At 39.1% G+C, this 121,896-nt stretch overlaps 5 protein-coding genes across 7 annotated transcripts; 2 read left to right on the forward strand and 3 right to left on the reverse strand.

The window, feature by feature from the left end:
• Positions 1-2,887: 2,887 nt before the first annotated feature.
• On the reverse strand, positions 2,888-42,834 carry LOC148374365 (polyamine-transporting ATPase 13A3-like). Its single transcript, XM_088335356.1, has 32 exons — positions 42,653-42,834; positions 39,517-39,580; positions 38,477-38,650; positions 34,086-34,262; positions 33,933-34,003; positions 33,584-33,667; positions 32,067-32,136; positions 31,836-31,970; positions 31,607-31,679; positions 30,835-30,966; positions 30,485-30,652; positions 28,160-28,317; positions 27,821-28,009; positions 26,741-26,802; positions 24,285-24,423; positions 24,019-24,096; positions 23,762-23,912; positions 22,295-22,415; positions 21,482-21,606; positions 20,023-20,180; positions 14,066-14,188; positions 13,889-13,968; positions 13,764-13,806; positions 12,743-12,852; positions 12,507-12,603; positions 10,918-10,990; positions 10,626-10,797; positions 10,360-10,532; positions 8,297-8,385; positions 7,102-7,182; positions 4,850-4,924; positions 2,888-3,281 (listed from the first exon to the last, which is right to left on the reverse strand). Exons 1-32 carry the CDS (start codon positions 42,709-42,711, stop codon positions 3,102-3,104), a joined length of 3,684 nt encoding a protein of 1,227 aa, XP_088191482.1. The 5' UTR covers positions 42,712-42,834; the 3' UTR covers positions 2,888-3,101.
• Positions 42,835-55,246: 12,412 nt separating this feature from the next.
• On the reverse strand, positions 55,247-63,288 carry LOC148374366 (nucleolin-like). Of its 2 annotated transcripts, none has more exons than XM_088335486.1 (11): positions 63,151-63,288; positions 62,665-62,725; positions 60,748-60,819; positions 60,547-60,670; positions 60,305-60,471; positions 59,552-59,678; positions 58,297-58,448; positions 57,987-58,113; positions 57,787-57,920; positions 56,047-56,173; positions 55,247-55,965 (listed from the first exon to the last, which is right to left on the reverse strand). In XM_088335486.1, the coding sequence occupies exons 1-11, from the start codon at positions 63,157-63,159 to the stop codon at positions 55,821-55,823; spliced, it is 1,245 nt and encodes a 414-aa protein (XP_088191612.1). In that variant the 5' UTR covers positions 63,160-63,288; the 3' UTR covers positions 55,247-55,820. The 2 variants fall into 2 exon arrangements, with proteins under 2 accessions (XP_088191612.1, XP_088191603.1); XM_088335477.1 differs by lacking the exon at positions 63,151-63,288 and adding an exon at positions 62,821-63,096.
• Positions 63,229-81,334, forward strand: gk5 (glycerol kinase 5). 2 transcript variants are annotated; one of them, XM_088335400.1, is made up of 17 exons: positions 63,236-63,336; positions 63,506-63,787; positions 63,868-63,961; positions 64,934-65,009; positions 65,113-65,206; positions 65,302-65,433; positions 68,011-68,086; positions 68,221-68,282; positions 68,364-68,437; positions 72,146-72,206; positions 72,344-72,470; positions 72,543-72,647; positions 76,556-76,650; positions 77,982-78,085; positions 78,159-78,218; positions 78,418-78,551; positions 80,582-81,334. In XM_088335400.1, exons 2-17 carry the CDS (start codon positions 63,635-63,637, stop codon positions 80,743-80,745), a joined length of 1,611 nt encoding a protein of 536 aa, XP_088191526.1. In that variant the 5' UTR covers positions 63,236-63,336; positions 63,506-63,634; the 3' UTR covers positions 80,746-81,334. The 2 variants fall into 2 exon arrangements, with proteins under 2 accessions (XP_088191534.1, XP_088191526.1); XM_088335408.1 differs by having other exon boundaries at positions 63,229-63,787; positions 65,121-65,206.
• Positions 81,335-94,980: 13,646 nt separating this feature from the next.
• Positions 94,981-110,196, forward strand: atp1b3a (ATPase Na+/K+ transporting subunit beta 3a). The gene is made up of 7 exons (XM_088335597.1): positions 94,981-95,371; positions 101,588-101,716; positions 101,898-101,996; positions 103,052-103,242; positions 104,359-104,409; positions 104,882-104,968; positions 105,905-110,196. Exons 1-7 carry the CDS (start codon positions 95,260-95,262, stop codon positions 106,070-106,072), a joined length of 837 nt encoding a protein of 278 aa, XP_088191723.1. The 5' UTR covers positions 94,981-95,259; the 3' UTR covers positions 106,073-110,196.
• Positions 110,197-114,421: 4,225 nt separating this feature from the next.
• grk7a (G protein-coupled receptor kinase 7a) lies at positions 114,422-121,462 on the reverse strand. Its single transcript, XM_088335387.1, has 4 exons — positions 120,686-121,462; positions 119,359-119,814; positions 117,508-117,788; positions 114,422-116,643 (listed from the first exon to the last, which is right to left on the reverse strand). Exons 1-4 carry the CDS (start codon positions 121,280-121,282, stop codon positions 116,298-116,300), a joined length of 1,680 nt encoding a protein of 559 aa, XP_088191513.1. The 5' UTR covers positions 121,283-121,462; the 3' UTR covers positions 114,422-116,297.
• Between the last annotated feature and the right edge of the window lie 434 nt (positions 121,463-121,896).

Below are 121,896 nucleotides of genomic sequence, written 5' to 3' on the forward strand. Positions count from 1 at the left end.
TAGGCATAGGACATATCAAAATAATGCTTCAACACCTCATCTTTTATTAGCTCAAGATATTGCTAGGTTTCTGGAAAATAATTGTTTCCAAAAAACTAAGACAATCCATTTAATTTGTGAAAAGATGAATTTCAAGCAAAAAGTTTTACTTCTGTGCTTTTTTGTTTTGTTTTTGCATTTTTGACACCTCCAATATCGAAACAATGATTTCCATACACCAAGGGGCACTTTTTTTGCAAAATAGCTTACAATAGGCATCATTATTTAAAGCAATACACGGCCGGCTTTTTTCCCTCTTTTGATTGGCCAATTAGCTTTTTTTCCACGGATTCTGATTTGTTGACTTTAGATTTGTCGGGTATACAAGCATTAACAATGTTTTGTTTTTTATTCTTTTTTTTTTAGATCTGTATATATTGTATTTTGTTTCCAGTGTTTTATGATTATTATTCAAATTTTTAAACATTTTATTCTTGTATTTAGTTATTTCTTGTTGCACTGAAAAAAATCTATAATTAAAATTGACATTTGATTGTGTCAAGCAGGGTTTTCAGTTTCCTGACTATAAAGTTGCTTTGTATTAAAAGGCTTGATGTCTAAATGAGTTAAAACTTCACTGGAGAGTGAAAAAACAAATGCTACTATAATTTAGAATAGAATAATAGATTTTTTAAAAGAATATTAATTGATTTTGTTTTGTAAATATCACATTATTGGTAAAATACCGATCAAAAGGAACCCTACTTTTCTGTTTTTCAGGATGAGATAATACAATTATGAATTTGTCTCTACAGATCACCAATCAAATAATTTATTCAAATGATTCGTTGACCCCAATATTTGCTACATCAGCACCATGGCAGATTGTAGTCCTTCAAAAATGTGTGTTACTTAAAGTCTAACCACAAAACCACAGTCTACCAAACCTTTCTCCCGTGTGGTGAATGCTGCAGATGTTATTGCAGATTACGTTTTACCAATAGTCAACCAATATTGCACATATTTTCAAGGCACTGGAAGAGCACATCTGAGGCAACATCTGAATAGCATGTGTGGCCTTGCACTAACAAGTGTGACAGTGATCTGAGCTGGTCCACCCCCTGTGTGAACACCGTGTGAGAGGCGGCTCCATCTGCGGCCCCACCACCTCTGCACAAGGCCCTCCATTGACTTCTAACCTGTCGCGGGACCAGAAGAGACAAAGAGCCAGGAGGCGGGGTGGGTCCCTTCAACAAGCCTGTGAACAAATGTTAACACGGCTGAAACTGTCCACCCCCTGAATCACTGAATTTATTGACCAACCACAGAGCCTATTCAGGCACCAATAAAAGAAGACCATGCGAGAAGGCGAGCATGCTGGAGGGGTCTGTGTCCTTTTGGTGGGTCTCGGGCCTTTTAGCAGACGGACTGGCTTTTGTGTCTCCAGTAACGTGAAGCCAACCGTAAGCGAGCATCAGGTTGGCCTCGCGTCTCCACTATTAATCTGGACGAGAGCCTTAGCAAAGAAAATCTCCTGGACTGACGTGCACAAGTGTGTAAAAGGGACTTCCACTTTATTTGGGCCAGGCTTGAAAGCACCACAGGAGGTGCTGTAAAATAAGGAATGCGCTTATTGTCCTAAATCCTAAAAGGTACACTGCTCGGAGTTGGCAAAAATAGAGCGCGGGCAAGAGAGAAGAAAGATGAAGTCCAAAACAGCACAAGCTTGAGAAAATCTTTTCCACAGGGAGGCTCGCTGTGCCAGAGAAAGGCTGCGTTTTGGCTTCTTTATATCTTTCTACTGGCCTCCATCTGGTGCGCCACTGACACAATAGAAATACGACAGAGAGGACAAAAAACATCTTCTTTTGTATAGAGGCAACACTATCCTCCAAACTACATAGCAAACACATTTCCACTTTGTACCAGGCCCGTCAGTTTACGAAAAAGATGATCCGAGCAAGTCGGAGACCATATCAATTCATGGTGCGTCCTCATCCTCATCATGAATATTCCCAAAAGGCTCGTCCCTGATCTGTAGCGGAATCTTTTCTTAGGCTACAACTGAAGACCCCCTTTACTCATTCACAGTTGCCGCTAAATCCGCCCATTCACTCCTTACATTGGGCCTGATCTCCACATGAAATGATAGCCCTGTGTCTACTCCACTCGGGCACCCTTAAGAGCCCATATGCCAGGCAGCGAGGAGGCTGGGAAAGTCCATAAATGATCAGTAGGTGTCGGCTGAAAACGTGTGACCAAGGTCAGACCCCCAAGAAGCACGCAAGAGGGGCTTCGTCTGAGAGATTTAGTCACAAATGGAATGGTTGTGCTTTGTACCAAAACTGAAAAAAATTGCTAAACAGGCAGCACTAAATTTACGAGTGAGTTCAGTTCTCTGTAGTTTAAGTTCATTCACACAGACTCCAGGACAAATACAGTACAGCAGTGATCCCCAACTGCCAGGCCGTAGACCAGTACCAGGCCTTAAGATCATTGAGTAAAAGGCAGCACTGAAAGAGGAAAAAGTTGAATATGTTTTTCTTATTATTGTTCTACTGACACGAACCAGGGATTTGAGGTGGTGCATTTGAAAACTCAGTGTGGCTCGTAATGGTGAGTGCTGTTGCCTGTTGAGCGAAGATTCCCCCTCGCCTAAGAAATATCGCGAATGAATCGAACCAAATTTCTAAGAATCTGCATGAATCATAGCCAATCAGTGTGGAAAGTGGTCAATTGCACCCCAAAAAGCTCATGTTACAAAGATTACATGTCTACAATACACAAATAAACAAGCTGGTAGCCATGGAAAAACCTTTGCTAATGGAAGAAAGATCGATCATTGCCATTCTGGTCTGACATCACACCTTCCCCATAAATATCAAAGTAAAGCACAACAAGATTTAATACAAAACGTTTTTTTAATATAAAAAGTCTAGATCAAGTCTTGGTTCAGGGAGAGTTTCAACAACTGCCCAAATAGTCTTTAAATATTCATTTCCTCCAGTCTACTGTACGCATCGATCCATCCGGCATTCCATCTCTAAAGAAATCGTATCAAATGTTTTTACACCAAATGAAGATGAGCATCATGTCAAGGGGAAACACAGTCCCAGTTGCTGTCAAAAAGGCACGGACAGGTGTGGAGCTGTCCCTGCATAGGTGATGGTGTTTGGGGCAGGAGGCCAGTCAACCTCCTCCTGCAGCTTCAGGGTCAGATACTTATACGTGGTCTTTGGGGAATGGTTTTTTGGGCAGCAGATCCGGGAGAAGAAGGTGGAGCCCCAACGTTCATTCGTCATCTGAGCTCAGGTGAGGCGGTAGGGTAGAAAACAAAAAGAGTGTTAGTAATAGGAGAACATGGTGTGACATCATATTACATATATATATCTCAGCTCATCTCATTAGCTGCACCGCTTATCCTCAGTAGGGTTGCGGGGGTGCTGGAGCCCATCCCAGCTATCGTCTAGCAGTGGGCTCCAGCAGGGGACACCCGGAACTGGTTGCCAGCCAATCGCAGGGCACACAGGGACAGACAACTCGCTCGCTCGCTCATTCACACCTAGGGCCAATTCACCTGAAATGCATGTTTTTTTGGAATGCTGGAGGAAACCGGGGGGCCCGGAGGAAACCCACGGAAGCACGGGGAGAACATACAAACTCCGCACAGGAAGGCCAGTGGCTGGATCGAACCCACGCAGGAGCTTCAGATCGAACCCACGCAGGAGGGCTAACCACTGCCCCGCCGTGCTGCCCCATTTTATATATATATATATATATATATATATTTGTACTTATGATAGCTACTGATGTGTACAGCTAGGAAATGTTAATCAATAAGAATAAGTGATATTTTTTTCCTAGCCAAAGTATATTTAGGGCAAATAATATATTATTTTTGGTCCTTTTGGTGTTTTTCCCCTGAACACAAAAGACACATCATTACGTCAGAGACCTTTCCTCTTTTTCTTTTAAATTATTTTCAAAGACTTTCCTTTTCGTTCCCTGTTGGATTGTTGGACTAAGTACACCTTTGTTTAACCCTTTTATTTTTTCTTCCACTCTTTTGCTTGTGCGTTTTTGTTACAACTACAGACAGAATGAACTCAATTTTGTTTCCTGAATTTACAACCCATGCTTCAAGAAGAACAAACTGAACATTACTGAACGTAACCAGGTCTCATCACACAGACCTCAAATTTTCAGCGGATTACAAAAAAAGTCTAATGGCATGGAGTTTATCATTGTAATTAAAACATTCATGACTATGTGTTAATCATGATAAATAATGCTACATGTTAACAAAATGCGTCACGTTTAGACATTCATACATAGTATTGGCTTCAAAAACAATCTCGAGTTACTGTGTTGAGCATCTGCAGATGCAGAGTGAGGCATACAAATCTCTTGCCTCATGTCAGAGAGTGTTCGTGAGATCAGGAAATGACACCAAGTCAACCCATTAATTAATGTTTTTTTTCTCATCGCATGGACTTTTCTCATAATGGAGGATTACCTCATCTTCTGATGCTTTTATTTAAAAGAAGCAGCGCGTGGACTTTATAAGTTCAGACAAAAAGTTTAATTTTTTTTTAACGCTAGTTTAGATATCATTTTATTGCCCTGTCAGTCAAATGGTGAATGAGATGTAGGTTCATTCATTTGGAAATCTGTCCAGGTTCAACAGTCACGAACCCCACCGCACTCACTAAAACACACCCACATTCACATGCCCTTTCTGCAATATCTATAGGTCAATGTATCCGGTTACACTACATTGCAATTCAAAAGTAGAAAGTGTACTCGATGAGCAAAGCATGAATGTAAGCATAGCAGGAAGCAAGAAAAATCATTTCAAAATTAAAGGAACCTGTCTTGTGTTAGCAGCACGATGTTTTCTGGTCCTGCTTGGGAAAAACTTCCACAGTGTGTCTAGGATCAAGTTCTAGGAGACATTTGCAGGGATCAGAGAATTTGACTGATTCAGACACATGCACAATCAGGAATTATTTGATTAGATGACAATTATGAGGACAGAGCTTGTGGAACATAAAATAAACTTCATATTATAAATACATAATAAGTGAAATTAATCATTATTAAAAAAAAACATAAATTAGATGTACTGTACATCAAATGTTCTATTCAGTTTTAAATATAAATTAATCATTTGTACTAAAAGATATTTAATATGACCCTACAGAGGACTTGTAATGTTGATATTTTGTGTACCAGCATATTATATTTTGACAGATAAGTTTGCATTCATGTATTATTGTTCTTTTTTCAATAGTGTCCAAAATACAAAATATATTAAATAATACATGAAAGGGACAATATGTTTTCCTCATTTTACGAAATTTGGTACAATGCATTTTAGAATAAGAACAACCTTTGAAAGGATCGTAAGGGACAGTATATATTATTCAGAGTCTCCTAGTTGCAGAAAAGATTCATTAAGACTAAAATAATATCATCAACAATACTATATGAATGTTTATTTTTCATAATACTCGTAGGTCAAGGAATTTGTGTTTACATAGTATGAGCCCAAAACCTTGTTAAACGCCGGGCAAAAAAATGAGAAGGAAAGTTGTTGTTTTTAATCACTTTGAGTCTCTGTGGTTTGTATTCTCCCTTCCTCTTTGTAGCACTCAATTTCAAGTGCACTACACAATACAGCAACATGTAGTGGTAAAATCATACACACCGTCCCTTTAAAATGTAATTAAAATGAATGAATACAATTATTGGGAAAAATTCTGAAGATTTTACTTTTCAAAACAATTATCCATCCATCATCTGCAACGCTTATCCTCAGTAGGGTCGCGGGGACTATTTTATCCAAAAGGTTAAAAATGTTACAACGTGTATTCAATAAGATAACATTTTCTATTTGTACTAAAAATAAAGGTAATAATAGTAACAATATGTTGCTATTACTATTTTTACAACAATAAGTCCATATTATTAGTAGGAGTGAATTTATTACCCGAAATACAAATATTCTTATGATTTGGAGTACAGTGGAACCTCGGTTCTCGACCATAATCCGTTCCAGAACCCTGTTCGAAAACAGATTTGTTCGATCACCGAAATCATTTTTCCCATTAAAAATAATGTAAATCGTTTTAATCCGTTCCAACACCCTGAATGTTTACCTTGAATGTTTAACGTAAACATAAAGCTAACCGAGGCTAATCGTACGTCCGCGTTATCGTAATCTTCCGTACGAAAGATTACGCTAACATGAACATGTAAAAATAAAAAAATCAGGTCGTTTACAAGTCATTTAGCACCCGGGTCTCCACAACAAGTGGTGAGCGGTTCATTGGAAAGGGGGCTCCGTTCCAACACCCTGAAAGTTGGGCTCCGTTCCAACACCCTGAATGTTTACCTTGAATGTTCAACGTAAACATAAAGCTAACCCAGGCTAATCGTACATTCGCGTTATCATAATCCTCCGTACGAAAGATTACGCTAACATCAACGTGTAAAAATAAAAAAAAAGGATAAAGAAAATAATTTTGAATAGGATTTCTTACCTTTTTGGTGGTCAGCAGAAGGCGCAGGTGGACAGTGGGGTATTCCCTAGCAAGATCAGACACTCGCACACCTTCATATTCTGCTATTATTTCTTTCTTAAATGCAATAGTTGTACGCACTACTTCTCTTTTTTCACCTGTAGCAACTTTGCTGTTTGCACTGACTTTCTTCGGAGGCATAATAAGGGGCTAAAACACTTCGTACACCTATATTAAAAGCAAAACGAAGCACGTCCACACGCGATATCAGTTGGTCACGAAAAGAGCGATGTATACCCGTACGCCACTCAGCATCGCACCCTAGCATTACCGGCGTTCGAACTCAGATTTTTTGACCGAACAGCGAAGCAAGAATTTCTCGAAATTTTTGGTCGGACCCCGATTTGTTGAAACTGACAGGCGTTCGAAAACCAAGGTTCCACTGTACTTCATATTTCTTGAGGTTGGGGACCACAAAGCTAGGAAGTGGGAAGTTTTATCAAAGAGTTCATTTAAAAAGAAAAAGCAATTTGGACTTCTAAAATATGATTACGAACAAGAAAGTCATGCCGGGGAAATTATAAGAATGCAGACATACCTCCAGGATCAAAGACAGGAAAGCATGTGCTAAAATAATGATGAGGAGTGTGATTCGCCAGTCGTAGGGAATGTTCGCAATCTGAGGGAAGGAAAGCAAAAAAGATGAACAGAAGAAAAAAAGGAATTTCTGCCTATTGGTCTAACACAGAGTACAGCATCCTCAGTGGTGGCCCATCACTGACCTAAATTTACCTTCTACATCAGGGGTCTCAAACTCAATTGAGTTGGGAGCCTCTGAAACTAGGGTCCGGATGAGGTTGGGCCAAGTGGGGTTTTCCACAAAAACAGCGCTGATAATGAAAAACATTACACTGTTGTTGAAGGAACAGTGTTTTACATGTGACCACTAGATTTCGTTTTAATGTGTAGTGAAACAAAAAATGAGTCCAAGGAAGACTACGAACTTAGCAGCCTTTTTTACATTTTTATTGTTTCTCGTCTCGTGCATCAATTCAATATGGTTGGTATAAAGAAGAGGCGAGCCATTTCTTTTGAAATGAAAGTGGAATAAGAAAGCTTGAGGCGGTTGAGAAAGTGGTCGCTTTTTTTCACCCACTTCCTACCACAGAGGAGGAAGTGGCCCAACTCTTGAAGCTCATCTTCCACAAGTTAAACTTCACTTTATATATCTTTATAAAGCATATTATTTTATGAAATGTTTATTTTTTTAGTACAAAACAATAAAGGTTACTTATCCAAGCATTAAACATACTTATATAAACCTTAAACATACAAAATATAGCAGTGAAGCAACTTACAAACAAATTCAACTTATGAACGATCGTCCAGAACCTCGATCTCGTTTGCAAGTAGGGTAGTGTCTGTATATTTTTTAAAAGGAATACAAATTGGGAAGAAATAGGAAATATGGGCAAAAGGGAAAATGGGTAGTAAAAAGTAAAGTAAGGGAAAAAAAAAGCAAAAACGAAAATGGAGAAACGAAAGAAAAAAGGAAAAAAAGAAAACAGGGAAAAATGCAATTTCCTCTTTACATTTTTTTTTTCATTTTTTTCAATTTTTCTTGAGTTTTTTGTCCTATTTCTTCTTTTCCTTTTTGTCAGTTTACATTTGGTTTCCTTTTACTGCAACGTCTACATTATTCTGGGCTGAAAAGCCCTCACCCAACGACAAGGTACAACTGGTCTTGAAATGAAAATGTACTGTAGATATTTGGATGCCAGAAAAATACTCACCTCCATCAGCTCATCAACGGCAGGAATGGGATGCAGCAAGATGAACAGAAGAAAAGTATACAGAATAGCAAAGGTTAAGACGAATGGCCCTGAAATTTCAAAAACAGAAGAGAGCATGAGAGTTTCACTTAAAAAGAAGCACTCAAAGATGATTTAGTCGTAATTATTAAACAATGATAATTGAAGAAAAAAAGCAAACGAACTGTACAAAAAAAGAAGATTGCCCTCTTCAAAAAAGGAGTTATATTTTGAATGTAAGTTTAATATGACTCTTAAGAAATACTATTATAGGTAACAGAACATGTCTGGTTACAACGCAAAATAAAAATGGTCTTGTCGGCAAAAATGTTGCATTTGGTCATTATTTTTAATTCGACCATATTTTAATCTTTATTTTACTTAAAACAAAAAGGAAATTATCTAATTTTCCAGCTGGCAGATGTTTGTCATTTTTGGCATTACTTTTCTCATTTTTAAAAAAAACCCGAACTTTTATTTAAAGAAATCGATCCATCAATGTTCCGTCGCTTATCCGGGAACAGATTGAGAGGAAAATAATAAAACTAAATAAATATTTTTAAAAAACACGATTAAGTTCCAACATAATAAAAAATAAAAAGTATTATCTCATACATTTCCTTACATTTTTTAATTGTACTTTTGTAGTACACACAATTTATTTTGTGGTGATAACGTTTTTTTTGTTTTTGTTTTTTTATTAAAGGAATAACACAATATAAACTAAACCACTGGTTCTCAGCAGGTTTGATTTAAGGACAAACCATTTCACCCTAATGACAACCTGCAACCGAAATAAAGAAATGATTACCAATTAATCCAATGAATAGATTGTACAGTTTAAAGCACATATAGTGAAATATAGTTACCTTTCTTTTTTTCAGAAAACAAAACATAATTACCAGCAAAACCAAAGAGACTTTTCTCATATATGCCTACATTGCTAAACTGATTGAGAATAGCCATATTCTTAAAGAAATTCAAAAAAATGATCAGGTGTGAACCTAAACATAAAAAAAAATTGTCATTTTTATAGATTACCAGAAAAATCGGACTGATTAAAAGCCGCACCCAGTACATTTTTAAAGAAAAAATCTTATTGTACATAAAAAAGCCGCACACGATTATAAGCCGCACTTGAAACATTTCTGCCACGTTGGATGTTTATTTTGCCACATTATTTAAAAACAAACATTATCTTAAAATTATTCCCACTAGGGTAGTTAGCGCTCCATTTTAGATTAAGACCTTTTCCTTGATAAGGGGCTGTTCATGTAAGTTTTATCCATGCACAAAGCGCTAAGTTACATTAAACTTGCGTCTTCCTCGACACATGGATTATGCGTGTCTCACTCTCACGTTTACCGCTCGGGCGCCCCTGGCGGACGTTAAAAAAATATATATATAAATTAGCCGCATCATCGCATAAGCCGCAGGGTTGAAGGCTTGGGAAAAAAGTCGCGGCTTATGGTACGAATTTTACGGTAGTATACTGGTAAAAAATTTAAATTACTACTACTACCATACTTTCTAGCAGTGCTTCAAAGGCAGACACCTCTTTTGGATTTAGAATTATAGGCAGAAAGGAAATTAACCCAAAACAATCACAATAAAATGAGATGTGGTCACTGTCAAAGGCGTCAATTGACTCAACAGGTAAGTAAGATAGAGCAGGGCATTATTGCTATCAACTGTTGGAGTGTAATTGACCCTCAGTTTTTTCTTCTTTCTAACATTATTTTGTCAAGGAAAAGGCCTGCAACCCACTGAGAATGGGTAAGAGACCCACTTTTGGGTCCTGACGCGCAGTTAAGAAACCCTGAACTAAGCTAAATAATCTGTCAAAACTGAAAAAGTACTTAAAAAAAAAAAAAAAATCACTTATTTAAGTCAACCAACAAAAAAATGCTTCCAGAGGGGACACTTGACAAAAATGGTTTTGAAAAAAATCTGATCCAAATATCATTTCAACAAATGACAAATGATGAGGAAAAAACATAAGAGAAAATGATAAGATATCGTCAACAATGATATTTTGTCCTTACAGTTTTTATAACTTGGTTGTCTGAAAGGTTTTCCTTTGGCAAAGACGACAGCGACGATCAAGTACTGGAAGGCAGTCAGGTAGAAGAGTGAGGTGGTTTCAAAGGTCTTGATGAAATAAATCACTTCAATTTCCGTTTCGTTGATGCTGCATGATCTGGAGTAATTGCATTGACTGGGACACAGGAGAAAATGTGTTAAACGTACAGCAAACTTCAATTTTAACCACATTAAAACCTGGCAGTCAGGAGGATAAGAGAAGACTCACAGTTCCTGAGGCGTCTGATACCAGCTTTGTTGCTTCACTAAGAAAAAGGTAAAAACTTGAAAGAGCAGGCAGTTGAAGATCTGAAAAAAAATGGAGGACAGCACAGGGATGGACATGAGGCTGCTTGGAGGCATGCGTCGGTCCAACTTCTTCCATGGCGGATTCAGACTCACTATGCAGAATAATAAACGGGTTTGATAATGTGAAGTACTTTTGGGTTTTCATTTGACAAAAAAAACTGTGGATGCTGATCGGACAGCTTGATTTCTGTGCACGACTTAATATTACTCACTGGTTAAGATGATGAGAGAAAGCATTACAGTGTCAGTTAAGAGGTACTGCCAGTCCCCAAAATTGCTGACAACCTAAAAAAGGAAAAAAACAAATGTCACTGTAGCATGGGAAATTCAAGAAGACGAACGATTATCAGGGTTCATATACATTTTCCATGGCCAAATTCAGACACTTTTTAAGGACTTTCAAGACAAATCTCTCCCCATACAGGTGTTGGCTAAAAATGACGGTAATGTGCAGCTTACATTTTTAGTTGCAGGAAGTGATTCCCATTACAAATTACGACTGGAAAACGCTACATTAATTTTTGGGATGGCAGAATCACCTGCTACCGAGGGAAAATTGGCCAGGTGAGCACAATAAACGTCCATAATTGATACATAGTCCTTACACTCATACTCATTTTACAGTGCCTCTTTTCGGTGTAGCATCACCGGCCTTGGGCACGACTCTTTAAGGAGCGATGACGCTTCACAGACAATGCCATACAAACCAACGCGGACCGCTGTTAATCACGAGGGAAGAACTACAACGGTAAAGCTAAGCCACAATTTCAAGCATTAGCAAGCACTTAGTTCTATCCTTGAAAACACAACCTTAATTTCAAGCACCAGTATGAACCCTGCATTATACATGTTTTACTTGTTCCGTATTTGAGGATTTTTAATACTATATATTAATAGTTATCTTTTTGATTTAGCCAAAAACCGCTTGGGTTAAAAGTAGAGGTAACATTTTTGGGTCGGATGGTATGGCAGCCAAAATCACCCTTCCTCCTCAAAAATAACATGTACAAATTCTGTTTACTTCTGGCACAGTCCGTCACATCAAGTTAATCGGTCGGGCTCAAGCTGGTTCAGGTTTTTATACACTCGGGCCGGGTCGGGTTCCGCTGGATTTTTTAGGCCCGATCTTACCTCTAGGCAAAAGTAACCTAAATTAGGACACAAAGGAACTACCTTGATATAATACCTGGATAAACAATGCATCCCACTTTGTGAGCTATTTAGTACAAAATAAAGCAATTTGAACCGTTCTGAACATTATAAAAAATCTGTGGTTGCTCTCGACAACACCATCCAATTCTGAATTGAAATTTCTTTATTGTCATTATTAACAACGTAGTGAACTCAATTGTTTTTAATGACATTAAACTTGGCATTCCAGGACAACCATGTAATAAATGCTTAAGATAAAACACATTTACGATGCGGTGTTTGGAAATGGGCCTAAGCTAAAATAACAGAGCGATGAAAAGTAGTGCAATGCCATTTCGCAGCAACAATCATTCTTAACATTTTCTCAGATTTTTTTGTGGTTCCAAATAGTTTGTTTGATTTTGTTTGAATATGGCTCTTTCAACATTTTGGGGTGCCATCCCCGGGTCCAGGGCTTCCACTGACTACTGTCGGATGTCCAGCACCCCCCGACCAAATGAGCGATTTGAAAAAAATGATTTAAGTGAAAGAATGTTGTTTTCACACATTTGCAGTTTCTTGCTTTGAAATTAATTGTTTATTGAGTAATATAATACTGAAATGTAATTTTAACCAGTCAGGAAATGACTCAAGATATCAGCTCGGTTACCGTGTAAAGCAGACTGACTCCACAAAACATGATGAGGCTGAAGAGGGACATAAATTTGAACACGCAGAAAGTTGTGACAAGAGCAGCACGGCCATGCCTGTAGACATGCATAAAGCAAATGTAAACTACATTATGTCTGACAACAGAGATTTGAGTCAACTAAAACTTGAAGTTGGCTTAAAAAAATTAAATGAAACCAAACTGCCAAAATCATTTCTTCCTCAACATCAAGCTACCTTATAAGGGTGGTAACGCAGGAGATGTCTGGGATGGAGGAGGTAAAGGGAGAAGCCACCGAAGCCTCCAGCTTAGATAGCGAGATCCCGCTGTGAGCTTTTTTGAGAGCCTAGGAAAAACAGAAGGAGCAGTCCAACAGAAAAAAAATCAATAGTTTCAGAGTAGATAAATCATATCAACAACATATCTAAAGAATTGCCCAATAAAGGGACACCTAATTTTACAATTATGTGCGTGTCTGGCGAGGCAGTCAGATTATAAAAATAAATCATATTCATCGGCAGAGCAAGAAAGCAAAATATGAACTGTAGCATGGGAGAAAAAAAACATGTTATTGACTTACTTTAACTTATAAATTAAGTATGCTACTTTTGACTAAATACATCAATAAATGAGTAATTCACCATTATGAAAAAAGGGATAAATCACTGGGTGGCTTGACCTGCTGTTAACCTGCTAATACTTTTACTAATTTTATTGTTTGCGCCTTAGGTGTGCCAGTCAGAATCCTTTGACTCATTATCGCCCTCTGCCATGAAGCAAGAGAATTTTGTGCTTCACGCTCGGCACATTAATGTTACATACAAATGTACTGAAAATATTCATAATATGATGTAAAAATTCAACAATTTCAAAAAAAAAAAGAGTGAAGTTACATGAGAAAGAACTTTAACAATTAATTAATATAACCATTTTATATATCTTTAATTTTAGATCTCATCATGATGACCGGTGAGGTTGTGCCTCACCCGGCTCCACTCATAGCACATTACTGTAACTTAAGCACAGCTCGCCAATGTATCATAAAACTTCATCATGGATTTTGCGAATGGACACAACCAATGTAGATTTGATGGCTACTGCAAAGAAAGCTTTTTTGTAATTAAAATGAATGTCGAAGTACAAGTGGGCAAGACTCTGCAGAAAGAAAGGTGATTAAATTGAATTGAATACCAAACTATGCCTAGATAGGGGTTTAACTCTACATACCGCGTAGGTTTGATGCATAAATATGCTTACCCCACAGTCATTCGCACCATCACCGCACATGCCAACTGTGTAACTGTGAAGTAAAAACAAAATAATGTAAATAAAATGATAATGGAAAACACACGCATCTTGTGAAAGTACATTATTGATCTTACTCGATGCCCTGCATGGCTTGCACAAGCTGAGTTTTCTGATCTGGAGTCATGCGGGCAAAAATTGTTGCCCTCACGAGGAGCTTTGGCCCATGTGAGGAGGAAAAAAAGAATATTCCGGTCATTACCACACATTGCTCGACACAGAAAACTGAGTTATGCGAAAAAGCCTCTTACTACCTTTGGGACAAGTTGGGGAAAGTGCTCAGTAATAATATTGAAGGCACGGCCACTTATGGCAAAGTGATAGCCAGGGCCGTCTTCATCCTGCAGTCCGTCATTAGCAAAAAATATCTTGGGAATCTGAGAGAAAAGAACCATATGGAAAAACAGGATGTTCTTAGTCACATTTTTAGATCAATACCTATGCCAAGTTTTGGAGTAGTCATCAATACCAAACACCAAAACCATTAGTACATAAGAAAACGTTCCTACTCTCGAGTTCCTAATTCCAAAGTGTCGGGTCTAGGCTACTCGGGATAATTTGGTCATATGTTAGTTCTGTCAAAACATGACTTTTAAATCGGATTATGTTTCAAAGTCTGATCATTGATTTTGCAAATTTTAAATCCAGCCATTTGACCTCAGAATTGCATTCATTTAATGCCAATTTCCTTTCCCTTAATTCCAGTTTCTTAATTGTTAAATGGCCACAAAAGGGCAGCCAAAACCTCTCAGTTCCAATCGGAAACACCAATACCTGACAAAAGGAATGGTATCTATTGCTAATTCTTATTGGGTATTAAAAAAAAATTCCGGGCTGGGTTTCACCAAAGCATTGATGTACTATATGTGTAGGCAGCAGTGAAAGCTTCTTTGGGGAGTGCTTTTTCTCTGAACTAAAACATTGGGCGTTTTAAATGCATACCTGTCATCTTGTACGTGTTCCCCGTATTTATTATGGTTTTGATCAATTCAGATTGTCTACGCAGTATAACAATATTTGTACGGGAATTTTATAGAAGTATCACTGTTCACAGATCTCTTAACCGTCGGGGCACCAATGACAACGCAACTCTGGATAGCGTTCTGCACGGTGGACGGGCCCTGGCCTGTTCTTGGGTCGTGGCAAAGTTGGAACCAGTCCATTCCTTAATGTTGTCATCCCGGTTCTTTTTCAGTCTTCCTTGCCTCCTGCCCCCTTGGACTGTGCCCTGGAGATTTTTTTAGGCCAATCCTGATGATTTTGTGAAGTTTCCATCCGCGCACAGTAAACAACATTTCTTTGCTGGGTCCGATGTGACCTCAGCTGGTGTTGCGCACCGTTTCGTTTGTCACATGATGCCTACAAGTTTCCGATAGTAACATATCCCCATGGCCTGGATTTTTCTTTACAAGTAATGGAAACAACCAGTGCATGCATAAGTCTTATCTTTGCGTTCACTGCTTTTTTCTTTTCCCACCCGATGGGATTAAGTCTGGCAAGTGCGGCTGTGGATTGAGACATCCTGGCCATGATTTCTGGTTCTGAACCCTCTTTGAATATGACAGCTCCAAGATATTTTAATCTGGTGACAGGTTCAGCCTCTTGGTGGTGATGTTTGTGTTGATACCTTGGGAGTTGTTGGCCATTCCTTTTATTTATTTTTTGTGTTGATTTCCATCCCAAACTGAGTTGAGCTTCGTCCATGCCGTTGACCACATCTCCGAGTTTCTGTTCTTCCCCTGCCAGGCGGGCAATATCAGGTTAGTGACGTTGTGTAACCCATTGCAGACTGTACCTTCATGTTGGTCCAGTGCTTTGGTCATTCCAGGAAGATGTTGAATTAAGTTGAAAAGAGAATGCAGCCTTGACTCAAACAGACTGTAGTTTGAAACCACGGTCCAATGGTATCATTGATCATAACAACACTGTTGGAATTGGCATACAACTGTTCAACTGTCTGAAATAGTTTCTGCCCCAAGTTGTAGTTTCACATGGTGGCCCACAAGGGGGTTGCCATACTCTGCCAAATGCCTTCTTGGAATCCGCAAAGATGCGTTTGAGGTTTCTCCGGTGTCGTTTAATCTTCATACATAGGATGCTCAGATTCAAAATCTGTACAGTGGTCCTCCTTCCCTCCCTGTTCTCGGCTAAGATGTTTTCAGCCTGTGGTTTCAGTCTGCTCAGTAGGACCTTTAGCATAACTTGCATGGCTGATGAGACTGATACCTTTATACTAGGAGGTTTCCTTTCTTTGGTAGCATAATTACTGACAATTTTGTCCATGCAGATGACCATTGTCCTGTACTGCATATCCTTTTGAAAATCTTTGTCAAAATGTCTATAATTAGTTCATTACCATTTCATGAGTTCTGACAGAGTGTTAAATACATTGCTACGTACACAGTTCATACACATATTTCATGGCTAAATTCAAGCACTTTTAAGGGCTTTCAAAGGCATGCTATTTTCAATCTTGCATGTGCATTTATCAAAACATATTACAGCTCTTGCTATTACAAATATATTTGTTTATTTAGACAAGTCTCTCCCCATAAAGGTGTTCGGTAAAAGTAATACGTAGCTTACATTTTCAGTCCTAGGATATTCTTTCAATTACAATTTACCACTGGGAAACCGTACCTTCTTATTATTGCATGGCCCATGATAAATTTCGATAACTGATATATAATAATTCTACCAATACGCATTTTATTGTCCAGTTTAGCATGCACTTGCTCTCTCGGGTGCAACCCGTAGGGGGCAATGACACTTCATAGGATAACGCCGTGCAAACTAATGGCAATGACAATTAATCACGAAGAAAGAAGAAATGCGAAAGCAAAGCCACTAGAAAACTATTTCAGGCGTCTTTTCCAAGCAGACAAGTTAGGATAACGTGGCAACAATTTCAAGCACTTCACCCAAAATTCAAGCACTTTCCAATCTTTGAAAACGCAAAATTAAAATTAAAGCATTTTCAAGGATTTCAAACATCTGTATTCTGTACATACCCTGTACAGTGTATAAATAATAAGCAACTCTAAATGTACTGAAAGTGGTGAAATAATTCAGAAAATTGCTTAAAGAATTGTTTGTGTTGTTTATTTGGTACATTAAAAACACTTTTTTTATACAAATTACTAAACAAACCACCTTTAACTTGCTTCTAACAGAAGCAAATACAATTTAAGACCAATTTCTCCAAAATCAAAATGTCTGTTTTACATGAGATAGGAACTAAAACGGGGCAGCACGGCGGCAGTGGTTAGCGCGTTTGCGGCACACTTCTAAGGTCTTGGGAACCTCCTGTGTGGGTTCAAATCCAGCTACCGGCGGAGTTTGTAAGTTCTCCCCGTGCTTGCGTGGGTTTCCTCCGGGCACTCCTGTTTCCTCTCACATTCCAAAGACATGCATTTCAGGTGGAATGGCCGGTCCAAATTGTCCCTAGGTGTGAATGAGCGGGTGAGTTGTCTTTCCCTGTGTGCCCTGCGATTGGCTGGCAACCAGTTCAGGGTGTCCCCTGCCCACTGCTCGATGATTGCTGGGATGGGCTCTAGCACCCCCGCGACTCTACTGAGGATAAGCGGTGCAGCTAATGAGATGAGCTGAGATATATATATATAATATGATGTCACACCATGTTCTCCTATTACTAACACTCTTTTTGTTTTCTACCCTACCGCCTCACCTGAGCTCAGATGACGAAGATGAGGAACTAAAACAAATACATATAGGACTTGGGGCAGCACGGCGGCGCAGTGGTTAGTGCGTGTGCTGCACAGTTCTGAGGTCCTGGGAACCTCCTGCGTGGGTTGAAATCCAGCTACCGGCCTTACTGTGCGGAGTTTGTATGTTCTCCCCGTGCTTGCGTGGGTTTCCTCCGTGCACTCCGGTTTCCTCCCACATTCCAAAGACATGCATTTCAGGTGAATTGGCCGGTTCAAATTGTCCCTAGGTGTGACCATCCGTAATCATGGTAAATGCGAACTCACGACCAAATAAGATCATCGAGTGCTGGTGGAAAACATCGAAGCGCACAGGGAGTGCAGTTGCTGTGTTTTGCGGAAACGTGGCTCACGTTTAGCATGCCGGACGCTAACGTGTAGCCACCCGGAGCTACCCGGAGCAATCCGGCTTCAACGCCGCTAAACAGAGAAACGAAAGCCGGGGGAATCAGAGAGGAGGCGGACTTGGCAGACGAGGTGGTGTATCCCTGGATTTTCACAAAGAAAAGTTTTCCATCTGCCGCAGGGATGTCGAACTTTTGGACTGGCGTGACGTCATCCACTCCGCTACAAGCACCCCTAGGGCATCATGTTCATCTATTAATAAACAACGGGGTAGACTGCTGGAAGTGTGAATTTCCCTACGGGGATGAATAAAGTATCTATCTATCTATCTATCTGAGCGAGTGAGTTGTCTGTTCCCGTGTGCCCTGCAATTGGCTGGCAACCAGTTCAGGATGTCCCCTGCCCACTGCCCGGAGATGGCTGGGATGGGCTCCAGCCCCCCCGCGACCCTAATAAGGATAAGTGGTACAGTTGATGAGATGAGAGATGAGACATATAGGACTTTAATTTCTAATCATTAAGACTCTCTGCTAACTTTAGACAGGCCTGTACATGTGCTTTCTTTTGAGTCACAAAAATGGGAGTCAAATTCCGTCAAAGCTACATGAAGGTAACATTGTGAAACTGTGAGCCTCAGGGTCAAACCAAAACACATAAGAGATGAACATGCCTGTCAACCTCAGCGAAATTATTATCGATTGCAATTACTCTTATTAAGCGCTAATTAACCTTCTAAACACAACCTGGCGCCCATTTACAAGATTATGTAGAACAAGAAAAAGGATAATTTGTGTAACCTAGTCTATTTCATTAATAAATAAACTAAGAATTCTTTCAACATTTTTCTTAGTTCCTTCCCAACTTTCAGTGAATATTGTGTTGCTTGTTATACGTAGCATCCTGCGAGCAGTGACTTTCACGTCATTATTACACAAAACACGGAACAATAATGAGGATATTTTATTGACCATTTAATCCATTCAGCATACAGTATTTGCCTTGGAGAGCCAACCTGATCCTTGAATACAACTCTTCTTACTTGTAGGTTATTCCACAATTACCTTCACACCTGATTTTGAAATATCTAAACGGATATAACTTGATGCATGAGTGCTAGAGGTAAGGTCTTGGGCCCAGATCCAAACCCAGCCAAAAATGTCAATGATTTGTGGCTGGGCCACACTTGGCTCTCGCATTTTTATTTAACTTTTTGTTTTCTTTGTGGAGGATCTGCACAGCATGAATTTACTTTTACTCATGTAATTATTTGGATGACTACTTTTTACTACTACTTGATGGATATTATTCTTAGGTAACACACTTCAGCGCTGCACCTTTGCGCCAAGCGTACTTCAGCGCTGAAATACGTGTTTCATGGCTTAAGTGTGCATTTCGGCGCTGCACTAGGGGCCGCGCGTACTTTGTCACCGAAGTAGACACTAAATTTGAGGGACCGAGCCCAAAGTAAACTTGAAGTTGCACCTTGGTGCAGTGCGTACTTCAGCTGAAGAAGGGCCTTTTGTGCAGACGCGCACACTTCGGCACAAAAGTACGCACTGGGCTGATATGCAGCTTTGGGTTTACTTCGGGCTATATATATATATATATATATATATATGGAATTTACATATGCAATTTTTGATCTCAAATTTGCATTTATCATGAAAAAACATATTTAGATCTAGCTTAAAATGCAAATATATATATTTTAGAGACAAAATGGCATTAATATTTAGCTTACATTTTCAGGTGCAGGAAGTTCTTCCTATTACAATCTACCACTGGGAACCACCACCTTGATTTTTTTTTGGGTGGCCCAAAATAAATGTCTATAATGGCTACGTAATCCCTGCACCTGTCCTCTTAGGTGCAACCCATAGTGGGCGATGACGCTCCATAAGAAAATCCCAAATAAACTAATACCATCTGCCATTGAACACGAGGGAAGAAAAAATGCAATGGCACAGCCAAGCTACCAGACAGCAGTGATGATGTCGCATGGCAACAATTTCAAGCATTTACAAGCCCTTAACCGAAAATTCAAGCATTTTTAAATCTTTAAAAACACAACATTACAATTTGAGCATTTTCAAGGATTTTAAGCTCCTGTACGAACCTGATTTATATTTTTTCTGTTTTACCTGAATGTTGGTGAGTTTGGGATTTTCAGAGTAGCGCCACGTGATTTGGGCTGGTGTTGGACCACTAAGCGCCACAGCATCGGCAATAATGACGTTCTCATGGCGGCGAATCATTCCACTGTCTTTTGCCACAGAAATCGCCGTCAACATGTTGTCACCTAGCGGCATAGAGAGAGCTTATTGAAAAATGCATGACATGGGAGGCATTTTAAAGACTGTTCAGTGTTTGAGTATTAATATAAATTGCTGTTTTGAAACATTTTGTGAGACTAAGGCACATTTTTTTAAATGAAAACATCTTGAGGCACGTTGTCTGTAGAAAAGTTTAAACTGTGAAGACAGACTATAAGGTAGCCGGAATTTACATTATGAAGTTGTTCTCAGGGTACTGTCCTGAAAAGATATCAGTATTTAAAAAGGACAGTGTGTATTATTGTGCAATTGAAAACAAGTGCTACAAGGGACAAGAAGGAATACAAACTACAGAGACTCAAAGTGACCAAACTGCATGATTTCTACTCTCACTTATTTAGCCCCAGCTTTTTAAAGTTTTAGGGGCACCCGTAGCAGCAAGTTGGCAGAAAATTATGTCAGCTCTCTTTAAATGAGCATTATGTTGTGTAAAAAAATGCACACTTATTCGATGGTTCATGTATTTTTGCTTATTATTCCCAAAATATGTTTTATTACATTTTTCTTTTAAGTTTTTTGCCCAGCCTTTTGTGAGGTTTTTGGTTTTCAGGTACCCATAGCAGACAATTTAAAAATTCAAGTTTATATGAAAGTTCATGTTTTTTTTTTTTTTGCTTATTATTCAAATCAATATTGTTTTGATTGGTGACGTTTTATTATTTCACTAGGAGTTGCTAAATAATACAGTGTGGTTTAAGAGGTAGTCTAGTTAAAAAAAATGTATTTTGTTTGTAGATCGCATTTAGGCCTACACTTCCAAAAAAGAAAGTTCTACTGGCAAAATATTTCGCTCTTTTCTAGTATTATTTTTAATATTTTACTGGAAAAATAAGCAATTGTCATTCTATATATATCATGTTTTCTTATTTCACTAGAAATTTATTTTTAAAAATGTAGTGAAAAATGACAAGTAGTCTTAAAAAGAGTAAAATGTTATGCCAGAAGAACACTTTTTACTGTGTTCTTCTTGTCTAAATTTCACTCTTTAAGAAGCACAAATGGTATTCTGCTGTCACCTACTGTTAAGGAGGAGTACTGTTACCCTGATTAATTGGAGTTGGCACGGATAATCAACTTAACTATGCTTTTTGTGAACAGTTACTTATTAGTTTTGAACTTGATTTAATAACTTTGGACAATATCTTGCAGCATCCAGGACGAGGTCCCAAGAAACACATGTTGAAAAACACTTGCAGATAAAACTGATGTTTTTATTATAAAGAAGACTTATTTTTAGGAAAGATTTGATGCAAATAAAATTGAATACCTGTCACCATTAAGGTCCTTATGCCAGCTTGTCGTAAATCAAGCAATACGCCAGCAGTCTTTTTTTTAATTTTGTTCTGCATGATGATAAAACCAAGAAAGTCCAAGTCGGTCTCTATCTGCTCTCTGTTAGGGCAAAGGACACAAACGAAAAACACTGAAGGAAATCTACATCCTCTTATATAAATGTACTGGAACTTAAACTAGCCGTTCTCAAATGTGTAGGCTTTATTTTCCCATTCCCTGCAATATGAGATCGTAGTCACATGAAAATATTATCAAGCCGCACATCAATTAGAAAGACAAATTTGGAGTTCTTGCACCCTCTGGTAATAATTGTATTTGTGTTTCTTGCAGAAGAAATGTATTTGACAGAGGAATATGCAATGCCTTCCAATTTTTGTATCAAGAAAATGTATGGCAAAATTCCTGGATTTTACAAACGTACCCTATCAGTCAAGTTTGGGGGCTCTCAGAGGTTTTCTTAGGGTTAAAGAAGTGGACATTTTTGTTAAGACCGTATGTTGCAGCTTATAAGGTGCACCAGGTCATAAGGAGCTCTTTGAGATTTTCGGCATATTTGGGGTTTTTAGGTGTATCCGGAAAATGCAGTAATTTCCAATTTATGCAGCCACATTCTTGTTTTTGTTTTTTCATATTTTACAGTAGTGAAACAGTGAGTGACAGTTTCACAGAAAAAACAATAGCACTTTCATTACTAGAAATCTTCTTTAATTAGTAAAAAAAAAAAAAAAAAAAAGTAGGTGGGCTTTTTGGCATTTATGTAATGATTCTGAGTATTGTAAATATTTACCGGCTGAGGCTTTGGACTGCAGGCCAGGAGAGTTCATCGTCCAGTTGGTGATGCGCAAGCGCGATTACCCTGAAGCCCCGCCGGGTGTAAGTCTCGAGAGTCTCAGTGAAATTTTGTGGGACTGCAAAGACAAAAAGTAGCACAGCATTAATGAGCTCTATATTTTGAATGTTCTGTTTAAAGTAAGTTTACTTAAATGATCAAACGTCCCAAGAATGTAATGCACTGAAAAATGGCTGTACAGTGGTCCCTCAGCTTACTAACAGCAACTACCGCGACCAATTAACTCTTTGACCAAAATTTAGGAAAAAATTGCCTTCACTTGATTAAATTTCAGCTTTTGATTGGCCCAGACGAAGCCAGGATCAAGACTCCTTGGAACTGCTCTAGCTTTTTTTGATGATCTTAAAAAGAAAAGTGCAGGTACGAGCAGCAAGGTAATGTTTAAAGTGATTTATTTTTAAATTCAATGTTTAAGCAGAGAACTGTTATATGTAAAAATAGTAGTGTTGTTCCGCTCAAGGATGTAGGTTTGGCATGGACAAAAGGGACATTTTTGTTTATAGCAATTTTTATTTCGTTCCCCTCAATATTATGTGAGCACCTAAAAAAAAAGATAAATCTTATGCCTTTTTCACCTGTGAGTGTATATACCATATGTAGTTTGTGACAGTAAGGTTAAAGGGTAGTTGTAATTATTCAGTTCCCATCAATGCCAAGACCAAACCTAGGTCCTTTGTTCCAAACATAAGTTGATGGTTCCGGAAGAGTTAAGATGACATACGCACAAGGCAGGGGTGAAAAATGAGGATGTCAATAAATGGCTTAAAACTAAACAAGAGGTTAACTGTACATCATTCTGAAGTACGACAGAGAGCAGGATGAAACTTAGTGGCAGTGTTACGAGATTTCAGGAGCTGGAAAGGATGAACAAGTACATGGACCTCTTGATGACCAACGCATAAATAGACATGGTAAGGCCGAGATTTCGGACCTAAACGCTGCCGATGACGGAGTTAAGGAATTTGTCCAGTGCGTAAAGGCTGCATAACTCGTTATTCAGCAAGATTTTAATTGGAATGACGCTGGTCGTATTTAGAATAAAAAGCTATTCATTACGTACATTACAAGCGCAAACAAAGATACTTTTAAAATATGTCGCTCAAAAAGGCATATAAATTGTACAATAAAGTGTTTATAACAGGGTATTATTATTTTTGTTAATACATTTATATGTCAGTGTTATATATATATATATATATCCCCATGTTTAGTACTAAATTGCTGGTAAGGTACACATTTTATTGAAAAAAAAAATGGACTTTTTCGTATGGGTCAAACGGATTATTGAGTTGACCATTATTTTTTATGGGAAATATAAATCCAGACCTCGACCTCCAACCAGGACTGGATTAAGTTCAAACGATGAGGCACGTCTGTACTGTGTTTGAATTTGAGAGGTCTGACCTGTGTGGGGTTTGCAGAAATGAACGACAGTCTCAGGTGCTCCTTTCAGAAAAGCATCAAAGTGTTTCTGTCCCAGCCCCCGTACCACAACGCTCATCCTCTGCAGCGCTGAGGAAAAGGGGAACTGGCGCACGATTCCAAACTCGCAGGACTGGAAGGAAAGTGATTTTTGGAAATGTACATTTCTCAAAGACGTAGACATGATAGAATAAAAACTTTATGAGTCACTTGATAAAGACCCAAAGTTAAAGGATTACCTGATCAGGTAATCGAACAACTGCAGAAATTAGGCCATTGTAAAGTGAAGAACAGCATTCCGTTGCCTCCTCAATAATCTGGAAAAATAACATTTTGGGTCATATCTCAGATTGAGGATGATTTGCCTCCGTACTAATCTACGAACGAACAAAACCGTAAGCGCACAAATTCAAATTTGACTATTTAATACTACACCAAGTGACACAGCAGTGGTTGATTCTGAAGAGAAATAGAATCTTGCATGTTAACATTAAGCGCTTCTTACCGAGCCTGTGGCAGTGAAAACCTTGAGGTCCAGAGGGTCCCCGCAGAGATCGCCCCTGATGGTGATCAAGGAGTGACAGGTTGCCATGCAGGCAGCAAAACAAGTCTCTGTAGATATTTTTGTCTCTGGAGCTGAAAAACTGTTAGACCAGGAATAATTATTTGTCATATAATGGGGATAAAAATACCGAACATCATTATTATTATTAGCATCCAGCGTTGCTTCATCCTGTGCCTTTTAAATCAGACAGTTAATATGTATTATAGTATTTTCCGGACCTTAAGCAACACCTTAAAAAATATTACTTTAAGAAATGTTTATAAAAATTTTATATATATATATATATATATATATTATACATACACAAGGCACGTGAAATACCAAACTGCAGTAGGAGCAAGGTTTGCAGTTAAGGAAATTAAATCTGAAAACAAAAATAGTATTTAATGGAACATTAAGAATAAGATATCATGGATTCAGAACTAAAATGAATTGATTTATTCACAAATCGTTACTGTATGTTGACGCATTTAGTTGTAATTATGCATTTAAGATTATTTACCCCATTTCTGGTCAATAAAGCGCACTGGATTATAAGGCGCACTTTCCAATTCCTGCAAATTTGTTTTTTAGGTGTTCCCTATAGTCTGGAGAATACGGTAATTATGAGCTGAGATCAAGATATTTTTAATGCGGTTGTTTGATGGATTAATTACACAATTCAAATGTAATGATTTGCGAGTTTCCAACAACCTAAACACAATTTTGTGACACTAATCATAAAGTCTGTTTTCCATGAGAAGAAGTACAACCGTTAATTATCGCCTTACTAGCACTGCCCAATAGCCTTCGCGTAATTATGGAATTGACTTAGAAAACGAAATATCCTCCTCAATTTGTAGTGGTAAAAAAATTTATATAATTAAAAAAAAAAAAATTGTGTACTTGCTTCAAGGTTATCTCAGGAACACCGCTAACTATCATTTGTAACAGCCAGGGAAGTACTAATGGAATATTTTCAATTCCAATCCGATATTGATTTTATCCAGTTTGATAAAAGCAGGAATTTTACACGCTGTTCTGTTATTTTCTATTTTAGAGAATTTTGAACCGTTCACATCACAATTTCAACATTGAAGTTCTGTTATTACAAACATTGGGATTTCTTTATTCTAAAAAAAATAAACAAATTGCATGGTTTCACTAAGCTGGCCACTTCTAAGGGAGTAAAGGTGGGGGAATCCAATTTTTGCACCTTTCTAAAATAATTACTCTTACTCATTTTTTCATTTACTCCATAGATAAATATAAATTTATTAAAGGAATAAAGACAATATACAAGTATACTTCTCTTTTCAAAATGAAAAGAAACCAGGATGAGATTACACTTTTTTTCTATTTAGATAACCTAATATTTGGCGTCTTAGTCAAAGGACATGTGCCCGTCAATAAAAATGTACTATTTTCATTGATCCAAAAGACGCTAAACATTTATTGGAGGTACTATCCATTAATGATAGGAATTCCGGCTCTTGTAAGTGATCTGGCTTTTTTGGCTCAGCTCAGATTTGTTGTTTAAATTAATATATTGCCACTTATTAATTCAGGCATAAAAATCACCCATCTTTCAGTTGTATCGATATTATATATATATATATATATATATATATATATATATACACCCCGATTATCCTCAGTAGGGTCGCCGGGATGCTAGAGCTATTTTAGGGCAGTGGGCAGGGGACACCCTAAACTAGCCAGCCAGTCGCAGGGCACACAGAAACAGACAATTCACTCGCCCGTTCACACCTAGGGGCAATTTGGACCAGCCAATTAACCCGACATGCATGTTTTTGGAATGTGGGTGAAAACCGGATTGCCCGGAGAAAACCAACACAGACACAGGGAGAACATGCGAATTCTGCACAGGAAGGCTGTTAGCTGGATTTGAACCCATGACCTCAGAACTGTTCGCGGACACGCTTACCACTCGTCTGCCGCGCGGCCATTATTCTAGGCAAGGAAAGTCAATTCTTCTTAATGATAAACTCAGCTAAATGAAATTACAGATGTTTGTTTCGTTATTTTTATTAATATTTTGTTTATTACCCAATTTGGAGCAGTGTGATAACGCTCCACAAAGAACATTGTTATTTCCCCCAAACTCCAATATACATGGTAGCATAATACTTAAATCAGAACTACCACTATTATTTTTTTAAATCATTCCAGAGTCTTACGCCGACTCTTCGATGGCTAATTCACAAGGCTAACTCCTAAGGTCCTGCTGTTTTTGTGATTCCGTGATCTATGCATGGCGCTGATGGATAGAAAATGAGAAAAGATTTGGGATCAAATGCTGGTTTTGGGGATGATATTAAACTGTTATCAGATATTTATATAGAATCAAGACACCCCTAATAAGGATGTTTCCAAAAGAGGTTAGAAAGCCTTACATGCCACTTTCAGCTCTTTGAACACCCCACAGGTCTAAACAGTCTTCAGTAAGCGTGCCAGTCTAGAAAATAATGAGAGTAAGGAATTCAAATAAGGTCATCACTCACAATGGATATACAGGAACACAAAACAGAATATCATTGTCCTATAAATAAAAGGAGACTTCAAAGGGTTACTCGAAGACAATGAGTTTGTACGGGAACTGAGAAAACAATGTCTGAAATAGTTTCATACAAAATTATTTCACACTAAGGTTTGTGAAAGACTGTTGGGAAAAAATGTGTCACTCACCAACCACACCCAGCAAACACCTCATGTTAACACCCACGTCAGAAGCACAGATGGGCAGACTACATGACACACCCACATTTTTTGTGAAAAAATTTAACATTGTGAACAGACCAAAAGGATTCCAACTACCTCCATTCATATCATATGACAATAACCTGGCTTTGTTAAAATCTCAAAAGATTTCTAAACTTACAAAAAACATTACGATGGTCTTTGCCGGCTTGTAATACCGCAGCAAAGCCATCAACATGCTAAACTCTTTGACCGGTTTCCCTCTGGTGGGCGCTACAGGTCTCCCTAAAACAATGACAAACACGCTCAGAGACAGCTTCTTCCCCAGGGCCATCACCACCCTAAATGAGGGCACTTAACCGTGAAAACATATATATTGTGATGTATTGTGTTTTTTTGTTGCTGCTAAATGTCATTGCACAAAACCGTTAAAAAAAAAAAAATATATATATATATATATATATATATATACATTGAGACTTGTTTGGTATCATTGGTATGGTATTATTGCACATATTTTATTACACCATTGTTACAATGCACAATTATTATAACTTAGGCCAGCTTCTAAGCACTGCATTATAAATTATTTTGCCTATTCATCATAACAGTCTTTATATTTTTCTCTTTTAAGCCTTTATTTCAAATTTACCCGGGAGTGTAATGTCCACTCTCGTTGCATACAATGTTTCACAACATTGATATCAATGACAATAAAGACAATTCAATTTAATTATGCAGAATGCATCGAGATGAAAGCTGTTGATTGGACCCACCTTGTCAAAGCAGACGAGGTTCACCTGACCCGAAATGTTGATCCTTTGAGGACTGAGACAAAAGATGCAGTCTTGCTTCATGCGGCGCTGTGCATGCACCAGTCCGACCGTCAGGGCTATGGGTATGGTCGGAGGAACCGCAATGATGATAAGGTTTAAGGCGTCCAAGATGAGGGCTTGAACAGAAAGCTGGACCAGTTGAAAAAAAGGAACTACATTTACTATTCCACAGGATTCAACTGAATTATTTATTTTGTCATGTCCTTTGAATGACAGTGGAAGAGGCTTCTGCCACACGAAATGCAATGAGACGCAAGTGATGAATTTGAAAAGCGATACCTCTAAAATGACATCGACAACGATGGTGTAGAAGAAACCCAGCACTCCCATCACCACCATGCACATCAGGAAATGTGTAGTGTCACGGTGCAACTTAAAGTTGGTTGGTTTAGGGTAGAGGATGGAGCGCACAAGTTGTCCCTTCTGTGTATTAAAGCCTATTGGGTCATGCAAAACAGAAAATGTCAATTTAATGCATGACATGGGGGTTTTAAAGGACTCATATCCTGTGATTTTAAGCCATTTCAAAAATAACTATAATCATTAAAAAAATAATAATTTACATTTTGCCAGTTCAGTAGCCATGCTGGAGAGCATATAGACAGACAGACACCAAGCAGATGCATACAGTTTGGCTTTGTCAAAGAATACAAGACTACAGAGAGAAATTATGGCAGGCTTTAAAGAAAATTGTGGGATATGGGATACCCAAAACATTCTAGGTGCTCGAATAGGGGAAACTATCAGGAGAAATATTGCAGAATAAGGATGCGTACCTGGTAAAAAAGTTTTCTGACAGCAAGCAAGAAAGTTATAACAAGATTAGAATACAAACGAGAGCTCCGCAATGTGAGAAGAAATTTTTAATTAGAATACATGAGAGCCAATTTAAGGACAAATGGGGAAAAAGGGGATTGACTATGGAAAAATGAAGGACACCACCTCCTAACAATGAAGACTGGACTTTAAAAAAGATCAGGGTAAATATTCCCCAAAACTGCTATTCTTTTAGCCTTTTTTGTCTTCTGTTTGTTGAGTCTTGACTAATAAACAGTGCTAGATTTGCAATTTTGAAAAGACCAGAAACACAGTAAGAACTTTCAGACAGATGAATACATTTTTGTCGTTATTTTAAGTTATTTCTCTTCACAATTTTTAGATTTTCTTTTTGAAAATGTCTGAATTATTACATTATGAATATTATTAAGACAATAGGAATGCTATGTATGATTGTGCTGAGCGTCTGCAGTTGCCAGGTGAGGCATGCAATTCTCTTGCCTCTTAGCAGAGGGCGATAGTAAGACCAAAAATTCAGATTTGGCAGACGCTTCAGTCCTGAATCATAGAATTAGTGATACTATTAGGAAGCTAAGATCAAGCCAAGCAACTAGTATTTTTTTCTTATAATGGAGGATAACCCATCTAATGATGCTTTTATTCCAAAGAAGCAGTGCAGAGACTTCAGTTATAAGTTAAAATAAGACAATAAAACGTTTATTTTTCTGTGTTACCGTTTATGTAATGCTTTCTTGCTCTGCCAATCAAATGACGAATAAGATAGATGTAGGTTCATTTATTTGTAAATCTGACCGTCTTACCAGACACGAACCTCACAGCATATCACAGTCCACACAGGAGTGCAGCCAGCACTTTATTTATTTGGACCGTCAAGTTAAAGCTTTAGGCCTTGGGGCAGGAACGTTCAACTTACGAGCCAGATATGGTTTTACATTTTTTTAAGCTAGCTCTTTTAATTAGTACATCTTGATCGGAAATCAATTTAAATCCACATTAATTTTCTCGTTATCGTCCCAAACTTAATATATGTAAAGCCAAAGCAACACTTTTGAAGAAATGGTTCGGTCAAGATTATATAGGGTAAACTCTCAACGATTACTGTTATGGTGTTACACCAACTGACCTCTCATTTTGTCTGCGTGTCTGTATGGAATCCTGTATATGGAAGCTTATTAGACGACGTTTACTGTTGAGACACTTTATGATGAAAATCCTACAGAACAAACTGTAAACACCCAAGCACGCAGATCAATTTGACTAGTTGAGCAGTTGGGGTGGGCGGATTTCTGCGCACAGAGCGCACTTTCTCTCTCTTGCCCAGCTCCTCTGAAGGTAAATACATCCGTGTCCTTCTCATTCGCAGTAATATTATTTCATAGATTTGATCAAATCAAACATCATACAGTGAAATAAAATGCACCGAAAACTTAGATTTGTCTTGGGAAAGGGTTTGGTGGCTGTGTTGAATGTTGGCGTAAATTTATGTGTATCATATATATAAATTCAAAATGTTTTGCTTTCTTTCAGTCAAAAATGTTGCCAACCGCTGCCCTCTTATGTTGATTTAACTCGATATAATAAAATCATCAACTTTAATTTTTGAGTAAAAAATTGAACTTTGACATCACTAATAATAATGCATAAACTATGCATGAAACATTTGGCTCTAAAGCTGTCAATTCATGGATATACCCAAACAGCAATTTGTGCAGTTGTTTTACTATTACATTAGTAATAAGTGTCCAAGCTTAAGAAACTAGCAGAAGTTTCAAAATATTTGCTCATCTTGAAAAGCACTGGCCTCACCAGTTCTGACCACAAGAACCTTCACCGGCTCGCTAGCGCTGTAACGGCTTTGGATGACATGCGATCCACAGAAAAGAGTATGTCGCTTGTGTTCCTCTGGAGTGTAGCGCCTCTCGCCGTCCTTACCTGAGCTCGGCAAACTGTTTTTTGTGACAGGTACGCTTTCTCCTGGAGAACAGAATGACAACTTTAGGATCTTTATTGAAAATTGATGAGAAAAGTGACACGTTCATATTCAAACTACTTCATGGCAGTGAAAGTACATTTGTTCTGGTTCTTACATTTGCATGTAATAACAGTAGACAAGTGAGTTATTTAAAGTATTGTACCCCAGGACCAGACCCAGTTACCTGTCAACATGCTCTCATTCACAATGCAAGTGCCGCAGATGAGCACGGCATCACAGGGCATGATCATTCCATTGGTTGGAATCGTGATGACATCACCGGGCACGAGCTCAGTCGACATGACATGTTCCAAATCTGAAGTTTGAAAAGAGAACCATGGTGATTACTGACAATCTCTATAGCCTGGAATTCACAAATTATTCAAAAAAATACCACTAAAGTTGTATCTTTACTCTGATCACAAAATTACTAAGATACCAAAAAGATTTTTCACCAGTTACCTCGGAAGCGGGTCAGTTTGGCTGTATTGCTCAACTGTGTAAAGTTATCAAGGGACGGATCACTAAAACCTGAAGGTTTCTTTATTTTCCTCATGCTGAGGTTCTTTTTAGTTTTTTTTCCCATGTCCTCATGTCAGTTTCAGGTCGAGGGATCATTTATTTGTGGTCAGTGCATCTCTTTGAGACTTTTTTTGTGATATCGTGCTAAACAAATAAACGTGTCTTGACTTCTATGGTGTAGTGCTGAGTTATTTGTAGCTTGTATCGTCTGTGTGAGGGTTTGGGCGTGATCTGTGGAAGACAGCAGTTTTGTGTTTTTTTTTTTTCCTTTTCTGTCTACTTGTTTTCCTTGTAACCCAAATGTTGTCTTTTTATTTGTTTGACTACTCATCAGTTAACTTGAACAGACAAAAAACAATTGTAGCACTGAAAAGTCAAAAAAAAACACTGTGTACAGTTAAAACAAATCTTAAGGGAACTAATGGAGCACATGCCTTCTTTTCTTCTGCACACTGAAACTGGCATCATACTGTGCTCGACCACCATCTTATGCAGTTTAACAAATTGCTGCAAAATGAGAAAGGTGAGAAAAAAGATAAAAGTCAGAGACTAATGGTAACGATCATCTTGAAACAGACTACTACTACAATTATAATATCATCTCACAGGGCAGCTTAATGCGGAATTGTTAAATAGGGAAATATATGGTCCAATTTTGCTCACCTTTCTGACACTGTACAAAGTTGCAGCTATTAGAATTAAAGAAAGGATCGACATGCTGAGAGAATAATGGAAGTAGCCCTGAACAGCCCACAGGATAATAGCGAAGAGCTGGAAGATGTAAAATGGGTTCAAAACCTAGAAAGAAAAAAAATGTATTATAATTCTAATAAAATTGCGAGAGAGAAATAAAAAACAAAAAAATATTCAAATGTTTTTAAGAGCAAAACATACCTCTTTTATAAAGAGTGTTGATAAAGATGGCACTTGTACGTCAATCTCATTCTTGCCAAAAAATAGAGCTCTGTTGACAACAAGCAGTTGAAGAACAAGTTTTGACAAATACAAAAATACTATTTAAATATAATTTAATATAAATCCTTGGAGGCAGCACGGCGGCGCAGTGGTTAGCGCATGTGCGGCACAGTTCTGAGGTCGTGGGAACCTCCTGCGTGGGTTCAAATCCGGCCTTACTGTGCGGAGTTTGTATGTTCTCCCCGTGCTTGCGTGGGTTTCCTCCGGGCACTACGGTTTCCTCCCACATTCTAAAGACATGCATTTCAGGTGAGTTGGCCGGTCCAAATTGTCCCTAGGTGTGACTGAGCGAGTGAGTTGTCTGTCCCCGTGTGCCCTGCGATTGGCTGGCAACCAGTTCAGGGTGTCCCCTGCCCACTGCCCGATGATTGCTGGGATGAGCTCCAGCAACCCCGCGACCCTACTAAGGATGAGCGGTGCAGCTAATGAGATGAGATGAGATGAGATAAATCCTTGGTAAAAACTATCTGCTACTTTGTTAAATTCAAATTAAAGAGGCTGTATGCATTAAAAGTGTTATTCAAATTTTGAGGCAAGCAAACGCGCATCATGGGTGATTAAGGGCTATACAAATAAAAATGACTTGACTTTTAAACAGTCTCTCATTGAACATGGAAGTAAGGAATGCTTGCAAGGAAAAAAGTGGATGATTAAAAAAAAAAAAAAAGAAAACCCTGTGAGAGAGAAGCCTGGCCAGAACCTGAACATAATGATTGACATTTTAGGCCCGGCCCAACCCAGATTTCGGGTCGGGCTCAGGCTTATGATCTTACCTCCAAGCCAAGGACACATCTTATTACGCCTAGGTATATGAATAACATTTCATGACACTTTTCATGCTGACATTCTGCATCATAAAATAAATAATGTAAGAGCAGTATTTCTTCTAATATAATGGTAATTTGTGTAAACATTTTTTTTTATGAATTAAATCCCTCCCATATACAAAGATAGTTATATTTATACACACCATTACTCTACTACCCTGTTGACGGAACACTTGCTTATTTTACTATATCTTAAAAAGCAGATATAGATAGTTTGTCTTGGTTCAAGAATAATTATCTACTATGAAATCCTTGAAAAAGGAAATATTCAATAATGATATGAGATTTTGTATTTTTTTTATTTTGGCAGTAATGATTATCTGATGTTGAATTCCATGTTTTTTCTTTTGTAATTTATTTGAATTCAGATTCGTGTTTTTCCTTTTTTTAATTGCCATTGATAGAAAAAACACGTGACGTAAGAACGGGTGCAGTGTTCTGCTTACTTTGTAGAATAATTTGCTAAAGGGGCACTGTGAAGTATTAAAGGGACCTTTAAAACATTTGAGATTATTCATGAAGCCCAATTGTAACAAGCAAGTATATCATTTATTTGAGGGTTTCTTTTATTTTTTTTCATATTTCAAGGAAAAACAACAGCGTTTGTACCTGTAGTCCTGTGTTGTTTTGGTGAGCCCATCACTGTGGTCTCTATGAATGGCTGCACAAGTGACCTTTGAATCCTCCAAGCCCCTAAAAAGTCACCTAAATGTTATTTCTACTATGCACTATTATTTAATTTCCAGAGAAAAAAAGCATAATGGGCATCATGAGAGAGCTAATTCACATGCTAGCTGGTTACTCGCTCAAAATACCACAGTGGCTAACAATATAGAACCATGAGTGAGTTTTGACACGTCTGTAATTGAAAGTTGGATAACAGCCATTAATATCGAGTATGAAATTAATATTCAGATGAAATAGGACCAGCACTGGTACTAGCAAGTGGGACTCATACTTAAAGATTACAAATTCCTGTGCCTCTTCATTCCAGTAGTACTTGATGTTGTGCAGAATGAAGTACTTGACCTATTCGGAACAAATAGGAAAATAAACCTAACATGCCAGTAATATTTCTGAAACAGAATAACATATTGTGTTAAGTTCTCACTATGTTGGAAGACTCTTTTTGGTGGCATATTCTATTTTGCTCCTTCTGATTAGCGAAGAGATTTTGCTGGAGGTAGGGATGACAAGTGGTGTGCTGATAATCCAAACGATCAAAAGGGGTCTTGCCTGGTGCAAGCATCACGTGTACATTGGCACGAGCCCACAGTCGGAATTCATCCTGGGTAAGAAAATGAAAACAGTCAAGAGGACATTGCTGGCTTTCAATACCGCAGCAGAGCCATCAAAATTATTAATGAAACTTCCCACCCTGGCCACCACCTCATTGACCTGTTGCCCTCTGGTGGGCTCTACAAGTCCCTTAAAACAAGGAGAAACAGGCTCAGAGAAAGTTTCTCCTCCAGGACAATCACCAGCCTATATATCAGGGGTCTCCAACGTGGTACCAATCAAGAACAACTGAGGTGTTCGCCGACCTGTTCTAAAAACAGCTCACCAGTGCTTGGTTCATTGTTACTTCCGAGTAAAATGAAAGTGGGTGAATTTAATACTTAACCTGGTAATAACATAGTAAATCTATCTTGTGACTTATGAGAATTTTCGTTACTGCTAAATGTTCTTTTTTCATTCCACTATTGTTACAATGCACTAATATATCTTAGGCCAATCTCCAAGCACTACGTTGTAAATATTTGTGTATATCCGGAAAGTCTCTTATCTTATTTTTCTCTTTAAAGACAGCATGGCAATAAAACAAACAGAAAATTCTAAAATTTACTTTTTAGTCCTCCTCTGCATACCTATGGACCAATTAAAAGCTGTTAAGGGATTGAGAGGCTTCCACTTGATCTGCCATGCCCTATGGCGCACTTGCTCTGCTGCATTTCTTTAGCCAACATCAACGTGTTAATACAGTATTTACTATAAATCATCACTAAGTACTGTGGTGCTAAATGAAGCCTGTCTGGACACATTTGAACATGCTGATCCACCAGACAGATAGTACAAAATAGATTTACCAGAGTTAAATATGAATTTTTAAAGTGTTTAAGCTCTTTTAGTATTCTTCCAACAATAGACAGAGTAAAATTGAACAAAATAACCTCCAGTCTTGGTGAATAAAAATAGAGTTCACATAGATTTTACACAGTCTCTCTCACATATTTGAGATTTACTGCAACTACTGTAGGAGTAAAATGCCTTCCCAGTGTAGAAAATAATTGTCTGTTGAGAGTGCAAAAAAATAATTCGATCTTAAATGTTCCGCCCACTTTCTTTTGGGTTCCCTCGTTAGAGCAAGTACAATCCTGCCCTCTAGTCTTTGCACCGAAAGTTGTTACAAACAAGTTATGCATCGATGTTTTGTGAAACATGGTCGAACCAATGCTTCCATTTGTCCTTCAGTTGCTGTTAAATGAGTGTCTTTTATTACGAGTTTGAAATGGCTAGAATGATATAGAAGGCCTCCACCCGTACAAATAAACTTTCAGTTTACGGGAAATTCCAAAATAGGCCTCAAAGACTTTGCAAGTCAGTGATACAATAGTGTATTTCAATCTCCCCTAACCTTTTTTAGTAAAGATACCTCTTGCTACTTTGTGCTTTGGTTATCGCTGGTTTACTTCTTTGCAGATTTTTAGTTGGAATTGTCCTTAGTGTTAGATATTGATGTATATTGCATTTTGGTCGGAGAGAGCTTTCAGCAAGTGCTGTATGGAGCAGATAGTGTGTGCGTGTATTAGGCAGCCGTAGCAGTTTGCGTGTGCGACTGTGATTGACTGACAGCATAGTGCAGCCTAACAGACTGAGTGGGCATGCAGAGTATATGTCCCGAATTAAAATAAACTGGGAAGAATAGTGGCCGCTATCTTTTAGTGGCTCATTACATTGAAAAGAAATTCATCAATTAAAATTGAACTTGATGAATTGAAGAACGCAAAAGAATGCTGCTCACCACCGGGTGCTCCATAGATTGTTATCTGGTCCGGGTTTTGACAGAGGTGGCGTCGGGAGAGAAAGCAATAGCAACGATGGCGGTGCAGCCTACTGCAACGGCTAAGCTGAAAACCCTTACAAGCTACCCCTAAAGAGCCTGTATTTTTGCAATGGTAGATCCATTAACCATGAAACAAATGACCTGGAGCAACAATTTTTGGGAAACCACTACATTCGGGACTCCATCTATCCATCCATGCAGTTGCTGCGTCACTTATCCTTACTAGGGTTGCAGGGTACTGGAACTCATCCCAGCTACCTTCCGGCAGTGGGCAGGGGACACCCTGAACTGGTTGCCAGCCAGTCACAGGGCACACAGAGACATACAAGTCACTCGCTCATTCCCACCTAGGGACGATTTTGACCGGCCAACATTTGAAACTCCCATCTTAATCGTTGTTGAGACTTGGCTCAGAACGAGGACACCCGATGCTAGCACACTGCTAGCCAGCCGCTATCTAAATTGCCTTCTTCCTCTGAAAAGAGAAGCCTTCAAATTTTGTTTTTTAACTTTCACAGATCTTGACCGCATTGGTCGTCGTGGCACCAATGAGGATGCAACTAAGCTTTCTCCAGTGCTGACTGTTCCTTGCCTGATTTTGGGTTATGGCAAAGTTGGCACCATTCTTTGATGTTCTCAGCCCAGTTCTTTTTTGGTCTTCCTCTCCCTTCTGCCCCCTTGGACTTTGCACTGGAGAATAATCATAACCAGTCTTGGTGATCTTGTGACATGACGATACAAGTGAAGTTCCTGTCTGTGCACAGTTTACAACAGTTCTTCGTAGGGTCCAATGTGTCTCCTGATGGTGTTGCCCACGGTTTGTCACATGGGCAAAGTAGCTGATGCCTACAGTTTACTGTAGCATCACATCTCCATGCACTCTCTCTCATCCAATTTCATTACACTTTTCTATAATGACAATAAAACCCTCCATTCAACTGCAATTATGTGTCGTGCGTTATTATTTTTAAATTTGTAGTTTTTTACAGCCGTATACTCTCAGTTGGTAATGACGTCATTTTGAGGCAAGTTTAAACCTTGGGGGCTTTCCTGAAGGTGAAACGCTACTTCGTGGATTTGGTTTCCCCATTAACTGTGAAAACTGAGGGATCTCTGTACCAAAAACGGGTTTAATGTCTAGCAATATCCTTGTATCCCGGCCCCCAAAAAACATTAATAACTTGGTACTGTGCCTAAAAAGAGTGTGATGATGAGATAAAATGTAATACCTTTTCATCTGTATCCCTATTGGCCTAGTGGATTGGATCCAGTAGGGGTGTATATATTTTCCCTTAGAACCGATTTTTGTGACATCATAAACGGCACAAAAATAATGCGGGAAAGCAAAAGAAAGTGGAAAATGCGAGGAACAAAAATTAAGGCCTGCGTCCATAAATTGTAACGCCAAAGAATGGACACATTTTGTTTTTTTATACAGTTACCAGGAAGAGGGAGCTAGACAAGACTAAAACTGTTTGCAAACATTGTCGCAGACCCTTATCCCACTGCGGTAACATGACTAACATGAATGCAGATCTTTTGCGCCATCGCCCCGATATCATCTTTAACCAACACAAACGACCCGCGAAGGCATGTCAGCGTACCCTATGTGTGACACTTGGACATCATGGGCAACAGAGTCCTATGTCCCTTTAACAGCCCATTACATTGCATCCAAACAAGAGTCATGTCAGATTGTCACACAGGGCCAAATGGTGCCAAGTTGCTTCATAGCGTAGCAGCAGAGTGGGACATTTAAGGGAAAGACGCTGCATTAATCACAGACAATGCAGCTAATATCTCCCTTGCTGGACAGTTCTTCACAACATGTGCTACGTACACACCCTCAACCTTGCCTCCCAATGTGCGGTGAAGCTGCCGAGACTACTGGGATGAATGCGTCATGTAACAAGTTTTAAAAAAAAATACATGTTGAATTTGAAGAAACTGGATATTACTTTAATAGCTTAAACTTTTTTTCTTTTAGAGGCTCTCATTTATTTTATCATCTTACAGTGTTAACTGCAATAATGTTCAGTGATATATTAGGACTCAATCAATTCACAAATATAGAAATATAGTACCTTTTTTATTTATTATGCAACTCTAGCTCTTTTATTCCATGCGCCTTATAGTCCGATACACTTGGTATATGATAGAAATATCACAAAAGCTATTTTGGGGGGTGAGGCCTTATAGTCTGGTGAGCTTTATAGTGCGGAAAATACAGTAATAACTCTTGTAAGCGTACATTTTACACTCTGTAGATAAGGACCATATATTAACTGGGGTAGAGTTAAAAATTGACCATTTTGGTGTTTCATAGACACCTGTTATTTTACTGTGAATGTTTCTTTTTTGTTGTTTTTGATGTGATGTGCATTGGAAGAAGTAAAATCTTTCAGAAAGTCAGGATAACAAATTTTACCCAAGCCTACCGTCGTCCTGAGTAACAGTGTGTGCGCTTGCCCTGGCGAACTGAGTGTGCAGGTGGCTCGGACGCACCACTCAGGGAGCCAGTACAGCAACAGCAGCAGAAAACCACCTGAGAAAATTGCACCGACGCCCACCAATATCATCTTCCACAGGCAGGGCCTGTAACCCCACAACTCCTGCATCCAAAAATAAAGACATTTTATATAATTAACTAAGGCCAAGCTTTCGCCCAAATGGGTTGAAAAGTGAAGGTTTTAAAAATATATTTTTCAAGACGTTAGGAAGAAAAATGCCTTTCTGGGGACTGTACTGGATAATGCAAAACAGGAACAACTGTTTTTGAACTAATTTGGTCCCAGTGGGATGGGCTAAACAAGGGGCTTCAAATACACATCCCGCGGACCAGATTCGACCAGTTTGATGATTTAATCCTGCCCGCCGTAACTTTCTGAGTACGTTAAAAAAAGCAAGACTAGCTCATGTCTATCAAAATTTATGAGTTTTTTAACAAATACAAGCAAAATACTCCTTCCCGCCGCTAGAGGACATTAAAGGTGTAAAAGAAATTCATGTTAAAGACCCAGCCTCGGAGTTTGATCTGGTGTTATTGCCGGTTCACTGCTAAAACTCTTACAAATGTAGGCTTAATGAAAAACAAAGCTGAATATTTGGCCTTGAAATGTTTTTACTGATCCAGCCCACCTGAGAACATAAAGTCTGGATTCAGCCCCAGAACCAAACAGAGTTTGACATGCCTGGATTAAATACACCATTTTAGACATGTATTTTCAGACTCAAATCGTAAAACAGATGAGACCAGATTCAGGCCGAAATTCTGCATCCCAAAAGATGCCAGCTGCAGGATGGATTTTTACATTTTGTGGCTTTAGGCAAACAATATAATTCCAATATGTTTATTCGTTTCTCATCTAGCAACTTCTGCAGGCAAACCTAGGTCATCCAAAAAAGAATCCTTAACTTTGACTGGATCACTCATCTTAAAATTTAGGTTACCTAAGGATAAATAGATGACAATAATTACCATCTCGTCCTCTTGGTCTTGATTGATGAACTTCATTTTTCTGGTTTTCATTTTGACAAAGGAGCTGAAAAAAAATGTAATCATTGTGATCGTCTTGTCTTGTTCTAAAAGCACTCAAGCAGTAGGGGTGGGTGATATTGGAATTTTTGGTAATCCATCAAATTAAAGTAAATACAGGGAAGTGTCAATCGATGACGATCTGTTTTCTAATAAATAACTACAATGAAAACTTTACAGTATAAAGAGGTAAATGTAAATATTTCCACTATAACCAAAGTCAAGAGAGTCAAACAAAAAAAAGCAGCAACGTAACGAAAATATAAATAGAACAAAGTCAACATGACAACTATAAAACCTTCCCTTGCAAAATATTTTGAAAATTAAGTCAAAGTGAAGATAGTAAAAGCGATACCATGAAAATAACTACCAGTATAAAAATAAAATAAATTACAACAACCATTTTTTTCAGAAAAAAAATAAAGGAAGTCAATCCAAAAAATGCGGTAGTGCAACAAAAAATATGAATACTTTATTACAATGTCAACAAGACAATTTTAATATATTCCGTTACACAATATTTTGAAATTAAATTCAGAAGTGCAAATAACACAATTTGATCAAGTTTGAAAGTTATAATCTATGCATTGCCCTACGAACTATTAACATTATCATAGTGATAGTTGTAATGGGAGCACAGTATAGATACCAATACAATAGTATCAAAATGAACCAAGTACAAGCTGAATATCAATCATATCGACATTTGGATGGCTCAAAATATACTTGTCAGAAAAATAGCACGATTAGTCTGAAACAAGATACCCTGAAACTATTAAGCCAGTATAACTCACCCAAAAGTGCTGTGAAATTCCACCAAAGTAGCGATTATACACAAACATGGTATGGTTACATTCACAAGAGTCTAGTGAAACCAAGCCTGTAAAATGTTTACTCCAAAACACACAATAATGCCAACAGATAAAAAAATAATCCGCTTAAAAGCATTTTTGCATCGTTTGACGATCCTTGTTGTAATAGTTCGCTTCGCTCCATAATTCCCCTTTAAAAATAAATAGACTCGTCAGATGATTCCCGAATTTGCTTCTGACCTTTTGATTGACACCACTCGTGGCCAATTGCAAGCTTTTTTTCATGGTCCTTAGCCTGTCGTAACCTTTGAGGTCCTGTATTGAAAAAAATGTGTGAACTACTTCCGCTTCAATCATCTTTAGCCAATATTGCCCTGAATAAAATGTTGATTGACACATTGGTTAGCCAATTAAATTCCCAACGTAATTATATGCAATTTTTCGGGCTGTATTAGAATCAGAGCCAAAAATAAACGTGCATACATCCAACCCGGGATCCATTTATACACGTGATTACATAGACGTGCACAATCATGGATTGACTTCGAGAAAGAGAAGTCAGACATTCACAATCTTTTCACAATATCTAAAAATTGGCCAAGTAAAATTCACAGTTGCAAAGTTTAGGGCTGTAAACTGGTAGTCTCTAAATGGCAATTTTTGCAAACGCTTTGAAATACCTTTAGAAAAATAAATAAAATACTATGTTTAGTTTTCAAATCGTGATCAAACTTGACCTGGGACCAGGCAAGGCTTCATGCTATTCTCCCAGCTGTTTCCCAGCTGAGATGCCAAAGCTACACTATTTTGCAGGCATGTGATTGCAAAAAAAAAAATCTGCTGAGAATAAAAACATTCTATTTCTGTATGTTCCAACTTATATCACTCAATGTTAGTAGCACTTGTAGTAATTATTTCAGTTGGGGACAGAAAAACAGAGTGTTATCTTTCAAAAGCGACCAAAACTGTCCATGTTCTCCAAACGGTTCTAGAACAGCATTCAATTTATTTTAGGTACATCTTGGATTGGGATTTTAGGTGAATTGTATACAGGTATACAGATATACCACAGCCATATCCCCCTCGTTAAAGGACAAAAGAACTTTCAGCTCTGTTCTCTAATAGATATGAAATTTAACAGCAAAATTCCTTTATTCGGGTTAACATTTTCATAAGAAAAATAAATGGAAAGACTTTGAAAGCATTAAATGAATCATTTTAATTGGTGTTTGTTTTTGCCACTTTCCAATCTGCATTACTTTACCGAGGTCAAATAATGAGTGGTAGAAACAAATTAAATGGTTGTTTTACCTTTTTTAAAACATTTTTAACAAACATACAGTAGATAAACACTACAAGAGCATTAATCTTGGCGAAGGAAAATAATGTTGGGGGGTGTCCCTAGATTGTTTTCTAATCAAATATTTCATCCCTGAATCAAAATGTAATTGTGAGCCTCCTAAAAGATCCCCAGCCCACCAGCTAAGGCACAATTTTTATGCCACTAATTTATTAGTCTAGCCACCGTAAAAAAATTGTGTTGTTTTTTTACATGAGGCCCCCGAGTTTGACACCCCTGCATTGTTAAGTGTAGTGTTGACACCTTGTCCCGCCGCTGCTGGTGACTCAACCTAGTAATTACTATGTGGCTGTCAACCAAAGGCACGTAGGAACATGCTGCATAATGCAGCCTGCATTCATTTATTGAGACGATGCACCTGTCAAGAGTAGTAGAATTGCAACATTTCTTGTATGCCTGTCAATGTTGTGTGTTTTTCTCACTTAAATACTCTTTCTTCTGTTTGCTTTCATAAGTGCTTGTGATAAGGATCAGGGTCCATCACTTTTTGTTCATTTTGCCTCAATAAATAAGGTTATGTTAGGAGTCCAATTTAATGCTCGTATTTTGTCAATGAAACCTCAACGCGTTGTTGTTTTTAAGAGGCTAATTCAAATCCTCAAGAGTCAAGTATTAAAAGGGAAAGTAAACCTCAATGGAGCACAATTAGTCATCGGCCTTTGATCATTTTTAGAGTGCTTTGCTTTACGGCGCTTCTAGAATTGGTGGCTGGCATGCTGAAGATAATGTTGCTCCATTCCAATCACACTTATCGATTAGTTTATCAACATTTCAAGAATCGTCGAAGTCGTTACTTATCACCGCTCATTAAAAATTACAAGTCAATTATGTTCAATCCTCAACACCCACGAAAGGCAACATTACAATACAATATGATTGCACAAATAGGAAACTATTCATATCCTACCGTTTATTTTTTCCGTGGCGAGTCTTTCCCCACACACACAGAATGAGAAGAGTGTGCATGTGTCTACCTGTAGCTCGACATTTTTTTTTAATTAGTCGGGTCGAAAAATCAAGACACACCTCTAAAGAGAGAGAAGATGTCGACTTGACGTTGGATAGTCACTACTCCATTACTTTGTTTTAGGGACTGCCCACAAATTTCAACTCCTGCGTGACGTGCGTGGAAGAAAATACTTAACAGTAATCCTTAGTTTTTCTCAGGTGTCGCGTTTCAAAGACGGTGAGAAACATTAATTTATGTATTTTTTAACGTTTTATTAAATACTCAAAACCAACTCAGTTTGACAAGCTTAAGTATTTGTTTAGCAAATAAAAATACTGTTCTTGATGTACATGTTTTTTACAAATAATTTCTGTACTATCATATATAGTTGGTTGCCACTGGGATTGTGGGGGAACCATATTCCTGTGGTGTTTCTTGGGCAAGTACAGCCTGGTGGCACACATCCCTCTCCAGGACATCATCTGTTTCAACCTGGTCTCTCTTTCTCTTGATTTACAAATGTGCTAACCACTGCACTACGGAAACATACTATCTTATTAGAACTTTTAAAGATAATCTAGCCGTTTTACTCTTCCTTGGTATAATACAACTGAATGTTATTTCCATGTACCTAAAATACACTGCAAAGACTCCAAATGGTATGAGAGTCTTCAATAGTGTGTGTTTGAGTATAGTAGTGTGTAAGTCTAGTAGTTGAGCGTGTGTGTGAAAATACTTGTAGGGGAGAGTGGGGTAATTTGTGCCAATGGCCAAGTAGTGCCATCCCTGTCATTGAGAAACCCATAGAAGAAGTTGTGTCATGTGACCACATATTATTAAAGAGGCATCCATTCACTCATCGTGCAAAGAAGGGAGACAGTTGTTTTGAGAGGTAAGCACATTTCAGTTCAAAAAACATTTGTTTGCCCTCCAAAACAAAAATTCTATGATTAGGGTTTTTTGATTCCTGTGTTTGAACAGTTATAGAAAACTATGTAAACAGTTCACACCTGCGGTCCTTTCTCAAGGTTTCTTCATTTTCTCTATGTTGAGGTTTTTGATTTTTTTCTTGCCCTTATGTAGGGTTTAGATGAGGGGATGCTGTAATAATAGTCTGTAGTTTGCAACGATTGGTGGTCTTTGAAGACCTTTAAGACTCCTTGTGATTAAGGACGACACAAATAAACATGACTGGACTTGACTATGAGATATGCCCCTGAAAAAAATAAGAATTCATGTAGTAACCTTAACCTGGGAAAATTACCTTTTTTATAACTTTTTTTTGTTGGCGTTTTCCCGATTTTTAGTCAGTAAGTTACCAATCCCCCAGTTCCAACCCCTAATGCTGAGCACCAAGCAGGTAGGCATTAAGTACCAACGTTCTAAGTCTTAGGTATGACTCCGCCAAGGCTCAAACCAGCCGAGATGATGCTACCTCATAACTTCGATGAGAACACGTGGTTGGTGATTCTTCTCAGGTCAGAGGATTATGTAAGAAGCTAGACTTAAATTTATCAAATATAAAACACATGACAGGGACATAAATTGTCTGCAGAAGCATGTCCAAAGTCCAGCACAGGTGCGAGTTGCAGCCCATAATCAACATTCTATTGGCCTACGTTCTCTGTCATAAAATGTGTTTGTGGCCCGCCAGTAATGTTGACAGCAACATAAAATAAATTGTACCAAAATAAATAATAATCACCATTTCCCCAGATGATGGCAGTAGCCCTTTTGCCACCTTGCCACCTTGCACTCGGTTTTCTGTGAATATTTTAGTCCACCCCATTTCAGACATGGCGACTGTAAATTTTAAAAAAAGGGAAAGTTGACTGTGAGGGCCGCCGCTTCCAGGACAAGTAGAATATATTTTTTACCATAATCCGAAACAGGTGGATCTATTATGGTTTAGTCTGAATAAATAGCCAAATGTGCCAGGTACCCGAGGAACAGAATCAAAGACCTGTGTGTCCTTCTACTCGGAAATGTGCATTTCGGCTGAGGTACATAGCTTTGTGTCAAGGACCAGGAACGGAGACGGGAACCCAATTGCGTTAGTTTCTTAGTTTTATTTGAAAAGAGATGTAAGCTGGCACCCATGATCCAGTGATCGTTGATTGTGGGGAGCAGGTCGCTCGTGACGCGGAAGTGGCACTTCTCTTAGCGGGAGCTGAAGGTTCACAGCGATCAGACGGACGGCAGTCCCGTGACAGGTAGGCAGAATCAATACGTCTTAGCGGGCAGGTCGATGGCCAGGGCAGGAGAGTAGCTCGAAAACGCGGGGCAGAAACAGGTCAGAACCGAAGGCAGGAATCAAAACAGGAGAGTAGTCTTTGGTACTTGCTAATCTGGCGAAACACACAGGAACACAGGAGTACGATCGGACGGCCTTGTCTGGACGCTGACCGCTTAAGAAGTGAACGTCAGCAAATCAGAGAGCGCGCTCCGGCGCGCCAAACGATTGCCACAGGTGTCTTCACTTCGGCAATCATGACACTTCGGGTTTACTTCGGGACGAGTCCCTCAAATCAAGTGGTCAATTCGAAGTTCGGCGCCAAAGTTAGCATTTCGACGAAGTGCACCAAATTGAAACTGAACGAAATGGCACCAGAAAAAAAAATGATATTCTGCAGCTTACAAGTTGCAAATAGTGAAAAATGCATCTGAAAAAGCAGACAGAAAGTTTGTAAACCTTGTAGGCTATTGGCGAGAAGCGAAAATTACGTCTGACGTAAGGGACGTAGCTATGGAAAGAGGAAGCGGTGCATCTTCTACTGTGACACAGTGGATGAAAAATTATTTGGATTTGGTGATTTGGACTTAAACTGATAGTTTGGTAAGCATGTTCTGTATGATAAATTTATTGCAAAATTATAACTTCGGTGCATTTCAGCGCTGTAGTTCAGCACCGAAGTGTGCTACAGAAATATATTACTCAAATAGAAGTAAAAAGCAGTTATCTAAAAAATTGGTTGTTTGGATCCTTTAACATTAGGGTCATAGGGGCACCATTTCCGAGCCGAATATCTTACTTCTACCCTAATACCTTGGGGCATATCTCATAGTCAAGTCAAGTCATGTTTATTTGTGTAGTCATTAATCACAAGGAGTCTTTAAGTTATTCAAAGACCACTGATTATTCCAAACTACAGAATATTATTACACAATCCCCTGATCTAAACCCCACATGTGAGCAAGAAAAAACTAAAAAACCTCAGTATGAGGAAAATAGTAAACATTGAAAATGTGGCACTGCCAGACAAAACACGCTGCCCACAAAAAGTTACCTGAAAACGACCGTTGTGAAAAGCAACTGGAAGCTGTTTTAAATGCACAGCGGCGCTTTTTTCACGATACCCTGTAGCTGTAAGTCAAATGAAAATGCTACGAAGGTAATGCAAACCTTTCACAGAGGGAGAATCATAAAGACTGTTCAAATAATGCCCGGCGGAATAGTCAGATCGAGCACATTTTTAGCTTACCAAATCTGGCCCGCTTTCTGAAAAGTTCAGACACCTCTGGTCTAAGCCCACAGGAGATGCCATGTTCAGACCAGTCAATGTAAATAGATCTATTCCTGTTTAGAAAGTTACACACATTTGAATCTGAATAATAATAATCAGATTTTTCTACTCATATAATCGGTTTCCTAAGTCTTATTTTTGCTAAAGGTCATTATATCCATCTATTACTGATTAATTGATTGCTTTTCTTTTTGATATTATTTAGAATTTTACTTTTGTAGAAACATGAAATTAAGTCATTTGAAACAGTGGAATATTTTAATCAGAGCTTTTGTTGTGAAAAAACCTGATGCGGCCCAAACTCAGTTGAGTTGAGTCTGAGACCCATACCATAGAGAGTTGAGATAAATGCCCAAAGAAGACCCATACCAGGAAGCGGCTGATGTTCATTGGGTCGTCGCACAAATTAGGGTGACCATATTTTGATTTTCAAAAAAAGGACACTCGGCCCCGCCTCGGGATACTTAAATCATACTTGAAGTTCACTCAAAGATGTCTTATCACATTAAAATATTTAGAGTCAGCCTCCTCCAAACTGTGCAAGCTTGAGGAGTTCTGAGTAAACATGCAATGCTTCTCAAAATATTTTGTCCACTTTTGGTACACCTGCAAGCCACTGAACTCCTCATCACTGTTGCACCTTTCTGTGAATTTCTTCAGATTAGTGACCTGGTCAAAACACTTCACATCATCAATTGGCACCCTCTTTTCTCCTGGGTACCGGATGCAGGCCTCTACATCATTCCAATCTGATGGCTCACTCAGATCTATCCACATGAATGTTGAGAACCCTTCCATGAGAGTCCAGGCATGAACTGTACAGTGGGGCGCTATAACAGCATTCCCAATGGCTTCAGTCTTAACAGCGTGAAATGCAAACACACTCTCCACTGCGTTTACAGCATCCTCTGTTTTCTCGGGTTTTACAAGGAAGTCAGGCAGTTTAGCAGAAGAAATCTCACCACGCACAGCTTTTTTGGGGGGTTCTGCGTCTGTGTGAGCTGTCAGGTCTTCGGCACCTTTATTAGACAACAATACATATGTGCCAGCTTCCCACACGCTACACTCTGCCTCCCAGTTTTTTCGACCGGGACGGTATGTGGGGAATTTCTTTTGCAGCCCATTCTTTTTCTTTGTTACTGAGCACAACAGCGCCAACCACTAGGCAGGCACTCAGGGAATATGTCACAGGTAACCCAGTGCCGTCGTTTTCCATACAAACCGTTAGTCAATTTCAACACACGCATATTGGTCTCGTGAAAAATAATTAAAACTTTCCATGAATTTGTAATACCCCACCAGAAACCCTGGATAGGATGTAAAAAGTGGACATGTCCGTGCAAAAGAAGACGTTTGGTCACCCTACATAAAAAAATGAATGTGTGTGTTATACAAAGGACAAGAACTGCTGTTCAGTGAAAACCGGGTAGTGATCACTAACAAAAGCCAGAGGAGCAGGCTGCTGCAAATCTGAAAGCAAATTGAGAAAGGCACATCAGACAGGTTGGGAGGGTTCTTCAGTCACAGCTTCATTTTCAAACTTAACACCCAAACAAACCAGTTAAAAAATGAGGTGCAGCAGTAAATCAATGTGGCTCCACCGGAACTGGTGGAATGGTGCAGTCATCTCCAACTAGAGCACAATTATGAGTCATTTCAATGCTATTTCACCTAAAGAACAGCAAAGATATGATAATTTAATGTTAATTTACCACGCCAGCATGTTTAGAAACAGTGACAATAAAATTTGACCACATTTCTCTGTGGTGGGCCATCTGGGCCTGCAAGGCCTTCTCTGCTGGCCTAAAAATATCTGTAACATGTGATTATGTATGTTTTATATTTTGTCCATGAAAACCTTTTACATAATTCCAAATTGTCTGTCAGCTTCCCTTTATTGCTTTCCTTGTGATTGCGCTTCTTCTAGATGTGTGCTTTCGTTTTTATTTATTTGTTTTCTTTCATCGGATTTTGGTCATCAGGGATACAAACATATCACTATTTCAGTCTGTATAATAATTTTACAGCATCCAAGGTGACAGCACAACATAAATCAAATCAACCCCTTGTACGCATAAGAACAGCAAGTAACCAATAGAAAGAACTAAAAGAACAAAACCAGAACAAACTAACAATAAAGTACCTTTTCATGCTTAAGAACAACAAGTAAAGTAAATCAACCGTCCACAGTGGGTGGTTCCCCTCATGTAAGACACCTGAACATTATTGAAAGAAAAAGAAAGACAAATCCATGATTAACCATGCGCAGTAAATTATATGTGAGACAAAGTTGAGAGTCCGGTGGGGTGGGTGCGACAGGCAACATGTAATTACATCAGGTAGGATAATCGTTCTTGGATGTCAGCGAACTTTATTCGCCTTATGTCGTTAAGGAAGCCAACCAATGTTGAGTAAAACATATTAACAGAGCTCTTAATTGTATATCTATTGTTTTCTAAATGCAAGTACTGTAAGGTAGACTGGATAGTGTGAGATGAAGGGAATGATGATTTCCATTTTATTAGGATGAAGTCCCATGCTAGTAATGTGATGAAGGCTTGTATGATGAATGTCTTGTGTGACCTTAGGTCTTTTGAATGCGATTGAGGAAGTTTAAAATAAAGCTATCATATGATCTGGTTTGAAATGGTTTAAAACAATCTTCTTCTAGAAGTTACGCAGGGAGGAATATGACTAGAACATGTGGGTGTGATTGGCTCGGGACTGGTGATAGCATGCGCAGTTTGAATTAACATTCTTAAAAATTTAGGGCGTTCTTTGTTTGGTCCAACGAGCTCTGTGAATAATTTTGGTTTTGAATGGCGCATATTGAAAATGTATGTGTTTTCTTAAATACGGCCTTCCAAAGAAGATCTGGTGTTTCTTGGCCAATTTCCTGCTCCCATATTGTTTTGGTTAACTCATTTTTAGTCAGGTCGGATATCTGGCAACAGAAAACTGACAGGCTGCCTACAGGTGAAGGCTGAGGGTCTTCTGGACGAGTGTGAAAACATTTGTTGATATTACTGGCAAACCTGCAGATCTGGAGGTATCCAAAAAGTTGTTATGAGGTATGTTGAATTTGGCCATAAGTTGCTCAAAAGTTGCAAAAACGTTATCAATATAAAGATTCCCAAGTCTCCTTATGCCCCCATTAGACCAGAGAGAGAAGGTATTGTCATCTATGGATAGTTGAAAGCTTGGGTTAAATGTTATTGGCTGAAGGCCAAAGTAACATCAAAATTGATTCCAAATTTTTCATATTTAAGCATTTCAGCAATCACATTTTAGCCATTACTTGTTGCCAGGCTCAGAAATCTGCCCAGAAGGCCTCCTGTAGCATAAAACAGGCGTCAATAACGCTGTTGGTTAAGCCAAAGAGATTTCGAGTTGGCAAAATCAGAGCCATCTGGAAGACAGCTAGGGCTCGATAATGGACCAAAGTCTAAAATATATTATTCTATTAAATTCAAGACCGTTTTGTTGGGTAACGGGGCTTATTCTAATCCGACTTTTAATAATTACAACCTGGTAATAACATAATAGTTACATAGTAATAAAATAGTAATAACCTAAGTTGTTATTCTAGAGCTGCATTTCAAACTGGAAGCCCTTCACAGTAATCAGTAACTAAAAAGTAGCCCTCTGCTTCAAAAAGTTTACCGACCGCTGGTTTAGACATTTGTGGGAACAATACGAATTAAGAAAGGCCCAAAATATACTGCTGTTCAATATTTCACATTAGCGTGTGTGTTCTGAGGTCATGAGATCAAACCCTCCTGTGTGGAGTTTGCATGTTCTCCCAGTGCTTGCGTGTTTCCTCCGGGCACTCCGGTTTTCTCCCACATTCCAAAAACATGCATTTCAGGTTAATTGGCTGGTCCAAATTGTCCCTAGGTGTGAATGAGCGAGTGAGTTTTCTGTCTGTGTGCCCTGCGACTGGCTGGCAACCGGTTCAGGGTGTCCCCTGCCCACTGCCCGAAGGTAGCTTGGATGGGCTCCAGTAACTCCGCGACCCTACTGAGGATAAGCGGTGCAAATAATGGATGGATGGATGGAATATTTCACATGAAAATATTTAGTGTTCAGAAAAGAAATGCACCTCTGCTTGAAAGTACAATTGACCTTAATACTGCCTCTCAGTAATCCTTCCAGTGCAAAGCTTTCAAAGAATGTCATTGCAAAGAAGCCTAACCCAAGCTTATAGAAATACTGCTGCTGTACTACATTTACTTCTATTGTGCTTTTCGTCCCTTTACAAATTGAAGGTGTGCTCTATTTGACGTATGTACATTGTGACACCATTTGTGTTGCCCTGTTATTGCAGCAATAATTCAAACACGTTTTTAAAAGCATTATCTGAGCTATTTTATACATTTTGACATTCTTTTCAAGTAAAAAAAATACGATGAATGAAATAATAATACACAATACAACACCTTTTCATTGTTAAAAAGACTTAAAATCAGTATTGTTATTACTAATATTTTTGTTCACTTATAATTAAAAAATACTCGACAAAAGCAAATTTATATTACATGGAGGACAGAAGACAATTGTATAGGTTCCATCGTATCGAAAATAATAAGAAAATCAATTTTAAAATTAGGGAAAAAATGTAAATAAGAAAATTGATCAGACACAAAAAACATGAATACTTATTTATTGTATTAAATTTTTGTGCTCTTTTTTCTGACTTTATAGTTGCTGTGTAAACAATTTGTTATATTTATTTATTTGTTGGGTCGTATACCACCATAGATAGTAAATCAAAATAAACATTTATTTATTTATATCTTTTATGTCACCAACCCCAAAAAAGCATTGGGCTGGTTAAGGGTGCTTGGCTGTCACAAAAAATAAAACGTGCTTTCCAAACATAATCTACACAAATAAAAACCAGTAAAGCCTCACCTGAAACACATGGGTGATGCAAAATGAACAAGCAAAAAAGCTGAGTAAACACAGAAAGCATTAAAGTAGCTCAAGGTGCAATTGTAGGTGTTTAAAAATTAATGAAGAATTATATCATAGACGTTTGTTAATATTTCTGATTAGGCCGTATCGGTCTTATTTAATGGTTATCTGAAGGGTTTCCTACTTGCAGAAGACAATGGCTAGTCAAGTACTAGAAGGCAGCAGCGTAGAAGATGGAGGAAGGAATTTTATAAGTTGCAGTGGCGATAGTGTAGAGGTCATTTTTGCAGTGGGTCGCTTTTCAGCTAGTGCAGTCAAATAGTCATTCAGTTCACCGTCAAAAGAGCAATGGGAAATGTAGACAGGAAAGACTTTAAAAGAGAGTAGGTCGGTGAATCAGTGTATCCTCATGTTGTTGGGAATAAAAACCTCTTTTGGACAAAACCTTAACTATGCTACAATCATGGTTTTTAAGCCTGGTGGACGATCCGGGTTCTTCTACCCCGCCCAGGTCGAGTCTTGAAAAGGTCACAAGGCTTACCAAGGTTTTTGGGACAAACCCTGAAATTTACCTGAATTGGTTTATCCAATTTTAATCGTATTGCATAGTATAACATGAGTGGCTTAAGTTAGGATTTAATTTCAATTTTATTTTGAATACAGTAAAGCAATGGAGCTGTGATGCTACAGGAAACTTCTAGGCATCAGCTACTTAGTCCATGAGAAAAACTAAACAAAACGATCAGAGGGCACTTTGGACTCTACAAAGAAATGTTGTCAACTGTGCGCAAACGGAAACTTTTGTGGAACGTTCACATCACAAGAACATCAGGCACAAGACAGCAAAAAGAACTCGGTCGACAACATCAAGGAATGGATTGGTGCCAACTTTGCCATAACCCAAATCAGGCCACGAACCTTCACCAGTGGAGAGAGCTTTCCATAGTAGTGTCCTCAGTGGTGCCATGATGACCCAGGTGGTTAAGGGATACATGAACCGTTAAAGACGGTTACTAACCTTTTTAAAAGACCTAGAGCAGGGTTGGGAACCTTTTTAACTGATAGAGCCGAAATAGCAGAAAAAACTTTTTGGGGAGAGAGACCCATACCATACAGTATATTCACTGTGTAATTTGGAATGATTTGAAAAAAAAAATATGTAATAGTAATAATGCTAGAGCCTGTATCCCATATCAACAAATACACCAGTTAAAAATTGTCTCCCTCCCACAGTTACTTAAGATCTTGCATTGGGCATTAACACTTCATTAGTTACATTATGTATACAGGACTGTCTCAGAAAATTAGAATATTGTGATAAAGTTCTTTATTTTCTGTAATGCAATTAAAAAAACAAATGTCATACATTCTGGATTCATTACACATCAACTGAACCATTTCAAGCCTTTTATTATTCTAATATTGCTGAATTTGGCTTATAGCTTAAGAAAACTCAAAAATCCTATCTCAAAATATTAGAATATCATGAAAAAGTATACAAGTAGGCTATTCAACTAATCACCTGAATCATCTAATTAACTCGAAACACCTTGCGAGGGTTTCCTGAGCCTTAAAAACACTCAGCTTGGTTCAGTAAACTAAATCACAAGTATGGGGAAGACTGCTGATCTGACTGCTGTCCAGAAGACCATCATTGATACCCTCCTGATGGAGGGTAAGACACAAAAAGAAATTTCTCAAAGAGCAGGCTGTTCACAGAGTGCAGTTTCAAAGCATATCCACAAAAAGTCTGTTGGAAGGGAAAAATGTGGCCGGAAACGCTGCACAACCAAGAGAGATGACTGCAGCCTTAACAAAATTGTGAAGAAGAGCCGCTTCCAGAATTTGGGGGAGCTTCAAAGACAGTGGGCTGAAGCTGGAGTCCAGGTATCAAAAGCCACAGTTCACAGACGTGTCCGGGAAATGGGCTACAATAGCCGTATTCCCATGGTCAAGCCACTTCTGAACTCAAGACACCGGAAGAAGCGTCTGACTTGGGCTATGGAGAAGAAGCACTGGACAGTTGCAGAGTGGTCCAAATTCCTCTTTTCAGACGAAAGCAAGTTTTGCATTTCATTTGGAAGTCAAGGCGCCAGAGTCTGGAGAAAGGCTGGAGAGGAGCAAAATCCAAGTTGCTTGAAATCCAGTGTGAAGTTCCCACAGTCAGCAATGGTTTGGAGAGCCATGTCAGCTGCTGGTGTTGGTCCACTGTGTTTCATCAAGTCCAGAGTGAATGCAACTGTGTACTGAGAGATTTTAGAGCACTACATGCTTCCATCTGCTGAAAAGCTCTATGGAGATGAGGATTTCATTTTCCAGCATGATCTGGCACCTGCCCACAGTGCCAAAACCACCAGTAACTGGCGCACTGACCATGGCATCACTGTCCTTGATTGGCCTGCTAATACCCATCGAGAATTTGTGGGGTATAGTTAAGAAGAAGATGAAAGACACCAGACCTACAAATGCAAATGAGCTGAAGGCCGCTATCGAAGCATCCTGGGCATCAATAACACCTCAGCAATGCCACAGGCTGATTGCCTCCATGCCACGCCGGATTGATGCAGTAATCCGTGCAAAAGGATTCCCAACCAAGTACTGACTGCATCAATGGACATTTTCAAATGTTTGATTTAGTTTTGCTGTTATAAAATTATTTTTTTACTTGGTCTGAGGAAGTATTCTAATATTTTGAGATAGGATTTTTGAGTTTTCTTAAGCTGTAAGCCAAAATCAGCAATATTCAAATAATAAAAGGCTTGAAATAGTTCAGTTGATGTGTAATGAATCCAGAATGTATGACATTTTTGTTTTTTTAATTGCATTACAGAAAATAAAGAACTTTATCACAATATTCTAATTTTCTGAGACAGTCCTGTAAATGGTAAAAATCATAACAGCTGTACTTTACGAAACTTTAATTAGCGTTGTTTGACAAAAGATATTTTCAAAATACTTACTCATCTTAATGCAATACAGATTTCTTAAATGGCTTCAAGTAACTATTTTTAAAAAGTTTTTGAGTTTGGGGAGGAACAAATAGTCTAAAAGCTCAGAGTAAACTTCAGAGTAAAATCCTTTTTAGAATAAATAAATATCATCATTGTATAGTGGGGTGGAATGTTCCTGTTATTGTGCATTGACAGCACTGACAGGGGAGTCCACTTATGGCAGCTGTGAACTTTGTGTCAATTTTAGTTTGGGCTGTAGTCGTTACGATTAAGCGATTGAGTACGTTTATTATGAAACAGAGAGACATGTCGAAAAACACACAATATTACAAAATGGGAAGACTAACGTTAACAAAAAGAAAATACTTTTTTACTAAATTCAAAAATATAATTTGGCACTGTACTTTTAATGGAAAAAAAAAGATTTTTTGTGATATTTTCCTTTGATCATGTTGACAATGAATTCAATGTGTGAATGACCACATACTGGTTGAGACTCTTTTGGCAAGGGGATGTTCCAAAAATATAACACTGAATCCCTGCTGGGTAAAAAGTCCCAGTTTCCTTTTAACTCTCAAGAACTGAAGAGAAACAAGGGCAAAGCTGACTTGTCATCTGTGAAATTCAGATTGTTTTTTGTTTGAATGGCAATTTAAATAACATAACATACCAGTGTTTCCCAGGATGAAAAAAAATGTTAAAACTAAATACAGTCCATGTACATGACGTATTTTAAAATATTAAAGATGCAGAAAGTCAACAAACAAGCCAACGCTCTACTTCTTTAACATACACCATGGCGGTTAGACACATTTCTTTTCAAACAATCCTGAGCTAGATGCATCTTGTACAAACTAACAGAGTCAATGTCGTCAATTGATGTTGAAGTTGCCTTTTCTGGGTTGTAAGGTACGGCAAAGAAAACTTCAACTTGATAGTGGTTAAAAGAGCCAAAATGCCACGTTGCACAGTTTGAAAAATATATACCCAGAAAAGTACAACCAATCACAGTTCTGCATGAGAAAACACATCAGATGCTATTGCCCATTACCTGAGTAAATGTGATGTTATTTTTGCCCGACCATTGGCAAAATGGCTGCCCGTGGAGATAGAAATCCACAGCTGGTATTGCTGTTAGAAAACGATTACATGAGACAGTCTTGTCATCTTCCCATTTTAATAGGAACATATTGAAAATATCCAGCAATAGATTCTCCTTTTAAATTTTTGAAAAATTTGTCGTAAACTACGATGGTAACAACTCAATAATCCAGACAGAATTAACTTGTTGTGACGTCTGGATTAGTTTTTGTCAAACAATTGAAGTATTTTGTTTTCATGAATCCCATTTCAGTTTGTCTTTCGTGATGAGTTGGTTCAGGTATAAAACTGCTCTCTCTCAACTCTTTTAAAAAAAACTGTTAACCCATTTAATGTCAAATGTGAAAACAAATGTCCTCAACATTTGTGAATCAATGTGTTATGCTTAGAAAAGATCCTTTTGATCCATGATTATAATATGTAGGGTGGGCTACTAAAATAGGCTAGATGATGTAGCCTAATGCTGAAAAACTATGATGAGCTATTTAACTTAAATTGATATTCGCCTGAGAACAGAAAGTCTGGATCCGTCCCCGGAGCCAAACTGAGTTTAACATCCCGGTTTAAAATGGGTTCATAAAGTAAAAAAGAAAATCTATATATATAACTTGCATTTGCTTGTGATGTACAATCCTAGCTGCTGCTGCTCGGATTAACATTTGTAGACTTGGAATTTGCATAACAGACGCTGATTTTTCTTCCATTGATCTCGCTTTCCTCTATGGCCTTTTTGGCAGCTGCACACACCTTTGCATCCTTGTACTCCACAAAGCCAAACCTGATTAAAAACAACAACATTAAACTACAACATGCCATAGTCCACATCAAATTGTGTTTCTACAAACTAAATTTAACCTACCCTTTCGACAATCCCGTCACTTTATCAATAATAATTCTTGCACTGAGACACCCTTCAAAAGCATCTTGTAGAATCTCCGCAGTTGTCTCAACGCTAAGCCCTCGTACAAAGAGGATCTTTGAATCCACTAGAAAAAAAAAAGAAAAAAAAAGAACAGAATTGCAGTGTATCCTGGCAATCAAAAATCCTGGCATGTGTGTAAGTCAAGTCCACAATTCTCAAATGTATTTTGTGTTGATAAAATTTGACAAGGTTCATCACATCTGTATTTTCTGGACTATAAGGCTCACCCAAAACCCCAAATTGACTAGAAATTGTTATGTGGTGCGCCGTATGTGAGGGGAAAAATTGGAAATTCATACCATTGTATTATCATATATGTGCAATCACTCATAAGTCCATATTTATCACTGACCACGATTGGATAACAATGGCTGTAGCGGTGATTGAATGGTAAGAACGCCAAATTCTCACCTACAGGGCTATAGGGACATCGATTACATAGGAAAAGGAAATAGGTCTCATCTCATTATCACACTATGTTTGGTCACGGTGCGAGATACAAATGTTTGAAAAATAAAAAAGAGAAATTGTTTCAAAATCGGCATAAAAACTAACCATTTCAAGTGTCAAATGGTGAATAGGTGCGCCCATGCCTTTATTAATATCTTTCAGGACGGATAGATTACTTCCCACAATACCTTTTTAATCATTCAATTGAGAATCGTGTGCGGTACGTAATGACTGAGTCGGCGATACAATACTACATTTCAGTCGTGCCGAACCTTTTCTGTACCATGGACCGGTTTATTGTCTGACAATATTATCACGGCCTTGCTCAATAAATTCACAACATGGAACTGTGACTAAACAGTGTGAAAGTGACATGAAACCTGATGTCTATCTGTGTGTCTTCTGTATCCCTAACAGTCTAGTGCAGACCTGGGCACTCAGGTCCTGGAGGGCCATACGTCCTGCCAGATTTTGAAGTTTGCTCTTCTTTAACTCAGGTGATACAAATTATAACCTCGTTAGCAAGCTAGCAAGTGCTCGTTAATGATACTGGTGATTGGAATCACCTGTATTGGATCAGAGAAACCTCAAAAATCATGCAGAACATACGGCCCTCCAGGACCGGAGTGCCCAGGTCTGGTCTAGTGTATAAGATCTGGTGCTCTCTTCGCCACAATCTGGAATCAATTTGCTTTTCAACTCATTCTTGCAATTTCAATCAGCGATATATTTAATCAATTCACAACATGGTACTTATTTATTACTATTGCAAACATAACTCTTACTGTAATTTCAATTGTATGCGCCTTATAGTCCCAAGCACCATATACCATATATGCAAAACACATCACAAAATTATCTTTATGCATGTATATACCGTTGCCGTATCCCCTTAGTGGGAGATGGCTAGAGTCAAAAATACTTTAAGTCTTTTTAGGAGATTGATACATAGAAGAGGATTCCCAGCCCCCTCGATCAACCCAACCAATGTGCCGCAACGCCTGTTATTGGGAGTCATTAGGGGACCAACCCCCTGATTCCAACCCCTAATGCCGAGCGCCAAGCAGGGTTGCAGGTATGACTTGGCGGAGGCTCGAACCGGCGACCCCCCAGTCTAGGGGCGGGCACCCTACCCCCAAGGATGGTCAAATATGGTCAAATACCGCCTTATTATGTGGAAAATGTGGTAACCTGAGGCCTGCATGTGATCCATAGAATTCTAAATACCTTCTTCAGTCTCTGGCTTGGCCCTCGATTTGCAGAATTGGACTTTGATTTGCCTTTTTAGGACAGTCACATTTTGGGTGGCTTGTAAGGCTTGTTGTGCATCTGCCACAGAGGCAAACTCCACAAAGGCGAACCTGAGAGCAATTGTCGCATTAGATGTTGACATGCATTCAGACTGTAAATCAAGACTGCAACCTTACCCTTTGCTTTTGCCATCCTCGTTTGGTATTTTAATAGTGACAGCTTTCTTAAACACTTTTCTCAAAGTAAATTCAGTCACAGAGAAAGGCAGGTTGCTCACAAAGAGTATGGTGTTGGGACAAAAATCTAAAAAAAAAAAAGGGGGAAACAATTAACTAATAGTAGAAACAAAAGGTTGAGACCATACATTTTTACTGCAAGTGTCCTCAGCAGGTTGCAGCAAGAGATAAATAACAAGACTGAAAAAATTGTGAAGCAAATAAAGAAATTAAAAAAATAAAAAACATTTCGGGTACTCAATAAAAATACCTTCACTTGTTGGACTGGCGTCAACAATTTTTCTGTCACCGTTGCAGACGACAGAGTCGATGATGAGAAGCCGGTCTTGGATCTTGGCTCCTTGCTTGATTTCCTTCATTTTTTTGGCAGTCGCTTCATTTTTAAAATCCAAAAAGGCAATGCTGTTGATAAAGATAAAATTCGCTTAATGTTGAAAACAAAAACTTTAATTTCTGTGTGTCCAGCAAGATAGCAAGGAGGAGGCAGCCACCATTCAATCAGCGCAAATTTAAGACATTTTAGCAAATAACCATAAAGTCTCAGAATTTGTGGAAAGGAATCACCTAGAAAAAGCCAGATTATCAAAAGCTAGCAAAAGCAGACGTCATTGGGTCAGTTTTTCAAGAAACACCAGGCAAAAAGCTAAATGAATATTTCTATTATTTCCGCTATAGTTTTTTTTTACAATTTGTCCATCTAGTTTTATGTTTATTGTGCGGTAATTCGATTTTAATATGTATTTGTTTTATGTTATGATTTACCCCAAAAAAATAAAATAAAATAAAATAAAAAAAATCGTACTGTATTTTTGCGAATTAGCACATTTACATTCAAAATGCATCTCTACTTACGAAGTTTTCAGGTTATGAAGCAACTACCAGAATGAATTAAATTTGCAAGTAGAGGTACCATTGTATATAAATGCAAAACTAATCACAAAAATGTTTTAGATTTCTCTTTATACAGTATAAATGATCGCAAACCCCATGGTGTGTATTTGGTCACTCAGCCCTTCCTCTCCTCTGCTAAAGCACGCATTTGGATGTCTTGCCATCCCCCCCTGAACGGCTGCGTAAATTGGGACATTGAAAGCGTTGCGTTTTCCCCAATTACAAGATTTTTCAAATCTCAGCGAAGAGAAAAACAGTTCAGCGCAAAAAACCTTCCCAACACCTCGTCGCACTGCCGGCATTCTGTGTAAAAACGCTGCACCGCCATGGTTAACAATCAGAACACTTGGCTCCGTGCAGGCAAATGCTTTGGTGTAAACTAGTGATGGGTTGTTTGCGAGCAAAATGGGTATTTGAAGTGAACAACAAGATCTAGTGTCTTGATTTTGCTCTAAAAATGCACCAGATTAATGCATTTTAATTTAAAATGCACAATATTTTTTTCCAGCGGTAGACTGTCCACCCTTCAGGGTCCCACAAAATTCTATGGGAAACACTGTTGAGTACTATCAATATTATTAGTGAGCGGTATGAATGTGGAGAGGAAATCTCACCCTTTGTTTGGGCTCTCAGCTCCGTCAGGAAATCGGATTTGTGTTGCTTTTGGGAAAACCTCCCGGATGTCTCTCCTTGTTGCGGTGTAAGGGACGTTCTTCAAAAACAAACATCTTGCATTTTTAGCTGAAAAAAAAAATCAGAATTTTAGGGTGCATTTGAAGCCCCAGTGTGTAATATTTGACCACTAGATGGACCGGTTGTCTAATGCAAACAAAAACCACTGCCTGCAACAAGACGGCAGACAAACATGGCAGTGAATCACTATGTAAAAGCAATACAAATTACGCGACCTTTAATAAAAATTAACATCAGAATGAAAGTTCATGTATTTTTTGCCTGATACTCAAATCAATGTTTTTTTACTAAATGTAAGGTTTTTTTGTATCACTAGAAGTCAGTATATATTACACTCTGTCCCCGTAAAATTGTGTTCTTCGGTAAATTATTTTAGAAAAACAAGTTTGCTTTTTTATTTCTTTTTTACAGCTTGTTACAGGAAACTAGAACACAAATGACGAACTACTAAGCTTGAGGTGTCTGTCAGGTTTGACAGCTTGCTGAATAATAAAGCAGATCTTAACTTTTGTTAATGCATCCTAGTTCTTTAAAGTCATTACTCTACAGAAAAAGTACAAACAATTCTTATTGGGTACTGCGGCGGATGTCACACGACAGCGGGTTACCACAAATGGGCTGTACAAATAAATGTGAAATGGCCAAGTAGGGCCAGAAACTCATTTTCACTTTACCTTTCTTGTCAAGCTGTGGAACCTCCTTCCCCTCCTTTTTTTCATAGTTCGGAGATTTGACCTTTGCTATAGCTATAGTAAGTGGCTGACCAAGGATCACATTTCCATCCAGTGACAAGGCTTTGGTCACATCCATTTCTGAAGCCAAATCCATGAATGCGTATTTTCTGAAAACAACATCACATAAAAAGAGCTAAAGAAACAATACGAAAAATAAATTTATGTTACATAAAGATTCTTACCTGGATTTAGCAAATCGGATGTCTTGTACAAGAAGACTTTGATTTATAAAATACTCTACCAACACACTCGTAATTTCATCTAAAGTCTTGGTGTGGTTCAAGTTTCCAACATAAACACAATTCCCTAGAAATCACAACCATGCAGACAAAAATTCAGAAAAGGTTTGCAGATGTAAAAAGTGTCCATCAAAACGTCCGTACCGTCATTAAGGGGTTTACTTTTCTTGGACAGTGATGTTTCACCTATTGACTCTGCTTTGCGTTTCCGTTTTTCTGAGATGGGAAAAAAAAACTTAGCTTTAGATGTGGGGTAGAGGGTATATTAGACAATTTATATTAAGCTAAGTTATCACAACCGTAAACAAAAAAAATGTGATGAAAGTTTATAAATGAGACATCAAGCAGTAAAAAAGTGAAATATATTGAAACGCTTAATTAGTCATCAATCAACAACAAGTACATTATGATTTGTAGATATTTCTGTAATTCAAATATTATTTTTGAAGCTTAACATAATAGTACAAAAAGTCTACAGGAACAGAGCTGCGAATAGGATATGGACAGTCAACCTAAACAGCATTTTTCTGTCATTTTTCACTGATGAATTAAAAACAAAATTTCATTATGACATCCATTGTTCTTTAAGTAGCAAAGTTAAATCATTTCGTATGTTTCTTTGCTATAAATTACTTTAATTAGTTTAAGTTTAATTTTTTCTTTTAATCAAACATTCATTAGATACGCAAACTAAAGAATGGAAAATGTCGGGCTAGAAGCAAACTATCAATGGACACATTCTGAATTGTTATTCACGTATTACATATGATTATAATGAGCAACAAAAGTATAAGTATGGAGTGTGATTGTTCCGACTGCGGTGTATGGTGCAGAGACTTGGAGCCTGAATGCAGATTTGAGAAAGAAATTACATGTTTCTGAGATGAAGTGTTTGAGGAGTATGTTAGGAGTGACAAGATTGGATAGATTGAGAAATTAAATTGTGAGAGACAGAACTGGAGTAGTACTGGAACTGAGCAAGCGTGTGGATAAGAGAGATAGGATAGTGGGATGTTTGGACGCGTTCTAAGGGATGGGCAGGGCACCTGTATAATGCGGCAGGGGTAAACCAGTGAAAGCTGTCGGGTCCTGCTGTTGAACAGAAGAGTGTTGTGTCACCCTGACCCGAGTGACATGGCCGCTTTCTTGTGTTCCGTTTCATCTGGAGGGACGAAAGCATGACCAACTTGGGTGCCGAGATGCTTAACTTGTTTGGATGTTTGGGCATTTGGGTTGGCCATGGTCAAAAAAATAATAATTTTTTTTTGGTACTTTTTCCCTTTTTTATTTTCTTTGTTTTTCTGTATGTTTGTCTTGCTGTCGGTCACCTCTCTCGAGGGATATGACCAGGGTAGATAAATAGATGGATAGACACATGATTATTGGGCAGCACGGCAGCGCAGTGGTTAGCGCGTGTGCGGCACAGTTCTGAGGTCATGAGATTGAACCTCCTGTGTGGAGTTTATGTACTCCCCGTGCTTGCGTGGGTTTCCTCCGGGCACTACGATTTCCTCCCACATTCCAAAAACATGCATATCGGGTTAATTGGCTGGTCTGAATTGTCCCTAGGTGTGAATGAGCGAGCAAATTGTCTGTCCCTGTGTGCCCTGCAACTGGCTGGCAACCAGTTAAGGGTGTCCCCTGCCCACTGCTTGAAGATAGCTGGGATGGGCTACAGCTCCCCCGCGACCCTACTGAGGATAAGCGGTGTAGATAATGGATGGATGCATGGATGGAGACATGATTATTGTTGATGTTGACTATGTTTTGTCTTTTGCTGCCAATGCAAGATCCAATGCAGCCAGGTCATCCTTAAAGTGGGATTAGGGGCTACGTCATGTGCGAACCCATCACAACGTTGCTCTCAGTGTTTTGTTTGTTTTTTTTGGTTTCCCCTTGCCCTTATGTATGTTTTGGATCACATGATGTTTCAATTAGGCCTATGCAGTCCTTTGGAATCAAGTGCTATACAAATAAAGGTGTATTCACTTATATATTTGTTCAAAATGACCAATTATTCTGTGCTTAAACTTCAGCAAAAGTGGTTTACTATTTACTCACTTGTATCACCCGATTCGCCATCCTTTACGACTTTCCTTGGGACATGTCTTGTTTTTGTATCCTGCAAACCACAAAACAAAAAAATGCATGATTGCAGTGGGCCTCTAGATAGGCAAGAATGTCAGCATCACAGGAAATTCGCCAATTTCGCCTTACTTCCAAGATATTAGTGTTCATACATGTATGCCTCAATCTTCAACGCTTTGGTTAAAAATCCAAGCAGAACACTCGATCAGTACACCAGACGTATTGGTCCTGAGTTTTATGGTCAGTGTTTATTGTATTGTTTGAAATCTAAGTCAAAAATTGAATGCATATTATCAGTATGCGCTGCAAACACGAGTTGATGGGTAAACAGTAAGTAACAGTCAAAAATGCTATCCTCACGACGCAAAACCCGAATACATTTTTTTTAAATTTTGACTTTTATAGTCGCTTACACAATATAATCATCAGGTGGGATAAAACATTTAGTTTTAAATTTACCTTTGCCATTTTGTAGACGCTGAAACGTGGGCAGAGCAATTCCCGTTGCGCATGCGCAAATAAAAAAAAAAGGCGTTTACTACGGGTCCCCGTAGGAAAGGCGTTAGATTTGTCAAATGTTGCTATTTGAACACGCGGTGATTATCAACGCTGCGGTCAGACTTACCCAGCAAAATATATGAAAGCGTAAGTTTTTTTTTCAAATGGCGTTTAGTAAATTATTGTAGATTGGCACTCGTTTGTTTTTTAATACATGATACATTAATCTCGTCCATTTATGACCAGAACCATTGCATCACAACATGATATGTGTTCTTATCAAACTACAAAAATGTTGCTTGGGTCGCTTGCGTAGTCTTGCAGATGTTTGGCACCGGGACAAGGTGACTAAAGTCCGAAGGTTGAAGCGTCAGCCGAACACAACTCAGCGATTGTTTACGCGCGATGGAGTAACGGTGTACACGACACCAATGGGACATATTGTATGAAGGTTAGCCACTTGATGCCTCTAATGGGGACCCGGAGGAATTTTATGAAGAAAGAGCGATTTATTTTGTCTGTTGATGTGGGAAGCACTTCAATCCGTTGTCACGTGTACGACAAGAACGCAGAAATTCGTGGATCGTGCTGCACACAGGTACAGGGGTCGCTTTGCTTCGTTAGCTGTCACCCTTGCCTTTTTAGTCCACTCCTGCTCATGCAGTATTCTTTATTTAGGTGGTCCCGTTGTATCCAGAGAAAGGCCATGTGGAATTTGATCCAGATGCACTGTGGAAAGGCTTCATTTTGGTGGTGAAAGGAGCTGTCAAAGGTACCTAACTTTCCCCCCCAATATCCTCAGTAGAAGCATGATCTCGACATTGTCGATTGCATACCTGTCAACCTCAGCCAATTGCTTCCCTTTTAATGATTGCAAATCACCATAATAAGCGATAGTTAATTTTACAAACACAAATCACAGCAAGAAAGGGCATGCATTATAAAAATAATGATGAATTGTGCACACAGCTGGGCGAAAGAAACCTCCAAAGTAACAGTGGTGACGTTTTGATCTGGAGCCTTAAGGTTTGAAATTATGTGAAATTAATTGATTTGTATTATTCAAAAGATTAACAAAAGGTGTGTTAACAGTTGGTGCTTTCCCATATTTTAGATTACACTCTTACATTTGTTTATTTTTTTCAACTGCTGAAATACTGGGTTTCTTACATGTGTTTGCTACAGATTAATCTGCTCTACGGCGTCTGTGTAAAAACCCTAGCTAGTTCACAATACCACATATTAAATCCAAATGGGACTCACCAGATCACCATTGAGCCACTCATACGAGCAGCCTTGTGGATAGAATGTCATTCTTGGAAGATCTAGCATGTTTCTGTTGTCCAAGTTTTCTATATGCCTCAGCATCTGTTGTGGTCTTTGCAAAGCTTTTGCATTGTTTTGACGTCAGTAATCGGTCAAAACAGCACAATTTCCAGTAGAAGTATGTTGAGTAATTCACTTCTGTATCACTATCTGAGTATATGACATAGAAAGCACCTGTTAATATTAGTCAAACACAAATTGGGAAGAATAGCCACAAAATATATGGATAATTCTCCAGCCAGTGAGGAAGTCAATCGGTTTAAATTGCAGTTTGTTTTTTCAAAAATAGTTTTTTTAGAGACATGTTAAGAAAATGAGGCAAAGGGTTGAGGGGGGGAGAGTGATACCACACACCACTTTTAAACTGAAGGAAACTACAATCAGGAGCATAGTGATAGTCCTGTTTGGTACATTTCAGATGCTGGTGTGCAAATGGATCAAATGGAAGCTCTGGGCATTTCTACTCAGCGAGGTACTTTCACCACATGGGAAAGGTGAGACCTCCTGAAAATGTATGCAGTACTTACAGTTTTACATCTCGTCTTTTTTCTTTTTTTTTTTTTTTAAACATCCATTCACCTCCGCCCCCTTTGACAGGGAAACAGGTGTTCCTTTCCATAATTTCATCAGCTGGCAGGACCAGAGAGCAGCCGATTTGGTAACATCCTGGAACAGATCATGCACCTTAAAAGTGAGTCTAATTCTGTGTTGCTCTTGTAATTCAGGAATTGTGTTTGCTTTCAGTATCATAATCAGTTTTTTTCTGCACTTCTTTTGCCCCCATAGGCAATTCGCGGTGTAATGAAATTGGTGCACTTCTTGACAAGACAAAAGCGGTCACTAGCAGCCAGTGTGATTGTCTTCTCCCCTCAACATGTCACTTTTCGCCTTGTGTGGGCCCTCCAACACTACAAACGAGTGAGTGTGTGACGGACGGAGGGAAGTAGGGGGGGCGAGTTAGCAAAAATGAAATCGTGAAACACAATGCCTCACATACTCCATTACAGTGTTACATGAACGACATTTTTTTTAAATCAATAATAACCTGAAAGTTGGTAAGGTTTTTCAGTGATACATTATTGTATTTGGGCAAGGGTTAATTAGTTGACACATACCACCAGACACATTTGCTCCACATTGGATGATTTCCACATTATTGTTTTTGGGCACGGTGTAAGTAGTTGACACATACCGCCAGACACATTTCCTCCACATTGGATGCTACGGGAATCAAGTCCGTACCGTCGCAATGAGATTACTGTTGAGGACATAAGAAAAGGCGTTGGATTTAATCTTATCATCAGTAGGCCTGGGCAACAAAACAATTACGATAATTATTGTGATAAGATTTTTGCCACGATTAATAACAAAAACTTCGATAAAAGTCGATAATTTAAATTGTTATTACCACCGGAGAAGACTGAGGCGTTAACGCAATAAAAGTTCAGACCAACATTCAGGAGACGAAGAAAGTGACCAGGACCAGCCAATCGTGTCGCAGGATAAGCGGAGTGGCGGCTCACTGAGTGGAAGCAAAACTGGACTACAAGGCGGTCAAAATGAGCGATGAAGGGACAAAGGATAACACCCAACATACCCTCTCAAAGCGTGTTGAAAGACTCAGACAGGAGAGGCTCACATATTCAGGTTTTTGGATGTATTTTGGCTACTTTCGAGTTTGATAGAAAAAAACTGCAGCAATGCAGACATGTGCTATTCCAGACGGAGAACACGACAAAATTATCCCACTATTTAAAAACATATCGCCTGCTAGAATACAATGAAGGAAAAACAGTTCATCCCCAAACAAGTGCTAGCGGATGTTCAACAAACACCAGGGCAGTGGGCAACAAACAGCTACCCAAGCACTACCTGTATATACCTGCAACAAGCTCCTCTTTTGAGAAAGTATTCACTTGTTTAATGTTCCTTATATTTCAAAGATCATATTTAAAAGATCAATTATCCCAAAATATTTAGAGCAGGGGCCTCAAACTCAATTTAATTGGGGGCCGTCGGAGCTATGGTCTGGGTGAAGTTGGGCCGCATCAGGTTTTTAAAAAGAAAGACATTCCACTGTTCTCAAATATCTTTATTTTTTAAGAGCAAAATAGAACTTAAAATTCAAAACATTAAGAATACATTTGAAAACAAATTAGTTGATCGTTAATGAATTACCGTAATCCATATTCGCGTTACGTTTAATGTTCATAAATGTTCGTCAAATCCTTGAAAATGCATGGATTTTAATGTTGTGTTTTTTAAAGCGTTAAAAAATGCTTGAATTATGGTGAAGTGCTTGTAAATGCTTAAAATCATTGCTGTGTTTCTCAAAAAGCCTGCTTATGGATGACACAGACACTGCTTTCTGGTGGCCTCGCTTTGCCAGTGCATTTCTTCCTGCCTCATGAATGAGGGCAGCACGCATTAGTTTGTGCGGCATTGTCCTATGAAGCATCATATGCCCAAAAGGACAGATGCATACTAAACTTGAACAGGGCACTATAAAATGTGTATTGGTGCAAGGATTCAAATCAATAGCGGACATTTGTTTTGTGCCATGCCAAAAATTAAGGTAGCGTTTCTCAGTGGTAAATTGGAACGGGAAGACCTTCCTGCAACTGAAATATTTACACAGTGCCTATATAGGGAAATAATTGTCTGAAAAAAACAAATATATTTGCAAATTACTCAAAAACTAAAACGCGTATGTCTTGATAAGTGCACACGCAAGATTAAAAATTCCGTATGTAAATTGCAGATATAACTGTGATCCACACTGTATTTGTTTCTTTTAATGGTAATGGGGAAATTGGAAATTTGGCTTAGAGAGTCTTCAAAAAATGCTTGAATTTGTCCATGAAAAAGCTGTACGTCCCCTGATATTAAAGTGAGGTCCTCAAACTTATTGAGACCCCCTATGTAAAAGCATACCTGAAAATAATACTCACTGCCCCTCCTGCACCCAAAAGTGTGAAGGACCCCTTTGTCGTTGTATGAAAAATAATGCAATTACTTCGCATCAGATTGTTCTGTTTGGTAATTGTAATTAGTGGGGAACATTGTGGATTAGTATAAGTTCAAACCTTTAACAAAAGATACATTATTTCCCTCTGGTTTTTTGTATAGTAACAACCCAGTGTATACACAACTATGTCTGTAATCTGAATAAAAGGTAATGTGATAAATTAAAACTAGATTCAATCCTGTATACTTTCCATCTTAAACTTGGCTTTCATATTTTCTTTTTTTTATAATTTGAATGCTCTTTTTTCCTAGACCCGTCTCCCAAAGGCCTTTAGTTTTGAGTAAAAATAAAGTTTTTATCGGTAATTATTGAAAGAAAACAAAAACTAATCAAGGGATTGGTAGCTCGTTTCAGCAGTCACACTATTTGGTATTGTTTAACTAACTTATATAAAACATTATTGAAAAATGACAATGCACAAAAATATATAAAACTACATGATTGAATTTAGATGTTTGGTTCTTTAGGTTGCTGTGGCTGTAGCCGAAGGAAACTGCTGCTTTGGAACAATCGACACCTGGCTTTTGTTCAAGCTCACAAAAGGTATACAAGTTACTTTCACATTTCTTGCACACTGCAACCCAAAAAAGAACCATTCTAATTTCCTCACAAACCTATTCAATGACCCCACAATGAAAAGTATCTATAATCTCTTGTTATCACCTAATTTCTCCCAGGAATCATTCACGCTACGGACTACTCAAACGCCAGCGCAACCGGCATTTTTGACTCATACCAGGTTGGAAGATAATAATGTTTTTCTTTGTATTTTTATTTTGTGTTTGAGTGAATTGTATTTTTGTGATGGTTCTCTTTTTAGATGTGTTGGAGTCAGTTGCTCTGCTCTCTGGTCTCCATTCCACTCTCTATTTTCCCCAAAGTAGAAGATACAGGGTCAGTAAATTTAATTCACGTTCATGAAGTTTATTAACGTATAATAAGAAGTAATACTTGCTTGTTTTAGGAGAAAATTGTAACTTAGTTTATCTTGATTTACACTGAGGGGAAAACACACACCCTGGGTTGGTTATCGGTCAATAACTGTATAATTAAGCAGACACGTGTTCAGAATGTCATTTTCAGTTTGAATTGAGAAGAATGTTGGCTGTGCAAGTCAGTCATTTGAGCTATCGTATTTTCCGGAAAAATTCGCACCAGCCAAAAAATGTACAATTAAGAAGGGAAAACATTCATAAGTCACTCCCAAAGTATAAGTTGCGTTTTCGGGGGAAATTTATTTGATAAAACCCAACACCAAAATATCATTTGCAAAGGGAATTAAATAATGAAAATAAGAGAACAACAGGCTTAATAAGTGTACGGTATACTAACGTTACACAAACGCACATATCTTAGACGCGTCAATAAGACTTAACATATTAAGAGTATTCAGATAATTCTGACATAAAGAGCACTCCAAATCACTAAATCCAATGTAATATTCATCCTCAGTGTCACTTTTACCGATAAACAACTCCTCCAACTAGGGAGGAAGACGATTAGCCGTTTCCTCCTTCTGCTTCCAAAAATGTTCTAATGCAACAGGGCAAGGTTGAAATGATCAAAACAAGTCTAGTGCGCCCACTTGGGGTTTAGTGTGAAAATAACATGTGAAGTTATTTAATGTACCGGTAATACAAACTCGTTGGTACAATACAGTAATGTGTTGATATGTTCACATATAAGTCTCACCTGAGTATAAGTTGCACCCCTCGATACAAAAAATTAACAGAACAACCATTTTCGTTTTCGAATGGTTTTCGTTTAGTATCTTTTTCAGTGTTTTCAACTTTTTTGAGCCAAGGCATACTTTTTTTCCGGGGAAAAAAGGCTCAAGGCACACAATCAATCGAAAATGTTTAAAAAAATAATTCCTTGCAACAGTTTCAGGTTGTTGATTTTAAAAACTCAAATTGTCATGTTGCCTGAAATGACAGTACAGAGTTTCCTTTTTTCAAATACTTCTTTTTACATGATCTTATTACAACTGGTAAAGAAAATTAAGGGAGACAGAGGACTTACATTTAACAGGTTGCATACGTAGGGGTCTCCTTTGAAAAACAATATGTATATATATATACCATTTCCCACCCAAACAACACACTCAGCCACACATTCGCCACGTCCAAAAATTAAGATAACTGATTAAGTAAGTAAATAAAATAAGGATGGGAGGTTAGCGGTTTAGTAACAACATATATATTAAATGAGTAAAAACCGTAGTAAACAATTTTATTATGATAGGAATAGGTGAAAAAAACTTTTTTTTCGGGTTGAGAATGAGATCCTGCACCAAGTTGAGTTCAAGTGTCTCTGGGTTTTGTTCACGAGTGAGGGTAGGACGGTACTGAAGATCAACAGGAGGATCGGTGCAGCGTCTGCCGTCATGCGGACCCTGTACCAGCCCGTCGTGGTGAAACGGACGCTGAGCCGAAAGGCAAAGCTCTTGATTTACCAGACGATCCATGTTCCTACCCTCATCTATGGTCATGAACTGTGGGTCATGGCCTGAAAAACACTACCTGGGATACAAGTGGCTGAAATGAGTTTCCTCCTTAGGGTGGCTGGGCTCACACTTTAAGATAAGGTGAGAATCTCTGTCATCCAGGAGGGACTCTATGTAGAGCCAGTTCTCCTCCGCGTTGAGAGGAGCCAGTTAAGGTGACTTGGACATCTGATAAGGATGCCTTCTAGACGCCTCCCTCGGGCGTAGTTCCAGGCATGTCCCGCCGGCAGGACCCAGGAGATGCTGGAGAGACTGGCATTTAATTGCAAAAAAAACTCAGGCAAGAATAAATACATTCTATATCTGTGTGTTCTAACTCAGATTACTCAATGTTAGGATCAAGTTTCAGAGTGTTACCTTTCAAAACAGACTAAAAGCGTCCATATTTTCCAAATGGTTCAAGAACAGCATTAAGTTTACTTTAGGTGCGTCTTAGATTGGGATTTTTGGCAAATTTTACAGAAACGTTAAGGGGTTAAAACGCTTAAACAAAATATGTTAGTCAGGGTGTCCCGTAAAATGTATACAGTACACACTTTGACCTTAATGGCATATAGACTTTTTTTTCTCCATATTCTGTTTTGAAGCGAAATGGTGGTAATTGGGCATTCATTTTGGGGGAAAAAAAATCTGAAAACATTCTTAAAATGTAAAAATAAAGGTACAGTGCAAACATGCGTTGAGAAATTTGTGTATGGGAAACTTTGCAATTCAGCTTTATTTTCACATTTCCAGAATATTTTCAGAACAATTTATTTTGTACAAATCTCAGACCAGTATCTGTCCTGTAATCCCAAAAAAGTTTATTGGTTATTTAATGTCAGTGTGTATACATTTTTGGGACACGCTGCGTTTTCCTGTACAACCTCAGAAGCAGATAATTAGTTCTTAAAAGGAAAAGTATTTTGCTGCCACTTACACTTAGTGACAGTTACTCCACTGGTCACTGGTACGAACCCATGGCATGCTCTTTTGCAAAGATAAAACTGGGCAATTTCCCGTGGCACACTAAACAAGTTCTCGTGGCAAGCTGCTTGAAGAACACCGATCTACTGTATAAAAACAATGTATGGTCAATCTAATACGCTCCAACAATATTCCATGCATGACTAGTGTCTGAAACTCGTGACAAAAAGTTACCGGACACCAGGGTAGACAACTCTAAAAAGTGTCCTGCCCAGCCATAAAGTTGCCTGTTCCATTTTTCACAACTTGAAACACAATAAGACGACTCATCGCAAAAAAAAAACCCAATTTTGCAAAGTATTAAGGATTGATAATCAGAATATATAACAGAACAACACTTTAAAATTAAGTTTATTAGAAATCTACTTATAACGTTCATTGCATGTATATGACATCGCTGTTTTCCATCTGCCATCAGTATGTACCTGTATTTACTCATCTTCATACATGCAATGTTTGCGTGGCGTCGTCTGCTACAAGCTACGTGAACTCCTCTTTCCTCGATGCTTTTAGTGTACGTTTACGTTTTGTAGCGTCATAAATTTTGTTAGCTTATTTTGAATCCTTCCTCTGGGGCTGAGGTTTTGGCTTGATTCCTAACCAATTAGCCATTTTTCTTGTGTTCTCTGTGTGTCTACTTTGGAAAATGATATACAAATGCACGACCTTATAACGCTCAGAAGCACGAAGTTATTCGATGCAGGCTTCTGATTGGCTGCCGAGTATGCAAATTGCCAAACAAACTGAACAAAGATTTCAAAATCAGAACAAAGCAAATGTTTGATTTGAAAAACATTCTTTTGTTTTTGTTTTTCCTTGAAAAAGTTGTCGGCCACCTGGGCGGAGACGTTTTGTAAGTTGTACGCTCGACGTAAAAGATGCACACCCTGGGCATCCGGGCAAACGTTATTTCAGACACTGGCATGACACAATTTCTACTTATTCTAAGGATTATTTTTCCTATTTTACTATGTTTTAAACTTTCACTGTACTTCCAACTTATTCTAAGTATAAGAAATAATCATTAAAATATAAAATATCAAGTTTAGATGGGAGACAACTTATATAATTTTTAAGATTCGTTTCGTGAGTGTTTTTTTTTCTAGTTAACGCTTTCTGTCCCACTGTAGACATGAATTTGGTTCAACGGACGCATCCATCTTCGGAGTCTCCATTCCCATCATGTCAGTGGTGGGTTGGTATATCCCCCTTTAATTCCATTTTCCTCAACACGGGCCTTTCTATCCATGGCTTTAATGTCTTAATTCTGTTCATACCATAATCATGATTATCATCAACACACAATGACAACATTCTTCTCCCTCTAGATGGCGGACCAACAGGCTGCCATGTTTGGAGAGTGCTGCTACAACGTGGGTGATGTTAAGATCACCATGGGGACTGGTACCTTCATGGACATCAACACCGGCAGCACACCTCACACCTCTGTAAACGGTAAAAAGAAAAGTGGGGAAAACAAATGGTTTTACCAGGCATGTGACGAGTACTTGTTGGTCTTCTTTGAAGGGCTCTATCCTTTGGTGGGGTGGAAGATCGGCCCAGAAGTTGTATATCTGGCTGAAGGAAATGCAGCAGACACTGGAACTGCCATCAAATGGGCTCAGGACCTTGGTGAGTGGCCACAAAATTACAAATTAGTCATTACGTAGGAATACCATCGAGCCCTGTAGAGGAAAAGCCGCAAGAATACACAAGTACAATCTCATCATAATGAGTACACACATTGTGTGCGTGTGTGTGTGTGTGTGTAGGTCATGGGTATATTGTTAATTAATTAGTTATGATTGCACTTTTTAGCATTTACTGATACTGAAAAAAAAATTGCATTGAAAACTATGCGTTCGACTGTGGGGAACATGTATTTTCTTCCTGTCCTAGAATAAAGTGCAATTGCACCCTCACTACTTTAGGAGCAGTTGCACTCTTATGGGCAGAGTGTGCGCTTAGCGGTGAAGCATCGGCGTTCTGCACATACATAGCACAGAGAATGAGATTGGAGTGTAGGCACCAAGTGAAGCAGACTCTCAAGTAACCACATTAAATAACACATTTAACAGGGAGTAGAACACAGGCGGAGAGAGACAACAGAATAAACAAAAGATGAGGAAATTTGGTGAATTGTATGTAGCGCTTGGCTTGGAAGTCTTTTTGGTGAGTTACCGTGTCTAAATGTTGGCAGCGGGGAGCATGAAGCCAAAAAATTGATGCGTCACACAAAGACCTTGTGCCACAAATCATGTTGATAAGTCTTGTGAGTTTTTTTCCGGGAATTTATGCCGAACAAGGGAGTAGATTTGGTATTCATGCGGGTGACTGGTTCCCAGCAATATAGAGGGTTCATTGTTTTGTCCCCCACCAATAAAATGTGATCGATCCATCAAGTTTGATTTTAAAAGGCATTCAAAAGTCTTGAATTTAACTTGCCTTAAGCTGTAGAAACCCTGGATAGAAAATAATCGAGAAGCTGCTTTCATGTACCTGCTTGACCTATAAAAACAAATTAAAATTCACCCTAACTGCACATCTGTGTTTAGAAAATGCATACGAATGATTAATCATGGCATTTTATTGGGATCATGTGTAAAATGTGACCCCTTGCGGTCGATGTATTGTGTAGTGCAACACAAAAAGAGGGACACAAATCTTAAATAAGTATAGAAACTACAGAGACTCAAAGTGACCAAATGGCACGATTCTTTTGCCCAGCCTTTTGTCAGGTTTCTTTTTTGGATAGCGGTAGCAGCAAGATGCCACAAAATGATCTGTAAAATAGATGCAACTTTCTTGACCTTTGAGTTTTTCAGACAATGCAATCTATATGATAGTTGATGTATTTTTGCGTATTATTCAAATCAACGAAGATTTTTTTTCCACACCTAAGAGGCACTAAATAATACACATTGTCTCATTAAACAATAAAATATGTGCAGGGATATTAGAATTCTCAAGCAGTGCTAGATAATGGTACACATATTGTTTTTTTAAATCTGGTTATGTTTTTCCAATTTATGACTTTTGTGCTTTCACAAAGATAGCTGGTTGGTATCAGTCTGCTATTACTGTCACTATAAAGCAGGGGTGGCCAACCTGTTCCTCGAAAGCCGCATATCCTGCATGCTTTTGGAGTTCCTCCACTCCAATACAGAGGATCCCAATCACCAGCATTATTACCAGGCTCCCACACAGCTATCTAACAAGCTGAAACTTTGCATCACCTGAGTTTGAGAAGTGAAACCTCAGAAACATGCATGACATTCGACTCTTAAGGACCGGGTTGGCCACCTCTGCTATAAAAGGTGACTCACATTCTCAGGTAATTCAGTTCACACCTTGAACACCGTCATAACAACACTGACTTCTACGCCAATGAATACTATCGTACGACACCAACATTTAGGTGTGGTTCCTAAATGTGACGTTATTCTCGACAAACCACTATTGTCACTCCCAAACATCCAAGTCTGCAGCGCTTTACTTATAACACATGCATGCTAGGAAGTTTGTTTTCTTTTTTCAATTATGAAAGGATTTACTAGAGTCATAGTTAGGAATGCGCGGTATTTATCGGGCCGATAGCTATCTGAATGGTAGAAAAAAATAGGCCCGATTATATCTTCACTATAATATTCAGTCAGTTGACTCCCTTTTTTAGAAAGAATACAAACACTTAAGTCCTTCATTATGATAGTATTTTAATTTTTGAATGAAGTAGTGGAAGAACGTTTTGATATCTCCTCTCTAGCGCTGCATAATGTGTGAGGCATCAGAGAACACGCATATCACCAGTTGCATAGCTCAGGATGCGTCCAGCACTGTTGTTATTACATGGCCTAGTAAACTTGAGTGAGTACAGTGAGTTCATAGAATGCTTTTGTACTCCTGCGTGTGTTTTTGCACTGCTTTAATTGACAGCTTGGCTATTCTAGTGATTGAGATTGAAAGCTGCCCGGCATAGTCCGCAATATTGTCTTAATGTGTTGCTTTTCTGTATTAGACATCGGAACAAAGTGTAGTGTGAATATTTTCATGTTTTATACTCCTTGGAAAGTCCTGCCTGCCATAAATTTGCTTCCACTCCTGTAATTGGCAAAACACTTTATATGCTCAATGTAGTTTACCCTCTACGCATCAACATTTGTATAGCTATTTTAATTTATTATAGCTGTAGTCTACAACTTAAACAATGCCACTTGATGGGAAGAAGAGAACTAGATTTCTTAGCCATTTAGTTTTGGAGCACAAGTACAATTTTTAAAAGTGATGTCTCTCATAGAACGAACACCCCGACCTTCTGCAGTATTTTTATTTATATTACAGTTTTATGGTGCTCTTAACACTATCTTTTTATTTTAATCATTGTAGTTTTTATTCATGAACAAAGTAAAAATTTGTTTAAGTCAAGCTCTTGTCTCTCCAACAGTACTTTTTTGAGACATGTTTACTAAAGCTCTTTAATGTTATTGTTATTGTATACAAAAAAGGCACACACACACAAAATTGGATTTTGCGTGTTTTTTTTTCTCATATTTTTGCATGAAAAAAAAAATACTATTCATATCAGTCCCCAAAGGCAGAATTTCATTGGTTATCAGTATTGGTTGGGTAATTTATTTATAGTCATTTTATTTTGTATAGAACCACGTCTCAAAAAGCTGCACAGACCACCATTACAACATCTCCTGGTCTCAAACTTACATGAACACAAAGCAAAACTTAAAAAGCTGTCCTTAATTTGTACTAAAGCCACCAAATTAAATTAATATTGTTTGCGACTAAACCTTTCTGCATTTTTGGTATATCTTTTCCTTATTGAAGTAAAACATTGGGTGCATAAAAAAACAAGGGTTCTAAAATGTATTAGATCTATGCAAAAACTTCTAATGGTCAAAATGGGTACTGTGGAATAATTGATAATAGAATGCTGGTAAACAAATAGACATGGACAACTGTGGTCTTTGAGGTTCTGGACAAAAAAACAGTGTTTACTGAGAGAAGGTGTATAGAGCAGATTTTTTCCAATGAAGTTCATACAAAGTTGACGGACTTAGCAATATTTCCCCCTTTGATTTTAAATCATCCATCAGAGTCTTTGTTGTGTCCAATTTTACACAGACATTTGGAAGTAATCAATGCAATGACTCACCGGAGCCACATTTGGGTTCAAAAGTCCGTGAACGATCCATGTTACAAGTTCAGTTCTTTTGCTCGAGCGCGAAAGTCTGTGGAAATGGGAGGTCGCAAGTTTATGATTCCTTTTGCCACCTCAGCATACTATCTGGTTTGAAAACCACTCCAACCAGGACCAAAGGTTTTAAGTGAGACAACATGCAAATATTTGTAGCATTGACTCCCATTGTAATTTATAATTTTTGATTTCTTGCAAAATTGAATTGTAAACTTTTTAACGGAAATCAAATTGCATTCATCATGTCTTCAGAAATGCCTGTGGACGCCACCGCTCCTGCTATTACAATATAACGCGCAGTAATGTGAACGGTGTGTTTTTATTGTTTTTCCAGATCTCTTCTCTGATGTGAATCAAACAAGCCCTATGGCGTACAGCGTCAGTGACTCAAATGGCGTATGTTTCGTCCCGTCTTTCAGCGGCCTGCAGGTATGAACGCATGTTCGCTTGAATGCTAACCTTATGAATTACAAAATGTGTTTTGTTTTGTTCTTTGGATTTCTGACAAGTCTCATTTACAAGTTGCCGTTCCATTTGTCCATGTAACGTATTTTGTGGTGTTTTTGTTGTTGTTGTTTTCTCTGCTGCCTTTCTGAAGTGACCTTTGTAAGTGAACATTATTAATATGCAATGTGTTGTGTTTATAGAAGTGTTTGTGAATGTAGTTACCATATTTTCCATAATATAAGGCGTACCAGAATATGCCAAAATATAGGCTTTTTTTCCTATATTTTTCATGCGTAAATCATATACTGTATAATATATACTGTAAGTAATCATGGGTTTTTAATACATGTACGGCAATGATTGACTAAAATCGCAAAACATTGTATGCATCAGGAATCAAAACTGAGTGGTGGAAGTGAGCGTGCTGGGACTCTACCTTTTTTGAGACAAGGCACATTTCTTTTACAGAAAAAAATCACGCGAGACACCACCAATCAGTGCTGTCGCATTTCCAGTAAAAGAACATCGAAATGAAATCCAGCTCTCGCTAGACCCCACAGACACACATTGGATGATTTTCCACGGCACCGTACAACAATTAATTACTGTGCCGCGGCACACTGGTTCAAAAACACTGCGCTAGACCACCAGAGCTTTTTATGATCACACAATTTTGACAGTGCCAGAAAAACTGATTTGCCCAGCGCATTCTAAAAGGTTAAACAGTCTCCCCACTTCTTCACCTGTGGGTCAATACCATTGCAGTGTATTTAGAATATGTACGCAAAAGAGCTTGTATAGTATTTTATTGAAGAACTTTGTTTTCTCCATTCTCTAACATTTGTTGATGAAGAAGTAGACAGACTGTTTTGAATGCACTATGCAAATCTGTGTTTTTTGGCACAGTCAGTAACAACTGTGTGGTAATGAGCTATGTCTTTTCGTATGATAACTTTACCCCTAGTGGTGTAGTAGTGTCAAAGTGTCAGCATTCTCACCGCCACTACTCCGGTTGGATTCCCAATGCATACAATGTTTTGCGAGCTAGATCCACGACGTTTATGGATTGATCAATCATTGCACGAGCATTACTTAAATACGGTATTGTTTACTGTATACCTATAATTGATGTATGCATTTCCAATCTTATCCGCTGTGTTCTGCCGTATATAGGACGCACTTTCAAAGTTTCGGCTACATTGGCGTTTTTAAGTGTGCTTTATAGTCTGGAAAATACAGTCGTAACTAAATAATAGTTGTAAACACTCATGGTGTAAGCAACACTTTCAAATGTTGTCTGGTAATTCTCAAAGGCTCCTCTGAACGACCCAGAAGCTTGCGCCTCCTTCATGGGCCTCAAACGTTCGACCACAAAGAGTCATCTGGTCCGTGCCATTCTGGAGTCTATTGCCTACAGGTGAGTCTGCTTTGAGGAGCTGATATTATATTGCACCAAACACCCTCAATGTCTTTTGTTGTGCCTCTTACAGAAACAAGCAGTTATACGAGACCATGCTAAGAGAAACCAACATTCCCATCACTAAGATCAGGTAGCTCTTTTACAGCGTATTCCATTTCAGCAGCCGATATCCCATCAACAGGCTTGGACTTGCGCCATAAAAACGGGCCTGCCCCGAGTGAATTTGATTGTTTTTTTAATGGCAATGAATTATGGCTGCATTTGTCTGATTACAGCTCAGTAGGCCGCAGTGTGGCTGAGTGCATTTTCCCTTTTTGTTGGCCTCTCAGGGTGGATGGTGGGGTTTCTTGCAATGATTTCATCATGCAGCTCACCGCAGACCTTTTTGGCGGAAAGCTCCAGCGATGCCGGCACCACGAAATGTCCTGCTTGGGGGCGGCCTTTGTGGCTGGACTTTTTGCGGGTAAGTTAATAATAATAATAATAATTTCCTTTGTATTGTCATTCTTTGTAACAATGTACACAGAACGAAATGTCGATACACCTGACCCATTGTAGCGAGCCGATGCAGCCGCAGCCAACAGAGGGCGCCGCCATTTTACCAATTAGGTATGACTCGGCCGAGGCGCGAACCAGCGACCTCCCAGTCTCAAAGCGGGCACACTACCATCTAGGCTACTGAGCTAGTGGGGATATTACCTGAAAAGGTTATTTGTAATTAAGGAATTCAGATGCATTTCGTAAGAAAAAAAATATTGGCATTAGATCCAAAATAATTGCCTTATGAATTCATACTAATGGCACCCTGTAACGTGAGTGTGTAAATAGTGTTGTGAATCATCAGTGAAGCAAAGAGGCTTTTAAATGTGCGTTAATGTACATGCGATGAAGTTGGACTTCAAGGTCACTTTTTATTTTTTCTCTTCCACGCTTGCTCTCCTTAGTTTGACCTACCCCAGCTAGGGTGGTCACGATAATACATTTCCAGCGCTATATTGATATACGGGAAAATACTCTATTTTAAGTGCTCCAAGAGGAAAAAAATAGACAATTGCATTCCTGTAAAAAGGCTGCCTTTTACGTTAATATACATAAAAGACACAACTGGTAACTAAATACATGAAATTAAAATGTATTCAAAATATTTTTTAAAACAAAAAGAAAAACTTATTAAATCCTTTTTGGAAGCAACTACTGGTTGTTGTGGTTGTGCATTTTGGCCTCTTAGGGGCAGTGTTGTGTTGGGAATTATGGTGTATTCACTTAAAATTAGAACAGATTGGGAAAAAAATGAATTTTAGTGAAAAAGAGATTGAGGGAAATGTATTCCTTTGAGCAGTGTTAGTCTAATTGAGGGATGTTTTCCCAGGATTTGTCTTTAAATATGAATTGTTTGAAGGATTTTAGGTGGGGTGCGGCATTTGAAAACCTATGGCTGCAATCATATTTTTAAGCCAGAAGATGGTGGCAGACTAACGCATGATTTGCGTGCAAGTGCATTTCTCTGACACATTTGAATAAACTCTTCTTTTTTTTCATCTTTTTGGGGCTTTGTTCCACCCTAAACAGGCCTGATTCTAAAACAAAAGCAGATATGTGAAATGGAAAATAGAACGCAAGGGCTCTTTGAAGTCAGATGGACAATGTTAACACATACTTAATAGAAAAATGACTTTCAACTTTTTAAGGACACATCAAACTACAAACCCCACTTTTAATTATAGAGAATAATTCAAGCATTTTTTTTATTTTACACGATTGTCCAGCATCTTGCTGCTACGGGTACCTCAAAAACCAAAAGCTTTTTCAAAGGATGGTCAAAATTGTGGTCATTTTGAGTCTCTGTAGTTTTTATTCTTCTTTGTGCTTTGTTGCACTCGTTTTCAGTTGCGCCATGCAATACAGAGATATATATTGGTCAAATATTACATGGTGGCCATTTGAATGGTCACCTTTATGCCATGAGCGCTTGAACTTAACTATTTTTTTTTTCAAGTCAGGGAACTTTATATGTAAAATACTGCGATCTACATTAAGACGTAGCTTTAGGCTGTCCTGCTGTTTATATTGTTTTACAGATAATTTCAACTTGGGTGTCCTTAAACAGCTAAAAGGGCAGCGCTAACATAGAACTAAACTGTAGCGTCACAATCGCACAAAAATAATGAGCAGAACCAGATTGGAATCCACTACCTTTTTGATGTTTTCCCATTGTCATCAATGTTGTAACTTTAGCTGGAAACTGTCTAAAGACACAGAATGATGTGTTACTGTAAAATGAGACCATGTCAATCAATCACAGAAGATTGTTGTGGAGTCATATTGGTTCTTAAATAGAATTTTAAATAGTCCTTGGTATAAATATGAACTATATTTTCTTCGGGGTCATTGCGGTACATTTTGTCAACAATTTTCTGGCCTTCTGCTGGTATTATCATGCATTTCCTTTTTCATAATACGTCCAAACCCCTTTTTTCCCTTCTGTCCTTGCAGGCTACTGGAAAAACTGCGAGGAGCTAAAGAAGCTGCACAGCACAGGAGATGTATTTTTCCCAAAAGGAACCCCCATTGAATCTGGCAAATCCGAGTGTGCTCATGATCTCCAAATGTGGGAGAGAGCTCTCCGCCGCTCCATGTATTGGTACAAGCAACCATGACCCTGGATCCTGCCGCACAAGGAAAGAGACTGAAACTTGAGCCTTTATTTGAGGAACCTTGCCATTTTTTCCAGGATACTTGAAAACACAGAAGATACCTATTTGTCCCGCAGAGACCACATATGATTTTATTGTGTTTATTTTGTATAGGCATAGCATTCACCTACACGAGTGCACTCTAATATGAGGCCTTTGCATCCTCAGGCATAATGAATCAGTGGGTGAAATTGTTGCCACATGCACAAAAAATGGAAATGTATAACTGTAAAGTAGTAAAACTTAAGTTTGGTAAAAAGATGAAATGGACTACATTTATTACTGCAACTTAAAAATGTTTATTTGTTATGTTTTGTAGCCTTACATTAGGGCAACAATATGCATTTTTGAGAAAAGCACCTTGTAGGTGGCAGACTTAAAACTGAAATGTTGTCTTCGACATGTATTTATTTCTATCCTAACAATAATTTGTTGTGTTGTGTTTTTTGGTGTAGAGATGTTCAGTCCAGGGTTGACTTTCAAGCCCGAAATGGAAAAGTTGAGCATTTGTTTGATGTAAACTCTAAAGTGAAATAAATGTGATTTACAATGACATACTCTTACTCACTAACATGAACACGACATTTTGACTAATCTAAAATATAATCTGAGTAAGAAACAATATCCACATTCTTCTATCTAGAGTATGTTACTGGATGGCATTTTTGACCACTGAAGTTTGCATGTTTGCCCAGTGTGCGCGTGGGTTTCCTCTGGGCACTCCGGTATCGTCCCACATTCTAAAAACATGCATGTCAGGTTAATTGGCTGGTCCAACTAGTCGCTAGGTGTGAATGAACGTGTGAATGATTGTATGTCTCCTTTGTGCAACTAGTTCAAGGTGTCCACTGCCCAAAGATGAATGGAATGTGCTCCAGCACCCCCACGACCCTAGTGGAGCGAAGCAGCACAGAAAATTGATGGATTTTTTTAAATTGAGGATTGATTTAAAAACCTTCTCCAAAATGTGAGAGATTTTAATGCCTGATTATTTTCAGTGGACAGCGAGTAGTCCAGTGGCCGCTGTATTACATGGACGATAAAATGTGGATGTTTTCTTTAAACACAATACTATATACATAAGTGAATTTCCCTGCGGGGATGAATAAAGTATAAGTATCTAAGTATGTATGTACAATAAACACTAGTAGGGACCTATTTACACCACACAACCTTCAGATTAAAATTCCTTGTTTGTAAGACATTTTGTCAATGTCTGATTTCCTAGTGGAGCAATTATGTTACCAAGGACTTTTAAATGTGCTCTAATTGGCAATTGGCCAAAAGGGGCACTACTTGCGTTTCAAACCAGCGTGCCAAATACTGTAACTAGAGAGAACAAATAGAACACTTCAGACCTTAAGATGGGGTATTGAATAAAAGGTCCAACACCCGATTAATATCCAACAGTCTTTGCCATTAAGTTCATTTTTCTGGTTGTAAGGAACTCAAACCTGAAATTGAATTAAACAAAATATCTGTCCAGAACACTTAAGAAGCCGTTTTCTGTTAATAATTGAAAAGCAGAATGGGACTCTATATTTGTGCTGTTTGACAGAATTTTGTTCAGTTGGAATCTGGTCCCTTGAGCGTGTTTTGCACATGGCTGTGTTATTGTGCTCTCGAACGAAACAAGCGAGCTAGGCGCTGACCTCGCTCGCCCTTGCCGAAATGCTCGCGCCTCATCTAATTTTAGTTTTGGTAATGTTTTTTTAATATATGAAAATGCGACCAAAAAATATACATGTTGAATCCTGAATGAAGGATTTTCATTTTGTTTTGTGTGTTCTACAATCATTTTCACAGTGTTCTCGTTTGCCCGTGTCACTGCTTCCTAGACGCATCATTATTGCTGGGGACGCAACTTTTTTGACACAAAATTGTCATTACCGGTACTTTATTTTTTTTTAACATAGATTTACCGCACTCAACTTTTCGTCAGGCAGATCCGCCATTGTTGTTTTGGTCTCGCGGTTCGAGTTTTTGTCTGCACGCCAATCTCTGCAAACGAAATCTCATTGCTTTGAGATTACGTCATTGTTTTGGTGCTTGTCGTCGAGGGAAGGTGAAATCAACACAAAATTGGTAATTTCTTCAGTGTCAGTAATAAGTCGAAACAATGCAGAAATTGATAACAACGGCAATAATTCCGGCACGAAAAAACGGCGGAGAAATTCTTCGGAAGATCGCGGAGAAAAGGAAAACACGTGTGTTGAAGCGAACGACTCGACGAAAGAAAATACACAAAAGAATACTAGCAAGAAAAGGACTTTTCTGCCAAAATGGACTAAATTGTATTCCTTGTTATGCTATGAGGAGGATGATAATGGATTGGTCTTTGAAAAGGCATTACAACTGTGGCGTGACAGCAAACCACGAAGAATATATGAACTGAAAATTCTGAAGCGACATCTTGGTTTGTATTCCCAATTATCTGTGATGATTAAAACTGATTGAAAATATAGATTAATATTTCAGCAATATTATTATGTATAATATTCAATATTGTGAACTGAAAAATCTGAAGTGATAACTGCTTTGTATTACCAATTAAATGTGACAATTAAAACTGAATGAATATATAGATTCATATTACCAGCACAGTAGCCTAGATGGTAGTGTGCCCGCTTTGAGACTGGGAGGTCGCTGGTTCGCGCCTCGACCGAGACATACCTAATTGGTATAATGGCGGCGCCCTCTGGCTGCGGCTGCATCGACCCGCTACAACGGGTCAGGTGTATCGACATTTCGTTCTGTGTACATTGTTACAAAGAATGACAATACAAAGGAAATTATTATTATTATTATTATAATTATATATTTGTCGCCGATTTACAATTTCAACCTCGATGACACTTATTTTTGGGGACCCATAGATCTCTGTTGGGACCCATTGATTTTTGAGCATGCGAGTCCCCGGGGCCCATCACTTTTCAGAGGTAAAATGAACACTGTTATCATCATATCCTTTAAAGCCTAAAACAGAGGTCTCCAACGTGGTGCCGTTAGGGACACCTGAGTAGCCTGCGGGCTGGTTCTTAAAATAGCTACCAGTGATGGGTCATCGTGATGTTCTAAGAAATTGTTTTTTTTTTTCTTTCTACTGGCATGGCGTTTTAGTGGTTGACTAGGCCTATTTTAACTCCAGAAAAAATAACCTGATTCCGGATTATCGACTGGCGGGAGTTTTTGTGTTGCTCACGTCGTTGCGACTACGAGATCGATTCATATTCAGATTCCTACTATAGCAGAATTCTGGACTGAGATTTTTTATCTCGAACAGTTGAAAAGTTTCAGGTAAGTATCTCGGACGATTGGCGCTAGGTAAGTTCCGCGCACAATTGTTTTCCAGTCGCGCTGCTGCCGATCGGTGGTGAAGGGCAACCCCTCCCACGGCTGCTAAGACGCTGTTTGGCTTCCGACTGCTCACTAGTGAGTATGGGTTGTTGTAAAGGTTGCTCCCGCTTCCGTAGGCCAGTAGCCCTTCTAGAGGGACGTGTTCGTGAGCTAGAGCAGTTTAAAAGGAAAATGTTAGGTGCCGCAGACACCACTGCTAGCGTGGGTTGTAGCGAACCTGCTAGTCCGGTTAGCACTAGCCCTAAACGGCATGCTAATTGCGGTGAGCCATTCAGACACATAATAAATTCAGCCCCCTAGCTAGTCCCACTCCACCCCGGTCTACTGGCTCCCGCACCCTAGTTATAGGGTAAAGCTTAGCACCCCAGCCACGGTTATGTGTATTTCTGGGGCCAGAGCACCTGACATTGAGGCTAATTTGAGGGAGCTGACATGCAAATCTAGACACCAGGACCGGGCTAGCTACACTGATATAGTCATTCACGTCGGCTCTAATGATACTAAAATGAGGCAATCTGAAAACAAAGAAAAATATTGCTAGGACCTGTAATCTCGCCAGCAAGATGAGTTGGCATCGAGTAATTGTCTCTGGCCCCTAGCCCACGAGAGGCAATGATGAGCGGTTTAGCAGGCTAGTCTCGTAAACCGGTGCCTGGCAAGTTTCTGTAGTCAGCAGGGATTTAGGTATGTTGATAACTGGCCTGCGTTCTGGGGCCGACCTGACCTGCTGAAGAGAGACGCCCTTCACCCTAAATGGGAAGGTGCTCTCACTCTTTCTAAAAATATAGATTACTGTTTAAGCCTTCCATGACAGGGTACACTAGTGCAGGCCAGGTCACAGTCAAGTCAAGTCATTTTTATTTGTATAGCCCTAAATCACGAAGAGTCTCAAAGGGATTCACAGATTATTACACTATATTACACAGACTATTTTTCAGCCGACGAGAAGAGTAGGTTATTCATATGCTATGGGGTAGAAGTGAGTTTTAAGTTTAGATTTAAACATTTCCACTGAGGTTGCAGATCGGATCTCAGGGGGAAGAGCATTCCACAGCACCGGTGCCCGGATGGAGAACGCTCTCGAACGAGCAGAACACTTCTTTGCTCTTGGGATCACCAGAAGACCGGCACTCTCAGATTGTAGGCTTCGGACCGGGACATAGGGGCAAATCAGATCTGAAAGATAAGAGGGAGCAAGTATGATTTTGTATAATACTAAGAGAACCTTGAAATCACATCTAAGGCTAACTGGGAGCCAATGCAGGTTAGCCAAAATCGGTGTGATGTGATCGTACTTTTTTGTCTTAGTTAAAAGCCTCGCTGCGGCATTTTGTACCAGCTGAAGAGACTTGATTCTAGACTTCGGGGGACCAGAGAGTAGTGCATTACAGTAATCGAGACGGGATGTAACAAACGCATGAATTATAATTTCCGCATCCGACTGAGACAGTATTGAACGGATTTTAGCAATGTTACGAAGATGGAAGAAAGCGGTTCTAGTAATTTTCTTTACATGCATTTCAAAAGATAGATCAGGGTCAAATATGACACCTAAATTTTTAACTGAGTCACTCTGTGTGATGTGACATTTGTCCGACAACTTGCCAGTTCGACCCGCTCCCAGGTTCACTTATTAAAAGTCTTTTTGGCGTCCTTGGACCTTCAGTTCTAAATATTATAAACGTATCACTCTCCTCAGGTGTAGTTCTAGCAGCTTTTAAGTCCGCCGTTATTAAACCCACACTGAAACGACCCAACCTTGATCCAGAAATCTTAAGTAATTATAGACCTGTGTCAAACCTACCTTTCCTTTCTAAAGTACTTGAAAAAGTAGTGGCACAGCAGCTGAATGGTTTCATATCCGAGAATAACCTTTTTGAATCCATGCAATCAGGATTCAGGGCTAACCACTCTACTGAGACAGCTCTGATCAAGGTAACAAATGATCTCCTACTGGCAATGGATTCTGGCGCTTCATCACTTTTGCTGCTCCCGGATCTTAGTGCTGCTTTTGACACAGTGCACCACAATTTCCTACTAGAACGGTTGGAAAAATGGATTGGTCTCTCAGGAACCGTCCTCTCGTGGTTCAGATCCTACCTCTCAGATAGGACGCACTGTGTTAAATATGGTGAAATGACAACTGAGCCCTTTAATGTTACCTGTGGTGTTCCGCAGGGTTCAGTGCTTGGCCCCCTTCTTTTCAGTATTTGCATGCTTCCATTAGGTGATATTATTCGCAAGTACAATATCAGCTTCCACTGCTACGCAGACGACACTCAACTATATCTTCCGTTGGAGGAATCTCCCACACTAAACTGTGGAAATTTGTAGGCCTGTCTCATTGAGATAAAAGAGTGGATGTCACTCAATTTTTTGCGTCTTAACTCTGAAAAGACCGAAATGTTAGTCATTGGTCCAACTAAATGCCCTGACTTATTCTCAAAGATTAGTGAACCTGTAACCACGGGTGTGGAGTCTGTAATGCTAGAGCTAACTAGCGCTATGCTAGATTCATGCAATTCACATAGTTTTTGTAATTTAGAGTGTTCCACTGCCTGCACCACACACCCTGATCTGTACTCTTCTATAGCATCTTCTTCTGTGCTTCTTACCTCTGATTCTCTCTTGTTAGGTGAGGAGGGAGAAGAAATAACATTATTTTCTACCACTAGTCATCCTGCTTCTCCACCTGTCAACAATATTCCTGTGGTATTGAATTTGGGCCGCATCCGCCGTCATGCAAGGCACAAGACCCAGGACTGGCAGTATAATCCTGTGGAGGTTACCACTAAGGTTGCCATTAAGGTTCAAAACTCACTCGGTAAAGGGTTTAGCTCAGTCCACAGTGCTGAAGCTTGGCCTTCTGAATATTAGATCACTAGCCTCCAAAGCTTTACTTGTCAATGACCTTATTAATGAACACAATCTTAACCTTATTGGCCTTTGTGAGACCTGGTTAAAACCAAATGAGTTTGTAGTGTTAAATGAGGCTTATCCCCCTAACTTTGTGAGTTCGCACTTGGCACGACCATGCAAAAAAAGGTGGAGGCGTTGCTCTTATATCGGAAGGTAAGTTGAAATTTACTCCTGATACCCCTACTGTTTTTAAAACATTTGAAGCACTTGTTATGAGGTCCTTAATGTCAACACCAATTTATGTAGTTGTTGTGTATCGCGCACCTGGACCATACTCAAATTTTTTGGATGAATTTTTGGAACTGTTAACAGACTTGGTAACTTATGCGGACAATGTTGTAATTATTGGTGATTTTAATGTTCACATAAACTCCCCATCAAATTCACTTTCAATTGCTTTTAAGTCACTGATTGATACATTTAGCCTAGATGGTAGTGTGCCCGCTTTGAGACTGGGAGGTCGCTGGTTCGCGCCTCGACCGAGACATACCTAATTGGTATAATGGCGGCGCCCTCTGGCTGCGGCTTCATCGACTCGCTACAACGGGTCAGGTGTATCGACATTTCGTTCTGTGTACATTGTTACAAAGAATGACAATACAAAGGAAATTATTATTATTATTATTATTTGGTTTCAATCAAATAGTTGATGTGCCCACTCATCAAGATGGGAACACTCTAAATCTTGTTCTGACCAGTCGCGTAGTAGCCTTTGATGTCGTTGTAATTCTGTGCAGTCCTTTGAGATATTTTTGTGATTAAGGGCTATATAAATACATTTGACTTGACTTGACAACATAGTAATAAGTTATTTTAGAAATGGTTACTAAAAAGAGAGCCCTTTGCGCTACTCAGTAACAAAAATAACTTCTCAGCTTCAAAAATGTTGGTGAAACCTGGCCTAAAACAACTGAAACAAGTTTAAAAAACACACAGCAAAATAACTCATAAAAAGCATCATATTTCATTAACGGAATCAGTGAAACTTAAAAAGCACACTTTGCGTCCTTGAAACTGCCCCCAAAATATATTTACAAATAAAACCACTGTTCAAGTAAAAACATTTTTTACTCAAATTTAATTTAAAAAATGTTCATCAAAGGTTACACATACAAGAATAGGTCAGAGCAATCACCTAAAGCAGCATGCATTTTACTTAAATCAATATTGTTTTGTTTTGTTTTTCCTTAAAAGTGCATTGTTTGAAGTGTCCTTATACAAGTTTTCTCAAGTAGGGGTAAAAAATGTCCAATTGAGTTCATAGAGCCCTTTTGCGGAAGTAACTCAGAGGGAGAGTGCATATCTTGGGACTGAGAGGTCACAGCTTTGATGTCCCAGCGAAATGTCAAAGTTTCATTGGGCAAGAGACTGAACCCCTAATTCCTTTGTTAAGCAGGTGCCTTGCATGGCTGTTGCCGCTATCGGCGTGTGTGATTGAATGGGTAAGTGTAAAGTGCTTTGGGAGGTCTTCAGTTACTTGAAAAGCGCTATTTGAAAGCAGACCATTTATCATTCATGCTTTATTTTCCACTGCACCTATATGCTTTTATCTTAATTTGAACAAGGTCGTTCGAGGTGGAGCACATTAGGCAGCGGGAATGGAGGGTCGGAGTAGAAATGCTGGAGACTGACATCATGCTTGTCCTAGTGCTTTCCTTTTGTCGGTTTAGCAAGAAAACTTGCACAATGTCTGACCATTTCCTGTTTCATGCTGACTATTTTTGCACTATGATGACTTTGCACCAAATGCAATATTGCACAACCGTTACGATACCAACGTTATCACGACAACCCTGTATGTAACATCCCACATGCCGACATTTCTTGTGTAAATACCATGTAAATTATAACTATAGCCTTATCCCCCTTGTCTTATAACATTATCTTCTCTGTTCCTTTATCTTCTTGCTCATACCTCACTATGAATGTGTAAAACTGGAGTGTCATGCCCAATTTCGTTGTCACAATATGTTAGCCCATTTGTAACAACAATAAAGGTATATTCTATTCTATTCTATTCTATTCTATTCTATTCTATTCTATTCTATTCTATTCTATTCTATTCTATTCTAAAACAGTGAAGTAAGAAAAGGCTTCATTCAAGTAGAGTCAATACGCCAATACAAACTCCAAGAAAGATGAAAGAAGAAGTTTTGCAAGAAAAAAATGCACGTACTTACATGTGCATCATGAACGAGCTTTTAGAGGCTGGGGATAAGATGCTACAGGAAACTTCTAGGCATCAGCTGCTTAGCCCATGTGTCAAACGAAACGGTACGCAACACTCCACATTGGATCCTGCGAAGATGTGTTGTCAATGAAAATTTTAGTGGTATGGTCACGTCACAAGATCAACGGGACTAGCCAAGATAATTCTCCAGGGCACAGTCCAAGGGGGCAGGAGGAGAGGAAGACTGAAAAAGAACTAGACTGAGAACATCAAGGATTGGGCTGGTGACAACTTTGCCACCACCCAGGAAGGCCAGAGCTGCATACTCATTGGTGCCCCGACGAACTATGCAGTCCAGGGATCAGTGAAGAATGGTAAAACAAGCCAAAAGATGGCGGCCGTCAAATGATTTGTGTCGTTATGGCGATCGCGGACGTGCACGAAAAGTCCTCTGTCTCTGCCCCAACAAAGGGGACTCTGTCATCTTTTTTTAGAATAATAACGCTTTGAATCGTTAAACTGTCTTTAGTTCTATCGTATATCTTTGCCCACCACACTGCACGGACAAGGCATTTAGGCCACCGTTACACTGCCGTACAGTGTCGTATGGTCGACACTGGAAACAAAACAAGGCACTAAGTGTGTTGACAAAGATCTTATCAAAGCAACTCTTTCCATCTAGTGTCCATTTATCCTACTGAAATCATACTCAATAAAGGGCTGCAGCAAAAGCCTTTAGAATAACTTGAAAAAAAAAAAAAAGATTTTTGTTTGGTTTTGGTCCTCAGGGACGGACAATGGTTCTTAAAACGTATTTATACGTTATGGCACGGAATGACTAAACACACACTGTTCCTTTAACATGAGTATTTTCCAATGTGTAATGATGTAGCAGATGACTACATGCTGACTCATAATGTTGATTCTAAAATTAATCCAAGGTGATCCAGTATGGGAGATGGACATTGTTGCTGTTTTAGGGGGCTGACACAACGGCTGTAGACGAGTATTAGGAGCGCTTCCATTAATGTGAGCATGCTCACACTGAGGGTTGCTATGGCAGCTTGCGGATGAAGGGAGTGAGAACAAATGGGAGGGGGGTGTTCATGCTCATGGTGCTGGTATGGTGAAGGGGGCGCTAATTGAGTGCACTGGAATCGGGGGGAAGTGGGCGGTTGGGTGGAATCGGGGGTCCTTAACAATGGGAGGATTGTTTGAGAGGGACTGTAGTGTACATTGCACATATTTCTCTGCTATGACCGCACCGTGCCCCCTCAACCCCCGCAAAATGTATCCGTGGAACACCCCATTGTTTCAATGCCATGTTTCTTACTCAGTGCATCTTCTATGGAGCCGAACGAGCAAGTGAAGCGGACAGAACGAGCCGGTGAATGAGCGATGCCCACTCCTGCACTCAGCATGGCTGTGCCGCATTGTATCAATTGTGGCGGGCGGGGAGGGGTGTCGGGGGTCCTTGCAACAAATTCAAACTGACAACATGAACTGGATGCGACACGACCACTAGCCTGACCCTCACCCAAAGCCCCCCACCCCCCCGTACCCCATATGAGCTACATCGTGCATTGTTGGGCATTATATAACAGCACCCGCCCTCCTTCCACACGCACGCACACACCCTCGGCTTGACACTCTGGTAATAGGAGTGTCATAAAGGGCTAAAAGTTAAGCTTTCGTCTCCGTGTCAATGTCTTGTCCTCTTACACTTAAAATACTAGACATGAGAATTTCCTTTTCAGTTCACATCAGCATGAAGAATTCCAAAAGTTCCTGAGACAGTGAGCTTTTTAGGCTTTTACTCATTCTATAGCAGAGACGCTCCTCCCACTTGCAACTTGAGTATAGGAAAGGCTAAACAGGAATTTATAAGCCAGCCCAATGCCATGGTAGGCATCTGTAAGGATGTTATATTGTATTTACACTTACCTAGTACATAGACTAATCCATCCTCATACACGGGGGACCCTAGGAATGGTACGGCACCTTTTAAAAATCTAACGTAGGTAGCAGATGTTTCATTTTCATTCATCTTTTCTCATAATTAAGAGATCTTTGCCGCGACATCTAGCACGTCAGACTGGGCTTTCCGTGTAAACAATCCTAAGAATTTGAGATATGCCTGTGCAGTCTTGACAAAATAATTTTAATAAAACCCTCCATCTTTAGAGACAAGTCAAGTCACATTTATTTATAGAGCCCTTAATCACAAAAATGTCTCAAAGGACTGCACAGCATTACAATTACACAATTACCTGATCTTAAACCAACATGCGGGCAAGGAACAACTCAAAACCTCAACATGAGGAAAAAGAGAAACATTGAGAAGCGACCTCACAAGTGGTAATCCCCCTTTCAGGATGACCAGGGTGAATTATATTTAGCATTAAGACCTCAGTTTTTCCCGGTGTCACAAACAGAGAAAGTAGTAATCTCAGATTAATTGCGATAGCGCTGTGATATCATTGCCATTGCTGATTACAGAAGATAACATCATTTATCAGAGTTTTCCTCATAATTAGAGTATCTTCTCTAGTAATTACAAGAACCTGATCTCGTAATTATGAGATAAGGTGCCAAATTTTTTTATCCATATGCAATACGTTTTTGATGCAATGCCCTCAGCACTGCAAAGCTGTGCCCAGTTACAAATATGGAGATGATGAAGCACAGGGATGTCACGTGGAGCCAATGGATAGCCCACTGACAACAATACAAAACATTATTACAGTATTTCTTTTAGTAACCTACTAACTGAGTTATGCTGTCTGAAAAACATGTCTGTTAAGTTCACGCATTTGGCTGAGTCTTCTTTTAACATGTTTCTTTTTCTTTTCCTGATTTTCCGTCTCCAACTAGCACCTTTCTGCCCTCCATCATACCTGACTTGTATCATTCGAGCTGTTCTGTGTTCATTTTACTGCTACAGAAAAGGAGAGTGGTGGTAAAACTCGCCTAATTTACTACGATATTGGAGTTGGGCTGAATGTGTTCAAATAGCTAACTAAAGGATTAATGCGGGAGTAAAATTAAATTGTCCAAGTGACAGATACGTGTTAAAATCATTTTTCTCATCCAGCCATCCCAACCTCGACCTTGACGTGAACCGGCTCTTTGAGAAAACTCTCGTGCTTCCCAATTAGTCACTCCGGCATTAATCACAGGTCATGGAATTTGTATTTATTTTGCATAGCATGTGGCTCACCTAGAGAGAGCCTACTTGATTGTCTGCAATGTTCCTGTTACAGGTACCCCCACAAAACAAAAACCTTGTAAAAAGCTATGTTAAAATAAACTCAAGAAAATGGAACAGTTTGGTCACGTTGAGCCTTAGTAGTTTTTAATCGTCTTGTGCTTTGTGGCGCTTGTTTTTGGTTGCACTACTACACATTAAGGCGACATCCAGGGGTCAAATATTATGTACACTTTCAATTCTTGAGTGCAGTTGAAAATTCCATTATAAAGCTCTTAGCATCAAGCTTGTCATCAGCCACACAAATGCAGTCAATGGACCTTTCCCACAGCATTGAGCAGAAATTAAGTGGCTGGGTAATTTTAATCTAAATTAACTAAAGGAGTTCTCGAAATAATCATTAACTCCACAATTGCAATAAATATAATAATGACAAGGCCATGGCATTATTCATACATAAAAACAATACAAATGTATCCAGTATATTTTGCCAGGTTTTAGGACAATTGCGCATGTATAAAATGAGCTAAGCATCCTTAGAGTAAATAGGTTCAATTCTGCATATAATTGTACTATCAATCTTTCTCAGGATCTGGCACGTCACCTTCCCACAGAAGGCGCCACCTGGGTTTGGGACTAGACACACCGGTGTCCACTCTGCCCACACCTGACGATGATTAGCTTGACCATTTATAATGACTGTTTGGACAGTAGACGGGGTCAGCTCATTGCCACTACCATCCTGTCTTCTGTTATCATGTCAGGTTTGATTTTTGTTACTGGTTTCGACACTTTGCTAGTTTGTTGTTTTATGCCGTTCCTGTTTTTTTGTTAGGAAATGGCCTACCTGTCTCCAATTTGGCTTCCCTGCATTTGGGTCCACCTCCTCAAAAGTCTCAGTATGACCCAAACCCCAAAATGACCCAGCAAGAAGCTTACACATCCGGTGGCGAGGGAAGGGTCCTTTAGCAGCTTCTGTTACACTTTCTGGCGGCAAGGAAAAGGTCTCTGTCTCGGGGGTGAGAAAAGCCCCTGACCGCTTCTGGCCCTGTCCGATGGGGACAGACAAGGACCCTCAGTTGCCACAGTCCCCTGTTGCAGCTGAGAAAGACTTTCTGCTGCAGCCTCTGTGATTTTCTTTTTCTGTTTTGATTTTGATCCATCTAGCATCGACTGGCGGGAGTTTTTGTGTTGCTCACGTCGTCGCGACTACGAGATCGATTCATATTCAGATTCCTACTATAGCAGAATTCTGGACTGAGATTTTTTATCTCGAACAGTTGAAAAGTTTCAGGTAAGTATCTCGGAATGTAATGTGAGGATCAGGGTCACCAATTGCGTTTGGAACTGGACACACCTGTGCTCAATCTCTCAACACCTGACAGTGATTACCATGACCCTTTGTGAAGAATGTTTGGAAAGCACACGGTGTCAGGTCATTGCCACTGTTATGTTTTGGTAATAAATACCATTTTGTTGAGCACACCTCCGGGCATTTCGGTCCACCTATGGAAAAGAGATAAATGTATTCATTTTACTTCATTACTGCATCTTCTTGAGTGGCACGGCTTCCAATACGTTTCACACTCGTTTGTCTGATAACAATTTGGCTTCTAAACGTTTTGCCATTTCAGTATCACTTGCCTTGAGAATCACAAATGTCTTCATAGCTGTTCTCATGGTGGTGGCAAACTAGCCATTGATGACATCATTCCCTCCTTTTATAAACGCCTACGGCAAGTATAGTGTATTTCTGACTGTTGTTCTTGCAGTTTTTTTGTAAATAATACAATGAAACTGTCAATCAAATGATTTTCGGTATGTATTGTAGGGGTCTGGCGTGCCTCTGTCCACCAGAGGGCACTTATTCAGTTGGTAAGTGATACAGGTGTGTCCAATCACCCCTCACGCACCTTCATAAAGACATTTTGGACAGCATCCAGTTTCATTTTTCACTAACCACTTTTCACTAACAATGTCATTACCTTTTTTTTTTGCAGTTCAATCGTGGTTTCTGAGGTTTTGTTTTTGTTCTTTGTTTCAGAACGTTTTAATGTTGTTTTGATCATTCGTCTATTTCTGTATTGAGGATTTTGGTAATAAATGGCATATTTTTGAGCACCTTGGAACGCTTCCAGCCTCTTGCGTTTGGGTCCACTGCAAAACTACAACATTCATATTTTTTTTCCTATCCGTAACTTAAATACAGTGTGCCATTGCCATAGCAACAAGGCTTGGCTAATGCCCCGAATATCCATCTATATGCTCAGTTGCCGACGAATGACGGCAGTTTAGCCTAGCCACACGCCAGAATGTGCACTCCAGGCCATATCACTTCAATCATAAGAAGGGGCGAAAAGTGGGAAGAATATACACAAAAACGCATCCCTTCACTTAAACACAGTGGAGAGCACGATTATAAACCGCGGATGAAGCATAAAGTGGTGATAAGAAAGCAAAATTGCGCGTCCTAAATTTGTAATTGGTGCTTTGGCAACCAATGCGCATCCTTCCTCCACATCAGCTGCCACCGTGGGGCATTTGTCGACGTCACTGCATTTTTTTTTCGTCGCTCTCAATTTTTTTATGTTCCAGCAGGAGAGCTTTCCATCCTTCCTTCCTTTCCTCGTGCCTGCCTGCTCTTTTTCTACACCGCCCACTCCTTCCCAACCATTGATCCGACCATTCGCCGGCTCCTTCGCCTTATTATATCACGCGCTGTGCGCATTTGTACGCCTCTCCGAAGCCTTTTTTGGTGGATTTTATTACTGATACCTATAGAAACGCGTCCTTATCACGATTTCTTAAAAAACTGAATTCGACCATGGCGAGTGCGGAGGATAAACCGACCAACAAGGCGGATGGGTCCAGCTGGAAGGACTCCTTCTACAATCCGAGGACCGGAGAGGTTCTGGGACGCACGGCCAGCAGCTGGGGTAAGAATGAGACCCTCGCACTGCTTCTTCATTCATGTTGGAATTTGACATGTGTTAATGCGGTGTTTAAAGACGTGGGGCTTTAAAGATAACTGGGGAGGGGGCAGGAGCTTATGAGGGTCCATCACAGGCCTACTTGAAGGTGTAAAGGAGAAGCCTGCACCATGATGATGTGCTTTCAAACATGCAAGGATGCAGGAGTGAGTCCTTAACACCTGAACAGGATTTTGAAAGCAACCTGGCTTTTGTGTCTTTGCATGAGAACATGATAGAGGAGCAGGCCTTAGAATCCCATCACAATCCCTTGCTTCACCTATATGATGCTTTTTATGTAATGATGGTCAGGGGTAGCGGTAGTAACACAGCATCCAGCTCCTATAGGCTGCTGAGCGGGGCCGTCATGCAGTCCGGGCCCCCACCCTTATACCCCCTCCACCCCCTTGTGCTGCTGTGCAGTGGGATGCTCCATTGCAGTTGCATGGCCGCCCACATTAGCATGCCTGTCAAGGTCAAATGGGATTCCCTCACTTCTTTTTCCTGTCTTTTGCCACTCCGCTGACCCGCTTTGAGCACTAAGCATTGTGGGATACCATTGGGGAGGAATGACGGAAATGTGGTGAAGAGGGTCAGGGGAGAGGTCCCCCATTAGCTTATGTGAAAGAGGGCACCAGTGATTATAAATGCATGTTTTTACTTCTATATTCTATCAGGAGAATTTGTTTGGAATAATATGTTACTTTGTAATAAGCATCACTGTAGCGGGAAGGCTGCCAAGATATTTTTCTTGACCAAGCAGTTTTTGTGCAAAGGCCTTTCTAGCATAGCATCCCCCCACCCCCTTTATTTTGACCTGTCAGTGGGAATGCAAGTCCGGTATATCTTATATTAGAACAGGAGAGTCTCAAGATTATATCCTAATACAGAGGTCACAAAACGATGGCCCTTGGATGGTATTAGCCCCGTCAACTGATTAAATCCGGCCCGTGAGATGATGATGAGAGACACATAAGAAAAAAATCAAACTACTTCTAGTCAAACAATGACCTGCAGTTTCTGACATGTCCACTATATCACCGAAGCCACACACCAAGCGACCCAATGTATCTGAATATGCTGACTATAATTTATCAAACAGAAATTTGTTGCCCATTCAGATAATAATGGCATTTTACTAAAATGAAGGCCTTTGATTCAGGCAATACAATTGCACTCACCTGGATTTTTTTAGCCTGTGTCTCTGTGTACCCCTTTATAAACTGTTTTTATTGCGCCCATGGCCAACATTCATAGAGCTACATTGCGTGTTGAGGCGCGGTTTACTTATCCCCATGTTGCTGCTTTACAAATTTGTATTATGTATTGTGTTCTGCATTCTAATGAGCTAAACAGAGGAAGATGCTTTCTATCGCCCAAAAAGTTGGACTTCTCCACCCACTACACTTGTTTTGGTGGTCTCTAGTGGCTCCCTAGCCACCCGTTAAAAACTTTTTTAAAATAGAAAAATATATGGTTTCTGTTGGACAGAACCGGAACGCAAATGCAGTTTTCCATAACAGCCACATGATGGCGGCAAAGTCTAAAGAAATACTTAATCCTGTTAATTGGGTTTGTTCCTGAGTAGTAAATAAAAAAAGGTTTTAACATTGCAGGTTTTGACTATCGGGGGACATTTTTGAAATGCGACCCCCACAAAAAAACGAAGGGATTACTGTGTATGCTTTTTTTCAATTAATGTTATTTGTAAAGATATTAAATTTCATGCAATAAATCACTTCTGAAGTAGCCCTATCGAATTGTGGTTTTCAATGCAAATGATTAAATGTAGTGTTTCAAAATTTAAGATATTACTTTGCTGTTACTCTTAACGTTTTTTTATTTATAAAGGAACATACTTATTTGTATATTTTGTGTGTTGTAAAATAGTAATGAATTGGTTTGATATCTATTTTCCTCATGTATTACCAAGGTATCAGATTTAAAACTATGTATCTCCATAAACAGGAGACCTCTGGTCTAATCTATCGAGGAACTATTTAAATCAGGGTTGGACAAATTAAGTTCCACATGCTCCAATTGGCCTACTTTAAACTTAGGTTTTTAAATCAGGGCCAATTATATTATTTTTTTCTTTCTTTTTTTTTCCAAATACCACAAATGTTTTTTTAGTGCCATTTTTGTCCTTGGTGTCAGAATGATTTTTGTAAAATATCAGGTACATTTAAGTAATGTTAAATGTATGTTTTAATATCATTTTTGGTGTAAGAACCAAAACAGAGGGTGGACCCAAACGTGTAACGTTTTCACACCAAGCTTTATATTACGGAAACGGGGCAGTCATGCGCGGAAACACAAATGCCAGCGATTCGGCAATCGCTTGGCAGAAGAAGTGAGACAGAGAAGTCAGGTGCCTGAAAACAGGAAGCCAGGGGCAGACGAGATCAATACCAGACAGGACAGACGGGATCAATACCAGATACAGGATACACGAGCAGATACCGGACAGGACGGGACAGACGGGATCGATACCTGATACAGGATGGACGAGCAAAATACCGGATACTGGATAAACGAGTAGGATTCCGGACAAAAGGGATCGATACCAGATACAAGATGCACGAGCAAGATACCGGACAAGACGGGAAAGACGCGATCCATACCGGATACAGGGTGCACAAGCAAGATACCGGACAAGGCGACACAGACGGGATCGATACCGGATACTGGATACAACAGCAAGATACCAGACAGAGTAAAAATGCATGTCTTGCAAGTGTAGAGGTTTGATGACGGACTGACAAGGAGTAAATGAGAGCACTGAGTTTAAATAGGAGGGGAGCCAAACAGGCAACGAGCAGCAGCTGGCACCAAACGAGCGGGCCCAGGTGAGGGCAATGGGCATTTGTGACATTTGGATTGTGCAATTAAAAAAAATGTTTTAGACTTTTTTATTTTATTCATCAAGATATTCATAAAATGCCATGTGTGAGTTTTTGAATGCATATTATAAAATATACTGCCTAGAGGTTGGTTTGTTTTAACTCAAAATGATATGCATGTATATTTATTCATAAATAAAATATATCTTTTATTTCTTCATGTGTTGCCAAAGTATCAAATTTGAGATTATCTATTAGCAGATACCAATTAAATTAGTCATTTTTTTTAAAGTCCTGGAACCCTCCCCTCTGTCAAATTGTTTAACCCAATGCGGCCTGCCACTCACAAAGGATTTCTAAATGAATTATTCAATTTCTCCACTCCTTAAATTGTTGCACTCATTAGCAAAGCTCTACACAAATCTTTGCAAAAGAATGGCTATTGTTTTCAATTAAATAATAGAAGTACTGTAGGTGGAAAGATCTCGACTTCTCTCAACACATCAGTGCGGCATTAATATCAATCATTCTACAATGAAAATAAATAATGATGCTTGGAGCACTTTTCTCTTTGTCTACCTACTGCTGTAGAGTTTACGGTCAACACCTAAAAAGAAGTCAATATTGCCCGGTTTCACATATAGAGGACTCTCTCAGGAGATTTGGATACTGTAATATTCACGCATCCAAACAAATCGTCCAAAGTGCCTGACTTTACTCCACACGATATGTACCACTGTCCTGTAAATGGAGTACCTCCATTCACCAATGCTGATCTAAAAGCTTATAAAAGTCTGGATGCTTAGCAGTTTTTCGTAGCTGGTACGCGTTGCTGCACCCTCAGCAGGAAATGTCTCCCTTGCGCAAAAGTTTATAAAACAACTTTGTATCTAAATATTGGGGGAATGTAATAAGTCAATAAAGGTTGAGGTTTTTGAGTTTTTCCTTGCCCTCATGCAGGTTTTAGACTAGGGGATGGTGAAATAATATTCTGTGGTTTGCAATAATCTGTGGTCTGTGCAACCCTTTTTAGACTCTTTATGATTAAGGGGTAAACAAATAAACATGACTTGACTTGACTTGATAAAATCTTTTTTTCAGTAATGCAAAATAAAAAAGTCATACATTCTGGATTAATTGCAAATCATCTGCAATTTTGCAAGGATTTTATCATTTTAATATGGCTGATTATGGCTTGCACAGTGCTCATTGGGATGTTTAAAGCTTGGGAAATCTTTTTGTATCCAAAACCGGCTTTAAACTTCTCCACAACAGTATTTCTGACCTGCCTGGTGTGTTCCTCGTTCTTCATGATGCTCTCTGCGCTTTAAACAGACCTCTGAGACTATCACAGTGCAGGTGCATTCATACAAAGACTTGATTACACACAGATTCCCATCTTGCGTACTAGTATACTTTGTGATGATATTTTAATATTTTGAGATGGGATATTTAATTTCTTGCCATAATATTTAAACAATAAAATACATTATTTCATCATTGCATTATTTCAGTTGATTTGTAATTCAACCACAATGTATGATTGTTTTTTTTTATTATGTTACAGAAACGAAACGGTTCCACAAAATTCAAATTTTCCTACACACACCTCTATGAATATACTTTAAATATAAGAACTCACTCAAATTTATTTGTAAAGTTAGTCCGTACTGTTATTTAGTCCAATGTGTGCCTTGCTGAGCGCAGCACTAGTATCTCAAATCGTGTAAGTCAATGCATTAATAACTCAGTCACAATGACCTACAGCTCAGACTTTGTATGGAGTCTTACAAAATCGTTTCTCAATGAAATTTCTACTCATTTCAATTTTTGTAATTGTGACCAGTCCAGCCCTTTGAGACACTTTGTGATCAAGGAATATACATATAAATATGACTTGCCCTGAGAACATGAGATACTAGTGTCGTGCGTTTCGGATATAGTCACAAATTGAATGAGACTAGATTGAAGAACAGTACTTCTTTCTTTTTCATTTTGTTAAAAGGATTTATTTTGCTGTGTCGTGAGACAACTTGCGGCATTATTTCTGCAAATTTGGAGAAACGTAGCCGAGAAAAGGTCTGTAGCTTCATTCCAAAAGATGAAAGCTGGCCGATATTACTATCAGCAGCATTTCACCCTTTTCATCCAAAATGGTTTCCCTCACAGGGATGGACTACTTAAGTATAGATAGATCAGTGTTTCTCAACTGGTGGTTCCTGATGGGAAAAGTGGTTCAAGGACCATGTTTTCGTGAATCGTGGGTTTATCCTTGGCAAAATAACGCTAAGTAAAAAACAATGAGAGTCATTTACGCTCCTTAATCGTAGATGTTGATAATGCCCTAAACATGTGAGTTGATACTTGCCATTTAACACCCCCAGAAAAATATAAGTAAAGTTTGTTAGTAGAAGTTGAGCATGGCGAAACAAGTATACAGCAAATGATATAGGAAATTGATTTTATTATTTTTAAGACAGGGGACAAAAAGCTCAGTGTGTTTTGTCCAGTGAGGTGCTAGCACACGAAAGCATGAAGCAGTCATTTAATGTGTGTGCATGTTGAGTCTGGTAAAAATAGCTCAAGCTATTGAAGTCAAGATTCTTTCGATTTCATAAAAAACAACTAATTGAGCACCAAAGGGAACATCACATGAAGTTAAACATAAAAACAAAAACAAAAAAACAAGAATATATGCTACTCTCTCTAGTTTCAACTGATCAATCCATCGATTCAGCTATGTCATACATAAGGTCCGTAAACCAGATTAAATCATCCAACGGGTAGGTTCCGGCCTTACATTTCTGAAAATGTCAAAAAAAGGAGCGAATCCAGGTCAATTCTTTCTAAAGTTAAACAAATGCAGACCACATGCTCCCTCTGGCCACTAGAGGGCAATGTCGAGTTTATGTAGTTAGTGGGTCGGTTCAGGTGTTAAAATGCAGTTGAAGCATTCAATGACAACCATAAAAATCGTTTTTACCCGTAGTTTGTAAATAAATGCGTTGTGTTTAGAAAAGATCTCTCGTCATCCGTGGTTGATGCAGTCTGAGAACATAATATCAAAACAAAGCTAAACATTTGGAGTTGACATTATTTTACTGATCTGGCCCCATAGCCAAACTGAGTTTGACATCCCTGCTTGAATTCAATATGTTTGAGAAAATGAATTCTTTTCTTGATTTGGGTCCCGTCTTGTAATTTAGATGGATTTGTGCTTCCTGAAGTCAGACCATTTGGGAACCACTGGTATAGATGACAAGGAAATTTGTTCTTGCGTGTAGTTTGTGTCAGAAATGACCAGTAACTCAAAGCTTCTCTTTTGTGTTGCCTGGTGTAGCCTTGATCTTGCTGTTCTACCTGGTGTTCTACTGCTTCCTGGCTGGCATGTTCGCCCTGACCATGTGGGTGATGCTGCTTACTCTAGATGACCATGTGCCCAAATACAGAGACCGTGTTCCTTTCCCAGGTTAGTGCCTCCTCCATCTTTCATTGCACTACAGTAAACCTTTCAGCTCATTGCCAGGATGCCTCCATTCATTATTCATGGCAGTCAAACGATGTATTTCAATGTAGATCTTTGCTGTATTATAAATTTACCGTTTTTGAGTATTGCTTCCTTCACTTCTCCTCCTCTTATTTTATTGAAGGTTTGGTCGTACTTCCGAACACTCCGGACATCAGTTTCAGCATGTCCGACCCCACAAAATATTCTTCGTACGTGGACGACCTGGAGAACTTCTTGCAGAGTGAGAACATAACAGATTCATTACTTTATTGGTAGTTTCAATGAGGCAGAACTGACGGATCGCTACCCTTAGTGGTCAAGGCAAGGACCATAATTACAATCTATGGCCAAGGCACTTTTTGGTAAGTCGGCAGCCGACTATTGAATGGCTTTACCAAAAACACCAGAAAGCTGTCGAGAAAAATACTTTGCCGCTAATCTATTTTGGTCCATGTGATACCTCTGTCTTGGAAATGAAAATAAAATGTCAGTAGCTTATTAATATGATATCAGTCATTCACCTGATAGAATCCATCTTTAGCCCCGTTGTTAAATAAATTAAGGTTGTTTTATTTTAAGCAAAGGTGCAAACGATGTAAATTAAAGGAGACATCTTTTTTTTCTGAGATTATCTTAGTGTACTTTGGATAATTTGTTAAAAAGTATTTCTCAATTAATTGCATGGGACTCCACTTTTATTTTTATCTTCATTATTATCGCGAGTTATAATTTTACACAATGTAGTTCAGCAGAAAGAATCAACAGAAAGTGGAGTGTTAATGTATATGACTGATAAAATAACACACCTACAATTAACTACAAATATATACAGTGTTACTATCAGGTGCAATCCAACTGATTCACTGCCATTGAAGGCCAGACAAGTCATCCCCATTAACTCATTTATTGTCATCGACTGCTATAAATGCCAATGGCAGTGAATAAGTTGAAATAATTTTCAAAAGAAAACAAATGGTTATGAGTTACTAAATACCATGTGTATACATTTTGATATGACTTGATGTTGCAATAAAAAGATTTCATTTTCAAGTAATATTCAAAATTTTTGATCAGTTGATCATTATTTGTCATACCCGGGGGACGCAACTTTATCTTTATGTTTTAACAAATTCAATTTATTATGTGTGCTTAGCCATTTTGCCAATTTAGCCACAAAAATGAGAATTGTAGCACTGCACTGAAATAAATGAAAAAGCGCAGCGACAAGTAGAATTGGTTTTGTCTGCTGCCCCACACATCCTCGATCGCTGACCTGTGTCCACCATCTACTTTCAGAGTATTACAATGACACCGAACAGGAGAAGAATATGGAATGCACCAAAGGAGAATATTTCCTGCAGGATGAGGAACCAGAAAAGAAAGCGTGTCGCTTCAAGAGGGCTTCGTTGAGTTTCTGCTCCGGCTTGTCTGACACATCCTTCGGTTACGCTCAGGGAAAACCATGTGTCCTTCTGAAACTCAACAGGGTGACTAGGACCACAACTCATGGCCTTTGTGTCGAATCATGAAAAATCATGGGCAGATGAAGAATTTAAAACATCATAAACAGCAGAGATTATTGATATTTTTATAGTTTGGTAGACAATGAAAATAATTAGAGAAGACATTAATACATTTTGAACAGGAGAGGGCAAAAACCCTCACAATGTGGAATTCCATTAGATGGGTAGACACTAATAATTCCTGAAACGCTTGCATTTGAGCCTTCCACCTTATTCGGTTCCTGATAATTTAGTCAACCTTCAAAACAAGGTAAAAAAAAACATTAATGAAATTCTAACTTGCAAGGAGAACAGAAGTGGACTGTAAAAACCCCTCACAGTGAAGCCAAATTCCAAATCTGTTCTAAAAGCCCACCCCTGAGCCCCTTTCTTTTTATTGAATCTCTTACAAGGTTACAAAAGCAGATCCTCTCTAAAGGGTTTGGTAATCAAAGAACAGCAACATTATTGGCCGATAGTGAGAATGATCTAAACAGTCCAAAGCTGTCTAAATACGGACAACAGTGACATATAATAGTCAAAAAAATGAACTAGCATCATAGGCAATGTTCTTTGTCAGTGTCAATTATCAAAAACATAATGAAATGATCAGAGGATCATTTTTAATATGTATTCAGGCAGACAGCAACAGGTGGCTCTGGAGCCGTATGTGGCTCTTTGTTGCCCCATAGTGTCTTTCTGGCGCTTTTTCAAAAAATGTGATATTGGAAAATGATGTTTTCTGTTGAAGAAAAAAAACATGACACAGACATTCTTGACATTTTCCAATATATATCGATATCCACAGTATACATATACTGTATGTGTTGCCTTCCTTTTTTCTAACTTTTTTGCGGCTCCAAACCTTGGGGTGTTTTCACCATTTTGGGTTGCCAGCCCCTGGTCGAGCCAAACGGTATTTGACCAACCAATTAGGTGCCGGGAGCCTGCTATGTAACCTATGAAGTACATATTTGAAAACCACCTACACGTACTAAAAGTAATGCAGACAAGGGTGAAACTACAAAATGACAGAATATCGTGTTTTTAATCCATTATTGTGTGTTTTAATCCGAATGAATTTCTCTGCTCTTCTTGTAGATCATCGGTTTGAAGCCGCTCGGGAATCCGTACGTCAACTGCACCGCCAAAGTAAACTTTTCCACTCCCAAATAAACATGCTTGTATGTGTATTTATTTTTTTGTCTCTCTCATTTTGCCCATGAACAAAAAAAGTGTTGGAAACAAGCGTGTTAACATTCTGTTTTGTTGATCTTAATTATTTCACCCCCCCCTTTTTTCTGTCTGTCTGTTTCGTTTCTTAACGACTTTCTTCTGCATGCTGTCAGTGGCGACTTTAGGGTAAGATGGTATGTCAAGATCCCGGGTGGGAGTATTAGTCTTGAGAATAAGAGGCGTAGAAACCCACAATGGCTCCAGAACCCTCTCCCTTTGTCATTTCCTAGCCATAATGTGCGCCGCAAATAGCACACCGAAAACAAAGCATACCAACATTATCACGTCATTACAAACTCCGCACCAATAAAAGAACGTCATTGCTCTGTGTTTTGCTGTTCCCGGTTTCTCATAACGCGAGAGTGGTAACTTGTGACCTCTTTTGCAGAGAGACAACCCGATTCAGATGCAGTACTTCCCCAGTAAGGGACACATTGACAAGATGTACTTCCCATACTACGGCAAGAAAGCCCACGTGAGTTTTTGGATCGTCAGCTTGTGTCGGAACCATTATTTCTTCTTAGAAGCAAACTGGGTTACATGATAAGGACTCCTCAAATGAGCTTCTATTGGTTCACATGCAAGATAAATAGGCACGTGTGCACAACATTCGTTACATAACACGTAACGTGTTGTGGATTTCTTTTTTTTTTTGCCATAGTTATATACACTCGAAGGAATAGTGGGTATTATTTACCGCCTCCTTGAGATAAAAAAAAACCCTTAATTAAAAAAAACAAACACATAATTGATTCAAATTGGCAAAAATACATGAACTATCATACAAACGTGCATCTTTGAAAATACTTCTTAGTTGCTCTATAAATACATTTGATTTGATTTATATCCATCCATCTATCTATTATCTGCACCGCTTAGCCTCAGTTGGGTCGCGGGGTTGGGGGTGCTGAAGCCAATCCCAGCTAACTTCAGGCAGTGGGCAGGGGAAATCCCGAACTGGTTGCCAGCCAGTCGCAGGGCACACAGGGACAGACAATTCCCTCGCTCATTCACACCTAGGGAAAATTTAGACCGGCCAATTTACCTGAAATGCATGTTTTTGGAATGTGGGAGGAAACCGGAGTGCCCGGAGGAAACCCACGCTATCACGGGGAGAACATGCAAACTCCGCACAGGAGGTTCGATCTCATGACCTTAGAACTGTGCCGCACACGCGCTAACCACTGCCCCGCCGTGCTGTCCATTTGATTTATATGTATTTAAAATATATTTCTTCATAATACAGATTTATGAAATTCTGGCGGGACCCATTAACCCCTGGTGGCCTGCCAGAATCTTCCTATATTTTGGAAACAGTGAAGGCGTTAAGTAGAACAATCAAGTATTTTTATCCTACTTGGTTACCCCCATCCAGCGATCCACCATTTACGTTGCGTGTGGTTTATTGCAGGTGAATTACACTCAGCCGCTAGTTGCTGTCAAGTTGCTGCTGGACCCAGCCGACTACAACAAGGAGCAGTTGGTGGAGTGTCGGGTAGAGGGATCTAACCTGCGCAATAACGATGAAAGGGATAAGTTCCTGGGCCGCGTCACTTTCAGGATCACGGTGACGGAGTAAAAAGGAAGGAAGATGCCGGTCAAAAGGAAACCCCAGAGCAAATGCTGCCCACCTTCGCCCACATTCGCTAAGGAAGGAAGTGTCAAATCCCTCTCAAGACAGCATTCGGGATGAGGCAGGAAGGAAGCCGCTTACGAATGTTGCGTTGATGACACGAATGACCCTTCTTTCCTTCGAGATTCCTTGCCGACCTCTGCAAAAGAGAACAAGACACAGGCTGTGATCCCGCTCCATCGCTGACACCTGTTGAAAAATCCTCCCGATCCCCAATTTTAGTTTCCTTTTGCTGTGATTAGCTGACTAAATAGCCAATGCGAGCAAGCCATTTGGAGCTATCGTTTTTTTGCTGATGCAACTCTTTTGTTTTGTGTAGATCGGGGTGTCAAACTCAATTTTCGTCTACAGCTACATCACTGTGGCGGTGTCACTGAGAGGGCATTATTAAATGTTTTATCACCTCGTCATATCGCTCAATAAAACATTTTATTATTTCCCTGTCAATACTACAACTCATAAAAAGTTAAGCATATTACGATAAGGGAGACATTTCTAGATGAACCTAAAACAAATTTGTTGCTAATGTGTCACACTACATTGTGCCTATCCGACTATTCTCTTACAAAAACTGAACAGAGAAAAGCATAAATGCCAACTGTTTGTTTTTAAGAATTGGTATTTTCTTCAGAAAATGAAAAAAAATAACAGCTTGGTTAAAGCTTGTTTAAAACCGGTAGTGGCTAGTGTTTACCAAAACGTCAATCTAATGTGATTGTTGGAGCAGTTATTTACTTAGTCTTAGAATAAATACTACTCTCAAGTTGACATTTTTTTACTGTTTTTTTGTTTTGTTTTAAAAACAGTAGATATCTTGGGAAAGATATTTTGAAAGGGGAGAAAAGCATGAGTCTAACACAAAAAACGGTAGTGATGGTAAGTATGGAAAATCCTTTTTTAATCCGATTTCAGAAAGACAGTTTTGCGGAGAAAGGTACCCTTTAAGCTTGAAGTGCCGTCAGCGGGTTAAACAGACGGAAGGGTCACTGAACAACAGTGCAGCAGTCAATAGTCATGAAAACTACGTTGGGCCAAATTTCCAAATCAAGTCATGTTCATTAACAGCATTTTAGGGTATTTTAACAGCAACTGTAGGTAGATTTTCGACACTGAGGTTTAAATCAAAGAGTGCTCTTGTCAGTGTCATGTGTCACAGTATCTTCCAACTACTGTTACCACTGCTAGCCATTCAGCAAATCAATGCTCAGTGATGTGAGAATACTACAAACAGTGTTGCCTTCACAGTATCGAAAACTGTTGGAATTTTTGTAATTTAGTGAATATAGATTAATGCATAACGGAATTCATTTTAGGGAGGCTTGGCCACTCACTGGGTGCTATTGGGCCACTAATTGAAATAGTTTTGTGCTATTGTATACTGTATCTTCTTTCAGTCTGCTTCCGTACATTCCGCTGTCAAATACAGCATGTGGGACCAAGTAGAATAATCAACTCTCAATTTATTACTGTCATAATCTGAAGTAGGGGTTTCGATCTCCAATCACTTGGGGGCCGCCACTGCTAGGGTTGGGTGACATGGGGCCAAATCAGACATTTAGCAAGAAAAGTTCTGCTGCTCTTAAATAACTTTCTTTTAATCCTATGCAAAATTAATTCTAAGAATTTTCTTTTAAGAAAATAAATAAATGAACCAGTCGTAAAATAATCCATAAATTACTTGGGCTGCACTGACATTTTCAACTTTTATATCACCTGGGGGGGACCGAGTTTGAAACCCCTGATTTAAAGCACTCTATGAAGAGGTAAATTTCTATTCCACTCAACAAATACATTGGATATATTTTGCACAACGTTGTAGATTTTTAGCCAAAACAATTTTTTTAAGAAAAATGCAATTTTGGTACAAATTTCTTCACGAAACAAATTAGCAAGAAACAAAATAGACCAACTTTGAGTTTGACACCTGAGGTGTAGTACACCTTCCTTCATCGCCATACAATACTTAAGCCACAGCAACTGGTTTTCAAAGCCAGGTTTCTCATCTGCAGCGCTTTTTTTTTTTTTTGCATTAGTATGACATATCACAAATACTCCATATGTTGATAATCATTATAAAATAGCTACTGTATTCCTATGTATATGAACAAAATTCCCTTTTACATATAGACACATAGTGAACCTTACCTTATTTAGGAATTAGTAGATAGATATTTGTGTTGCAGCCCGTGTCGCCGCAACTTTGTCTCGTGCTGTCTGTCTTGTCCGTTTGTCTGCATGTTGTTGTGTCTGCCTGTCCGTCGCTCAGTCTTCCTGTGCGGTCACCTCGCCATTGCAATATCCGACACGTGGGTGAACCCTTCAGGATTACATCAAATTGTCTCATTCTGTCTTGCCTGCTCCTCGCAAACGGAGGTGGGGTTAGATCTTGCATTTAAAGGGATTTTATTCATGATGCCTCGATATCCCGCTTGTGGTCGATGTACTAGCACTTGTTTGGACTCACTAGTAAGACATTAGTAGCAAATTGGGGGTACTAGAGTTAAGTTTAAACTTTAGTAGACACTCAAAATAGGAAGAGAAGACATCAATGGATTTTGAACTTGCAAGGAGAACTGGGAAGAAGGCCTTCAGATAAGAAATCTCCATCTAACTTCCCGGCGCCCCTGACCCTCCTCTTTTTATTAAATCTTGAAGGTTGCAAAAACAGATCAGCCCTAAGGGGTGTGGAAATGAAAGAACAAAAACATGATTGGCCAATAAGGACAACGATGTCAAAACAACAAACAACAGAGGGCAATAATAATCAAAATAAGGAAATGGCATCCTATGAAATTGCCTTCGCAATTGCTCAATATTAAAAACAGAATAAACATCAATTAGTAGTTTTTTTTCCCCCACTGTCCAGGTAATGGTTCACCGAAATTGCCATGGAAAACTCAAAATTTTTTAGGTGACCCCAAACCTTTGAACAGTAGTGTACATGACAAAAAAGTATAATGTAGGCCTATCTACTTTTTCTCATATGAATTATGACTAAATACACATGAAGATATTTACAGTTGTATACTGTATACTATACTTCATTTAACATTGATTTTGTTTATGAGTCGATTTATTTCATGAAAGTGCTTTTGAAACACTCAGAATGAAAGAAAAAGAATATATATTTGTCGCTCGATTAACACTACATTTGGTAATATGCATTAAAAAGAGCTCAAAATACAAAAGTGTTTTTTTCTTTATCAATAAAATAAGACATGATCAAATTTAAGACCCTCAAATAGATTGTCATTCCATTTTCAACATTTGGTTAGGCGAGCAGGATTAAACAGTATAGCAGTCTGTACGAGGCCTGCGGGTAATGCTTTGCCGACGCCTTTTCTAGAAGATTACCAATTGAGTTTATTCATATTACTGCTGCAACAAAGCTTAATGGTAAGGTTCTAATCGGAGGCAACAGTAATAACGGTAATACCGTGATGAATAATGCATAGCGCTTCTCCAAATGTGTTGCAATGTCTCACGAGTGAAGACAAAGTGGATACTGGTACATGGACATTAAAAAGGATACGATTGTGATGGAACCAATCCTCCAACAGCTTTCGCCGGTGCAAACAGAAGAGACACAACACGCACACGCTCAAAGTACACTTTAAATGGTTTGGAAGTCAGGAGAAGCACGCTGAGAGAAAAAAAAAAAGAGAGAAATAAAACGAGTCGAGTATTCACTGTAAGTATGTACTGTATATCTCTCCGTGATCTGCATATCTATCCGGGTCTCAAAGATTGTTTGTTAGCTCTTCTCTCTTCAGCCCGTTGCTCTGATTGTCTGCCAGTCTATTACTCTTACTCAATGTGTATATATATCTATACTGTAAACACGATCGGCCATATTGACTTAACTCACACGGTATTTTTGTCACAAAACACAATGTCTGTGGACTGTAAAATAATTTAAGCAAAGATTTACAAGAAATGATCTTATTCAAAGCTATGTTTACACCGTCTTGAAAGGAACCCACTTCTGAAAGAACAGCTTGTAACATCTTCTCAGGGTGCCTTAAGACCCGATGAAATCAATTGTGGAATAAAAATCATTTTGAAGAAAATGGTGGTTTTGGTGTGTGATTATTCCTCTAAGGAAAGGTTAGCAGCAAAAAACATAACGTGGATTGTGAAAGGTGATGGATTGAGGAAGGGAACAATGGAATAGAACACATATGTCAAAGTCAAGGCCCCAGGGCCTCATCAGGTACCCTACAATGTTTTCTTCAGCCCCAGAGTAATCTTGATCAATTGTATACACCAAGAACCGTTTTGTATATGATTTTACCTTAAATTACTTCACATTGCTCTTTATTTTATTGTAGTTTAGTGAATTTAGAGAAAATTGCTATTATTTTTTTCTTTGAAGTCTCACTTTTACTGGAATATAAAAGATAGGCAACTAGTGGTGCCAAAATATTACTATTTTTCATTTGATGTTCATGTAATAGGGATTTTCATATCAAGGAAATTTGTCTGTTGTTTCTCATCTATCCATCCATTCTCTTCCGCTTATCCGGGGTCGGGTCGCGGGGGCAGCAGCCTTAAAAGGGAAGCCCAGACGTCCCTATCCCCAGCCACCTCCTCCAGCTCATCCGACAGGATCCCGAGGCGTTCCCAAGCCAGCCGAGAGACACAGTCTCTCCAGCGTGTCCTGGGTCGCCCCCGGGGCCTTCTGCCGGTGGGACATGCCCGGAACACCTCCTGAGGGAGGCGTCCAGGAGGCATCCTTATCAGATGCCCGAGGCACCTCAACTGGCTTCTCTCAATGTGGAGGAGCAGTGGCTCTACATAGAGTCCCTCCCGGATGACAGAGATTCTCACCTTATCTTAAAGTGAGAGCCCAGCCACCCTGCGGAGGAAACTCATTTCGGCCACTTGTATCCAGGATCGTGTTCTTTCGGTCATAACCCACAGTTCATGACCATAGGTGAGGGTAGGAACGTAGATCGACCTTTTGAAGATTAAACATTACTGACAGAACCCTGTAAAAACATTGCTTTATTTATCTGATCACATTGGAAAACGTTTGTTGGATTTTCAAGAGGTAAAATTTGGTTCACTGGACCAGTGTTTTTCAACCAGTGTGCTGGCGCACACTGGTGTGCCGCTGGAATTTGCCCAATTTTATCTTTCCAAAAATCAGGCCATTATTCAGTATTTTTGCTTTCTTCAGACAAGGAACTCGTAATAGTCATCCATATCAGTAGGTGGCATTAGATTTTTATATAGTTTTTATATACTAATTATCTCCCAATGATGTAGCACACTACATTTAATAACTTAAGTTGTTTAACAAAGCGGTTTAAGATTGCACTGTGACAAATAAAAACATAAAGCACATCATTCTTTTTTATCTATTTAAGTATTATTTTCTTCGTTTTATCTGCTTATGAGTTTGTACAGTGAAATATTTGACATAACTTCATTTTCAAACATTTTCGACAGACGGTGTGCCTCGGAACCTTTGTATAAATAATAGTGTACCTTGGTTCAAAAAGGGTTGAAAAACACTGCACCAGACGGTGTGTCATTTTAACATTTTTCAACAATGAATCAGTCCTGCGTATTATTTTTATTCGGCCCTTTCATCCGTTTAACTTTGACCCCCTGGAATATAAGGTACCCCTTTAGAGTAATTGATTTCACTACAGGTTTTCTGATAGATTTTTACCCAAAGTGTCCAACCAAGTCTTTTTTAACCTGCAGTAAAGAATGAGCAGCTCCAGTCGAAATGTTGTTCTTATTTTGACTTTAAGTTGTTTGTTTTTTGTCATCTGTTTCCTGATGGATTATTATTTTTTTATGTTATCACTGCCACCCACAGAAAGACCATCCCTTTTTAAAATGGCTTCCAGTTATCTGTATTTTGAATACTAGGTAATTTAATTTAATTGGATGGCATATTGCCTTAATAACTACAATCGGCTATGGGCAAAAGAAAAGCAAATCTTATGGAATAAACACAGCAGAGCAATGGTGGTGGGAAAATGAAACTAATGATGAAAGTGAGTTCTACAATTTGAAAAAAAGAAAGCTTTTGGATCCGACAAATTTTGCAGCGTTTTAATAACGATAAGCCATGGTATTGTTACAAATAATCATTCCTTAATTTTCCACTCTGAAAGAACCAACCATCTCAAATTTTTAATGTACACAAACCTCAAACGCGACAAGAGGAAATAAACAATGGGCAGTATAAATGTCGCCGCGTGAGGTCGCTAAAGTCCGGACTAAAGTCTTTCCGTGCCCGGGACTTGGCAAAAACTGAAAAACCGTATCGCATCTTAAATGATTAGAATATCACCAAAACGCATACAAGTAGACTGTGAACAATAATAAGCAATGTTATAATAATGAAAGGCTTGTAATAGGTTTTTACTTAACGGCGTTATTTATAACAACATTATTCCCAACAATATTTATCTGTCTCGGCCTTTTCATAGATCTCCTATGTAGATTAGTATGTGCATATGATTCAAACTTCATTGAGTACTTGTGTGTGTGTGTACATATATAGACAAAATAACATGAACTGCTAAAACAGTAAAAAGAACTCCCCTAAATATACGTTCAGCCAGGTTTTTCATCGGTTTTCCTGAAGGAGACAGGCCTGATTAAAATATGAAACTCGTCTCTTCAGATTAATCAATCAATTACTTATAAATCAATAACTTCTATCCATCCATCCATTATATGCACTGCTTATCTTCAGTAAGGTCGCGGGGGTGCTGGAGCCCATCCCAGCCATCCTCGGGCAGTGGGCAGGGGACACCCTGAACTGGTTGCCAGCCAATCGCAGGGCACACAAGGACAGACAACTCACTCGCTCATTCATACCTAGGGACAATTTGGACCGGCCAATTAACCTGACATGCATGTTTTTTGAATGTGGGAGGAAACCGGAGTGCCCGGAGGAAACCCATGCAAGCAGGGGGAGAACAAGCAAACTCCACACAGGAGGTTCGATCTCACGACCTCAGAACTGTGCCGCGCACGCGCTAACCATTGCACCGCTGTGCTGCCCACTTATAAATCAATTAATTGTAAATATTTAATTGAAACCAATATGTGCTTCACCGAAGACTCGATTACACAAGGTGGATACTATTTATGGTAATCAGTCATTTAGGACAACATTGGATTCCTCAGAGAATTAGAGAACTTCTGGTGTGAGTTAGCTGCACTGAAAGTAAAGGTACAGAATCAAATTACATACCCTGCTTTTCTTTTTTTTCTTTTTTATCAACGTAGTTGTCGATTTTTGACTAAATAAATGTAGTAATTTCATATATTAGATTTATGTTTGAAACCTTAAATGTGGTAAAAAGGTTGAAAATCTCAAAGGAGTTGAATAAATCATATGACACTTTGTATATTGGAACATGAAAGATTTGGAGGGCACCTACAAATACTTGGGAATCCCACAGGTAAACCACAAACATGAAAGCATCTTAAATGTCAGGCACAATCAAATACCTGCAGAGGTGTAAGGCCGTTCCCTAAAAAGTCATCTGAATAGCAAAACTAAGATTGAAGCAATTCAGTTCACTTATGCCCTGCAAGTGATCCAATAGAATGCTGATCTAATATCCAGCCACTGGAAGAGACACATGCCACAGATATCGAGACTAGGAAGTTCCTTACCATGCATGAAGGTCCATCACCCCAAGGCTATTTGCAAAGAGAAACAATGATGCTAGGGTTAGGAAAGGGCTGTACTTAAAGACAGCACAGAGGCGCTGCTCAATAACGCACAGGAACAGGACTGGAACACAAGAACAATTGAGGCCAGGGTCTATCAAATCAGAAAAGACCCCATGTGCTTGCTGTGTGGAGAAGCACAGGCACACATTGTTAGTCTGCTGTTGTCACTAACAAACTTCTGAATTAGGGATGCACGAGCATGCTGTAGTTAGGACCTTAAGGGATTTGAGGATGATTTACCCAAAGAAGTCAAAAGGATAACAAGAGTTATCCCGTTATCAGCTAAGAGTTAAACTTGACGGTCAGTGCAGGCTCGAAACACTGCTTGAACGCAGCCATCCAGTACAAGAGTTAAGCCTAATAAGGTTTTCCCAGGGCTCCAAGTATTTAGGGGCAGCTGTTCCTAGAATCAAGGCTAAATGTTTTAACATTTCACACATATTGTTTTTAAGGTTCAAGTGGCAAAGAAATTTGCAGTACAAAATGCCAGCAATATTTGAACATCTGGCATTTGTGGGAGAAAGCCTTTAGAGTAATAGTACTTTCCAGCTAAAATTGTAATACAAAAATAGTCAAGACATGTTTTAAAAGACATATCTTTCACTTTATTGAATTACATTTCAGCCTTATGTGCGTCCTACAAAACATGTTCAGACTTCGTTCCGTTTATATATACAAGTATACATGTCAGACTTTTCAAAATTACCTGTAAAAACTCAAGCTCACATTTGGGGAGTGTCACAAGCCTTCAAAGATGATTACACTGGGTAATATTCATACACCGTTGAAACTTTTGACAAGAACCTTTTCCTACTTTATTGAACTTTTGGTCTTGTTGTTTTGGACATTCTCTTGAGATTATGATTGGTGTCATGAATGCTGAATCTTCTCAGCACCTGGCTTGAATGATTCATACGAGAGAACATTAAACAATTGGAATTCTTCACTAAAAAATTCCCCTTCATACTCTTGTCATGCATGGTCCCCTTCCTGTGTCCAAACAGAGTCCACACACAACTATTTCTGGTTGATTTGCTTCATAGCACCAACAAAAGGGGTACTAATCCAATTAAACTGCTTCCGAGACATAGCGTCTTGATGACTATATATATATAGATTTACTCCATGTACAATATTTACACTTTTTTCCCTTTAATAATTACAATAAAAGTTCAATAAAGAGGTCAGAGGAAGGGTTGATATTTTACTGTAATCCAACTACAGTGAGGGGGGGAAAGCACTTTTCCATTGTGACTGTCATCGACACCATAACTCCTGCCATGGAATGCTTTCACTTTGGCAGCTACCAAAGGTAGACCATAAAAGAAGTTCACATATTTAGTTCCTCTATTATGTTTCATGTATCCTTGCCAAAAGAACCACTGGTTATTTATTTTGACCTCCGAGGATGAAGAAAAAGTCTGGCCTTTCGGATCTCGATCGATTTCGGAGGTTCGGGGTTGATAGTTTATTCCTTTTTTATATTTGGACACCAGCAGAGGCAATTTGCATAGGGTGCCAGTTTTTTTTTTAACTATTATACCTCACTGTTGTTCGTTATGCACTGTTTACATCATTTACACTATCGGCGTATAATGTTGCTGTTCTTTGAAAACCGCACCCTTATTGCCGATCTGCTTTCGTAACCTATGAGATTTATTAAGAAAATTGGCTCGGAAGGGCTTTTAGAACAGATTTGGAATTTGGCATTGTAAGGGGTTTCTTTACAGTGCTTTCCTGTTCTCCGTGCAAGTTCAAAATTCACTGATGCCTTCCCTCCTTTTTGGAGTGTCTACTAAACTATAAACTCATCAGTGACGTATAAGGCGGAATGAATGAAATGCAAACGTTTTAGGAATTATAAATTATTCCCCATCTATTAGCTTGTTTTTAGCAAGTGTTAGATGAAGCCTAAATCTTACCAAAATCTGTCCACCGAAAACGGTTTGCCTGAATAAAAACATACTTATATGAGTATGTCATACATTTTCTTCAACTTTTGTGTGTGTGTCTACATGTGTGTGTTAACAACACAATAATCGAAACAGGTTCAAGAGTTGCATCATTTTCTGGGATAGGTAAAGTGTTTTTTTATATAAGTATTAACACTACATTGGGGAGATTTGTTAATCTGATTGTTTTGAGATCGATTTCAGTTTTTTATGCGGCAGTGTGTTAAAAATCCAAACAACTCAATTACGCAAAGCCATACAATTTTGAATATTAGAATATTGCTTTGACGCCATCTTTTGGCATTATGCTCAGAAGAAACTAAGTTGAATTGAGGAAGAAAACGTAAACAGAAAAAAAAATCCATCTAATATCAATGGGTCCACAATACTGAAATTAAGGTAAGTACCGGTACCAAGGAACTGGACCACGAAAGGCCGGTACTAAAATGTTGACTATGTGAGTTAAGTGTATTTTAAAACATTACTTTTCAATCAAAAGAGTCCTCTCACAGCAATATACAAGTGCCAGACTTCTTCTCATCATCTAAATCCCCGCCGCCGCCGCCCTCTTTCCTGTTGGGATCATTGAGCTCGTCGAACAGTCCTGTGTCGATCATCTCCTGCTGCCATTGGATTGCAACAGCGCCGGTGCTGAACTCCTTGAAGAATTTGTCGTCCTTGGCATCGAACTCGATGCCTTTGATTTCGGAGAACTCGGCGATGTCGCCCGTGTCCTTTGCGTAGACTACGTTGGGCTTTGGTGTCCACGGGGGCGCTACCAGGCCGGCCTCCAGACGGGCAAAGTTTATGGTCTTGAACCACGGGTGTTTCCTGGGGTCCTCCAGATTGTCCCTAGAGAAAAGGAAAGAAAAAGATCATTATACTTTGTTGACATTTCTCAACTTTAAATTGAGTTATTATAGACACAAGGGAAACATGATTTTGCTTCTAACAAATTATCTTTGTTCGGTCAGTAAAATAATGGCGAGTATTATTACAAGGTATCAAAGCAGAGGTGATATGTCTTTTTTTTAAGGTGATTGATGGGGTAGTATTTCAACAATTTCATATTGGGGCTATTCTCATTTTTTGATCTGCGATTTCATCCTATTTTTAAGGAAACTATCAAAAGCGTGAGTCGTATATTGGTACTTGGTGTTGGTGTTAAGAATGAACGTGAGAAGGTTAAGGAATTAAGCATTCTTGCGCTAAAGAACCCTTCTTAAGTTTGGATATTCTGTTTTTTTATTACGTTTTTGCACGCTAAAAAGTTTGAATTTGATTAATTACAAAAGGAGTACTGTTTTGAACATTTTTCTAATGGTGTCTTCAATAGATTTTCATCCGTCTTGGAGGATCCGGAGTATCACTTCCATAAGGAATGGTGAAAACAAGATATTGATGTATCATTTGAATCCAGTCCTTCTCAAATAAAAGTTTAAAAGTGACTTCAGATAACGTGGTTTTTTTGTCTATGTGGGCTATACGTATAGTAATAAAATTGTACATCCATCAACTACGGTAGGTGGCCGTTGTGTTTGAGATAGTGAACAATTTCTGAATGGAGAATGAAAGGTTTGTTGAACCAAAAGTTAATTCTCATCTCGTAGAAGAGCATTTCATTTTTCTGCCTGAAACTATACTTTTGTGGTGTAAATAGCTCATTCATTTTCAGATTAATTGCAATCAGAATCACTGATCTTTGGAAGGTCTTACTTCATGCCGAGGCGCTCTTCTATTTTCTTCTTAAGGAACTGTTGGATGATGTCCTTTGTGTTGGCGTCAAAAAACTTGTGCTCCCACTTGGGTTCCTCATTGAGAATACGACGTTGTACCTCTTCTTTTTCCACCTTCTCCTTTTTACTTTCGGGCCCTTTGAAAGGCGTGTAACCGGCCACCATCTCGTAGATGCTGCAGCCCAAGGCCCACCAATCCACTGATGTCCTGTATGGAGTTTTGTTCAGGAGCTCCGGGGCCATGTATGCTCCAGTACCAGCCTATAGATGGAAGACATTGGCAATGTGTATTTTACTGACATATGGGATGTGAATGTTTACCGGTAGGTTGGTATATTCCAAAATAAAAAAATCCAACTAGGATGTGTGGCCATGTTTACTTTCACCTTTGCCTGTTTTCCTCTCTGCTTGTGCCCATCTCCAGCACCTACTCCTCTAATCCTGCATGACGTGAACTACAGTCTCGAACCAGAAACTTAATCCCAATGCTAAGCCTACAACCTGTCAAGAGTCATGTGTGTCTACACGCTGAGAGGGCCCTCTTCCTTACATATCAAGACACTGTTTCTGGTTTGTTGGAAAATGTGAGATGAGGAACGTTAAATGAAATGAAATTAAATGATCTGCATTTATATAGCGCTTTTCAAGTCAATGACTTCCCAAAGTGCTCCACATTTTCCCAATAGCGGCCTTGCAGCTAACCTGCTTATTTGGCGTATTAAGGGTTCAGTGTCTTACCCAAGGACACTTTGACATGTAACACGGACGAGCCGGGATTTGAACTGGGATCCCTTGATCCCAAGACGAGCGCTCTACCTCCTGAGCTACTGCCGCCCCGTTAAAGGCATCACGTAGATGTTTCAACAAATTGACTTAAATTCTCTGACGATGGCTAGCAAGATACTTAAACGCAAAAAAAGTAAAAATCAGATGTTATATGTTGTGCATTATTGAAATTGGGGAGATTTGTTGATTGCCGTTTCAATCACTCACCTAAAAATTAAATCCGATTATTATCCTTATAACATTCTCCTCCAAAACATTTGATATTTCTTTTTTGTCAATCTGATCAGGGACAGACTGTATAATGCTTTTTAAGAGGATTGGGGAGCAAAGCCAGGCTTGCCATAGGAGGTTAGTGCAGTCACTTTAGCTGGCTGAGGGGCATCACAGAGCTGGATAATGAGATTATGGGACGTTCGTAAAAGCTGAGGGTTTACTCTTTGCTCCAGCAAGTACAAGACCTAAAGATTCATGGGTTCAGGAGTGCTGATCTCCAAGGACATACAGGTACATAGTTTGAAAATCAAGACGTCATAGGTATAAGGACGAGTTTTCCTCAAGCGAGAAAAAGGTCATATTTTTACTTTTCTCTATGGATTATTTCACTTTTTCTTACATAATGAAATTTTTAAAAAAAGGTTTTAGCTAGCTACATGTTGAAAGTATAAGGTATATTGTAAGTACACAAATGACTGTAACACAGGTACAAACAATTTTGTACTCACTAAAAGTTATCCTAAAATACCCTTAAAATGCCATGGCTATAATCTGATCTCTCAAGGACAAGTTATATAACAAATACAGAGACACTTATTTGCCCAGGTCTTTAAGCAGTCTCGTAATCCCTGTCCGGATTTAAGGTGAAAAGACCACCAAGGTTGAAAACCTGCTCAACGTCATTGGTTTAGTTTTAGTGATGACCTAATGACTTCTATCCTTACCTAATGAGGCCGGAACAGATTTGGTTTGTGAGGTATTACTTCAATAATTGAAAACAGGAAAGAGTAGAGCACTAATAATGTTCGCTGTTATGAGTGAATCGACTCACCATTTGAGAGACAGTTTTTCCCGGGACAATCTCAATGGCAAGACCCAAATCCGACAGTCGGCACTGGCCGACGCTGTCCAGCAACACGTTCTCGGGCTTCATGTCACGATAAACGATATCCATGGCATGTAGGTGAAGAATACCCGTGGTGATCTGGGCCGTGTAGTGAATGATGCGCTTCATCTCAATGCCCTTGTCCACGCCCTTGCCGTCGTAACCGATATTGTAGATGTGATACTTGAGGTCTCCGCCGTTCATCAGGGTCATGACAAGGCACAAGTGGGTTTTGGTGTCGTAAGCGTAGCCCAAATTGACCAGAAAGAGACTGTTGACCTTCTCCAAGATCTTTTTCTCCAAAAGGGCCATCTTCTCACCGCCCTTTTTCTTCAGTCGCTTTTTACATAACTTTTTGCAGGCGTACATCTGGCCGGTATTTTTCACCTGGACCGCACATACCTGGCAAAGGGTTATTGAGAAGGTTTGTTGAACACAAGGTTTATTCTCATCTAGCACAAGAGCATTTCATTTTGTACTTAAAATTCAATCAGCAATGTGTCTGAGAAGTACCGAAAGAACCAGAAAAGAATTACTTTCCACAACTTTTTAATATTCTAAGAAGTACCTAAGTTTTGATACCAAAAGGCTGTATTTCTTTTAACAACTGTGGCTTGTTTTTACAAATTATGATTATGTTTAGATTTTCAGAAGGCTATGGTACTATGGTAATGAGTCCCCAGGGAGGTTAATGGGAATAATGGGATAAGCCGAAGTAGTCTTCCGTTAACATCTCTGATTAAGGTTTTGTTAGAGACTAATTGTCTATTACTATATCGCTGCAAACATTTCAATGCTGTGCAAATGTTCAGACCCATGTTTAACTTTAGTTTGTACAGAGCTAGTCTCAAGGAGGCTAAACTAGCATGACACTTATTAATAAGAGTTCTCCAAGGATCTGCTCTTGATCCCTTGTAAGTCATGTTGCGTAACCACTTAACAAGGTTGTTCCAGTAAAAAAAAATACATTTACGCGTTTCAGTTACAGCATTTCATAAATAAGATTTCATATCTGGCCTTGACCGGACAATAACTGACTGTATATAGTTGCAATACAATGCATTGGGTGTTGTATAGCTATCACTTCTTGGTTGTTAACACCACTTATACCATTATGATTTGTACTTTAAATTGATGTTAATAATAAAATGTGTTTTCATTTATTTTGGCAATAAATGTTTGCATGAGAATTTTATAAAATATTCTTTGAAGAGCATTTTCAAGGAGTCTAAAAATTGTAATCATTGATTTGATGACATAGATGAAGTCTTACCTCCCCAAAGCCACCTTTTCCCAGAGTCCTGAACTCATAGAAGTACTTGTCACTAATAGGTTGCTTCTCATACTCCTTCCATTGAAGAAATTTATCAAAAAAGGGACTGGCCTGGTAATCAGTAAACGGTTTGCCCATCAAAAAATCTCTCACACCATCCTGGACTTTGCCTTTCATCACTTCTTCAAAGGTGGCATCCGTCACGTTCTTGCATTTGTCTGCGGGCTCCCCGCTTAGAAAGGACAAGAAGTTTTTGGAGTCGGCTTTGCAGTACTTGTTTATGACGTTCTGACGAGCTTTGTCTTTTGCCGCACCTTCGGCCAGGTCCCAGTCGTAAAGCTCGTCTAAGAAATCTGCGGCGAGCTTGTATTGGGCGTTGTTGGCCAGGAACTGACGGAAAAACTTTTTGCCAATGGGCTGCCGTTCGCAGATGCTGGTGAAGTCCTTATCGATGGAGGTTCGCGCCGCGCCACAATTCTCCGGCTTGGGGAGAGACAAGCTGCGGCGGCGCTTTTTCATCTCCTTGTCATCGCCACCCTGGGCCTTGAGGTAGGCTGTGTTGGCCACCAGGTTATCCAGTCCCCCCATGTCACACATTTTGGCGGCTGTACGTGTTCGGCCACCCCCTTCACGCAAACGGGTTCTTCAGCGACTCCAAAGGGAATCACTCCTGCGAGCGGTGCAGTGTGTCCGAGGTTGCGGGACTCTCAAAAGTCAGGGGAAGAATGAGCTCCTTCCCCCAGCTTACCTGCAAACCTAAGACACACTGACACACCCAGTAATTACTCATTTAGAATTAAATACCAGGGAGGGATTTTGGCTTAAGTATCTTTGAGTGGTCTATTCGAGGATGCCGTGCACAGAAAGGGAATCGTAAGCGGGCTCTGTCCTAAGAAGATTTGCGGCCCTCTATATTTGTTCATGAGGTACAGCAATCACTAGCATGGATCCTTGATTGTGCACTAACTTCATCATTTGTGATTATCCTCTACATCAGTGGTCCTTGAAAAAGGGGTGATAGTAACTTTTGCTGTTATTGACACTGATTTTCACTTAGTATTTTTCGTATTCTAAATATTTTAACTTGTAATAAAAATAACTCCTAATAACGGGGTTTATGTCCACTGTTTTGCTACTACACACATTAGCATTGTGCATTGTGTTCTGCATTCTGCTCCAGTCTCCCGGCTTATTTTTGATTGGCGCTAAGT

This window comes from Urocampus carinirostris, chromosome 1 (assembly GCF_059441175.1).
Source record: "Urocampus carinirostris isolate Australia breed hairy pipefish chromosome 1, RoL_Ucar_1.0, whole genome shotgun sequence".
Classification (NCBI taxonomy): Eukaryota; Metazoa; Chordata; class Actinopteri; order Syngnathiformes; family Syngnathidae; genus Urocampus; species Urocampus carinirostris.

Coding starts and splice junctions, on each gene's coding strand:
- atp1b3a (XM_088335597.1), top strand. CDS start 95,260: ATGGCGAGTGCGGAGGATAAACCGACCAACAAGGCGGATGGGTCCAGC. Junction 95,372..101,587: donor ACGCACGGCCAGCAGCTGGG/GTAAGAATGAGA, acceptor TGCCTGGTGTAG/CCTTGATCTTGCTGTTCTAC. Junction 104,969..105,904: donor ACTACGGCAAGAAAGCCCAC/GTGAGTTTTTGG, acceptor GGTTTATTGCAG/GTGAATTACACTCAGCCGCT.
- grk7a (XM_088335387.1), bottom strand. CDS start 121,282: ATGTGTGACATGGGGGGACTGGATAACCTGGTGGCCAACACAGCCTAC. Junction 119,815..120,685: donor GAAAAGGTGGCTTTGGGGAG/GTAAGACTTCAT, acceptor ACCCTTTGCCAG/GTATGTGCGGTCCAGGTGAA. Junction 117,789..119,358: donor GAAAAACTGTCTCTCAAATG/GTGAGTCGATTC, acceptor TTCCATCTATAG/GCTGGTACTGGAGCATACAT.
- LOC148374366 (XM_088335477.1), bottom strand. CDS start 62,841: ATGAACACTAATATCTTGGAA. Junction 59,679..60,304: donor TCCACAGCTTGACAAGAAAG/GTAAAGTGAAAA, acceptor TTTTTTTTTCAG/CTAAAAATGCAAGATGTTTG. Junction 57,921..57,986: donor GAGGATGGCAAAAGCAAAGG/GTAAGGTTGCAG, acceptor AATTGCTCTCAG/GTTCGCCTTTGTGGAGTTTG.
- gk5 (XM_088335400.1), top strand. CDS start 63,635: ATGAAGGTTAGCCACTTGATGCCTCTAATGGGGACCCGGAGGAATTTT. Junction 72,207..72,343: donor CCATTCCCATCATGTCAGTG/GTGGGTTGGTAT, acceptor TTCTCCCTCTAG/ATGGCGGACCAACAGGCTGC. Junction 76,651..77,981: donor CGTCTTTCAGCGGCCTGCAG/GTATGAACGCAT, acceptor TAATTCTCAAAG/GCTCCTCTGAACGACCCAGA.
- LOC148374365 (XM_088335356.1), bottom strand. CDS start 42,711: ATGCACACTCTTCTCATTCTGTGTGTGTGGGGAAAGACTCGCCACGGA. Junction 34,004..34,085: donor AAAAAGAGTCTTCCAACATA/GTGAGAACTTAA, acceptor TGTTCCGAATAG/GTCAAGTACTTCATTCTGCA. Junction 23,913..24,018: donor TTGTTCGATTACCTGATCAG/GTAATCCTTTAA, acceptor CTTTCCTTCCAG/TCCTGCGAGTTTGGAATCGT.